A 121,896-nucleotide genomic window follows, 5' to 3' on the forward strand; every position below is an offset into this window, starting at 1 on the left:
CCTCCTCTCCCTTCTCTCCTCCTGTAATATATATAAAGGTTTCCATCATGTCCCCCTCTCCCTTCTCTCCTCCTCTAACATATATAAAGGTTTCCATCATGTCCTCCTCTCCCTTCTCTCCTCCTGTAATATATATAAAGGTTTCCATCATGTCCTTCTCTCCTCCTGTAACATATATAAAGGTTTCCATCATGTCCTCCTCTCCCTTCTCTCCTCCTGTAACATATATAAAGGTTTCCATCATGTCCTCCTCTCCCTTCTCTCCTCCTGTAACATATATAAAGGTTTCCATCATGTCCTCCTCTCCCTTCTCTCCTCCTGTAATATATATAAAGGTTTCCATCATGTCCTCCTCTCCCTTCTCTCCTCCTGTAACATATATAAAGGTTTCCATCATGTCCTCCTCTCCCTTCTCTCCTCCTATAACATATATTCAGGTTTCCATCATGTCCCTCCTCTCCCTTCTCTCCTCCTGTAACATATATAAAGGTTTCCATCATGTCCTCCTCTCCCTTCTCTCCTCCTGTAATATATATAAAGGTTTCCATCATATCCACCTCTCCCTTCTCTCCTCCTGTAACATATATTCAGGTTTCCATCATGTCCTCCTCTCCCTTCTCTCCTTCTGTAACATATATAAAGGTTTCCATCATGTCCCCCTCTCCCTTCTCTCCTCCTGTAACATATATAAAGGTTTCCATCATGTCCTCCTCTCCCTTCTCTCCTCCTGTAACATATATAAAGGTTTCCATCATGTCCTCCTCTCCCTTCTCTCCTCCTGTAACATATATAAAGGTTTCCATCATGTCCTCCTCTCCCTTCTCTCCTCCTGTAATATATATAAAGGTTTCCATCATGTCCTCCTCTCCCTTCTCTCCTCCTGTAACATATATAAAGGTTTCCATCATGTCCTCCTCTCCCTTCTCTCCTCCTATAACATATATTCAGGTTTCCATCATGTCCCTCCTCTCCCTTCTCTCCTCCTGTAACATATATAAAGGTTTCCATCATGTCCTCCTCTCCCTTCTCTCCTCCTGTAATATATATAAAGGTTTCCATCATATCCACCTCTCCCTTCTCTCCTCCTGTAACATATATTCAGGTTTCCATCATGTCCTCCTCTCCCTTCTCTCCTTCTGTAACATATATAAAGGTTTCCATCATGTCCCCCTCTCCCTTCTCTCCTCCTGTAATATATATAAAGGTTTCCATCATGTCCTCTTCTCCCTTCTCTCCTCCTGTAATATATATAAAGGTTTCCATCATGTCCCCCTCTCCCTTCTCTCCTTCTGTAACATATATAAAGGTTTCCATCATGTCCCCCTCTCCCTTCTCTCCTCCTATAACATATATAAAGGTTTCCATCATGTCCTCCTCTCCCTTCTCTCCTCCTATAATATATATAAAGGTTTCCATCATGTCCTCCTCTCCCTTCTCTCCTCCTGTAATATATATAAAGGTTTCCATCATATCCACCTCTCCCTTCTCTCCTCCTGTAACATATATAAAGGTTTCCATCATGTCCTCCTCTCCCTTCTCTCCTTCTGTAACATATATAAAGGTTTCCATCATGTCCTCTTCTCCCTTCTCTCCTCCTGTAATATATATAAAGGTTTCCATCATGTCCCCCTCTCCCTTCTCTCCTCCTCTAACATATATAAAGGTTTCCATCATGTCCTCCTCTCCCTTCTCTCCTCCTGTAATATATATAAAGGTTTCCATCATGTCCTTCTCTCCTCCTGTAACATATATAAAGGTTTCCATCATGTCCCCCTCTCCCTTCTCTCCTTCTGTAACATATATAAAGGTTTCCATCATGTCCTCCTCTCCCTTCTCTCCTCCTGTAACATATATAAAGGTTTCCATCATGTCCCCCTCTCCCTTCTCTCCTCCTATAACATATATAAAGGTTTCCATCATGTCCTCCTCTCTCTTCTCTCCTCCTGTAACATATATAAAGGTTTCCATCATGTCCTCCTCTCTCTTCTCTCCTCCTGTAACATATATAAAGGTTTCCATCATGTCCTCCTCTCCCTTCTCTCCTCCTGTAACATATAAAAGGTTTCCATCATGTCCTCCACTCCCTTCTCTCCCCCTGTAACATATATAAAGGTTTCCATCATGTCCTCCTCTCTCTTCTCTCCTCCTATAATATATATAAAGGTTTCCATCATGTCCTCCTCTCCCTTCTCTCCTCCTGTAACATATATAAAGGTTTCCATCATGTCCTCCTCTCCCTTCTCTCCTCCATGTAACATATATTCAGGTTTCCATCATGTCCCCCCCTCCCTTCTCTCCTCCAGTAACATATATAAAGGTTTCTATCATGTCCTCCCTCTCCCTTCACTCCCCCTTCCACATATATAAAGGTTTCCATCATGTCCTCCTCTCCCTTCTCTCCTCCTGTAACATATGTAATGGTTTCCATCATGTCCTCCTCTCCCTTCTCTCCTCCTGTAACATATATAAAGGTTCCATCATGTCCCCCTCTCCCTCCTCTCCCTTCTCTCCTCCAGTAACATATATAAAGGTTTCCATCATGTCCTCCTCTCCCTTCTCTCCTCCTGTAACATATATTCAGGTTTCCATCATGTCCTCCTCTCCCTTCTCTCCTTCTGTAACATATATAAAGGTTTCCATCATGTCCTCTTCTCCCTTCTCTCCTCCTGTAATATATATAAAGGTTTCCATCATGTCCCCCTCTCCCTTCTCTCCTCCTGTAACATATATAAAGGTTTCCATCATGTCCTCCTCTCCCTTCTCTCCTCCTGTAACATATATAAAGGTTTCCATCATGTCCCCCTCTCCCTTCTCTCCTCCTATAACATATATAAAGGTTTCCATCATGTCCTCCTCTCTCTTCTCTCCTCCTGTAACATATATAAAGGTTTCCATCATGTCCTCCTCTCTCTTCTCTCCTCCTGTAACATATATAAAGGTTTCCATCATGTCCTCCTCTCCCTTCTCTCCTCCTGTAACATATAAAAGGTTTCCATCATGTCCTCCACTCCCTTCTCTCCCCCTGTAACATATATAAAGGTTTCCATCATGTCCTCCTCTCTCTTCTCTCCTCCTATAACATATATAAAGGTTTCCATCATGTCCTCCTCTCCCTTCTCTCCTCCTGTAACATATATAAAGGTTTCCATCATGTCCTCCTCTCCCTTCTCTCCTCCATGTAACATATATTCAGGTTTCCATCATGTCCCCCCCTCCCTTCTCTCCTCCAGTAACATATATAAAGGTTTCTATCATGTCCTCCCTCTCCCTTCACTCCCCCTTCCACATATATAAAGGTTTCCATCATGTCCTCCTCTCCCTTCTCTCCTCCTGTAACATATGTAATGGTTTCCATCATGTCCTCCTCTCCCTTCTCTCCTCCTGTAACATATATAAAGGTTCCATCATGTCCCCCTCTCCCTCCTCTCCCTTCTCTCCTCCAGTAACATATATAAAGGTTTCCATCATGTCCTCCTCTCCCTTCTCTCCTCCTGTAACATATATTCAGGTTTCCATCATGTCCTCCTCTCCCTTCTCTCCTCCTGTAACATATATAAAGGTTTCCATCATGCCCCCCTCTCCCTTCTCTCCTCCTATAATATATATAAAGGTTTCCATCATGTTCCCCTCTCCCTTTTCTCCTCCTGTAACATATATAAAGCTTTCCATCATGTCCCTCCTCTCCTCCTGTAACATATATAAAGGTTTCCATCATGTCCTCCTCTCCCTTCTCTCCTCCTGTAACATATATAAAGGTTTCCATCATGTCCTTCTCTCCTCCTGTAACATATATAAAGGTTTCCATCATATCCACCTCTCCCTTCCCTCCTCCTGTAACATATATAAAGGTTTCCATCATATCCACCTCTCCCTTCCCTCCTCCTGTAACATATATAAAGGTTTCCATCATGTCCTCCTCTCCCTTCTCTCCTCCTGTAACATATATTCAGGTTTCCATCATGTCCCCCTCTCCCTTCTCTCCTCCTATAATATATATAAAGGTTTCCATCATGTCCTCCTCTCCCTTCTCTCCTCCTATAATATATATAAAGGTTTCCATCATGTCCCCCTCTCCCTTCTCTCCTCCTATAATATATATAAAGGTTTCCATCATGTCCTCCTCTCCCTTCTCTCCTCCTGTAACATATATTCAGGTTTCCATCATGTCCCCCTCTCCCTTCTCTCCTCCTATAATATATATAAAGGTTTCCATCATGTCCTTCTCTCCCTTCTCTCCTCCATGGTATTATTGTACCTTGACACCACCGGAACAGGTGGGTGTGTAAAAGGGGAAGGCTGTTTGACAGCCAGGTGATGCCCCCTGTTTGTAATTGGCTGGATGCTGTGCTGCCCTCACAGGTCCTGGCAGTCAGTGAGCGGCTGCAGCAGGTCCAAGGGAGGCTGATGGTGGAGGGGGGCTGCAGCAGGACTGCAGTATTGCGGCAGTGCGGTGAGACTGTTAGCGCAGGAGCGCCGACTTAACCACTTAAGGGACTACAGCAGCGGTGAGGACAGACACACATTGCCTGGGTTAAGTGACAGCAGGCGGGATGGTACAGCAGTGCGCGGTCCAGAAGAACCAGAGCTGCACGTCCTGCTGTGACTGCTCCCCTCCGCCAGCCTCTTCCCCACTCACTGTGCTCCAAGGCGGCTGAGTGGCATCAGCGTCCCCTCGGCCCGTAACACAGTCCCCGGCACCCTCACATCTTCGTCAGGGTTCCCCGGGGCAATGGAAATATTCTATGTTAATGCTATATGTGTATGTGTGTGTGTGTGTGTGTGTGTGTGTGTGTATGTATATATATGTATATATATATATGTGTATATATATATATATATATATATATATATTATATCATATATCTGAACAGGCTTTAATATATCAACTAGGCCCCGCATTCTAAGGAACTGACCCCAGACCTGTTCTACATGTTTATCCTGTGTAAGTAAGAGAATGGCTTTGATGTTTGTTATAACCCCCGTCTGTCTATGTAGGAGCCGCCATATATATATCTATTGTCTAGGAGGTAGACCTTGTCTCACTAGACCTTATCACTCTATAGAAACTGTCCAATTCTAGAGTTACAATGGATGAGGGATACAATGTAGGGCGGCGCGGTGCTGTGGATGAGGGATACAATGTAGGGCGGCGCGGTGCTGTGGATGAGGGATACAATGTAGGGCAGCGCGGTGCTGTGGATGAGGGATACAATGTAGGGCGGCGCGGTGCTGTGGATGAGGGATACAATGTAGGGCAGCGCGGTGCTGTGGATGAGGGATACAATGTAGGGCGGCGCGGTGCTGTGGATGAGGGATACAATGTAGGGTGGTGCGGTGCTGTGGATGAGGGATACAATGTAGGGTGGCGCGGTGCTGTGGCTGAGGGATATAATGTATGGAGGCGCGGTGCTGTGGGTGAGGGATACAATGTGGGGTGGTGCGGTGCTGTGGCTGAGGGATATAATGTATGGAGGCGCGGTGCTGTGGGTGAGGGATACAATGTAGGGCGGCGCGGTGCTGTGGATGAGGGATACAATGTAGGGTGGTGCGGTGCTGTGGATGAGGGATACAATGTAAGGCGGTGCGGTGCTGTGGATGAGGGATACAATGTAGGGTGGCGCGGTGCTGTGGATGAGGGATACAATGTAAGGCGGTGCGGTGCTGTGGATGAGGGATACAATGTAGGGTGGTGCGGTGCTGTGGATGAGGGATACAATGTAGGGTGGTGTGTGCTGTGGATGAGGGATACAATGTAGGTTGGCGAGGTGCTGTGGATGAGGGATACAATGTAGGGCGGTGCTGTGCTGTGGATGAGGGATACAATGTAGGGTGGTGCGGTGCTGTGGCTGAGGGATATAATGTATGGAGGCGCGGTGCTGTGGCTGAGGGATACAATGTAGGGTGGCGCGGTGCTGTGGCTGAGGGATATAATGTATGGAGGCGCGGTGCTGTGGGTGAGGGATACAATGTAGGGCGGTGCTGTGGATGAGGGATACAATGTAGGGCGGTGCTGTGGATGAGGAATACAATGTAGGGGGGCGCAGTGCTGTGGATGAGGGATACAATGTAAGGTGGCGCGGTGCTGTGGATGAGGGACACAATGTAGGGCGGCCCGGTGCTCTGGATGGGGGATACAATGTAGGGTGGTGTGTGCTGTGGATGAGGGATACAATGTAGGTTGGCGAGGTGCTGTGGATGAGGGATACAATGTAGGGCGGTGCTGTGCTGTGGATGAGGGATACAATGTAGGGTGGTGCGGAGCTGTGGCTGAGGGATATAATGTATGGAGGCGCGGTGCTGTGGCTGAGGGATACAATGTAGGGTGGCGCGGTGCTGTGGCTGAGGGATATAATGTATGGAGGCGCGGTGCTGTGGGTGAGGGATACAATGTAGGGTGGTGCGGTGCTGTGGATGAGGGAGGTAATGTAGGGTGGTGTGGTGCTGTAGATGAGGCATACAATGTATTTCGGCATAGTGCTGTGCTTGAGGAATACAATGTAAGGCGGTGCAGTGCTGTGGATTAGGGATACGATGTAGGGTAATGCGGTGCTGGGGATAAGGGATATAATGTGGAGCGGCAGAGTGCTTTTGTTGAGGGATACAATGTAAGTGGAAGCGGTGCAGAATGTAGGGTGGCGCAATGTTGGGGAGGGCTTTAATGATGAGAGATACAATGCAGGGCGGCGCTGCACTGTGTTTGAGGGATACAATGTAGGGTGGTGCCGTGCTGTGGATGATGGATACAATGTAAGGCGGCATGGTGCTGTGATGGGTTTTATTGATGAGGGATACAATGATTGGTACGGTGCTGTGGATGAGGGATACAATGTAGGGCGGCACGGTGCAGTGGATGAGGGACGTAATATAGGATGCTGCGGTGCTGTGGATGAGGGATACAATGTAGGGTGGCACGGTGCTGTGGGTGAGGGATACAATGTAGGGCGGTGCTGTGGATGAGGGATGCAATGTAGGGTGGCACGGTGCTGTGGGTGAGGGACGTAATGTAGGATCCTGCGGTGTTGTGGAGGAGGAATACAATGTAGGATGGCGTGGTGTTGTGGTCAAAGGATAGAATGTAGGGTGGCGCAGTGTTGGGGAGGGCTTTAATGATGAGAGATACAATACAGGGCGGCGCTGCACTGTGTTTGAGGGAGACAATGTAGGGCAATGCGGTGCTGTGGATGAGTGATACAATGTAGGGTGGCGCGGTGCTGTGGATGAAGGATACAATGTAGAGCGGCGCGGCGCGGTGGATAGAGATACAATGTAGGGCGGCATGGTGCTGTGATGGGTTTTATTGATGAGGGATACAATGTAGGGCGGCGTGGTGCTGTGGATGAGGGATACAATGTAAGGCGGCATGGTGCTGTGATGGGCTTTTATGGATGAGGGATGCAATGATTGGTATGGTGCTGTGGATGAGGGACGTAATATAGGATGCTGCGGTGCTGTGGATGAGGGATACAATGTAGGGTGGCATGGTGCTGGGGGTGAGGGACGTAATGTAGGATGCTGCGGTGTTGTGGGGGAGGGTTACAATGTAGGGCGGAGCAGTGCTGTGGTCAAACAATAGAATGTAGGGTGGCGCAGTGTTGGGGAGGGCTTTAATTATGGGAGATACAATACCGGGTGGTGCTGTGCTGTGTTTGAGGGATACAATGTAGGGAAGTGCGGTGCTGTGGATTTTGGACACAATATAGTTCGGCGCAGTGCTGTGGATGATGGATACAATGTAAGGAGGTGCTGTGGCTGAGGGATACAATGTAGGGCAGCGCGATGCTGTGGTTGAGGGATACAATGTAAGGCGGTGCTGGGCCTGCGGGATACAATGTAGGGCAGCGCGATGCTGTGGTTGAGGGATACAATGTAGGGCGACGCAATGCTATGGATAAGGGATTCAATGTAAGGTGGCACAGTGCTGTGGATGAGAGATACAAAGTAGGTTGGCATGTTGCTGTGGATGAGGGAGGTAATGTGGGGTGGTGCGGTGCTGTGGACAGCAGATAAAATGCAGGGCGGCGCAGTGCTGTGGATGAGGGATACAATGAAGGTTGGCACGGTGCTATGGATGAGGGATACAATGTAGGTTGGCACGGTGCTGTGGATAAGAGAGGTAATGTAGGGTGGCGCGGTGCTGTAGTTGAGGAATACAATGTAAGGTGGTGCAGTGCTGTGGATGAGGTAAATGATGTAGGGGGTCATGGTGCTGTGGATGAGAGATACAATGTAGGGTGGCGCGGTGCTGTGCATGAGGGATACAATGCAGGGTAGTGCGGTGCTGTGGATGAGGGATACAATGCAGGGTAGTGCGGTGCTGTGGATTTTGGACACAATGTAGTTCGGCGCAGTGCTGTGGATGATGGATACAATGTAGAGCGGCGTGGTGTTGAGGCTGAGGGATAGAATGTAAGGCGGTGCAATGCTATGGATAAGGGAAACATACATAGTAGGTTGGCATGTTGCTGTGGATGAGGGAGGTAATGAAGGGTGGCGCGGTGCTCTGGACGACAGATAAAATGTAGGGTGGCGCGGTGCTGTGGATGAGGGATACAATGTAGGTTTGCATGGTGCTGTGGATAAGGGAGGTAATGTAGGGTGGTGTGGTGCTGTGGATGAGGGATACAATGTATTTCGGCACAGTGCTGTGCTTGAGAAATACAAAGTAAGGCGGTGCAGTGCTGTGGATGAGGGTACGATGTAGGGGAATGCGGTGCTGTGGATGAGGGATGCAATGTAGGGCAGCAGGGTGCTTTTGTTGAGGGATACAATGTAAGGGGAAGCGGTGCAGAATGTAGGGTGGTGCAGTGTTGGGGAGGGCTTTAATGATGAGAGATACAATGCAGGGCGGCGCTGCGCTGTGTTTGAGGGATACAATGTAGGGTGGGGCAGTGCTGTGGATGAGGGATTCAATGTAGGGTGGCACGTTGCTGTGAATGAGGGAGGTAATGTAAGGCGGTGCGGTGCTGTGGACGACAGATAAAATGTAGGGTGGCACGGTGCTGTGGATGAGAGATACAATGTAGGGTGGCGCGGTGCTGTGGATTAGGAATACAATGTAGGGCGGCAGGGTGCTTTGGTTGAAGGATACAATGTAAGGGGAAGTGGTGCTTTGGATGACGGATACAATGTAGGTTGGCATGATGCTGTGGATGAGGGATACAATGTAGGTTGGCACGGTGCTGTGGATGAGGGATACAATGTAGGGTGGCACGGTGCTGTGGATGAGGGATACAATGTAGGTTGGCACGGTGCTGTGGATAAGGTAGGTAATGTAGGGTGGTGTGGTGCTGTGGATGAGGGATACAATGTATTTCGGCACAGTGCTGTGGTTGATGAATACAATGTAAGGTGGTGCAGTGCTGTGGGTGAGGGATAAAATGTAATGCAATGCCGTGCTGTGGATAAGGTATATAATGTAGAGCGGCAGGGTGCTTTAGTTAATGGAAACAATGTAAGGGGAAGCGGTGCTGTGGATGAGGGCTACAATGAAGGTTGGCACGGTGCTGTGGATGAGGGATACAATGAAAGTTGGCATGGTGCTGTGGATAAGGGAGGTAATGTAGGGTGGCGCGGTGCTGTAGTTGAGGAATACAATGTAAGGCGGTGCAGTGCTGTGGATGAGGGATACGATTTAGGGCATCATGGTGCTGTGGATGAGAGATACAATGTAGGGTGGCGCGGTGCTGTGGATGAGGGATACAATGTAGGGGAATGCGGCGCTGTGGATAAGGGATACAATGTAGAGCACAATGGCGCTGTGGATGAGGGATACATTGTAGGGCGGCACGGTGCTGTGGATGAGAGATACAATGTAGAGCGGCATGGCACTGTGGATGAGGGATACAATGTAGGACGGCGCGGTGCTGTGGATGAGAGATACAATGTAGGGCTGCGTGGTGCTGTGGATGAGGGATACAATGTAGGGCAGTACGGTGCTGTGGATAAGGGATACAATGTAAGGGGAAGCGATCCTGTGGATGAGGGATACAATGTAGGTTGGCACGTTGCTGTGGATGAGGGATACAATGTAGGTTGGCACGGTACTGTGCATGACGGATACAATGTAGGATGCAACGGTGCTGTGGATAAGGGAGGTAATGTAGAGTGGTGTGGTGCTGTGGATGAGGGATACAATGTAGGGCGTTGTTGTGGATGAGGGATACAATGTAGGGGGCGCAGTGCTGTGGATGAGGGATACAATGTAGGGTGGTGTGGTGCTGTGGATGAGGGATACAATGTAGGGCAGTGCGGTGCTGTGGATAAGGGATACAATGTAAGGGGAAGCGATCCTGTGGATGAGGGATACAATGTAGGTTGGCACGGTGCTGTGGATAAGGGAGGTAATGTAGGGTGGTGTGGTGCTGTGGATGAGGGATACAATGTAGGTTGGCACGGTGCTGTGGATGAGGGATACAATGTAGGTTGGCACGGTACTGTGCGTGACGGATACAATGTAGGATGGCACGGTGCTGTGGATAAGGGAGGTAATGTAGAGTGGTGTTGTGCTGTGGATTAGGGATACAATGTATTTCGGCACAGTGCTGAGCTTGAGAAATACAATGTAAGGCGGTGCAGTGCTGTGGATAAGGGATACAATGTAGGGCGTCATGGTGCTGTGGATGAGGGATACAATTTAGGGCAGTGCGGTGCTGTGGATAAGGGATACAATGTAGGGGGAAGCGATCCTGTGGATGAGGGATACAATGTAGGTTGGCACGGTGCTGTGGATGAGGGATACAATGTAGGTTGGCACGGTACTGTGCGTGACGGATACAATGTAGGATGGCACGGTGCTGTGGATAAGGGAGGTAATGTAGGGTGGTGTGGTGCTGTGGATGAGGGATACAATGTAGGTTGGCACGGTGCTGTGGATGAGGGATACAATGTAGGTTGGCACGGTACTGTGCATGACGGATACAATGTAGGATGGCACGGTGCTGTGGATAAGGGAGGTAATGTAGAGTGGTGTTGTGCTGTGGATTAGGGATACAATGTATTTCGGCACAGTGCTGTGCTTGAGAAATACAATGTAAGGCGGTGCAGTGCTGTGGATGAGGGATACAATGTAGTGTGTCGCGGTGCTGTGGATGAGGGATACAATGTAGGGCAGTGCGGTGCTGTGGATAAGGGATACAATGTAAGGGGAAGCGATCCTGTGGATGAGGGATACAATGTAGGTTGGCACGGTGCTGTGGATGAGGGATACAATGTAGGTTGGCACGGTGCTGTGGATGAGGGATACAATGTAGGTTGGCACGGTACTGTGCATGACGGATACAATGTAGGATGGCACGGTGCTGTGCATAAGGGAGGTAATGTAGAGTGGTGTTGTGCTGTGGATTAGGGATACAATGTGGGGCGTCATGGTGCTGTGGATGAGAGATACAATACAGGGCGGCGCTGTGCTGTGTTTGAGGGATACAATGTAGGGTAGTGCGGTTCTGTGGATTTTGGACACAATGTAGTTCGGCGCAGTGCTGTGGATGATGGATATAATGTAGTTCGGCGCAGTGCTGTGGATGATGGATATAATGTAAGGTGGTGCTGCGGCTGAGGGATACAATGTAGGGCGGCACAATGCTGTGGATGAGGGATACAATGTAGAGCAACGCGGTGCTGCGGCTGTGGGATACAATGTAGAGCGACATGGTGCTGTGGCTGAGGGATACAATTTAGGGCAGCGCAATGCTATGGATAAGGGATACAATGTAGGGTGGCGCGGCGCTGTGGATGAGGGATAAAAAGTGGGTTGGCATGTTGGTGTGGATGAGGGGGGTAATGTAGGGTGGTGCGGTGCTGTGGACGACGGATAAAATGTAGGGCGTCATGGTGCTGTGGTCAAAGGATAGAATGTAGGGTGGCACAGTGCTAGGGAGTGCTTTAATGATGAGATACAATACAGGGCGGTACTGTGGATGAGGGATACAATGTAGGGCGGTGCTGTGGATGAGAGATACAATGTAGGGTGGCGCGGTGCTGTGGATGAGGAATGCAATGTAAGGCGGTGCAGTGCTGTGGATGAGGGATACAATGTAAGGCGGTGCAGTGCTGTGGATGAGGGATACAATGTAGGGTGGTGTGTGCTGTGGATGAGGGATACAATGTAGGGCGGTGCTGTGCTGTGGATGAGGGATACAATGTAGGGCGGTGCTGTGCTGTGGATGAGGGATACAATGTAGGGCGGTGCTGTGGATGAGAGATACAATGTAGGGTGGCGCGGTGCTGTGGATGAGGAATGCAATGTAAGGCGGTGCAGTGCTGTGGATGAGGAATGCAATGTAAGGCGGTGCAGTGCTGTGGATGAGGAATGCAATGTAAGGCGGTGCAGTGCTGTGGATGAGGGATACAATGTAGGGCTGCGCGGTGCTGTGGTCAAAGGATAGAATGTAGGGTGGCGCAGTGTTGGGGAGGGCTTTAATGATGAGAGATGCAATGCAGGGCGGCGCTGCACTGTGTTTGAGGGATACAATGTAAGGCGGTGCAGTGCTGTGGGTGATGAATACAATGTAGGGTGGCATGGTGCTATGATGGGCTTTTATGGATGAGGGAAACAATGTAGAGTGGTGCAGTGCTGTGGATGAGGGATACAATGTAAGGCGGCATGGTGCTGTGATGGGCTTTTATGGATGAGGGATGCAATGATTGGCACGGTGCTGTGGATGAGGGACATAATATAGGATGCTGCGGTGCTGTGGATGAGGGATACAATGTAGGGTGGTGCTGTGCTGTGGATGAGGGATACATTGTAGGGTGGTGCAGTGCTGTGGATGATGGTTACAATGTAAGGTGGCATGGTGCTGTGGTGGGCTTTTATGGATGAGGGATGCAATGATTGGTACGGTGCTGTGGATGAGGGATACAATGCAGGGCGGCGCTGCGCTGTGTTTGAGGGATACAATGTAGGGTGGCATGGTGCTGTGGGTGAGGGATGTAATGTAGCATGCTGCAGTGTTGTGGAGGAGAGATAAAATATAGGGTAGCGCGACGCTGAGGAGGAGGAATATAATGTAGTTCGCCGTATTGCTATGGATGAGGGATACAATGTAGGGCAGCGCGGTGCTGTGGATGAGGGATACAATGTAGGATGGCGCATTGTTGTGGTCAAAGGATAGAATCTAGGGTGGCGCAGTGTTGGGGAGGGCTTTAATGATGAGAGATACAATACAGGGCGGTGCTGCGCTGTGTTTGAGGGATACAATGTAGGGAAGTGCGGTGCTGTGGATTTTGGACACAATGTAGTTCGGCGCAGTGCTGTGGATGAGGGATACAATGTAAGGCGGTGCTGCGGATGAGGGATACAATGTAGGGTGGCGCGGTGCTGTGGCTGAGGGATACAATGTAGGGCGGTGCAATGCTATGGATAAGGGATACAATGTAAGGTGGTACAGTGCTGTGGATGAGGGATACAAAGTAGGTTGGCATGTTGCAGTGGATGAGGGAGGTAATGTGGGGTGGTGCGGTGCTATGGACAGTAAAAATGCAGGACGGCGCGGTGCTGTGGATGAGAGATACAATGTAGGTCAGTGCTGTGCTGTGGATGAGGGATACAATGTGGGGCGGCGCGGTGCTGTGGATGAGGGATACAATGTAGAGCGGTGCGGTGCTGTGGATGAGGGATACAATGTAGGGCGGTGCGGTGCTGTGGATGAGAGATACAATGTAGAGCAGTGCGGTGCTGTGGATGAGGGATACAATGTAGGGCGGTGCGGTGCTGTGGATGAGGGATACAATGTAGGGCAATGCAGTGCTGTGGATAAGGGATACAATGAGGAGCGGCAGGGTGCTTTGGTTAATGGAAAAATGTAAGGGGAAGCGGTGCTGTGGATGAGGGATACAATGTAGGGCGGCAGGGTGCTGTGGATGAGGGATACAATGTAGGGTGGCACGGTGCTGTGCATGAGGGATACAATGTAGGTTGGCACGGTGCTGTGGATAAGGGAGGTAATGTAGGATGGAGCGGTGCTGTAGTTGAGGAACACAATGTAAGGCGCTGCAGTGCTGTGGATGAGGTAAATGATATAGGGCGTCATTGTGCTGTGGGTTAGAGATACAATGTAGGGTGGCGTGGTGCTGTGGATAAGGGATACAATGTAGGGCAGGGCACTGCTGTGGATGAGGGATACAATGTAGGGACAATGCGGTGCTGTGGATAAGGGATACAATGTAGAGCGGTAGGGTGCTTTTGTTGAGGGATACAATGTAAGGGGAAGCAGTCCTGTGGATGAGGGATACAATGTAGGTTGGCACGGTGCTGTGCATGAGGGATACAATGTAGGTTGGCACGGTGCTGTGCATGAGGGATACAATGTAGCTTGGCACAGTGCTGTGCATGAGGGATACAATGTAGGTTGGCACGGTTCTGGGGATGAGGGATACAATGTAGGTTGGCACGGTGCTGTGAATAAGGGGGGTAATGTAGGGTGATGTGGTGCTGTGGATGAGGGATACAATGTAGGTTGGCACAGTGCTGTGAATAAGGGGGGTAATGTAGGGTGGTGTGGTGCTGTGGATGAGGGCTACAATGTATTTCAGCACAGTGCTGTGGATGAGGGATACAATGTAGGGCAGCACAGTGCTGTGGATGAGGGATACAATGTAGGGCGTCACGGTGCTGTGGATGAGGGATACAATGTAGGGCAGGGCAGTGCTGTGGATGAGGGATACAATGTAGGGCGTCACGGTGCTGTGGATGAGGGATACAATGTAGGGCGTCACGGTGCTGTGGTCAAAGGATAGATATAGGGTGGCGCAGAGTTGCGGAGGGCTTTAATGATGAGAGATACAATACAGGGCGGTGCTGCGCTGTGTTTGAGGGATACAATGTAGGGAAGTGCGGTGCTGTGGATTTTGGACACAATGTAGTTCGGCGCAGTGCTGTGGATGATGGATACAATGTAAGGCGGTGCTGGGGCTGAGGGATACAATGTAGAGCAACGCGGTGCTGTGGCTTAGGGATACAATGTACGGCGGCGCAGTGCTGTGGTGGATGAGGGATACAATGTAGGCTGGCACAGTGCTGTGGACGAGGGATACAAAGTAGGTTGGCATCTTGGTGTGGATGAGAGATACAATGTAGGGCGTTATGGTGCTGTGGTCAAAGGATAGAATGTAGGGTGGCGCAGTTTTGGGGAGGGCATTAATGATGAGATACAATGCAGGGCGGCGCTGCGCTGTGTTTGAGGTATACAAAGTAGGGTGGTGCTGTCCTGTGAATGAGCGATATAATGTAAGGCGGTGCAGTGTTGTGGATGAGGGATACAATGTAGGGCGGCGCTGTGGGTGAGGGATACAATGTAGGGCGGCATGGTGCTGTGATGGGCTTTATGGATGAGGGCTAAAATGATTGGTACGGTGCTGTGGATGAGGGACGTAATATAGGATGCTGCGGTGTTGTGAAGGAGGGATACAATGTAGGGTGGCGCAGTGTTGGGGGTGAGGGACGTAATGTAGGATGCTGCGGTGTTGTGAAGGAGGGATACAATGTAGGGTGGCGCAGTGTTGGGGAGGGCTTTGATGATGAGAGAAACAATGCAGGGCGGCGCTGCACTGTGTTTGAGGGATACATTGTAGGGTGGTGCAGTGCTGTTGATGATGGTTACAATGTAAGGTGGCATGGTGCTATGATGGGCTTTATGGATGAGGGATGCAATGATTGGTACGGTGCTGTGGATGAGGGACGTAATATAGGATGCTGCGGTGCTGTGGATGAGGGATACAATGTAGGGTGGTGCAGTGCTGTGGATGAGGGATACAATGCAGGGCGGCGCTGCGCTGTGTTTGAGGGATACATTGTAGGGTGGTGCAGTGCTGTGGATGAGGGATACAATGCAGGGCGGCGCTGCACTGTGTTTGAGGGATACATTGTAGGGTGGTGCAGTGCTGTTGATGATGGTTACAATGTAAGGTGGCATGGTGCTATGATGGGCTTTATGGATGAGGGATGCAATGATTGGTACGGTGCTGTGGATGAGGGACGTAATATAGGATGCTGCGGTGCTGTGGATGAGGGATACAATGTAGGATGGCGCGTTGTTGTGGTCAAACGATAGAATGTAGGGTGGCGCAGTGTTGGGGAGGGCTTTAATGATGAGAGATACAATGCAGGGCGGTGCTGCGCTGTGTTTGAGGGATACAATGTAGGGCAGTGCGGTGCTGTGGATTTTGAACACAATGTAATTTGGTGCAGTGCTGTGGATGATGGATACAATGTAAGGCGGTGCTTTGGATGAGGGATACAATGTAGGGTGGCACAATGCTGTGGATAAGGGATACAATGTAAGGTGGCGCGGTGCTGTGGATGAGGGAGGTAATGTAAGGTGGTGCGATGCTGTGGACGACAGGTAAAATGTAGGGCGGTGCGGTGCTGTGGATGAGAGATACAATGTAGGGCAATGCGGTGCTGTGGATAAGGGATACAATGTAGAGCGGCAGGGTGCTTTTGTTGAGGGATACAATGTAAGTGGAGGCTGTGCGGTGGATGAGGGATACAATGTAGGTCGGTGCGGTGTGGTGGATGAGGGATACAATGTAGGTCGGTGCGGTGCTGTGGATGAGGGATACAATGTAGGTCGGTGCGGCGCTGTGGATGAGGAATACAATGTAGGGCAGGGCGGTGCTGTGGATGAGGGATACAATGTAGGGCGGCGCGGTGCTGTGGATGAGGGATACAATGTAGGGTGGCGCGGTGCTGTGGATGAGGGATACAATGTAGGGTGGCACGGTGCTGTGGATGAGGGATACAATGTAGGTCGGTGCGGTACTGTGGATGAGGGATACAATGTAGGGTGGCTCGGTGCTGTGGATGAGGGATACAATGTAGGTTGGCACGGTACTGTGGATGAGGGATACAATGCAGGTTGGCATGGTGCTGTGTATGAGGGATACAATGTAGGTCGGTGCGGTGCTGTGGATGAGGGATACAATGTAGGTCGGTGCGGTGCTGTGGATGAGGGATACAATGTAGGGCAGCATGGTGCTGTGGATGAGGGATACAATGTAGGTTGGCACGGTGCTGTGCATGAGGGATACAATGTAGGTAGACACGGTGCTGTGGATAAGGGAGGTAATGTACGGTGGTGTGGTGCTGTGGATGAGGGATACAATGTATTTCAGTGTCTCCTTTGCTGGCTCTACCTCCCCTCCTCTTCCCCTTGCTGTTGGGGTCCCCCAGGACTTGGTCCTTGGCCCCCTTGTCTTCTCTATCTACACAGCCCCTATTGGACAAACCATCAGGAGTTTTGGCCTCCAATACCCCCTCTATGCTGATGACACCCAGCTATACACCTCTGCCCGTGACATCTCTGCACCCTTCCTCCAAAACATCACCGACTGTCTGTCCGCTGTCTCTAACACCATGTCCTCTCTCTACCTAAAACTAAACCTCTCTACAACTGACCTGCTGGTATTTCCGCCCTCCACTAACCGACCTCCTCCTGACATCTCCATCTCAGTGTGTGGCACCATAACTCCCAGCACGCCCGCTGCCTTGGGGTCATATCCGACTCTGATCTCTCCTTCACCCCCTACATCCAATCTCTGGCGCGAACATGTCAGCTGCACCTCAAGAACATTGCAAGAATCCGCTCTTCTCTCACCGTGGACACGTTAAAAACGCTCACTGTTGCCCTCATCCACTCTCGGCTCGATTACTGCAACTCGTTGCTGATCGGCCTCCCCCGCACCAGACTCTACCCCCTCCAATCCATCCTGAATGCGGCAGCCAGGCTCATCTTCCTGTCCAGCCGCTACTCGGACGCCTCTGCCCTGTGCCGGTCACTGCACTGGCTGCCCGTTAAATACAGAAGTCAATTCAAACTCACTACCTTCATCCACAAAGCCCTCCACAGTGCAGCGCCCCCTATATTGTATCCCTCATCCACAGTGCAGCGCCCCCTACATTGTATCCCTCATCCACAGCGCAGCGCCCCCCCTACATTGTATCCCATATCCACAGTGCAGCGCCCCCCTATATTGTATCCCTCATCCACAGCGCAGCGCCCCCCTATATCGCCTCCCTCATCAATCCATCAACCAGCCCGGGCTCTCCGCTCTGCTAACGAAACCAGACTGACCGCCCCTTTCATTCGAACTTCTCATTCCCGCCTCCAAGACTTCTCCAGAGCAGCACCGGTCCTCTGGAACGCACTACCAAAGGCTACCCGAGCAATCCAGGACTCGCAGAACTTCAGGCGTGCTCTAAAAACGCACCTCTTCAGGGAGGCATACCGCATTCCCTAAACAAACCCCTCTGTACTCCGCCTGATAACATGCTCCCTGACCTACTGACTGCAATCCCTGCTAGCCATCATAAACCACCCCCTGCAGTCACACCGTTTCTGCCGTCACACGGCTAAATGTCTGACCATTGTCTGTGTATAGCATCACTCACTCTCCACCTCGCCATACCGTGCCCATCTCCACCTCGCCATACCGCGCCCATCTCTAGCCCCTTTACCCTCTGTATCACCCCATTACCTGTAGTATGTAAGCTCGTTGGAGCCGGACCCTCACCCCTATTGTCTCCATCAGCTGATTACTATGTAACCGTGGTTCTGTAATGTTTGTATTTTGTCTTTCTGTATCCCCTGTCTGTGTAAGCGCTGCGGGATATGGTGGCGCTATACAAATAAAGATTATTATTATTTCGGCACAGTGCTGTGGCTGAGGGATACAATGTAGGGCGGGGTGGTGCTTTGGTCAACGATAGAATGTAGTAGGGTGGTGCAGTGTTGGGGAGGGCTTTAATGATGAAAAGATACAATACTGGGTGGCGCTGCGCTGTGTTTGAGGGATACAATGTAGGGTGGTGCTGTGCTGTGGATGAGGGATGTAATGTAGGGCGGTGCGGTGCTGTGGATGAGGGATGTAATGTAGGGCGGTGCGGTGCTGTGGATTTTGGACACAATGTAGTTCAGCGCAGTGCTGTGGATGAGGGATACAATGTAGGGTGGCACAGGGCTGTGGATGAGGGATACAATGTAGAACGACGCGGTGCTGTCACTGAGGGATACAATGTAAGGCGGCGCAATGCTATGGATGAGGGATACAAAGTAGGTTGGCATGTTGCTGTGGATGAGGGAGGTAATGTAGGGTGGTGCGGTGCTGTGGATGAAGGATACAATGTAGGGCAGCGCGGTGCTGTGGATGAGGGATACAATGTAGGGTGGCACAGGGCTGTGGATGAGGGATACAATGTAGAACGACGCGGTGCTGTCACTGAGGGATACAATGTAAGGCGGCGCAATGCTATGGATGAGGGATACAAAGTAGGTTGGCATGTTGCTGTGGATGAGGGAGGTAATGTAGGGTGGTGCGGTGCTGTGGATGAAGGATACAATGTAGGGCAGCGCGGTGCTGTGGATGAGGGATACAATGTAAGGCAATGCAGTGCTATGGATGAGGGATACAATGTAAGGGGAGGTGGTCCTGTGGATGAGGGATACAATGTAGATTGGCATGGTGCTATGGATGAGGGATACAATGAAGGTTAGCACGGTGCTGTGTATGAGGGATACAATGTATGTAGGCACGGTACTGTAGATGAGGGATACAATGTAGGTTGGCATGGTGCTATGGATGAGGGATACAATGTAGGTTAGCACGGTGCTGTGGATGAGGGATACAATGTAGGTTGGCACGGTGCTGTGGATAAGGGAGGTAATGTAAGGTGGTGTGGTGCTGTGAATGAGGGATACAATGTAGGGCGGCGCGGTGCTGTGCATGAGAGATACAATGTAGGTTGGCACGGTGCTGGGGATGAGGGATACAATGTAGGTTGGCATGGTGCTGGGGATGAGGGATACAATGTAGGTTGGCACGGTGCTGTGGATAAGGGAGGTAATGTAGGGTGGTGTGGTGCTGTGAATGGGGGATACAATGTAGGGCGGCGCGGTGCTGTGCATGAGAGATACAATGTAGGGTGGTGCTGGGGATGAGGGATACAATGTAGGTTGGCACGGTGCTGGGGATGAGGGATACAATGTAGGTTGGCACGGTGCTGTGGATAAGGGAGGTAATGTAGGGTGGTGTGGTGCTGTGAAGGAGGGATACAATGTAAGGCCGCACGGTGCTGTGCATGAGAGATACAATGTAGGTTGGCATGGTGCTGTGTATGAGGTATACAATGTAGGTTGGCACGGTGCTGTGGATAAGAGGTAATGTAGGGTGATGTGGTGCTGTGAATGAGGGATACAATGTAGGGCAGCACAGTGCTGGGGTTGAGGAATACAATGTAAGGCGGTGCGGTGGATGAGGGATACTATGTAGGGCGTCACGGTGCTGTGGTCAATGGATAGAATGTAGGGCGGCGCGGTGCTGGGGAAGGCTTTAATGATGGATACAATGCAAGGTGGCACTGCGAAGTGTATGAGGGATACAATGTAGGTTGCTATGGTGTTGTGGATGAGGGAGGTAATGCAGGGTGGATTTAAGACACAATATAGTTCAGCGCGGTGCTATGGATGAGGGATACAATGAAAGGTGGGTCGGTGCTCTGGCTGAGGGATACAATGTAGGGTAGTGCGATGCTGTGGATGAGGGATACAATGTAGGATGGCACGGTGCTGTGGTCAAGGGATAGAATGTAGGGTGACAATACTATGCAGGACGGCGCTGCGTTGTGGTTGAGGGATACAATGGGATACAATATAGGTTGGTATGATGCTGTGGATGAGGGAAGTAATGTAGGGTGGTGCGGTGCTGTGGATGAGGGAAGTAATGTAGGGTGCTGCGGTGCTGTGGATTTGGGATACAAAGCAGCTTGGAGCAGTGCTGTGGGTGAGGGATACAATGTAAGGCGGTGCTGTGAATAAGGGATATAATGTAGGGTGGCGAGGTGCTGTGCATGACGGATACAATGTTAGTCGATGCAGTGCTGTGGATGAAGGATACAATGTAGGGTGGCGCGGTGCTGTGGATGCGGAATACAATGTAGGGCTGTGCGGTGCTGTGGATGAGGGATACAATGTAGGGTGGTGCAGTGCTGTGGATGAGGGATACAATGTAGGGCTGTGCGGTACTGTGGATGAGGGATACAATGTAGGGCTGTGCGGTGCTGTGGATGAGGGATACAATGTAGGGCGGGGCTGTGGATGCGGGATACAATGTAGGGCTGTGCGGTGCTGTGGATGAGGGATACAATGTAGGGCTGTGCGGTGCTGTGGATGAGGGATACAATGTAGGTCGGTGCGGTGTGGTGGATGAGGGATACAATGTAGGTCTGCACTGCGCTGCGGATGAGGGATACAATGTAGAGTGGCACAGTGCTGTGGATGAGGGATACAATGTAGGGCGGTGCGGTGCTGTGGATGAGGGATACAATGTAGAGCGGTGCGGTGCTGTGGATGAGGGATACAATGTAGGGCGGCGCTGTGGATGAGGGATACAATGTAGGGCGGTGCGGTGTGGTGGATGAGGGATACAATGTAGGTCTGCACTGCGCTGCGGATGAGGGATACAATGTAGGGTGGTGCGGTGCTGTGGATGAGGGATACAATGTAGAGCGGTGCGGTGCTGTGGATGAGGGATACAATGTAGGGTGGCGCGGTGCTGTGGATGAGGGATACAATGTAGGGTGGCGCGGTGCTGTGGATGAGGGATACAATGTAGGGCGGTGCGGTGCTGTGGATGAGGGATACAATGTAGAGCGGTGCGGTGCTGTGGATGAGGGATACATTGTAGAGTGGCACAGTGCTGTGGATGAGGGATACAATGTAGGGCTGTGCGGTGTGGTGGATGAGGGATATAATTTAAGGTGGTACTGTGCTGTGGATGAGGGATACAATGTAGGGCTGTGCGGTGTGGTGGATGAGGGATATAATTTAAGGTGGTACTGTGCTGTGGAGGTCTTTATGGATGAGGGATACAATGTAGGTCTGCACTGCGCTGCGGATGAGGGATACAATGTACGGTGCGTGGTGCAGTAGATTAGGTATACAATGTAGGGCGGGGCGGTGCTGTGGATGAGGGATACAATGTAGGGCGGGGCGGTGCTGTGGATGAGGGATACAATGTAGGATACTGCGGTGTGGATGAGGGATACAACGTAGGGCAGCGCGGGGCTGTGAATGAGGGATACAATGTAGGGTGACACAGTGCTGTGGATGAGGGATACAATGTAGGGCGGCTCGGTGCTGTGGATGAGGGATACAATGTAGGGCGGCTCGGTGCTGTGGATGAGGGATACAATGTAGGGTGACACAGTGCTGTAGATGAGGGATACAATGTAGGGCGGCGCGGTGCAGTAGATTAGGTATACAATGTAGGGTGGCGCGGTGCTGTGGATGAGGGATACAATGTAGGGTGGCGCGGTGCTGTGGATGAGGGATACAATGTAGGGTGGTGCGGTGCTGTGGATGAGGGATACAATGTAGGGCGGGGCGGGGCTGTGGATGAGGGATACAATGTAGGGCGGTGCTGTGGATGAGTGATACAATGTAGTGTGGTGTGATGCTCTGGTTTAGGGATACAATGCAGGGTATCGCGGTGCTGTGGACAGGAAACGTGATGCGGGCGCTAGTGGGGGCCCTGTTGTGTATTAGCAGGCAGCATAGGATTTGTACAATACAGACACCAGTGGTGGCCAAGTAATAGTAGGGGCAAGTAGCAGAGGAATAGGTCTGTCACGATTCTGGTTCAGGTTTGGAGCCTCTTATTGCGACCAGTACAGGGCAGGTAGCACAGTCAGGGCAAGCCAGAGGTGACTAGCTTGACTAGAGGCTTGAAGCACATTAAGGTTACAGGCTTGGAGCCACTTGAAGAACAGGAGCCCTTGAGTTCGAACCCTGACACAGTTCAATTCAGACACCAGTGGGGAGGCGTGTAGTGATGGGGGCATGCGACAGAGGAATCGATGTGATACGAACACCAATGGGGTGAGGGTATAGTAGGGGCAGGCGGTACTGGGATTGGCATGGAGAGGACAGCAGTGCGGGGAGTGGATTGGTTGGGGTAGGTGGCATAGGGATTGGTATGAGGACACCAGGCTTACAGAAACATATATATTTATTATAACCCAACCTGGAGATGAAGTTGCCATAGAAGCTTCCTGTAATAGATAAGCAATATACGGTTAGTCAGAGATGTAAGCCAACCTAACTTCATGAATTGGCTTAACTCTATTGTGCGTGGGGGATGGTAATCTGTTATACATCATAGAGATCAGCAGCACATTTCACTTTAGAACATGTGATAGAACCACTCAAGGTTTCACCCCAGCAATGGCGATTGGCTTCCCACAGTAAGGGCTCCCACTCACTGGCGATATTTTCTTTCTTGCGCTGCGAGAGCACGAGAAAACTCTCACATCGCAGAGAAAGAGGCCGCTATAGAAGCGGCATATCGCAAGTGGTTTCAATGGGGCCAACGACAGCAGCGCTAGCCCCATTGAAAGCATAGGGAGAATGCCGCGGACTTCTGCCACAGCTGTGACAGCTGTGGTAGGAGTTTCCTTCATCCCCGCGGGATATCTGAATGAATAGCTAAGGGCTATGTGTGATTGGCTGAGCGCTCAGCCAATAGCTAAGCAGTAGCTGCTATTGGCTGAGCCCTCAGCCAATCTGCACAGCCCTTTCAGGAGGCGGGGATTTTTAAATCCCTGACTGCTGAAAGAGCTTAATAGCAGTGCCGGGGAGCCAGCAGGAGGACGCAGCTGAGCGCAGCAGAGGTGAGTAATAATTTTTTAAATTTTTTTACACACTTTTGGCAGATTATCGGGCAAGGTCTTATATTTCAAGCCCTCCCCCGATAATCATTCCACGGGGCTTGGCAGATAGCAGTGCTTTCAATGGGATCGGCAGCAGTGCCGATCCCATTGAAAGCAATGGGCTAGAATGCCACGGACTTCTGCCACAGCTGTGACAGCTGTGGCAGAAGTCCGCGGCATTCTCCATCTCTTTTCAATGGGGCTAGCACTGCTGCCGCTGGCCCCGTTGAAAAGACTGGCGATATGTCGGCGTGATGCTGATATCCCGGCGTCATGCCGATTTTTTTTTTTTTTCTTGCACTGCGATGCGAGACTTTAACTTTAGTTTTGCATCGCAGTGGAGAAAAAAACGCCAGTGGGTGGGAGTCCTCGGTAAGTAACACAAGTGTCCAATAACTTATCCACAACAGGCGGATGGATATGTGTTCCTCTGGTGTTGGCTCTTTTAAGGCACCTCTGTGCACATGTTGGGCCTTTCTCCAAGGACCCGCCTCACTTACATTTCTCCAATGTGTTCGGTACTGTAATATAGGTAACTACCGGTAGTCTCTGGACATCTGTTGGGGTACCCCGATTCGCAGAGCTGCAGGACGATGTGTACTTTGGTGGCTTTCTCTCCCAGCAATGCGGTCTCTTTTAGGGCTGCGTATGACAGGAATTTCTCTTGAGCTTGCAGCTCCCAAATTCCCCAGATCTTCCAGCTGAACTTTGCAGCCAACGGGAAGTCACATGCAACACTTTATACAGAAATATAGAAACTGCAGTAATGTAGTTACACCTTCTCATCAGAGGTATTATTGTATCTTGATGCCACCAACAATAGCTGGTGGAGTCAAGACTGACGGGGGTAACGCCCCCTGTAGCTGATTGGCTGCGCACCTTCTTGGGCACGAGGTCCTGGAAGGGCACTAAAGAGAGCTAGAAAAAAGGCATAGAGTGGCCGCCAGGGGCGCAGCTACAGCTCCAAGTGCATAAGTGTTGCGGCACCAGGGCAGCACGGAGGCCACACGGAACGTACAGCGTTAGGACAGCCGAAAGGTTATTTCATTATCCGCTGTCAGCGAGGGTGGTGGGGGCCGGCCACCACGGAGCTCACAGCCGCCAGCAACAACGCACCTCAGAGCCGCTGATGGTCGACACAGAGCTCACAGCCGCCGCCAGGGACGGACCTCACAGCAGCGGCAGGGACTGAGGTGTCAGGCTGGCAGGCGGGTGGGACGCATGATACAAATGCTGTCCGGGACAAAGGTGAGACGCTGCTGTGTCTTGATCCATTTCTGCTGGCTTACGCTGATGGTTAGTTGTCTTCTTTGCCTGGCATTACAGCGGTAACATGGCAGCATTTTCACTTAATAATGTAAGGCAAGGAAGACAACTAACCGGTGGCATCAAGATACACTAATACCCTCATCAGAGCACATCAAACACCTGTAGAGCTGAGCTGGGTGGATACCGTCATTTCAGACCCACCTACAAAGCAGCAGTCTAAGCTCCTATCAAGAGGAAGACATGCTGCACCATAGGGTCCCCAACCAACCAGACAGTGCCCCCTTAGTAGTGTTACGGCAAAAATATATGACCGTTTAGGGACAGCAGAGTGTACCTTGTGAATGGCGTCATATGACCCATGTTAGGGCGATAGCCTGATGAGGGACAGCAGAGTGTACCGTGTGACAGACGTCATATGACCCATGTTAGGGCGATAGCCCACGGAGGGACAGCAGAGTGTACCGTGTGAATGATGTCATATGACCCATGTTAGGGTGATTGCCTGCGAAGGGACAGCAGAGTGTACCCTGTGAATGATGTCATATGACCCATGTTAGGGCGATAGCCTGGTGAGGGACAGCAGAGTGTACCATGTGAATGACGTCATATGACCCATGTTAGGGCGATAGCCTGCTGAGGGACAGCAGAGTGTACCTTGTGAATGACGTCATATGACCCATGTTAGGGCGATAGCCTACGGAGGGACAGCAGAGTGTACCTTGTGAATGACATCATATGACCCATGTTAGGGCGATAGCCCACGGAGGGACAGCAGAGTGTACCTTGTGACTGACATCATATGACCCATGTTAGGGCGATAGCCTGGTGAGGGACAGCAAAGTGTACCTTGTGAATGACGTCATATGACCCATGTTAGGGCGATAGCCTGCTGAGGGACAGCAGAGTGTACCTTGTGAATGACGTCATATGACCCATGTTAGGGCGACAGCCTGAGGAGGGACAGCAGAGTGTACCGTGTGAATGACGTCATATGACCCATGTTAGAGCGATAGCCTGCTGAGGGACAGCAGAGTGTACCCTGAGACTGACATCATATGACCCATGTTAGGGCGATAGCCTTGTGAGGGACAGCAGAGTGTACCTTGTGAATGACGTCCTATGACCCATGTTAGGGCGATAGCCTGGTGAGGGACAGCAGAGTGTACCTTGTGAATGACGTCCTATGACCCATGTTACGGCGATAGCCTGCTGAGGGACAGCAGAGTGTACCTTGTGAATGACGTCATATGACCCATGTTAGGGCGATAGCCTGGTGAGGGACAGCAGAGTGTACCTTGTGAATGACGTCATATGACCCATGTTAGGGTGATAGCCTGCTGAGGGACAGCAGAGTGTACCTTGTGAATGACGTCATATGACCCATGTTAGGGCGATAGGCTGCTGAGGGACAGCAGAGTGTACCGTGTGAATTACATCATATGACCCATGATACGGCGATAGCCTGGTGAGGGACAGCAGAGAGTACCGTGTGAATGACGTCATATGACCCATGATACGGCGACAGCCTGGTGAGGACAGCAGAGTACCTTGTGAATGACATCATATGACCCATGTAAGGGCGATAGCCTGGTGAGGGACAGCAGAGTGTACCCTGAGACTGACGTCATATGACCCATGTTAGGGCAATAGCCTGCTGAGGGACAGCAGAGTGTACCGTGTGAATGATGTCATATGGCCCATGTTAGGGCGATAGCCTGGTGAGGGACAGCAGAGTGTACCGTGTGAATGACGTCATATGACCCATGTTAGGGCGATAGCCTGCTGAAGGACAGCAGAGTGTACCTTGTGAATGACGTCATATGACCCATGTTACGGCGATAGCCTGGTGAGGGACAGCAGAGTACCTTGTGAATGACGTCATATGACCCATGTTAGGGCGATAGCCTGCTGAGGGACAGCAGAGTGTACCGTGTGAATGACATCATATGACCCATGTTAGGGCGATAGCCTGGTGAGGGACAGCAGAGTGTACCTTCTGAATGACGTCATATGACCCATGTTAGGGCGATAGCCTGCTGACGGACAGCAGAGTGTACCGTGTGAATGACGTCATATGACCCATGTTAGGGCGATAGCCTGGTGAGGGACAGCAGAGTGTACCGTGTAAATGGCGTCATATGACCCATGTTAGGGCGATAGCCTGGTGAGGGACAGCAGAGTGTACCGTGTGAATGACGTCATATGACCCATGTTAGGGCGATAGCCTGGTGAGGGACAGCAGAGTACCTTGTGAATGACGTCATATGACCCATGTTAGGGCGATAGCCTGCTGAGGGACAGCAGAGTGTACCTTCTGAATGACGTCATATGACCCATGTTAGGGCGATAGCCTGGTGAGGGACAGCAGAGTGTACCGTGTGAATGACGTCATATGACCCATGTTAGGGCGATAGCCTGGTGAGGGACAGCAGAGTGTACCATGTGAATGACGTCATATGACCCATGTTAGGGCGATAGCCTGGTGAGGGACAGCAGAGTGTACCTTCTGAATGACGTCATATGACCCATGTTAGGGCGATAGCCTGGTGAGGGACAGCAGAGTGTACCGTGTGAATGACGTCATATGACCCATGTTAGGGCGATAGCCTGGTGAGGGACAGCAGAGTGTACCATGTGAATGACGTCATATGACCCATGTTAGGGCGATAGCCTGGTGAGGGACAGCAGAGTACCCTGTGACTGACGTCATATGACCCATGTTAGGGCGATAGCCTGGTGAGGGACCGCAGAGTGTACCTTGTGAATGACGTTATATGACCCATGTTAGGGTGATAGCCTGGTGAGGGACAGCAGAGTGTACCTTGCGAATGACGTTATATGACCCATGTTAGGGTGATAGCCTGCTGAGGGACAGCAGAGTGTACCTTGTGAATGACGTCATATGACCCATGTTACGGCGATAGCCTGCTGAGGGACAGCAGAGTGTACCTTGTGAATGACGTCATATGACCCATGTTAGGGCGATAGCCTGGTGAGGGACCGCAGAGTGTACCTTGTGAATGACGTTATATGACCCATGTTAGGGTGATAGCCTGGTGAGGGACAGCAGAGTGTACCTTGCGAATGACGTTATATGACCCATGTTAGGGTGATAGCCTGCTGAGGGACAGCAGAGTGTACCTTGTGAATGACGTCATATGACCCATGTTACGGCGATAGCCTGCTGAGGGACAGCAGAGTGTACCTTGTGAATGACGTCATATGACCCATGTTAGGGCGATAGCCTGCTGAGGGACAGCAAAGTGTACCTTGTGAATGACGTCATATGACCCATGTTAGGGCGATAGCCTGCTGAGGGACAGCAGAGTGTACCTTGTGAATGACGTCATATGACCCATGTTAGGGCGATAGGCTGCTGAGGGACAGCAGAGTGTACCGTGTGAATTACATCATATGACCCATGTTAGGGCGATAGCCTGGTGAGGGACAGCAGAGAGTACCGTGTGAATGACGTCATATGACCCATGTTAGGGCGATAGCCTGAGGAGGGACAGCAGAGTGTACCGTGTGAATGACGTCATATGACCCATGTTAGAGCGATAGCCTGCTGAGGGACAGCAGAGTGTACCCTGAGACTGACGTCATATGACCCATGTTAGGGCGATAGCCTTGTGAGGGACAGCAGAGTGTACCTTGTGAATGACGTCCTATGACCCATGTTAGGGCGATAGCCTGGTGAGGGACAGCAGAGTGTACCTTGTGAATGACGTCCTATGACCCATGTTACGGCGATAGCCTGCTGAGGGACAGCAGAGTGTACCTTGTGAATGACGTCATATGACCCATGTTAGGGCGATAGCCTGGTGAGGGACAGCAGAGTGTACCTTGTGAATGACGTCATATGACCCATGTTAGGGCGATAGGCTGCTGAGGGACAGCAGAGTGTACCGTGTGAATTACATCATATGACCCATGATACGGCGATAGCCTGGTGAGGGACAGCAGAGAGTACCGTGTGAATGACGTCATATGACCCATGATACGGCGACAGCCTGGTGAGGACAGCAGAGTACCTTGTGAATGACATCATATGACCCATGTAAGGGCGATAGCCTGGTGAGGGACAGCAGAGTGTACCCTGAGACTGACGTCATATGACCCATGTTAGGGCAATAGCCTGCTGAGGGACAGCAGAGTGTACCGTGTGAATGATGTCATATGGCCCATGTTAGGGCGATAGCCTGGTGAGGGACAGCAGAGTGTACCGTGTGAATGACGTCATATGACCCATGTTAGGGCGATAGCCTGCTGAAGGACAGCAGAGTGTACCTTGTGAATGACGTCATATGACCCATGTTACGGCGATAGCCTGGTGAGGGACAGCAGAGTACCTTGTGAATGACGTCATATGACCCATGTTAGGGCGATAGCCTGCTGAGGGACAGCAGAGTGTACCGTGTGAATGACATCATATGACCCATGTTAGGGCGATAGCCTGGTGAGGGACAGCAGAGTGTACCTTCTGAATGACGTCATATGACCCATGTTAGGGCGATAGCCTGCTGACGGACAGCAGAGTGTACCGTGTGAATGACGTCATATGACCCATGTTAGGGCGATAGCCTGGTGAGGGACAGCAGAGTGTACCGTGTAAATGGCGTCATATGACCCATGTTAGGGCGATAGCCTGGTGAGGGACAGCAGAGTGTACCGTGTGAATGACGTCATATGACCCATGTTAGGGCGATAGCCTGGTGAGGGACAGCAGAGTACCTTGTGAATGACGTCATATGACCCATGTTAGGGCGATAGCCTGCTGAGGGACAGCAGAGTGTACCGTGTGAATGACATCATATGACCCATGTTAGGGCGATAGCCTGGTGAGGGACAGCAGAGTGTACCTTCTGAATGACGTCATATGACCCATGTTAGGGCGATAGCCTGGTGAGGGACAGCAGAGTGTACCGTGTGAATGACGTCATATGACCCATGTTAGGGCGATAGCCTGGTGAGGGACAGCAGAGTGTACCATGTGAATGACGTCATATGACCCATGTTAGGGCGATAGCCTGGTGAGGGACAGCAGAGTACCCTGTGACTGACGTCATATGACCCATGTTAGGGCGATAGCCTGGTGAGGGACCGCAGAGTGTACCTTGTGAATGACGTCATATGACCCATGTTAGGGTGATAGCCTGCTGAGGGACAGCAGAGTGTACCTTGTGAATGACGTCATATGACCCATGTTAGGGCGATAGCCTGCTGAGGGACAGCAAAGTGTACCTTGTGAATGACGTCATATGACCCATGTTAGGGCGATAGCCTGCTGAGGGACAGCAGAGTGTACCTTGTGAATGACGTCATATGACCCATGTTAGGGCGATAGCCTGAGGAGGGACAGCAGAGTGTACCGTGTGAATGACGTCATATGACCCATGTTAGAGCGATAGCCTGCTGAGGGACAGCAGAGTGTACCCTGAGACTGACGTCATATGACCCATGTTAGGGCGATAGCCTGGTGAGGGACAGCAGAGTGTACCTTGTGAATAACGTCCTATGACCCATGTTAGGGCGATAGCCTGCTGAGGGACAGCAGAGTGTACCTTGTGAATGACGTCATATGACCCATGTTAGGGCGATAGGCTGCTGAGGGACAGCAGAGTGTACCGTGTGAATTACATCATATGACCCATGTTAGGGCGATAGCCTGGTGAGGGACAGCAGAGAGTACCGTGTGAATGACGTCATATGACCCATGTTAGGGCGATAGCCTGAGGAGGGACAGCAGAGTGTACCGTGTGAATGACGTCATATGACCCATGTTAGGGCGATAGCCTGGTGAGGGACAGCAGAGTGTACCTTGTGAATAACGTCCTATGACCCATGTTACGGCGATAGCCTGCTGAGGGACAGCAGAGTGTACCTTGTGAATGACGTCATATGACCCATGTTAGGGCGATAGCCTGGTGAGGGACAGCAGAGTGTACCTTGTGAATGACGTCATATGACCCATGTTAGGGCGATAGGCTGCTGAGGGACAGCAGAGTGTACCGTGTGAATTACATCATATGACTCATGATACGGCGATAGCCTGGTGAGGGACAGCAGAGAGTACCGTGTGAATGACGTCATATGACCCATGATACGGCGACAGCCTGGTGAGGACAGCAGAGTACCTTGTGAATGACATCATATGACCCATGTAAGGGCGATAGCCTGGTGAGGGACAGCAGAGTGTACCCTGAGACTGACGTCATATGACCCATGTTAGGGCGATAGCCTGCTGAGGGACAGCAGAGTGTACCGTGTGAATGACGTCATATGACCCATGTTAGGGCGATAGCCTGCTGAAGGACAGCAGAGTGTACCTTGTGAATGACGTCATATGACCCATGTTACGGCGATAGCCTGGTGAGGGACAGCAGAGTGTACCTTGTGAATGACGTCATATGACCCATGTTAGGGCGATAGCCTGCTGAGGGACAGCAGAGTGTACCGTGTGAATGACATCATATGACCCATGTTAGGACGATAGCCTGGTGAGGGACAGCAGAGTGTACCTTCTGAATGACGTCATATGACCCATGTTAGGGCGATAGCCTGGTGAGGGACAGCAGAGTGTACCTTGTGAATGACGTCATATGACCCATGTTAGGGCGATAGCCTGGTGAGGGACAGCAGAGTGTACCGTGTGAATGACGTCATATGACCCATGTTAGGGCGATAGCCTGGTGAGGGACAGCAGAGTACCTTGTGAATGACGTCAGATGACCCATGTTAGGGCGATAGCCTGCTGAGGGACAGCAGAGTGTACCTTGTGACTGACGTCATATGACCCATGTTAGGGCAATAGCCAGCGGAGGGACAGCAGAGTGTACCGTGTTAATGACGTCATATGACCCATGTTAGGGCGATAGCCTGCTGAGGGACAGCAGAGTGTACCTTGTGAATGACGTCATATGACCCATGTTAGGGTGATAGCCTGGTGAGGGACAGCAAAGTGTACCTTGTGAATGACGTCATATGACCCATGTAACGGCGATAGCCTATGGAGGGACAGCAGAGTGTGCCCTGTGACTGACGTCATATGACCCATGTTAGGGCGATAGCCTGCTGAGGGACAGCAGAGTGTACCTTGTGAATGACGTCATATGACCCATGTTAGAGCGATAGCCTGCTGAGGGACAGCAGAGTGTACCTTGTGAATGACATCATATGACCCATGTTAGGGCGATAGCCTGGTGAGGGACAGCAGAGTGTACCTTGTGAATGACGTTATATGACCCATGTTAGGGTGATAGCCTGGTGAGGGACAGCAGAGTGTACCGTGTGAATGACGTCATATGACCCATGTTAGGGCGATAGCCTGCTGACGGACAGCAAAGTGTACCTTGTGAATGACGTCAGATGACCCATGTTAGGGCAATAGCCAGCGGAGGGACAGCAGAGTGTACCGTGTGAATGACGTCATATGACCCATGTTAGGGTGATAGACTGCTGAGGGACAGCAGAGTGTACCTTGTGAATGACGTCATATGACCCATGTTACGGCGATAGCCTGGTGAGGGACAGCAGAGTGTACCTTGTGAATGACGTCATATGACCCATGTAACGGCGATAGCCTATGGAGGGACAGCAGAGTGTGCCCTGTGACTGACGCCATATGACCCATGTTAGGGCGATAGCCTGCTGAGGGACAGCAGAGTGTACCCTGTGACTGACGCCATATGACCCATGTTAGGGCGATAGCCTGATGAGGGACAGCAGAGTGTACCTTCTGAATGAAGTAATATGACCCATGTTAGGGCGATAGCCTGCTGACGGACAGCAGAGTACCTTGTGAATGACATCATATGACCCATGTTAGGGCGATAGCCTGGTGAGGGAGAGCAGAGTGTACCGTGTGAATGACGTCATATGACCCATGTTAGGGCGATAGCCTGGTGAGGGACAGCAGAGTGTACCTTGTGAATGACGTCATATGACCCATGTTAGGGCGATAGGCTGCTGAGGGACAGCAGAGTGTACCGTGTGAATTACATCATATGACCCATGATACGGCGATAGCCTGGTGAGGGACAGCAGAGAGTACCGTGTGAATGACGTCATATGACCCATGATACGGCGACAGCCTGGTGAGGACAGCAGAGTACCTTGTGAATGACATCATATGACCCATGTAAGGGCGATAGCCTGGTGAGGGACAGCAGAGTGTACCCTGAGACTGACGTCATATGACCCATGTTAGGGCGATAGCCTGCTGAGGGACAGCAGAGTGTACCGTGTGAATGATGTCATATGGCCCATGTTAGGGCGATAGCCTGGTGAGGGACAGCAGAGTGTACCGTGTGAATGACGTCATATGACCCATGTTAGGGCGATAGCCTGCTGAAGGACAGCAGAGTGTACCTTGTGAATGACGTCATATGACCCATGTTACGGCGATAGCCTGGTGAGGGACAGCAGAGTACCTTGTGAATGACGTCATATGACCCATGTTAGGGCGATAGCCTGCTGAGGGACAGCAGAGTGTACCGTGTGAATGACATCATATGACCCATGTTAGGGCGATAGCCTGGTGAGGGACAGCAGAGTGTACCTTCTGAATGACGTCATATGACCCATGTTAGGGCGATAGCCTGCTGACGGACAGCAGAGTGTACCGTGTGAATGACGTCATATGACCCATGTTAGGGCGACAGCCTGGTGAGGGACAGCAGAGTGTACCGTGTAAATGGCGTCATATGACCCATGTTAGGGCGATAGCCTGGTGAGGGACAGCAGAGTGTACCGTGTGAATGACGTCATATGACCCATGTTAGGGCGATAGCCTGGTGAGGGACAGCAGAGTGTACCTTGTGACTGACGTCATATGACCCATGTTAGAGCGATAGCCTGCTGAGGGACAGCAGAGTGTACCTTGTGAATGACGTCATATGACCCATGTTAGAGCGATAGCCTGGTGAGGGACAGCAGAGTGTACCTTGTGAATGACGTCATATGACCCATGTTACGGCGATAGCCTGCTGAGGGACAGCAGAGTGTACCTTGTGAATGACGTCATATGACCCATGTTAGGGCGATAGCCTCCTGACGGACAGCAAAGTGTACCTTGTGAATGACGTCATATGACCCATGTTAGGGTGATAGCCTGGTGTGGGACAGCAGAGTGTACCGTGTGAATGACGTCATATGACCCATGTTAGGGCGATAGCCTGGTGAGGGACAGCAGAGTGTACCGTGTGAATGACGTCATATGACCCATGTTAGGGCGATAGCCTGGTGAGGGACAGCAGAGTGTACCTTGTGAATGACGTCATATGACCCATGTTAGGGCGATAGCCTGGTGAGGGACAGCAGAGTGTACCGTGTGAATGACGTCATATGACCCATGTTAGGGCGATAGACTGCTGAGGGACAGCAGAGTGTACCCTATGAATGACGTCATATGACCCATGTTAGGGCGATAGGCTGCTGAGGGACAGCAGAGTGTACCGTGTGAATTACATCATATGACCCATGATACGGCGATAGCCTGGTGAGGGACAGCAGAGTGTACCGTGTGAATGACGTCATATGACCCATGATACGGCGATAGCCTGGTGAGGGACAGCAGAGTGTACCGTGTGAATGACGTCATATGACCCATGATACGGCGACAGCCTGGTGAGGACAGCAGAGTACCTTGTGAATGATGTCATATGACCCATGTTAGGGCGATAGCCTGGTGAGGGACAGCAGAGTGTACCGTGTGAATGACGTCATATGACCCATGTTAGGACGATAGCCTGGTGAGGGACAGCAGAGTGTACCTTGTGAATGATGTCATATGACCCATGTTAGGGCGATAGCCTGGTGAGGGACAGCAGAGTACCTTGTGAATGACGTCATATGACCCATGTTAGGGCGATAGCCTGCTGACGGACAGCAGAGTGTACCGTGTGAATGACGTCATATGACCCATGTTAGGGCGATAGCCTGCTGAGGGACAGCAGAGTGTACCGTGTGAATGACGTCATATGACCCATGTTAGGGCGATAGCCTGCTGAGGGACAGCAGAGTGTACCGTGTGAATGACATCATATGACCCATGTTAGGGCGATAGCCTGGTGAGGGACAGCAGAGTGTACCTTGTGAATGATGTCATATGACCCATGTTAGGGCGATAGCCTGCTGAGGGACAGCAGAGTGTATCTTCTGAATGACGTCATATGACCCATGTTAGGGCGATAGCCTGCTGACGGACAGCAGAGTACCTTGTGAATGACATCATATGACCCATGTTAGGGCGATAGCCTGGTGAGGGAGAGCAGAGTGTACCGTGTGAATGACGTCATATGACCCATGTTAGGGCGATAGCCTGGTGAGGGACAGCAGAGTGTACCTTGTGAATGACGTCATATGACCCATGTTAGGGCGATAGCCTGCTGAGGGACAGCAGAGTGTACCGTGTGAATGACGTCATATGACCCATGTTAGGACGATAGCCTGGTGAGGGACAGCAGAGTGTACCTTGTGAATGACGTCATATGACCCATGTAACGGCGATAGCCTATGGAGGGACAGCAGAGTGTGCCCTGTGACTGACGTCATATGACCCATGTTAGGGCGATAGCCTGCTGAGGGACAGCAGAGTGTACCTTGTGAATGACGTCATATGACCCATGTTAGAGCGATAGCCTGCTGAGGGACAGCAGAGTGTACCTTGTGAATGACGTCATATGACCCATGTTAGGGTGATAGCCTGCTGAGGGACAGCAGAGTGTACCGTGTGAATGACGCCATATGACCCATGTTAGGGTGATAGCCTGGTGAGGGACAGCAGAGTGTACCGTGTGAATGACGTCATATGACCCATGTTAGGGCGATAGCCTGCTGAGGGACAGCAGAGTTTACCTTGTGACTGACGTCATATGACCCATGTTAGGGCGATAGCCTGCTGAGGGACAGCAGAGTGTACCGTGTGAATGACGTCATATGACCCATGTTAGGGCGATAGCCTGGTGAGGGACAGCAGAGTACCTTGTGAATGACGTCATATGACCCATGTTAGGGCGATAGCCTGGTGAGGGACAGCAGAGTGTATCTTCTGAATGACGTCATATGACCCATGTTAGGGCGATAGCCTGCTGACGGACAGCAGAGTGTACCGTGTGAATGACGTCATATGACCCATGTTAGGGCGATAGCCTGGTGAGGGACAGCAGAGTGTACCGCGTGAATGGCGTCATATGACCCATGTTAGGGCGATAGCCTGGTGAGGGACAGCAGAGTGTACCGTGTGAATGGCGTCATATGACCCATGTTAGGGCGATAGCCTGCTGAGGGACAGCAGGGTGTACCTTGTGAATGACGCCATATGACCCATGTTAGGGCGATAGCCTGCTGAGGGACAGCTGAGTGTACCCTGTGACTGACGCCATATGACCCATGTTAGGGCGATAGCCTGATGAGGGACAGCAGAGTGTACCTTGTGAATGATGTCATATGACCCATGTTAGGGCGATAGCCTCCTGAGGGACAGCAGAGTGTACCATGTGAATGACGTCATATGACCCATGTTACGGCGATAGCCTGATGAGGGACAGCAGAGTGTACCTTGTGAATGACGTCATATGACCCATGTTAGAGCGATAGCCTGGTGAGGGACAGCAGAGTGTACCTTGTGAATGACATCATATGACCCATGTTAGGGCGATAGCCTGGTGAGGGACAGCAGAGTGTACCTTGTGAATGACGTTATATGACCCATGTTAGGGTGATAGCCTGGTGAGGGACAGCAGAGTGTACCTTGTGAATGACATCATATGACCCATGTTAGGGCGATAGCCTGGTGAGGGACAGCAGAGTGTACCTTGTGAATGACGTCATATGACCCATGTTACGGCGATAGCCTGCTGAGGGACAGCAGAGTGTACCTTGTGAATGACGTCATATGACCCATGTTAGGGCGATAGCCTCCTGACGGACAGCAAAGTGTACCTTGTGAATGACGTCATATGACCCATGTTAGGGTGATAGCCTGCTGAGGGACAGCAGAGTGTACCGTGTGAATGACGTCATATGACCCATGTTAGGACGATAGCCTGGTGAGGGACAGCAGAGTGTACCTTGTGAATGACGTCATATGACCCATGTAACGGCGATAGCCTATGGAGGGACAGCAGAGTGTGCCCTGTGACTGACGTCATATGACCCATGTTAGGGCGATAGCCTGCTGAGGGACAGCAGAGTGTACCTTGTGAATGACGTCATATGACCCATGTTAGAGCGATAGCCTGCTGAGGGACAGCAGAGTGTACCTTGTGAATGACGTCATATGACCCATGTTAGGGTGATAGCCTGCTGAGGGACAGCAGAGTGTACCGTGTGAATGACGCCATATGACCCATGTTAGGGTGATAGCCTGGTGAGGGACAGCAGAGTGTACCGTGTGAATGACGTCATATGACCCATGTTAGGGCGATAGCCTGCTGAGGGACAGCAGAGTTTACCTTGTGACTGACGTCATATGACCCATGTTAGGGCGATAGCCTGCTGAGGGACAGCAGAGTGTACCGTGTGAATGACGTCATATGACCCATGTTAGGGCGATAGCCTGGTGAGGGACAGCAGAGTACCTTGTGAATGACGTCATATGACCCATGTTAGGGCGATAGCCTGGTGAGGGACAGCAGAGTGTATCTTCTGAATGACGTCATATGACCCATGTTAGGGCGATAGCCTGCTGACGGACAGCAGAGTGTACCGTGTGAATGACGTCATATGACCCATGTTAGGGCGATAGCCTGGTGAGGGACAGCAGAGTGTACCGCGTGAATGGCGTCATATGACCCATGTTAGGGCGATAGCCTGGTGAGGGACAGCAGAGTGTACCGTGTGAATGGCGTCATATGACCCATGTTAGGGCGATAGCCTGCTGAGGGACAGCAGGGTGTACCTTGTGAATGACGCCATATGACCCATGTTAGGGCGATAGCCTGCTGAGGGACAGCTGAGTGTACCCTGTGACTGACGCCATATGACCCATGTTAGGGCGATAGCCTGATGAGGGACAGCAGAGTGTACCTTGTGAATGATGTCATATGACCCATGTTAGGGCGATAGCCTCCTGAGGGACAGCAGAGTGTACCATGTGAATGACGTCATATGACCCATGTTACGGCGATAGCCTGATGAGGGACAGCAGAGTGTACCTTGTGAATGACGTCATATGACCCATGTTAGAGCGATAGCCTGGTGAGGGACAGCAGAGTGTACCTTGTGAATGACATCATATGACCCATGTTAGGGCGATAGCCTGGTGAGGGACAGCAGAGTGTACCTTGTGAATGACGTTATATGACCCATGTTAGGGTGATAGCCTGGTGAGGGACAGCAGAGTGTACCTTGTGAATGACATCATATGACCCATGTTAGGGCGATAGCCTGGTGAGGGACAGCAGAGTGTACCTTGTGAATGACGTCATATGACCCATGTTACGGCGATAGCCTGCTGAGGGACAGCAGAGTGTACCTTGTGAATGACGTCATATGACCCATGTTAGGGTGATAGCCTGGTGAGGGACAGCAGAGTGTACCTTGTGAATGACATCATATGACCCATGTTAGGGCGATAGCCTGCTGAGGGACAGCAGAGTGTACCTTGTGAATGACGTCATATGACCCATGTTAGGGTGATAGCCTGGTGAGGGACAGCAGAGTGTACCGTGTGAATGACGTCATATGACCCATGTTAGGGCGATAGCCTGGTGAGGGACAGCAGAGTGTACCGTGTGAATGACGTCATATGACCCATGTTAGGGCGATAGCCTGGTGAGGGACAGCAGAGTGTACCTTGTGAATGACGTCATATGACCCATGTTAGGGCGATAGCCTGCTGAGGGACAGCAGAGTGTACCTTGTGAATGACGTCATATGACCCATGTTACGGCGATAGCCTGCTGAGGGACAGCAGAGTGTACCTTGTGAATGACGTCATATGACCCATGTTAGGGCGATAGCCTGGTGAGGGACAGCAGAGTGTACCGTGTGAATGACGTCATATGACCCATGTTAGGGCGATAGACTGCTGAGGGACAGCAGAGTGTACCCTGTGAATGACGTCATATGACCCATGTTAGGGCGATAGCCTGAGGAGGGACAGCAGAGTGTACCGTGTGAATGACGTCATATGACCCATGATATGGCGATAGCCTGGTGAGGGACAGCAGAGTGTACCGTGTGAATGACGTCATATGACCCATGATACGGCGACAGCCTGGTGAGGACAGCAGAGTACCTTGTGAATGATGTCATATGACCCATGTTAGGGCGATAGCCTGGTGAGGGACAGCAGAGTGTACCGTGTGAATGACGTCATATGACCCATGTTAGGACGATAGCCTGGTGAGGGACAGCAGAGTGTACCTTGTGAATGATGTCATATGACCCATGTTAGGGCGATAGCCTGGTGAGGGACAGCAGAGTACCTTGTGAATGACGTCATATGACCCATGTTAGGGCGATAGCCTGCTGACGGACAGCAGAGTGTACCGTGTGAATGACGTCATATGACCCATGTTAGGGCGATAGCCTGCTGAGGGACAGCAGAGTGTACCGTGTGAATGACATCATATGACCCATGATAGGGCGATAGCCTGGTGAGGGACAGCAGAGTGTACCTTGTGAATGACGTCATATGACCCATGTTAGGGCGATAGGCTGCTGAGGGACAGCAGAGTGTACCGTGTGAATTACATCATATGACCCATGATACGGCGACAGCCTGGTGAGTACAGCAGAGAGTACCGTGTGAATTACATCATATGACCCATGATACGGCGACAGCCTGGTGAGTACAGCAGAGTACCTTGTGAATGACATCATATGACCCATGTAAGGGCGATAGCCTGGTGAGGGACAGCAGAGTGTACCCTGAGACTGACGTCATATGACCCATGTTAGGGCGATAGCCTGCGGAGGGACAGCAGAGTGTACCGTGTGAATGATGTCATATGGCCCATGTTAGGGCGATAGCCTGGTGAGGGACAGCAGAGTGTACCGTGTGAATGACGTCATATGACCCATGTTAGGGCGATAGCCTGCTGAAGGACAGCAGAGTGTACCTTGTGAATGACGTCATATGACCCATGTTACGGCGATAGCCTGGTGAGGGACAGCAGAGTACCTTGTGAATGACGTCATATGACCCATGTTAGGGCGATAGCCTGCTGAGGGACAGCAGAGTGTACCGTGTGAATGACATCATATGACCCATGTTAGGGCGATAGCCTGGTGAGGGACAGCAGAGTGTACCTTCTGAATGACGTCATATGACCCATGTTAGGGCGATAGCCTGCTGACGGACAGCAGAGTGTACCGTGTGAATGACGTCATATGACCCATGTTAGGGCGATAGCCTGGTGAGGGACAGCAGAGTGCACCGTGTAAATGGCGTCATATGACCCATGTTAGGGCGATAGCCTGGTGAGGGACAGCAGAGTGTACCGTGTGAATGACGTCATATGACCCATGTTAGGGCGATAGCCTGGTGAGGGACAGCAGAGTACCTTGTGAATGACGTCATATGACCCATGTTAGGGCGATAGCCTGCTGAGGGACAGCAGAGTGTACCGTGTGAATGACATCATATGACCCATGTTAGGGCGATAGCCTGGTGAGGGACAGCAGAGTGTACCTTCTGAATGACGTCATATGACCCATGTTAGGGCGATAGCCTGGTGAGGGACAGCAGAGTGTACCGTGTGAATGACGTCATATGACCCATGTTAGGGCGATAGCCTGGTGAGGGACAGCAGAGTGTACCGTGTGAATGACGTCATATGACCCATGTTAGGGCGATAGCCTGGTGAGGGACAGCAGAGTACCTTGTGAATGACGTCAGATGACCCATGTTAGGGCAATAGCCAGCGGAGGGACAGCAGAGTGTACCGTGTGAATGACGTCATATGACCCATGTTAGGGTGATAGACTGCTGAGGGACAGCAGAGTGTACCTTGTGAATGACGTCATATGACCCATGTTACGGCGATAGCCTGGTGAGGGACAGCAGAGTGTAGCTTGTGAATGACGTCATATGACCCATGTAACGGCGATAGCCTATGGAGGGACAGCAGAGTGTGCCCTGTGACTGACGCCATATGACCCATGTTAGGGCGATAGCCTGCTGAGGGACAGCAGAGTGTACCCTGTGACTGACGCCATATGACCCATGTTAGGGCGATAGCCTGATGAGGGACAGCAGAGTGTACCTTCTGAATGAAGTAATATGACCCATGTTAGGGCGATAGCCTGCTGACGGACAGCAGAGTACCTTGTGAATGACATCATATGACCCATGTTAGGGCGATAGCCTGGTGAGGGAGAGCAGAGTGTACCGTGTGAATGACGTCATATGACCCATGTTAGGGCGATAGCCTGGTGAGGGACAGCAGAGTGTACCTTGTGAATGACGTCATATGACCCATGTTAGGGCGATAGGCTGCTGAGGGACAGCAGAGTGTACCGTGTGAATTACATCATATGACCCATGATACGGCGATAGCCTGGTGAGGGACAGCAGAGAGTACCGTGTGAATGACGTCATATGACCCATGATACGGCGACAGCCTGGTGAGGACAGCAGAGTACCTTGTGAATGACATCATATGACCCATGTAAGGGCGATAGCCTGGTGAGGGACAGCAGAGTGTACCCTGAGACTGACGTCATATGACCCATGTTAGGGCGATAGCCTGCTGAGGGACAGCAGAGTGTACCGTGTGAATGATGTCATATGGCCCATGTTAGGGCGATAGCCTGGTGAGGGACAGCAGAGTGTACCGTGTGAATGACGTCATATGACCCATGTTAGGGCGATAGCCTGCTGAAGGACAGCAGAGTGTACCTTGTGAATGACGTCATATGACCCATGTTACGGCGATAGCCTGGTGAGGGACAGCAGAGTACCTTGTGAATGACGTCATATGACCCATGTTAGGGCGATAGCCTGCTGAGGGACAGCAGAGTGTACCGTGTGAATGACATCATATGACCCATGTTAGGGCGATAGCCTGGTGAGGGACAGCAGAGTGTACCTTCTGAATGACGTCATATGACCCATGTTAGGGCGATAGCCTGCTGACGGACAGCAGAGTGTACCGTGTGAATGACGTCATATGACCCATGTTAGGGCGACAGCCTGGTGAGGGACAGCAGAGTGTACCGTGTAAATGGCGTCATATGACCCATGTTAGGGCGATAGCCTGGTGAGGGACAGCAGAGTGTACCGTGTGAATGACGTCATATGACCCATGTTAGGGCGATAGCCTACGGAGGGACAGCAGAGTGTACCGTGTGAATGACGTCATATGACCCATGTTAGGGCGATAGCCTGGTGAGGGACAGCAGAGTGTACCTTGTGACTGACGTCATATGACCCATGTTAGAGCGATAGCCTGCTGAGGGACAGCAGAGTGTACCTTGTGAATGACGTCATATGACCCATGTTAGAGCGATAGCCTGGTGAGGGACAGCAGAGTGTACCTTGTGAATGACGTTATATGACCCATGTTAGGGTGATAGCCTGGTGAGGGACAGCAGAGTGTACCTTGTGAATGACATCATATGACCCATGTTAGGGCGATAGCCTGGTGAGGGACAGCAGAGTGTACCTTGTGAATGACGTCATATGACCCATGTTACGGCGATAGCCTGCTGAGGGACAGCAGAGTGTACCTTGTGAATGACGTCATATGACCCATGTTAGGGCGATAGCCTCCTGACGGACAGCAAAGTGTACCTTGTGAATGACGTCATATGACCCATGTTAGGGTGATAGCCTGGTGTGGGACAGCAGAGTGTACCGTGTGAATGACGTCATATGACCCATGTTAGGGCGATAGCCTGGTGAGGGACAGCAGAGTGTACCGTGTGAATGACGTCATATGACCCATGTTAGGGCGATAGCCTGGTGAGGGACAGCAGAGTGTACCTTGTGAATGACGTCATATGACCCATGTTAGGGCGATAGCCTGCTGAGGGACAGCAGAGTGTACCTTGTGAATGACGTCATATGACCCATGTTACGGCGATAGCCTGCTGAGGGACAGCAGAGTGTACCTTGTGAATGACGTCATATGACCCATGTTAGGGCGATAGCCTGGTGAGGGACAGCAGAGTGTACCGTGTGAATGACGTCATATGACCCATGTTAGGGCGATAGACTGCTGAGGGACAGCAGAGTGTACCCTATGAATGACGTCATATGACCCATGTTAGGGCGATAGGCTGCTGAGGGACAGCAGAGTGTACCGTGTGAATTACATCATATGACCCATGATACGGCGATAGCCTGGTGAGGGACAGCAGAGTGTACCGTGTGAATGACGTCATATAACCCATGATACGGCGATAGCCTGATGAGGGACAGCAGAGTGTACCGTGTGAATGACGTCATATGACCCATGATACGGCGACAGCCTGGTGAGGACAGCAGAGTACCTTGTGAATGATGTCATATGACCCATGTTAGGGCGATAGCCTGGTGAGGGACAGCAGAGTGTACCGTGTGAATGACGTCATATGACCCATGTTAGGACGATAGCCTGGTGAGGGACAGCAGAGTGTACCTTGTGAATGATGTCATATGACCCATGTTAGGGCGATAGCCTGGTGAGGGACAGCAGAGTACCTTGTGAATGACGTCATATGACCCATGTTAGGGCGATAGCCTGCTGACGGACAGCAGAGTGTACCGTGTGAATGACGTCATATGACCCATGTTAGGGCGATAGCCTGCTGAGGGACAGCAGAGTGTACCGTGTGAATGACGTCATATGACCCATGTTAGGGCGATAGCCTGCTGAGGGACAGCAGAGTGTACCGTGTGAATGACATCATATGACCCATGTTAGGGCGATAGCCTGGTGAGGGACAGCAGAGTGTACCTTGTGAATGATGTCATATGACCCATGTTAGGGCGATAGCCTGCTGAGGGACAGCAGAGTGTATCTTCTGAATGACGTCATATGACCCATGTTAGGGCGATAGCCTGCTGACGGACAGCAGAGTACCTTGTGAATGACATCATATGACCCATGTTAGGGCGATAGCCTGGTGAGGGAGAGCAGAGTGTACCGTGTGAATGACGTCATATGACCCATGTTAGGGCGATAGCCTGGTGAGGGACAGCAGAGTGTACCTTGTGAATGACGTCATATGACCCATGTTAGGGCGATAGCCTGCTGAGGGACAGCAGAGTGTACCGTGTGAATGACGTCATATGACCCATGTTAGGACGATAGCCTGGTGAGGGACAGCAGAGTGTACCTTGTGAATGACGTCATATGACCCATGTAACGGCGATAGCCTATGGAGGGACAGCAGAGTGTGCCCTGTGACTGACGTCATATGACCCATGTTAGGGCGATAGCCTGCTGAGGGACAGCAGAGTGTACCTTGTGAATGACGTCATATGACCCATGTTAGAGCGATAGCCTGCTGAGGGACAGCAGAGTGTACCTTGTGAATGACGTCATATGACCCATGTTAGGGCGATAGCCTGATGAGGGACAGCAGAGTGTACCTTGTGAATGATGTCATATGACCCATGTTAGGGCGATAGCCTCCTGAGGGACAGCAGAGTGTACCATGTGAATGACGTCATATGACCCATGTTACGGCGATAGCCTGATGAGGGACAGCAGAGTGTACCCTGTGAATGATGTCATATGACCCATGTTAGGGCGACAGCCTGTTGAGGGGCAGCAGAGTGTACCTTGTGAATGACGTCATATAACCCATGTTAGGGTGATAGCCTGATGAGGGACAGCAAAGTGTACCGTGTGAATGACATCATATGACCCATGTTAGGGCGATAGACTGCTGAGGGACAGCAGAGTGTACCCTGTGAATGACGTCATATGACCCATGTTAGGGTGATAGCCTGATGAGGGACAGCAGAGTGTACCTTGTGAATGACGTCATATGACCCATGTTAGGGCGATAGCCTGAGGAGGGACAGCAGAGTGTACCCTGTGAATGACGTCATATGACCCATGTTAGGGTGATAGCCTGCTGAGGGACAGCAGAGTGTACCTTGTGAATGACGTCATATGACCCATGTTAGGGCGATAGCCTGCGGAGGGACAGCAGAGTGTACCTTGTGAATGACGTCATATGACCCATGTTAGGGCGATAGCCTGGTGAGGGACAGCAGAGTACCTTGTGAATGACGTCATATGACCCATGTTAGGGCGATAGCCTTGTGAGGGACAGCAGAGTGTACCCTGTGAATGACGTCATATGACCCATGTTAGGGCGATAGCCTGCTGAGGGACAGCAGAGTGTACCGTGTGAATGACGTCATATGACCCATGTTAGGGCAATAGCCTGCTGAGGGACAGCAGAGTGTACCGTGTGAATGACGTCATATGACCCATGTTAGGGCGATAGCCTACGGAGGGACAGCAGAGTGACCCAGGTGTACCTGTGACGTTGTATGACCCATGTTAGGGCAATAGCCTGCGGAGGGACAGCAGAGTGTTACCTTGTGAATGATGTCATATGACCCATGTTAGGGCGATAGCCTGCTGAGGGACAGCAGAGTGTACCTTGTGAATGACGTCATATGACCCATGTTAGGGCGATAGCCTGATGAGGGACAGCAGAGTGTACCTTGTGAATGACGTCATATGACCCATGTTAGGGCGATAGCCTGCGGAGGGACAGCAGAGTACCTTGTGAATGACGTCATATGACCCATGTTAGGGCGATAGCCTGCTGAGGGGCAGCAGAGTGTACCGACGTGTGAATGACCGTCATATGACCCATGTTAGGGCGATAGCCTGCGGAGGGACAGCAGAGTGTACCTTGTGAATGACGTCATATGACCCATGTTAGGGTGATAGCCTGCTGAGGGACAGCAGAGTGTACCGTGTGAATGACGCCATATGACCCATGTTAGGGTGATAGCCTGGTGAGGGACAGCAGAGTGTACCGTGTGAATGACGTCATATGACCCATGTTAGGGCGATAGCCTGCTGAGGGACAGCAGAGTGTACCCTGAGACTGACGTCATATGACCCATGTTAGGGCGATAGCCTGGTGAGGGACAGCAGAGTGTACCGTGTGAATGACGTCATATGACCCATGTTAGGGCGATAGCCTGGTGAGGGACAGCAGAGTGTACCTTCTGAATGACGTCATATGACCCATGTTAGGGCGATAGCCTGCTGACGACGAGCAGAGAGTGTACCGTGTGAATGATGTCATATGACCCATGTTAGGGCGATAGCCTGGTGAGGGACAGCAGAGTGTACCGTGTGAATGGGGCGTCATATGACCCATGTTAGGGCGATAGCCTGGTGAGGGACAGCAGAGGTGTACCGTGTGAATGGCGTCATATGACCCATGTTAGGGCGATAGCCTGCTGAGGGACAGCAGGGTGTACCTTGTGAATGACGCCATATGACCCATGTTAGGGCGATAGCCTGCTGAGGGACAGCTGAGTGTACCCTGTGACTGACGCCATATGACCCATGTTAGGGCGATAGTCTGATGAGGGACAGCAGAGTGTACCTTGTGAATGATGTCATATGACCCATGTTAGGGCGATAGCCTGGTGAGGACAGCAGAGTGTACCATGTGAATGACGTCATATTACGCATGTTACGGCGATAGCCTGATGAGGGACAGCAGAGTGTACCCTGTGACTGACGTCATATGACCCATGTTAGGGCGATAGCCTGGTGAGGGACAGCAGAGTACCTTGTGAATGACGTCATATGACCCATGTTAGGGCGATAGCCTGCTGAGGGACAGCAAAGTGTACCGTGTGAATGACATCATATGACCCATGTTAGGGCGATAGCCTGCGGAGGGACAGCAGAGTGTACCTTGTGAATGACGTCATATGACCCATGTTAGGGCGATAGCCTGCGGAGGGACAGCAGAGTGTACCGTGTGAATGACGTCATATGACCCATGTTAGGGCGATGGCCTGCGGAGGGACAGCAGAGTGTACCTTGTGAATGACGTCATATGACCCATGTTGGGGCGATAGCCTGAGGAGGGACAGCAGAGTGTACCCTGTGAATGACGTCATATGACCCATGTTAGGGCGATAGCCTGAGGAGGGACAGCAGAGTGTACCCTGTGAATGACGTCATATGACCCATGTTAGGGCGATAGCCTGCGGAGGGACAGCAGAGTGTACCTTGTGAATGACGTCATATGACCCATGTTAGGGCGATAGCCTGGTGAGGGATGGCAGAGTACCTTGTGAATGACGTCATATGACCCATGTTAGGGCGATAGCCTGGTGAGGGACAGCAGAGTACCTTGTGAATGACGTCATATGACCCATGTTAGGGCGATAGCCTGCTGAGGGACAGCAGAGTGTACCGTGTGAATGACGTCATATGACCCATGTTAGGGCAATAGCCTGCTGAGGGACAGCAGAGTGTACCGTGTGAATGACGTCATATGACCCATGTTAGGGCGATAGCCTAGGGAGGGACAGCAGAGTGTACCCTGTGACTGACGTTGTATGACCCATGTTAGGGCAATAGCCTGCTGAGGGACAGCAGAGTGTACCGTGTGAATGACGTCATATGACCCATGTTAGGGCGATAGCCTACGGAGGGACAGCAGAGTGTACCCTGTGACTGACGTTGTATGACCCATGTTAGGGCGATAGCCTGGTGAGGGACAGCAGAGTGTACCTTGTGAATGACGTCATATGACCCATGTTAGGGCGATAGCCTGATGAGGGACAGCAGAGTACCTTGTGAATGACGTCATATGACCCATGTTAGGGCGATAGCCTGCGGAGGGACAGCAGAGTGTACCTTGTGAATGACGTCATATGACCCATGTTAGGGTGATAGCCTGCTGAGGGACAGCAGAGTGTACCGTGTGAATGACGTCATATGACCCATGTTAGGGCGATAGCCTGCTGAGGGACAGCAGAGTTTACCTTGTGACTGACGTCATATGACCCATGTTAGGGCAATAGCCTGCTGAGGGACAGCAGAGTGTACCCTGAGACTGACGTCATATGACCCATGTTAGGGCGATAGCCTGGTGAGGGACAGCAGAGTGTACCGTGTGAATGACGTCATATGACCCATGTTAGGGCGATAGCCTGGTGAGGGACAGCAGAGTACCTTGTGAATGACGTCATATGACCCATGTTAGGGCGATAGGCTGGTGAGGGACAGCAGAGTGTACCTTCTGAATGACGTCATATGACCCATGTTAGGGCGATAGCCTGCTGACGGACAGCAGAGTGTACCGTGTGAATGACGTCATATGACCCATGTTAGGGCGATAGCCTGGTGAGGGACAGCAGAGTGTACCGTGTGAATGGCGTCATATGACCCATGTTAGGGCGATAGCCTGGTGAGGGACAGCAGAGTGTACCGTGTGAATGGCGTCATATGACCCATGTTAGGGCGATAGCCTGCTGAGGGACAGCAGGGTGTACCTTGTGAATGACGCCATATGACCCATGTTAGGGCGATAGCCTGCTGAGGGACAGCTGAGTGTACCCTGTGACTGACGCCATATGACCCATGTTAGGGCGATAGCCTGATGAGGGACAGCAGAGTGTACCTTGTGAATGATGTCATATGACCCATGTTAGGGCGATAGCTTGCTGAGGGACAGCAGAGTGTACCATGTGAATGACGTCATATTACCCATGTTACGGCGATAGCCTGATGAGGGACAGCAGAGTGTACCCTGTGACTGACGTCATATGACCCATGTTAGGGCGATAGCCTGGTGAGGGACAGCAGAGTACCTTGTGAATGACGTCATATGACCCATGTTAGGGCGATAGCCTGCTGAGGGACAGCAAAGTGTACCGTGTGAATGACATCATATGACCCATGTTAGGGCGATAGACTGCTGAGGGACAGCAGAGTGTACCCTGTGACTGACGTCATATGACCCATGTTAGGGCGATAGCCTGCTGAGGGACAGCAGAGTGTACCCTGTGAATGACGTCATATGACCCATGTTAGGGTGATAGCCTGCTGAGGGACAGCAGAGTGTGCCCTGTGACTAAAGTCATATGACCCATGTTAGGGCGGTAGCCTGCTGAGGGACAGCAGAGTGTACCTTGTGAATGACGTCATATGACCCATGTTAGGGCGATAGCCTGCTGAGGGACAGCAGAGTGTACCTTGTGAATGACGTCATATGACCCATGTTAGGGCGATAGCCTGAGGAGGGACAGCAGAGTGTACCCTGTGACTGACGTCATATGACCCATGTTAGGGCGATAGCCTGGTGAGGGACAGCAGAGTGTACCTTGTGAATGACGTCATATGACCCATGTTAGGGCGATAGACTGCTGAGGGACAGCAGAGTGTACCCTGTGACTGACGTCATATGACCCATGTTAGGGCGATAGCCTGGTGAGGGACAGCAGAGTGTACCTTGTGAATGACGTCATATGACCCATGTTAGGGCGATAGCCTGAGGAGGGACAGCAGAGTGTACCTTGTGAATGACGTCATATGACCCATGTTAGGGCGATAGCCTGCGGAGGGACAGCAGAGTGTACCTTGTGAATGACGTCATATGACCCATGTTAGGGCGATAGCCTGCGGAGGGACAGCAGAGTGTACCGTGTGAATGACGTCATATGACCCATGTTAGGGCGATGGCCTGCGGAGGGACAGCAGAGTGTACCTTGTGAATGACGTCATATGACCCATGTTAGGGCGATAGCCTGCGGAGGGACAGCAGAGAGTACCTTGTGAATGACGTCATATGACCCATGTTAGGGCGATAGCCTGCGGAGGGACAGCAGAGTACCTTGTGAATGACGTCATATGACCCATGTTAGGGCGATAGCCTGGTGAGGGACAGCAGAGTGTACCCTGTGAATGACGTCATATGACCCATGTTAGGGCGATAGCCTGCTGAGGGACAGCAGAGTGTACCGTGTGAATGACGTCATATGACCCATGTTAGGGCAATAGCCTGCTGAGGGTCAGCAGAGTGTACCGTGTGAATGACGTCATATGACCCATGTTAGGGCGATAGCCTACGGAGGGACAGCAGAGTGTACCTTGTGAATGACGTCATATGATCCATGTTAGGGCGATAGCCTGATGAGGGACAGCAGAGTGTACCTTGTGAATGACGTCATATGACCCATGTTAGGGCGATAGCCTGATGAGGGACAGCAGAGTGTACCTTGTGAATGACGTCATATGACCCATGTTAGGGCGATAGCCTGCGGAGGGACAGCAGAGTACCTTGTGAATGACGTCATATGACCCATGTTAGGGCGATAGCCTGCTGAGGGACAGCAGAGTGTACCTTGTGAATGACATCATATGACCCATGTTAGGGCGATAGCCTACGGAGGGACAGCAGAGTGTACCTTGTGACTGACGTCATATGACCCATGTTAGGGCGATAGCCTGCTGAGGGACAGCAGAGTGTACCCTGTGACTGACGTCATATGACCCATGCTACGGCGATAGCCTGCGGAGGGACAGCAGAGTGTACCCTGTGACTGAAGTCCAGGTGACCCGTGCAGTAGGGCTGCCCACACCTAGAGTTCAGTACGTCAGATGACGGAGGAATTAAATCACAGAGCCACACAGTTATGGAGTCATCAAAGAATTCCCTCCCGATCGATGTCGGGCTTCTTTATTTATAGCCCCTTACATTGGGGTGTCGCAGCATCATTGGACAGTTAACTATACAGTTTATTGGTTAGTTCCCAATCCAACATCTTCATAGGTCAGTTTAACCCTTCTTCATATCCATTGGTTACATCTCATTAATACATGAAATATCCTAGTTCTTTGGACAGTTCTCAATCCGCCCTCTGATTGGTTACTTCTCAGACAATACACGGCATTCATTGGATACATTCTGATTCTTCATTTGCATACCTTCAAGAAACTATTAAGTCGCAGTGAATAACCTCTTGACGGAGTGCTGAGAGGCCAAGTAGCTGGAAGCTCTTATCTTATCTCACCATATGTCTCCATAAGAATATGGTCACAGGATCTGTGCAATACATTACAGGATGATTCTGTGGCGTAATATTTCAAATATCACTTATACGCATATATCTATATACACAAGGACATATACATGTACACCTACATATATATATACACACACACACACACATATATCCAGTTCATGATTACTTTACATTATTCTTTATCCTTAGTGTGAGGCGTCCCCCCCCCCCCCCCCCCCTTAGTATCTTGATATTCTCGGTAGGGCCCCTTGAGCCGACATGTGGAAGCTCCTTGATATCCTTATCTCATCTAGACATATGTCCCTCAGTATAGTTACACAACCTAGTTTGTGAAGTAGCTTCTCTGGTATATTTCGATGCTGTCTCTTATTGCACAGTTTTAATTCAAATAATAATAATCCATAACCAAATATGTTATAATCAAATATTTTCCATTACAGTAGTAATAGTGCCCCCAGTGTCCCCTTAGTAGTAAGAGGGTCCCTAGTGCTTCTTTAGTAGTAAGAGGGTCCCTAGTGCTCCCTTACTAGTAATAGTGCCCCCAGTGTCCCCTTAGTAGTACTAGGGTCCCTAGTGCTTCTTTAGTAGTAATAGTGCCCCCAGTGTCCCCTTAGTAGTAAGAGGGTCCCTAGTGCTTCTTTAGTAGTAATAGTGCCCCCAGTGTCCCCTTAGTAGTAAGAGGGTCCCTAGTGCTTCTTTAGTAGTAATAGTGCCCCCAGTGTCCCCTTAGTAGTAAGAGGGTCCCTAGTGCTTCTTTAGTAGTAAGAGGGTCCCTAGTGCTCCCTTACTAGTAATAGTGCCCCCAGTGTCCCCTTAGCAGTAATAGGGTCCCCAGTGCCCCCATAGAGTTGGAAGGGACCTCCAGGGTCATCGGGTCCAACCCCCTGCTCAGTGCAGGATTTACTAAATCATCCCAGACAGATGTCTGCCCGGCCTCTGAAGACTTCCATTGAAGGAAAACTCCCCACCTCCCATGGCAGCCTGTTCCACTCATTGATCCCCCTCACTGTCTAATATCTAATCTGTGTCTCCTTCCTTTCAGTTTCATCCCATTGCTTTTAGTCTTTCGTTATGCAGATGAGAATAGGGCTGATCCCTCTGCACTGTGACAGCCCTTCAGATACTTGTAGACAGCCATTAGGTTGCCTCTCAGGCTTCTCTTCTGCTAAACATTCCCAGATAGCAATAGTGCCCTCATTGCCCTATTAGTAGTAATAATGCGCTCAGTGTCCCCTTAGTAGTAATAGGATGACTAGTGACCCTTTAGTAGTAATAGGGTCCCCAGTGTCTCCTTAGTAGTGATAGCATCCCCAGTGCCCCCTTAGTAGTTATAGCATCCCCAGTGCCCCCTTAGTAGTAATAGGGTCCCCAGTGACCCTTTAGTAGTAATAGGGTCCCCAGTGCCCCCTTAGTATTAATAGGGTCCCCAGTGCCCCCTTAGTATTAATAGGGTCTCCAGTGCCCCCTTAGTAGTAATAGGGTCTCCAGTGCCCCCTTAGTAGTAATAGGGTCTCCAGTGCCCCCTTAGTAGTAATAGGGTCTCCAGTGCCCCCTTAGTAGTAATAGGGTCTCCAGTGCCCCCTTAGTAGTAATAGGGTCTCCAGTGCCCCCTTAGTAGTAATAGGGTCTCCAGTGCCTCCTTAGTAGTAATAGGGTCTCCAGTGCCCCCTTAGGAGTAATAGTGCCCCCAGTGCCTCCTTAGTAGTAATAGGGTCTCCAGTGCCCCCTTAGGAGTAATAGTGCCCCCAGTGCCTCCTTAGTAGTAATAGGGTCTCCAGTGCCTCCTTAGTAGTAATAGGGTCTCCAGTGCCCCCTTAGGAGTAATAGTGCCCCCAGTGCCTCCTTAGGAGTAATAGTGTCCCCAGTGCCCCCTGAGTAACAACATGGTCCCCAGTGGTCCCTTATTAATGTTAGTGCAAACAAAACTATTTGCTATACAATATGCTTCTGAGATGCAAATTGGCTAGAAATATATACAGGCCCTGAAATAACGTTAAACCGCACGGCTCGGGATGTGATCCAGTTATCTGTTTATTGATTGACAGGCAGCAGTTTTTATAGAGGCACATACTTCAATTACAATAATTTAAATCTATTATAATTTATTTATTACTATTGGGTAAAGAAAGAAACAAAATATGAATATGCAACATCTAAAATGCCAAACAAATGCAGGACAGGAGCAGAAGAATCATACAGGGTTAGCTTCTTAGGGCTCATGACCATGAGCCATGCGGAGTACGCCCGCAGATTTCTGCCACCGAGGTAGTCTCATTCAAAACAAAACAGGGCCAGCAAGTGATCGCATCTTTCCGCATGGATATTAATGGAGGCCTGCCACTGGACAATGGAACATTGGCAGGCAGAAAGCTATTAGCTTCAATAGCACCTTGCCCCTGCGGAATTCACGAGTGGTGCAAATCTATCTGTGGGCATTTACCCTTACAACACAAAAGTACAGTAAATATAGAGAATGCTTAGGAACACATAGGAGCAGCCAGGAACAGGTCAGTTTGACCCGCAGGACAGTCTAAAGCCACAGTAGCTATCTGCTGGAACAAAAGCCTTAGTCATTCACTCAAGGCTTATTAAATAACCATTTAGTATCCATAAATCCTCAAGAAAATGGACAAATGAATATAATGAAAATAGGCACAAAAGATGGACACTTGCTTACAAAACGCTACACAGAAGATAAAACATGGAGTCATTCACTTCACTAACAGTAGTAATAGGGTCTCCTTAGTAGTAATAGCCCCCCCCCCTCAGTAATCTGTCAAGCCGATCCGCGATGTGTCGAACTCGATCGCCAGGAAGACAACACACCGTTCGGCGATCCCGGTCTTTATGGCAGATTCCCCTGTCTGTCCCCCTTATAATGGACTCCCCCACCACTAGGACCTGTCTAGCCTGCCCTGCGCTCCCCGTCCCCGTCTCACTGGAGCAGTCATCTCCCTGGCGTTCAGAGGGCGTGTCGTGCTGCAGCGGTGCTGGCTCTGTAATGGCATCGCCCTCATCTGCCAACGTTGCAGACTTGTTGTGCCAGTTCAGGACCAACCTCCCTGGTTCTCTTCCTTCTATCCCTCCTTCTATCTGTCACCCAGCTAGCTGCCTGCTCTTCCGTACTACCATCCGCCTCTACCCCAGTGAATGCCTGCTCAGTGAGCACCAAACTCCTTTCCATGATGCCAATGGCTCTCAGTGTTGCCAGTCGCTCATTTAGATCCAGGATTTGGACTTCTAAATGTGCGACGTGCACGCATCTTGCGCAACAGTATGCACCCTCGATCGGCTGATCAAGGACCGCATACATTGCACAAGTAGCACACTGGACAGCCTAACCAGGGGGGACAAATAGAGGAGATGGGGCAGAGAAAGGAGGAAGAAAAAAGAAAAGGGAGGAGAGAAGAAAAAAGGCTGGGAAAGGTGTGAATAACCACCCTCAGCAGCTGCAGAAACATTAGAGGGTCGGCCGCAGCAAAAAAAGGTTAATATCTCAAGTCATAATTTAATTTAGTTCAATCCAATTTAGGATTTCCCCCGGAGTCTCGAAGAGATGGGAGCGATTGTCCTTCATTACCTTCAGCCTAGCAGAGTAGAACATGGATGAACAAGCTCTTTAGAGGTTGCATCGTCGCAGTCGATCCTCCATCTAATTTCTTCTGCAGTGCTGTGAAGCTGGAGTTAAAGGGGTTGTCCCGCGGCAGCAAGTGGGTCTATACACTTCTGCATGGCCATATTAATGCACTTTGTAATGTACATTGTGCATTAATTATGAGCCATACAGAAGTTATAAAAAGTTTTATACTTACCTGCTCCGTTGCTGGCGTCCTCGTCTCCATGGTGCCGACTAATTTTCGCCCTCCGATGGCCAAATTAGCCGCGCTTGCGCAGTCCTGGTCTTCTGCTCTCTTCAATGGAGCCGCTCGTGCAGAATGCAGGCTCCGTGTAGCTCCGCCCCGTCACGTGCCGATTCCAGCCAATCAGGAGGCTGGAATCGGCAATGGACCGCACAGAAGAGCTGCGGTCCACGGAGGAAGAGGATTCCGGCGGCCATCTTCACAGGTAAGTATAGAAGTCACCGGAGCGCGGGGATTAAGGTAAGCGCTCCGGTAAGCTTTCTGTACGTCCCTGCATCGGGGTTGTCTCGCGCCGAACGGGGGGGGGGTTGAAAAAAAAAAAACCCGTTTCGGCACGGGACAACCCCTTTAAGGATCTGCACCCAGCCGGAGAGCGGTGTAGTGGTGTCTTCTAGGTTAGAGACTCGTGCCTCGATCTCCATCATGCATTTCTTCAGTGTTTGAATGTCCGCCCTCAGCAGACTGAAGTCTAATTGCAGGGCATCAATTTTCTCTGTGAGGGCAGATCAGGATTCTGAAATTGCTTGCAGAATGTCAGCAATGGTTGGGCCTGATAGAGGAGGTGAGACTGGAGAGGTCCCCTCAGAGGATGCTCCAAGGCTGCAGGGCTCGTTAGATCGGGAGTCCGTCAAGGCACTGGGTGGGACATACTGTTGCAGCTTGTTAGCTAGTTTAGCTTGTTTAGTTAGAGGCATTTCGCTTATCTTCAGGCCCAAACTAATGTGATAATCTATGTAGTCACGTGAGCATGATTGATATATGTGATTGCAAGGTGCAAATGTGAGTCCTTCTTCACTAGTCTGGTAGAGTTACAGTTTGAGTGTGAGTGCCAGCCATATGGGGGTACCTTCAACCTTCATATGTTGAAAAATAGAAGCTGAAGAGAGGTACCCTGAAGTCCATATCTAGGACCCCTATCTTGAGGAGAGAGGAGAGAAGGAGAGAGAGTCTGCCATGTAGTGTTCAAACTCTTCAGTAACAAGTGAGTGTTCAGTGAAGAGTTCTTGTCCTCCTCCGGAGTATGTGTGTCCAGGAGCGGAGTCATACAGATAACTAGGACTGTAGGCCTGATGTCATCCTGTGTCCCGGAGTGTGTGTGTGTCCAGAAGCAGAGTTATACAGATAACTAGGACTGTAGGCCCAGTGTCATCCTGTGTCCCGGAGTGTGTGTGTCCAGGAGGGGATTCATACTGATAAATGGGACTGTAGACCCAGTGTCATCCTGTGTCCTGGTGTGTGTTTGTCCAGGAGTAGAGTCATACAGATAACTAGGACTGTAAGCCCGGTGTCATCCTGTGTCCTGGTGTGTGTGTGTCCAGGAGTAGAGTCATACAGATAACTAGGACTGTAGGCCCAGTGTCATCCTGTGTCCTGGTGTGTGTGTCCAGGAGCAGAGTCATACAGATAACCTAGACTGTAGGCCCGGTGTCATCCTGTGTCCTGGGGTGTGTGTGTCCAGGAGCAGAGTCATACAGATAACTAGGACTGTAGACCCAGTGTCATCCTGTGTCCTGGTGTGTGTGTGTCCAGGAGTGCAGTCATACAGATAACTAGGACTGTAGGCCTGATGTCACCCTGTGTCCCGGAGTGTGTGTGTCCAGGAGTGGATTTATACTGATAACTAGGACTGTAGGTCCGGTGTCACCCTGTGTTTCCTTTACTGACCTCCTAAATTGTTTTCCTGCCCTGTTGTTGAATTTATCTATCTACTGTAAACCTGTGTCAAGGTGTCTTCTATCTGTCAAGGACTGGTGTCCGAGTATGGGAAGTCCCTGAGAAACTGCCTGCAACCCTTGTCCCTACCTACTTTTCCCCCTGGGCTACACCCCAGGATGACAACTGGGCCACGGTCCCTATGCTCACTAGAGATGCGGGGCAGGAGTCAGACTAACGGACAATGAGGAAACAAACAGACACAAAACCGGTCAGACAATCTAGGTCGGTAACTGGAGAGAAGTCAGGTCCAAGCAGTAGTCAAAAAACAGAGCATCAAATCCAGGATATGCGGGTGCAGCAGGAAGACCTAACCTACACTGGCAATGGGGGAAAGAACACTGAAAGCTTAAATGCTGTCAGAACTCGCGCCCAAGCAGCTGATTGGGGCAGGGAGTCTGACAGCAATCCCAGGGCGCTGGGAGAACAGCCACCAGTGCCTGCAAACAGGCAGAGGCCTAGACATCACCCAAAGAGTCCAGAGCAAGGATCCAGACATAGCGCAGCGAGTGCAGATCAGAGATCCAGACAACAAACAGCGAATACACAGCACACACGCCAGGGTGTCATGGTAACAGGAACACGCCGTGGGGCGATAACCCACCATGTCCACAGAATCCGGCTAACTTGGCGCACACCCCTTGCGCACGGGAGCGCGCGCCCGGAGTCGGCACCCCGGATAATGGCAGCCAGGGGATGTCACTAAAATTGGGGCTCCCCTGCGCCGCACCACTGCAGCTCGGGAACTAGGAGCGGTAGTGCGGGCCCAGAGACCCCGAGAGCCACCAGACCGTTCCTGGCAACCATCCTGTGTGATACACCGCGGAGTAAGGAACGGTGGCGTCACCCGTGACAAAATGTGTAGTACAGTTACTCAAGGTTATTCTGGTAACCGCTACACCAGCGCTGCCTGGAGAGGCCTGTCAGGTTACACGGGTCCCTCAGGGGAGGAGTTGGTAGTGCCACCATGATATCCCTAAAAGCTAGCCCGCCATCTCTTCAGTGGTGTGCCTTGGTCACTGCAGTAGTAATAGTGCTCCCAGCAGTGCTCCCTCTAAGTAGTATTAGTGCCCCTTAGTAGTAGTAGTAATGCCCCCCAGTACTTCCTCAGTGTAGCATGCCAGAGTGGCATGATGGCTGCAGTCCATAACCCCCCATGTGGCTGCACAACAGTAAATTAATGGAGCCTGGACTTTCTGAGCCGCGCTCTGCTCCTGGGATAGATGTCACCGTGTAGCGTGGTGCAGGTCTCCCAGTGAGAAGGAGGCCAGGGGACAGTAAGGGGTTAACTGCAAACCTCACTTGTATTGAAGCTTCAGGCAAACAATGTGACAATCCCTGCAGGTCCTACATGGGGGCTCAGCGCTGGTGACCGGAGACACCGATTCCTGTACTACTTGTCCAGGTTTTTCACTGGGGCCCTCGGAAGAATATTACAGGACTAGTCAGGCCGCTGCTTCTTACTTAGACTCAGGGATGAGGCTGTATATTGCTGTCCAATAACCCCTCGTCTGTACTTCGGGCTACACCTCGTCTCTTCAGGGGACACTATTACTACTGGGGCCAATATGGGTGTCACTATTACTACTGGGGCCAATATGGGTGTCACTATTACTACTGGGGCCAATAAAAGGGACAGTTCACTACTGCACACCACCGTACATCACCCAGCGCCCAAACTGCACATCGCCGTACATCACCCAGCGCCCACACTACACACCACCGTACATCACCCAGCACCCACACTACACACCACCGTACATCACCCAGCGCCCACACTACACACCACCGTACATCACCCAGCGCCCACACTACACACCACCGTACATCACCCAGCGCCCACAAAGCACACCACCGTACATCACCCAGCGCCCACACTACACACCACCGTACATCACCCAGCGCCCACACTACACACCACCGTACATCACCCAGCGCCCACACTGCACATCGCCGTACATCACCCAGCGCCCACACTACACACCACCGTACATCACCCAGCACCCACACTACACACCACCGTACATCACCCAGCGCCCACACTACACACCACCGCACATCACCCAGCGCCCACACTGCACACCACCGTACATAGCGCCTACACTACACACCACCATACATCACCCAGCCCGCACACTACACACAACCGTACATAGCGCCCACACTGCACACCACCGTACATCACCTCCTCCTGTCCATACATCACCCAGCCCGCACACTACACACCACCGTACATCACCTCCTCCTGTATATACATCACCCAGCCCGCACACTCCACACCACCGTACATCACCTCCTCCTGTCTGTACATCACCCAGCCCGCACACTACACACCACCGTACATCACCCAGCCCGCACACTACCCACCACCATACATCACCTCCTCCTGTCCGTACATCACCCAGCCCGCACACTACACACCACCATACATCACCCAGCCCACACACTACACACCACCGTACATCACCCAGCCCGCACACTACACACCACCGTACATCACCCAGCCCGCACACTACACACCACCGTACATCACCTCCTCCTGTCTGTACATCACCCAGCCCGCACACTACACAACACTGTACATCACCTCCTCCTGTCCGTACATCACCCAGCCCGCACACTACACACCACCGTATATCACCCAGCCCGCACACTACACACCACCGTACATCACCTCCTCCTGACCGTACATCACCCAGCCCGCACACTACACACCACCGTACATCATCTCCTCCTGTCCGTACATCACCCAGCCCACACACTGCACACCACCGTACATCACCTCCTCCTGTCCGTACATCACCCAGCCCGCACACTACACACCACCGTACATCACCCAGCCCGCACACTGCACACCACCATACATCACCCAGCGCCTACACTACACACCACTGTACATCACCCAGCCCGCACACTACACACCACAGCACATCACCCCCTCCTGTCTGTACATCACCCAGCCCGCACACTACACACCACCGTACATCACCCGGCCCGCACACTACACACCACCGTACATCACCCAGCCCGCGCACTACACAACACCGTACAATACCTCCTCCTGTCCGTACATCACCCAGCCCACACACTACACACCACCGTACATCACCCAGCCCACACACTACACACCACCGTACATCACCTCCTCCTGTCCGTACATCACCCAGCCCGCACACTACACACCACCGTACATCACCTCCTCCTGTCCGTACATCACCCAGCCCCCACACTACACACCACCGTACATCACCTCCTCCTGTCCGTACATCACCCAGCCCGCACACTACACACCACCGTACATCACCTCCTCCTGTCCGTACATCACCCAGCCCACACACTACACACCACCGTACATCACCTCCTCCTGTCCGTACATCACCCAGCCCGCACACTACACACCACCGTACATTACCTCCTCCTGTCCGTACATCACCCAGCCCACACACTACACACCACCGTACATCACCTCCTCCTGTCCGTACATCACCCAGCCCGCACACTACACACCACCGTACATCACCTCCTCCTGTCCGTACATCACCCAGCCCGCACACTGCACACCACCGTACATCACCCAGCCCGCACACTACACACCACCGTACATCACCCAGCCCGCACACTACACACCACCGTACAACACCTCCTCCTGTCCGTACATCACCCAGCCTGCACACTACACACCACCGTACATCGCCCAGCGCCTACACTACACACCGCCGTACATCACCCAGCCCACACACTACACACCATCGTACATCACCTCCTCCTGTCCGTACATCACCCAGCCCGCACACTACACACCACCGTACATCACCCAGCCCGCACACTACACACCACAGCACATCACCTCCTCCTGTCCGTACATCACCCAGCCCGCACACTACACACCACTGTACATCACCCAGCGCCTACACTACACACCACCGTACATCACCCAGCCCGCACACTACACACCACAGCACATCACCTCCTCTTGTCCGTACATCACCCAGCCCGCACACTACACACCGCCGTACATCACCCAGCCCGCATACTACACACCACCGTACATCACCCCCTCCTGTCTGTACATCACCCGGCCCGCACACTACACACCACCGTACATCACCTCCTCCTGTCCGTACATCACCCAGCCCGCACACTACACACCACAGCACATCACCTCCTCTTGTCCGTACATCACCCAGCCCGCACACTACACACCGCCGTACATCACCCAGCCCGCATACTACACACCACCGTACATCACCCCCTCCTGTCTGTACATCACCCGGCCCGCACACTACACACCACCGTACATCACCTCCTCCTGTCCGTACATCACCCGGCCCGCACACTACACACCACCGTACATCACCTCCTCCTGTCCGTACATCACCCGGCCCGCACACTACACACCACCGTACATCACCCAGCCCGCGCACTACACAACACCGTACAATACCTCCTCCTGTCCGTACATCACCCAGCCCACACACTACACACCACCGTACATCACCCAGCCCACACACTACACACCACCGTACATCACCTCCTCCTGTCCGTACATCACCCAGCCCCCACACTACACACCACCGTACATCACCCAGCCCGCACACTACACACCACCGTACATTACCTCCTCCTGTCCGTACATCACCCGGCCCGCACACTACACACCACCGTACATCACCCAGCCCGCGCACTACACAACACCGTACAATACCTCCTCCTGTCCGTACATCACCCAGCCCACACACTACACACCACCGTACATCACCCAGCCCACACACTACACACCACCGTACATCACCTCCTCCTGTCCGTACATCACCCAGCCCCCACACTACACACCACCGTACATCACCCAGCCCGCACACTACACACCACCGTACATTACCTCCTCCTGTCCGTACATCACCCAGCCCGCACACTACACACCACCGTACATCACCCAGCCCGCACACTACACACCACCGTACATCACCCAGCCCGCACACTACACACCACCGTACATCACCTCCTCCTGTCCGTACATCACCCAGCCCCCACACTACACACCACCGTACATCACCTCCTCCTGTCCGTACATCACCCAGCCCGCACACTACACACCACCGTACATCACCTCCTCCTGTCCATACATCACCGAGCCCGCACACTACACACCACCGTACATCACCCAGCGCCTACACTACACACCACCGTACATCACCCAGCGCCTACACTACACACCACCGTACATCACCCAGCCCCCACACTACACACCACCGTACATCACCTCCTCCTGTCCGTACATCACCCAGCCCGCACACTACACACCGCCGTACATCACCTCATCCTGTCCGTACATCACCCAGCCCGCCCACTACACACCACCGTACATCACCCAGCCCGCACACTACTCACCACCGTACATTACCTCCTCCTGTCCGTACATCACCCAGCCCGCACACTACACACCACCGTACATCACCTCCTCCTGTCTGTACATCACCCAGCCCGCACACTACACACCACCGTACATCACCTCCTCCTGTCTGTACATCACCCAGCCCACACACTACACACCACCGTACATCACCCAGCCCGCACACTACACACCATCGTACATCACCTCCTCCAGTAAGTACATCACCCAGCCCACACACTACACACCATCGTACATCACCCAGCCCGCACACTACACACCACCGTACATCACCTCCTCCTGTCTGTACATCACCCAGCCCACACACTACACACCACCGTACATCACCCAGCCCGCACACTACACACCATCGTACATCACCTCCTCCAGTAAGTACATCACCCAGCCCACACACTACACACCATCGTACATCACCCAGCCCGCACACTACACACCACCGTACATCACCTCCTCCTGTTCGTACATCACCCAGCCCGCACACTACACACCACCGTACATCACCTCCTCCTGTCCATACATCACCGAGCCCGCACACTACACACCACCGTACATCACCCAGCGCCTACACTACACACCACCGTACATCACCCAGCGCCTACACTACACACCACCGTACATCACCCAGCCCCCACACTACACACCACCGTACATCACCTCCTCCTGTCCGTACATCACCCAGCCCGCACACTACACACCGCCGTACATCACCTCATCCTGTCCGTACATCACCCAGCCCGCCCACTACACACCACCGTACATCACCCAGCCCGCACACTACTCACCACCGTACATTACCTCCTCCTGTCCGTACATCACCCAGCCCGCACACTACACACCACCGTACATCACCTCCTCCTGTCTGTACATCACCCAGCCCGCACACTACACACCACCGTACATCACCTCCTCCTGTCTGTACATCACCCAGCCCACACACTACACACCACCGTACATCACCCAGCCCGCACACTACACACCATCGTACATCACCTCCTCCAGTAAGTACATCACCCAGCCCACACACTACACACCATCGTACATCACCCAGCCCGCACACTACACACCACCGTACATCACCTCCTCCTGTTCGTACATCACCCAGCCCACACACTACACACCGCCGTACATCACCTCCTCCTGTCCGTACATCACCCAGCCCGCACACTACACACCACCGTACATCACCTCCTCCTGTCTATACATCACCCAGCCCGCACACTACACACCACCGTACATCACCTCCTCCTGTCTGTACATCACCCAGCCCACACACTACACACCGCCGTACATCACCCAGCCCGCACACTACACACCACCGTACATCACCTCCTCCTGTCCGTACATCACCCAGCCCGCACACTACACACCACCGTACATCACCTCCTCCTGTCCGTACATCACCCAGCCCCCACACTACACACCACCGTACATCACCTCCTCCTCTCCGTACATCACCCAGCCCGCACACTACACACCACCGTAGATCACCTCCTCCTGTCCGTACATCACCCAACCCGCACACTACACACCACCGTACATCACCTCCTCCTGTATATACATCACCCAGCCCACACACTACACACCACCGTACATCACCCAGCCCACACACTACACACCACCGTACATCACCTCCTCCTGTCCGTACATCACCCAGCCCGCTCACTACACACCACCGTACATCACCCAGCCCGCACAATACACACCACCGTACATCACCTCCTCCTGTCCGTACATCACCCAGCCCGCACACTACACACTACCGTACATCACCTCCTCCTGTCCGTACATCACCAAGCCCGCACACTACACACCACCGTATATCACCTCCTCCTGTCCATACATCACCGAGCCCGCACACTACACACCACCATACATCACCCAGCCCGCACACTCCACACCACCGTACATCACCTCCTCCTGTCCGTACATCACCCAACCCGCACACTACACACCACCGTACATCACCTCCTCCTGTCCATACATCACCCAGCCCACACACTACACACCACCGTACATCACCCAGCCCGCATACTACACACCACCGTACATCACCCAGCCCGCACACTACACACCACCGTACATCACCCAGCCCGCATACTACACACCACCGTACATCACCCAGCCCGCACACTACACACCACCGTACATCACCCAGCCCGCACACTACACACCACCGTACATCACCCAGCCCGCATACTACACACCACCGTACATCACCTCCTCCTGTCCGTACATCACCCAGCCCGCACACTACACACCACCGTACATCACCCAACCCGCACACTGCTGCAGGACTGCAGTCACCATCCCAGCGCCAGGAGGCATCCCTAAGGTCACCAGGCACACCCCCGCATCCCTCATCGGACGCCATCTTACAGTGGAAATAATCCTTTATCAGATCCCCACCGCAGGGGGAATAGAGGGGCAGGAGAGGAGACCAGTTGTAGGAGAGGTAGCGGAGAAACATTCTGCGATAAAATCCCTCCAAAAAGCATAATACCCCAGGGCAGAGGGGTGCAGCCGATTGCTCCCCCCAGTTTACCCTGCTCTTTGTCTAATGAAAGTAGGGATTGTGGCATAGAGAGGGCCGCAGCCTCATCTGTAGTAACAGTTTTCCCTTTCTACAAACCACGAGGACTTCCATATATACCTATAACAGTTTCTTGCCTATCCTGGGCTGCCATCTAGTGGTGGTGCAGCGACGGTTCACTGGCATTACTGCATTATTACTGTACCTGTTACCATGCTGCGGTTGCTGGTCCTCCCGGGGCAGCGGTGTGCGGGGTCCTGCAATCAAGGCGCATCTCCACGGCTTGTTGTCTGGCTGCCGGGGGCGTGGGTGCCCAGGCGGCGTGGTGCTGGTGGCACACAGTGCCGTGTGTGCATGCACCTGTGAGTGCAGCTGCCATGCACTAGCTCCCTTTTATTATGTCTGCTGGGAGTTGGCTTCTCCCTCTCTCCGCCCCTGCGCGGAGGTTTTTGTTTAAAGGTCAGGCAGAGACTGGCAATCACTGCCAGTTATTGGTTTCCCTCAGTGTGCTAGCTAGTCTGCCTCTGTTGGCCTCCTACTTCTGTCATCTTGTCTGCTATACTTTGCTATTATCCGCCAGGTTTTTCCATCTGCCTCAGTTCTGCTTAGTATTGTTCGTGTTGGTTCTTTATCTCTGCCCATCCTGTTGGTATTCTACTAGAGATGAGCGAGCACCAAAATGCTCGGGTGCTTGTTGCTCGAGTTGAACTTCCCGCCATGCTCGAGGGTTCGTTTCGAGTAACGAACCCCATTGAAGTCAATGGGCGACCCGAGCATTTTTGTATATTGCTGATGCTTGCTAAGGTTTTCATTTGTGAAAATCTGGGAAATTCAAGAAAGTGATGGGAACGACACAGAAACGGATAGGGCAGGCGAGGGGCTACATGTTGGGCTGCATCTCAGGTTCCCGGGTCCCACTATTAAGCCACAATAGCGGCAAGAGTGGGCCCCCCCCCCAACAATTTTTACTTCTGAAAAGCCCTCATTAGCAAGTCACACCTTAGCTAAGCACCACACTACCTCCAACTAAGCACAAGCACTGCCTGCGGGACACTCTGCTGCCACTTCTCCTGGGTTACATGCTGACCGACCCCCCCCCCCCCGCACGACCCAGTGTCCACAGTGCACACCAAAGTGTCCCTGCGCAGCCTTCAGCTGCCCTCATGCCACACGCTGGCCTCACAGCCACACCACCCTCATGTCTATTTATAAGTATGTCTGCTATGAGGAGGAACCGGAGGCACACACTGCAGAGGGTTGGCAGGGCCAGGCAGCGACCCTCTTTAAAAGGGGCGGGGCGATAGCCCACAATGCTGTACAAAAGCAATGAGAACTCCAATCCTGTGCCACCTCTGTCAGGAGCTGCAAACATGGGCATAGCAATGGGGAACCCATGTGCCACACAGTATTCATTCTGTCAAGGTGTCGCATAGCTCAATCGACACCGCAAGGGGAAAGCCGTCAGCACTCTGCCCCCTACCCAAGTCAGTCAGTGTCTTTGTGCCAGACAGGTCAAACACCGCGATGGGAACTAAGTGGGCACCAACAGCATAGGGGGGTCCTAGGAAGCCCAAGACATGAACAAAAAATTGACCTGAGCCGCCAAACATGGCAGACTTGCACCGCGCCCACGGTATAGGCCTCGGCCCACAGCTTCAGCAATCCTAGGCAGGAAGCGGACTTTCACTGCACCCAGGACATAGGCCTCTGCACAAACCCTCAGCAATCGCGGGCCTACAGCGGACTCCGATGCTAGTGTAGCTGTGCACGTCTCATTAGCGCTGTATTGCTCCTGTAGTTTGTCCCAATGCAGTGCCCCGGATAGTGGAGCTAATGTCAGATTAAATACAGCTGGGCTTTGGCCCACACTGCATGCCCCAGTCAGACCGGGGTTCTTTATAAGTAGACACAGGCAGGTACAACTCTGTGTGGACCGACAGCATGGGTGGGTCCCAGGAAGCCACCGGCGTTACATAAATAAATCCCATTGCAGTGCCCAGCACAGCTGAGGTAACATCAAATTAAATGCAGGTGGGCTTCGGCCCACACTGCATGCCCCAGTCTGACCGGGGTTTTTAATACATAGACACTGGCAGGTACAAATCCCTAATGTGAAGTCCGTGTGGACCCACAGCATGGGTGGCTCCCAGGAACCCACCGGCGGTACATAAATAAATCCCATTGCAGTGCCCTGCTCAGCAGAGCCAACGTCACATACAATACAGGTGTGCTTTGGCCCACAGTGCATGCCCCAGTCAGACTAGTAATATGTACCTTAACAGTAACCGCGTTGGTGGGAATGTAGTGGCGACTGCGGACCTAGTAGCGCGGTTTTATTTAGTTGGTTTTTGGAATGTGGCCAGGATTAAGTGGGCCATGGTGGGGGGGGGCTCTCTTGTTGTGTCGTTAAAGGTGAAATTCTTGGACTGCCACCAGACGGACCAATGCAAAGGTATTTGCCAAGAATGTTTTCATTATTGGAGGAGGAGGGGGATGTTTTTGAGGCACTACGTGTCCTCTCCACGTGTCCGTGGTTATATGCACCTTAACAGTAACCGCGTTAGTGGGAAATGGCCTCGCCGCCATCATGTCTTTGGGAAGCCTCCGTTTCCACACCCCAGTGACATAGCATTAGCAGCGGTATAGGCAGAGCCCAGAATTAGTAACATTTCAGTAGTAGCATTAGGGACAGGCCCCAGTAACATATCACTAGCAGCATTATAGGGGGAACACAGTATTAGTTCCATTTCAGTAGTAGTAGCAGTCCAGACAGGCCCCAGTAACATATCACTAGCAGCAGTATAGGGGGAGCACAGTATTAGTTCAACTTTAGTAGTAGTAGCAGTCCAGACAGGCCCCAGTAACAATTCTGAAGCAGCAGTATAGGGGGAGCACAGTATTAGTTCCATTTCAGTAGCAGTCCAGACAGGCCCCAGTAACATTCCCGTTGCAGCAGTATAGGGAGATAACAGTCTCTTTCACATTTCAGTAGTTGCAGTATAGACAAGGCCCCAGTTACATTTATGTAGCAAAAGTGTAGGCCAACCCCACACACCTTGCAGTACCATGAGTGCAGGCGAAGCCCATAAAAATTACTAGGATTACACTGTAGGCGAGGGCCCAAAAAAATTGGTGTACCAACAGTACTAATGTACCTCAGAAAAATTGCCCATGCCCAACCAAGAGGGCAGGTGAAACCCATTAATCGCTTTGGTTAATGTGGCTTAATTTGTTACTAGGCCTGGAGGCAGCCCAGTTAAAATAAAAATTGGTTCAGGTGCAAATTTCAACGCTTTAATGAGAATTGAAACATATAAACATTGTTTACAAAAGTAATATGACTGAGCCTTGTGGGCCTAAGAAAAATTGCCCGTTCGGCGTGATTACGTGAGGTTTTAGGAGGAGGAGCAGGAGGAGGAGGAGGAATATAATACATAGATTGATGAAGCTAAAAGGTCCCCGTTTTTTATGGTGATAGAGAACGATGCTTCCATCCGCGGGTGCAGCCTACGTATTGCTTAGGTATCGCTGCTGTCCGCTGGTGGAGAAGAGAAGTCTGGGGAAATCCAGGCTTTGTTCATCTTGATGAGTGTAAGCCTGTCGGCACTGTCAGTTCACAGGCGGCTACGCTTATCCGTGTTGATTCCCCCAGCCGCACTAAACACCCTCTCTGACAAGACGCTAGCCGCAGGGCAAGCAAGCACCTCCAGGGCATACAGCTCGAGTTCTGGCCACGTGTCCAGCTTCGACACCCAGTAGTTGTAGGGAGCAGAGGCGTCACGGAGGATGGTCGTGCAATCGGCTACGTACTCCCTCACCATCCTTTTACAGTGCTCCCGCCGACTCAGCCTTGACTCAGGAGTGGTGACACAGTCTTGCTGGGGAGCCATAAAGCTGGCAAAGGCCTTGGAGAGTGTTCCCCTGCCTGCGCTGTACATGCTGCCTGATCTCCGCGCCTCCCCTGCTACCTGGCCCTCGGAACTGCGCCTTCTGCCACTAGCGCTGTCGGATGGGTATTTAACCATCAGTTTGTCCACCAGCGCCCTGTGGTATAGCATCACTCTCGTACCCCTTTCCTCTTCGGGTATGAGAGTGGAAAGGTTCTCCTTATACCGTGGGTCGAGCAGTGTGTACACCCAGTAATCCGTAGTGGCCAGAATGCGTGTAACGCGAGGGTCACGAGAAAGGCATCCTAACATGAAGTCCGCCATGTGTGCCAGGGTACCTGTACGCAACACATGGCTGTCCTCACTAGGAAGATCACTTTCAGGATCCTCCTCCTCCTCCTCCTCAGACCATACACGCTGAAAGGATGACAGGCAAGCAGCATGGGTACCCTCAGCAGTGGGCCAAGCTGTCTCTTCCCCCTCCTCCTCATGCTCCTCCCCCTCCTCCTCCAAAACGCGCTGAGATATAGACATGAGGGTGCTCTGACTATCCAGCGACATACTGTCTTCCCCCGCCTCCGTTTCCGAGCGCAAAGCATCTGCCTTTATGCTTTGCAGGGAACTTTTCAAGAGGCATAGCAGAGGAATAGTGACGCTAATGATTGCAGCATCGCCCCTCACCATCTGGGTAGACTCCTGAAAGTTTCCAAGGACCTGGCAGATGTCTGCCAACCAGGCCCAGTCTTCTGTAAAGAATTGAGGAGGCTCACTCCCACTTCGCCGCCCATGTTGGAGTTGGTATTCCACTATAGCTCTACGCTGCTCATAGAACCTGGCCAACATGTGGAGCGTAGAGTTCCACCGTGTGGGCACGTCGCACAGCAGTCGGTGCACTGGCAGATTAAACCGATGTTGCAGGGTCCGCAGGGTGGCAGCATCCGTGTTGGACTTGCAGAAATGTGCGCTGACCCGGCGCACATTTCCGAGCAGGTCTGACAAGTATGGGTAGCTTTTCAGAAACCGCTGAACCACCAAATTAAAGACGTGGGCCAGGCATGGCACGTGCGTGAGGCTGCCGAGCTGCAGAGCCGCCACCAGGTTACGGCCGTTGTCACACACGACCATGCCCGGTTGGAGGCTCAGCGGCGCAAGCAGCAGTTCGTGGGCCGTGTGCCTCTTCTCTCCTAAGCTGAGTAGTTTCAGCACGGCCTGCTGATGCTTGCCCACCGCTGTGCTGCCGTGCCGCGCAACACCGACTGCTGGCGACGTGCTGCTGCTGACACATCTTGATTGCGAGACAGAGGTTGCGTAGGAGGAGGAGGAGGAGGAGGAGGAGGAGGAGGAGGGTGGTTTAGTGGAGGAAGCATACACCCCCGCAGATACCAGCACCGAGCTGGGGCCCGCAATTCTGGGGGTGGGTAGGACGTGAGCGGTCCCAGGCTCTGACTCTGTCCCAGCCTCCACTAAATTCACCCAATGTGCCGTCAGGGAGATATAGTGGCCCTGCCCGCCTGTGCTTGTCCACGTGTCCGTTGTTAAGTGGACCGTGGCAGTAACCGCGTTGGTGAGGGCGCGTACAATGTTGCGGGAGACGTGGTCGTGCAGGGCTGGGACGGCACATCGAGAAAAGTAATGGCGACTAGGAACCGAGTAGCGCGGGGCCGCCGCCGCCATCATGTTTTTGAAAGCCTCCGTTTCCACAACCCTATACGGCAGCATCTCCAGGCTGATCAATTTGGCTATGTGCAAGTTTAACGCTTGAGCGTGCGGGTGCGTGGTGGCGTACTTGCGCTCAAACATTTGCGCTAGCGACGGCTGGACGCTGCGCTGAGAGACATTGCTGGATGGGGCCGAGGACAGCGGAGGTGAGCATGTGGGTGCAGGCCGGGAGACGGTCATGCCTGTGTCCTGAGAGGGGGGTTGGATCTCAGTGGCAGGTTGGGGCACAGGGGGAGAGGCAGTGGTGCAAACCGGAGGTGGTGAACGGCCTTCGTCCCACCTTGTGTGGTGCTTGGCCATCATATGCCTGCGCATGCTGGTGGTGGTGGCTCCCCGGCTGATCTTGGCGCGACAAACCTTGCACACCACAGTTCGTCGGTCGTCTGCACTCTCAGTGAAAAACCGCCAGACCTTTGAGCACCTCGGCCTCTGCAGGGTGGCATGGCGCGAGGGGGCGCTTTGGGAAACAGTTGGTGGATTATTCAGTCTTGCCCGCCCCCTACACCCCTGGCCACCGCACTGCCTCTTCCAACCTGCCCTGCTGCTGCACTTGCCTCCCCCTCTGAATACCTGTCCTCAGTAGGCTTAGCAAACCAGGTGGGGTCAGTCACCTCATCGTCCAGCGGCTCTTCCTCCGAATCCTCTGTGCGCTCCTCCCTCGGACTTACTGAAATTACTACTACCTCACTGATAGACAACTGTGTCTCATCGTCCTCCTCACCCACTGAAAGCTCTTGAGACAGTTGCCGGAAGTCCCCAGCCTCATCCCCCGGACCCCGGGAACTTTCCAAAGGTTGAGCATCGGTCACGACAAACTCAGGTGAGAGAGGAACCATTGTTTCCCAATCTGGGCAGGGGCCCGAGAACAGTTCCTGGGAGTCTGCCTGCTCCTCAGAATGTGTCATTTTCATGGAGTGAGGAGGCTGGGAGGAAGGAGGAGCAGACAGAGGATTCAGAGTTGCAGCTGTGGACGGCGTAGAAGACTAGGTGGTCGATAGATTGCTGGATGCCCTTTCTGCCATCCACGACAGGACCTGCGCACACTGCTCAATTTCTAATAAAGGTCTGCTGCGTAGACCCATTAATTGTGAGATGAATCTGGGGACCCCAGAAACTTGCCTCTCTCCTAATCCCGCGGCAGTCGGCTGCGATACACCTGGACCAGGAGCTCGGCCTGTGCCCACACCCTGACTTGGGCCTCCGCGTCCTCGCCCCCGTCCACGTCCTCTAGGCCTACCCCTCCCCCTCAGCATGGTGTATTACGAGTAGAGCAGAAACAGAACGCTGTAATTAAATGTGCCGCTTATTGGCCTGTGGTTGGAGGCTGACTTCGCTTACGGAACGCACAGCAGAGCCAGGAAACAATTATGCGCAAGCCTGTAGTGAGACCTAGGTGCGTATGACTGAGCTACTGGAATTCACAGCGAAGAAGCAGTCAAGTGGCCAAAGGCTAGTGGTAGGCCTTAAGCATTTTGCTTCAATTTTTTTAAATGGTGAGGTGAAAAACCAGACAGACACTGTATGCAGCGTATATATGTATACTGTTTCCCTCTGGCGGGATGACGGCGATCATGTAACGGACACAGCAGAGCCAGGAAACAATTATGCGCAAGCCTGCTGTAACGCTTAGCTGGGTAATAATGAGCGACTACTACCCCCAGCAGACACGCAGTAAACTGAAGACGGTCACAGGCAGCCCAAATATAGTATTTTTCCCCAATTTTTGGGAACAACCACACTGCCTATATAACCAGTATACCTCTTTCCCTGTACCACTGTCCCTGCCTCACCAGTACTGCCCCTATACTCTGTAAAATGACTGCAGACTGAGGCCGCTATGGTCTGCACGCCCGATATACAAAAAAAAAAATTGTGCAAGACTGCTAAAAGCAGCCTCAACAGTACTGCACACGGTCAGATGTGGCCCTAAGAAGGACCGTTGGGGTTCTTGAAGACGAATATAACACCTAACGCTCTCCCTATAGCAGCTACAGCAAGACAGCACTGTCCCTGATCTATGTCCGAATGCATCTGTGGCGAACCGCGGGCGGGGCAGATTTTAATACTCAGGTGTCATCTGATCTCCCCAGCCACTCACTGCAGGGGGGTGGGATAGGGCTGGAACGTCACAGGAGGAAGTGGTAACGCCTTCCCTGCATGTCTATTGGCCAGAAAAGGGCGCAAATTTCTCAGGGAAGGAAATGTAATGGAGTCGAGCACCGCGTGGTGTTCGTCTCTAGTAACGAGCATCTCGAACACCCTAATACTCGAACGAGCATCAAGCTCGGACGAGTACGCTCGCTCATCTCTATATTCTACCATTTCCATCCAGGTACGCCAGCGTCCCTTCTCGGTCCCTAGTGAGAGTAGGGACCGCCGCCCAGTTGCCCGTCTGGGGTTAGCGAGAAGTGGAGGCAAGCAGGCAAGGACAGGGGTAGTGGGTGAGATGTAGGGCACCCGGGCTGGCATATCAAAGGTCGTTTACCGGAACAATACCTCAGCTATGCACTAGCGATTACGCTACATGTGACCATGTGACATTTATAAGTTTGGGCCTGAGGATATCTCCTACTGTGCCCTCCTAGTGAAATGCCTCTAACTAAACAAGCTAAACTAGCTAACAAGCTGCAACAGTATGTCCCACCCAGTGCCTTGACGGACTCCCGATCTAACGAGCCCTGCAGCCTTGGAGCATCCTCTGAGGGGACCTCTCCAGTCTCACCTCCTCTATCAAGCCCAACCATTGCTGACATTCTGCAAGCAATTTCAGAATCCTGATCTGCCCTCACAGAGAAAATTGATGCCCTGCAATTAGACTTCAGTCTGCTGAGGGCGGACATTCAAACACTGAAGAAATGCATGATGGAGATCGAGGCATGGAGATGGAGGATACTTGCGTAAGTGGAGAATATGAATGGTCTGAAGGAGGTCAAGGCGCATGTCCTCTTCCCAATCATTGTCTGTTTTTTTGTTTTTTGGGGGACCTGCAGGCTGCGCAGTATGGGTCTTCAGCCATGTGCCCACGATGTCCGGTTGCTGATGGGACCTTTATGCATGAGTTTTGGGAGTGTACCGTCCTGCTAAACTATTGCAGGGACATCCTCACATTCATGAAAACACATTTGGGGGCCCGAGCATTAAGCATCCTGGAGTGTGCCTCTTTGGGCTTGGTGGCTGCAAAAACTTGAATGCTATTTTTATGCCAAAAAATAATCTTACTAAGCTGGACTGTGCGCAACCAGCAAAACACAACCAAAGAACAAGTGTGCAAAACAAACAGAGAACTAAATATCAGCTCCACTAGAAGCACCGCAGGGTGCAACCAGGGAACAAAACTAAGGGGAAGATCCAACCCTACAAATCCCTTACCCAGGAGGGAACACTACCAAAACAGCAGGCCAATCACTGCGATAAAGAGCGGACCGGCACACGTACCTCGGCCACTAAAAAGGCCCAACAGGGAACCCTAAACGAAACATGAGCAACAAAAGGAAATAATAACAGTGGTACTTATAGCAGGAAAGACCGGAGCTTCTAGGAGGCTGTGCACGTCAACAGTCCAGGGAGAATACTACATTGACCAACACTGAAGTCAAGTCTAGTTTGGACTATATAGGGCAGGGCAACTAGAGACAGGTGAGGACTGACATCACTCACCCGACACCATGCCTCGGAGTTTTGGAGTCAGGTCGGAACTTTCAAAACGTTGATCCAGGGATTATTCTGACTGCCATTATGGAGTCGGGATAGAATTTTTTCCCCCAAATGAGCCAAACTGGCTTTTGCCTTCTTGGGTTTCTTTTTGCCTTCCTCTGGATTAACAATGGGGGTGGGAACAGGCTGAACTACACGAGCATTGTCTTATTTCAGCCTAACATACTACGTTACTCAGTTACATCCCAATTTCTGATATATAATAAGGAAAGATGCTTTTCATGAGTAATTAATAGAGATGAGCGAGCCCACTGGTCTGGGCTTGATGCTCGTTCGAGTATTAGGGTACTTGAGATGCTCGTTACTCAAGACGAGCACCACGCGGTACTCGAGTCAATTCCATTTCCTTCCCTGCATGTTTAGCGCCATTTTCTAGCCAATAGACATGCAGGGAAGGCATTACCACTTCCTGCTGTGACGTGCCAGCCCTATCCCACCCCCCTGCAGTGAGTGGCTGGTGAGATGAGGTGACCGCCGAGTATTTAAAGCGGTCCCGCCTGCGGCTCGCCTGAGAAACATGCTGCAGAGGTTAGGGACAGTGCTGCTGCTGCTATAGGGAAAGTGTTAGAGTAGGATCCAGTCTTCAAGAACCCCAACGGTCCTTCTTAGTGCTACATCTGACTATGTGCATTACTGTTGTGGCTTGCTGGGAGTTGTAGTGCATCCATTTTTGTATTATGCATCTAGGCCTGTTCCCCGCCTGTCAGTAATAGCGTTCTCAGCCTGCAGTGCCGTACAACCAGCTCTCACCGTGAAACTGCTCTCTTATATTTCCTAGCCTACTGCAAACGACTTCATTTATACAGTTCTCTGTCTGCAGTGCATTAGACCGAGGTCTCACCGCTAAACAGTACTGTAATATTACCGGGGTCACTGCAGAGTATTTCAGCTCAGCCGCTGTGCAGAGCGTCTCACAATACCCTTTCCTTGGTGCGGTTGAGATCGCCGCAGTTACCAGCACTATCCACTGGCTTTAGAGTCTTCTCCCACTCCATACAGCCTCTCTTATCTATAAGTCTCTGTGAGCAGTAAATTACCCCTAGGTATCAGCGCAAGACAGCGGGTTCTTTTTTTCAAGTCACAGCATAGAGCCTCCGCTATCTACAAGTCTCTGTGTGCGGTGAATTAGCCACAGTTGTCAGTGCTGTACAGGGGGGTAATTTATTTGGGTCCTGCTCTATTCGTAATCCGCCATGATGAGGAGTAGGGGTAAGGGTCGAGGACGTGGAGGTCCAAGTGAGGGTGTGGGCACAGGCCGAGTTCCTGGGCGCGGTGAATCACAGCCGGCTGCTGAGGGATTAGGAGAGAGGCAAGTTTCTGGGCTCCCCAGCTTCATATCACAATTTATGGGTCCACATGGTAGACCTTTATTGCAAACAGAGCAGTGTGAGCAGGTCCTGTCGTGGATGGCAGAAACCGCATCCAGCAATGTATCGACCACCTAGTCTTCTACGCAGTCCACTACTCCCGGCGTAGGGACTGCAACTCTGAATCCTCTGGCTGCTCCTCCTTCCTCCCAGCCTCCTCACTCCATGAAAATGACATATTCTGCTCAGCAGGCAGACTCCCAGGAACTGTTCTCGGGTCCCTGCCATGAGTGGGAAAAAATGGTTCCTCTCTCACCGGAGGAGTTTGTCGTGACCGATGCCCAACCTTTGGAAAGTTCCCGGGGTCCGGGGGATGAGGCTGGGGACTTCCGGCAACTGTCTCAAGAGCTTTTAGTGGGTGAGGAGGATGATGATGAGACACAGTTGTCTATCAGTCAGGTAGTAGTAATTTCAGTAAGTCCGAGGGAGGAGCGCACAGAGGATTCGGAGGAAGAGCAGCTGGACGATGAGATGACTGACCCCACCTGGTTTGCTAAGCCTACTGAGGACAGGTATTCAGAGGGGGAGGCAAGTGCAGCAGCAGGACAGGTTGGAAGAGGCAGTGGGGGGCCAGGGGTAGAGGCAGGGCCAGACCGAAGAATGCCTGAACTGTTTCCCAAAGCACCTCCTCGCAACAAGCCACCGTGAAGAGGGCTAGGTGTTCAAAGGTGTGGATGTTTTTCAGTGAGAGAGTGGACGACCGACGAACAGCGGTGTGCCACCTGTGTCGCGCCAAGATCAGCCGGGGAGCCACCACTACCAGCCTCACCACCACCAGCATGCGCAGGCATATGATGGCCAAGCACCCCACAAGGTGGGACGAAGGCCATTCACCGCCTCTGGGTCACACCCCAGCCTCTTCCTCTGTGCCCCAACCAGCCACACAGATCCAACCCCCCTCTGAGGACACAGGCACTACCGTCTCCTGGCCTGCACCCACACCCTCAGCTCCGCTGTCTTCTACTCCATCCAGCAATGTCTCTCAGCGCAACGTTCAGCTGTCGCTAACACAAGCGTTGGAGCGAAAGCGCAAATACGTCGCCAGCCACCCGCACGCACAAGCTTTAAACGTGCACATTGCCAAATTAATCAGCCTGGAGATGCTGCCGTACAGGCTTGTAGAAACGGAGGCTTTTAAAAACAGGATGGCGGCGGCGATCCGGCGCTACTCGGTCCCCAGTCGCCACTATTTTTCCCAGTGTGCCGTCCCAGCCCTTCACCAGCACATCTCCCGCAACATTAATCGTGCCCTCACCAATGCGGTTACTGGGAAGGTCCACTTAACCACCGACACGTGGACAAGTACTGGCTGGCAGGGCCACTATATCTCCCTGATGGCACATTGGATGAATTTGGTGGAGGCTGGGACCGAGTCAGAGCCTCGGACCGCTCACGTCCTACCCACACCCAGAATAGCGGGTCCTACCTCGGTGCTGGTATCGGCGGCGTTTTATGCCACCTCCTCCAAACCCTCCCCCTCCTCCTCCTCCGCCACCTCTACCTCTCAATTAAGAAGTGTGAGCACGTCGCCAGCAGTCGGTATTGCGCGTCAGCAGGCCGTGCTGAAACTACTCAGCTTAAGTGACAAGAGGCACACGGCCCCCGAACTGCTGCAGGGTCTGACAGGGCAGACTGACCTCTGGCTTTCGCCGCTGAGCCTTAAACCGGGCATTGTTGTGTGTGACAGCAGCTGTAACCTGGTGGCAGCTCTGCAGCTCGGCAGCCTCAGACACGTGCCATGCCTGGCCCACGTATTCAATCTGGTTGTTTGGCGGTTTCTGAAAAACTACCCCCACTTGTCTGACCTGCTAGGCAAGGTGCGCCGCGTCTGCGCACATTCCCGCAAGTCCACTACGGACGCTGCCACCCTGAGGACCCTGCAACGTCGGTTTCAGCTGCCAGAGCACCAACTGCTGTGCGACGTGCCCACACGCTGGAATTCTATGCTGCACATGTTGGCCAGGCTGTACGAGCAGCGTAGAGCAATAGTGGAATACCAGCTGCAACGTGGGCGGCGTAGTGGTAATCAGCCTCCCCAATTCTTTATCCAGGAGTGGGCCTGGATGGCAGATATCTGCCAGGTCCTTGGAAACTTTGAGGAGTCTACCCAGATGGTGAGCGGCGATGCTGCAATCATTAGCGTTACCATCGCGCTGCTTCGCCTGCTGAGAAGTTCGCTGCAAAGCATAAAGGCAGACGCTTTGCGGTTGGAACAGGAGACGGGGGATGACAGTATGTCGCTTGATAGCCAGATCTACCCTCACGTCTATATCTACAGAAATGTTACAGGGGTCCGCCTCTACTTTTACTACAGAAATGTTTTAGGGGTCTGCCTATACCTTTGCTACAGAAATGTTACTGGGGTCTGCCTGTGCTTCAGCTACAGAAATGTTACAGGGGTCTGCCTATAGTTTTACTACAGAAATGTTACTGGGGTCTGCTTATACCTTTGCTGCAGAAATGTTACAGGGGTCTGCCTATACTTCAGCTACAGAAATGTTACAGGGGTCTGCCTATACTTTTACTACAGAAATGTTACTGGGGTCTGCCTATACTTCTGCTACAGGAATGTTACTGGGGTCTGCCTATACTTTTACTACAGAAATGTTACTGGGGTCTGCCTATACTTCTGCTACAGGAATGTTACTGGGGTCTGCCTATACTTCTGCTACAGAAATGTTACAGGGGTCTGGCTATACTTCTGCTACAGAAATGTTACTGGGGTCTGCCTATACTTTTACTACATAAATGTTACAGGGGTCTGCCTATACTTCAGCTACAGAAATGTTACAGGGGTCTGGCTATACTTCTGCTACAGAAATGTTACTGGGGTCTGCCTATACTTTTACTACAGAAATGTTACTGGGGTCTGCCTATACTTCTGCTACAGGAATGTTACTGGGGTCTGCCTATACTTCTGCTACATAAATGTTACTGGGGTCTGCCTATACTGCTGCTACAGAAATGTTACTGGGGTCTGCCTATACTGTTACTACAGAAATGTTACTGGTGTCTGTCTATACTGTTACTACTGAAATGTTACTGGGGTCTGCCTATACTGTTACTACTGAAATGTTACTGGAGTCCTCCTATACTTCAGTTGCAGAAATGTTACAGGGGTCTGCCTATATTGCTGCTACAGAAATGTTACTGGGGTCTGCCTATACTGTTACTACAGAAATGTTACTGGTGTCTGTCTATACTGTTACTACTGAAATGTTACTGGGGTCTGCCTATACTGTTACTACAGAAATGTTACTGGTGTTTGCCTATACTTCTGCTGCAGAAATGTTACTGAGGTCTGTCTATACTTCAGCTACAGAAATGTTACAGGGGTCTGCCTATACTTTTTTTTTTTTTTAAATCACGTTTTATTAAATTTTTTGATTTTAGTTTTCAATGTACATGTATTGAAATAGTCAAATATATGAATTTTCAGCACAAGAAATATTAAACTTTGCATATTCTTTAACAGAGGTAACCGCTTATAACATCTGAACGCACTGGGTCCTCCCCTCCGCCCACAAATGCCCCTGTGGGGCTCCTGTCCCCTTCTGGTGATGGCAGTAGGACAAGTTCTTATAACCGGTTGACTGGAGGGACCATTGGCAGACTGTTATAGGGGGCTAGTGTCTGCTTCTTGTCTGCCAGGTCCCGATCCACTTCTGCCGGCCCGAAGGAATAGTCCTCGGGTCCCGAACGTGCAGGGCGCGAGCTCAGGCAGACCCGGCAGGGTTTCAAATAGAAGGGCCCGCCCACTCACAGTAATGAGTGAAATAGTGATCAAAAAGGCTTGAGGGGAGAAGGGAAGAGGCCCAGCTTTAGAACAAACTAAGTTAAAGTAAATAAAGCAGAGTGAGGTGAAAAGAAATGTAAGTGTCCGGGTGGGGGGTCGGAAGACAGCAGGGGTACGGGGGCTGGTTAATATATCATAAATTACAGACTCTGTGTTGTCACTTTCCCTCTTACCACATGTCCGGTCATTTCTCTGTTCCAGTGCGGGTTTGCCGCCTGGGTCCAACGTCCGGGGTCCGGTCTACTCTCTAGTGTTTTGTAGATTAGGTAATGACAGCATTTACATTCCCGTCTCCCGGGGTGGGCTCCCCTCTCCTGATTGGCCGATATTATGGGGAGTAAGCTTGCTAATTGTTCTTCCTCATCTCTCTCCAGGGGTGCCATGTGAGGATGAAATCCTCTTGTGTGCCCCTCGACCAGCTTGTTAATTCCTCTAAGTTACAGATTGAGTCTACTTTGCCCCTCCACTGGTTCAGGGAGGGTGGGGATGGTTGGAGCCAGTGTAGCGGGCTTAGAGCTTTAGCTGCGTCTATGAGACAAGCTATCAATTTGTGTCTGTGGGGGTGGAAGTTCTCGGACGGCTTCCATAGGAAAATCATGTCCGGTGAGATTGATAGGTTTGGGGATAGGGCTTTCAGATCCTTCTCCACCTCTTTCCAAAATGACGTTATTTTTGGGCATTCCCACCAAATGTGGAGATAGGACCCAATCTCAGTGTTGCATCTCCAGCATTTCTTATGGGGTGCTAGTTTGTAATCATAAAGCCATTGGGGGGTTTTGTACCACCGTACTAGTAGCTTGTAGTGGCTCTCTTGCATGAGGACGCATGGGGACAGACCGTAAGTTGCTTTCAGGATGAGCTTAACTTCTGCCATAGACAGGGTGATCTTTAATTCTTTTTCCCAGGAGCTTAGGAAGCTAGGTTTAGCAAATAGGGGTGGAGCTATGTAATTCTTGCGGATGTTGAAGATTTTTCTTGAATTTGAGCTGCCCCCTTCCATTGTTTTTTTGAAGGTTGTCTTTGGTCTAGTGGACTTAAATTTGACTATGAACTCGCTTATGACTTTTTTCGTGTGTGCTAGTTGTAGGAAGGATAATGTGTTGTTGGGGACTAGTCTGGTCAGGATGTCCTCTATAGGCCTATGGGCCTGTGTCTGGACATCGCTCACCTTGATCCCTCTGAATTGCTTCCAAATGCTTGAGGAGCCAGGATCTGACCTAGTTCCGAGCAGTCTACAGAGACTTCGGATTGGTGTCAGAGGGTACGGGTCTAGTGCTAGTTCCCCCTTAAATCTGTCCCAGGTCTCGCACGGTCCCCTGAGGAGAGGGTCAAAGTCCTTTGCCCTGTATAGATTTTTTCTAGGGAACCTTAAGTCCTCCATCAGAGAGTCCCCGTATGAAGCTATTGCAAGTTCTTGTAGCAGTAGGTCTCTGGATGGGTGTGTTAACTCCATCCAATAGCTAAGTTGGATAGAGTGGTAATAGTCCTGAGCGTTCGGCAAGTCTATTCCCCCCTCCGTTCTCCTTTTAGTCATCAGGTTGTATGCGAGTCTGGGTCTCTTCTGTTTCCAGACGAAGCTTGTAAAGATGGCTCGCAGTGCTTTAAAGAAAGAGGCTGGGAGGTGGATTGGGATCATGCGTAATTTATATAAAGCTACTAGCGTACCCGTCGCGCGTTGCTGCGAAGACAGACAGACATACATACATTCGTTTTTATATATCTAGATGACGGCAGCAGCGACCACTGAGGTTTTGTAGGCCGCTGCTTCCCCCTTGCAGGCTGAATAAAATAGCCGTTGGGTGGAACATCCAATTTATCCGGCTGCTGTGGCTTCTTGGGAAGATAGCCTAGTACATGTTTGCCCACTTCCAACTCCAATGGAGACTGACTGTAAATGGCTGGCGTGCTCTAGTATTTATGGTTCCAAGCTGTACGTGTCATTGCATACAGTCTGTCTATCTATCTATCTATCTATCTATCAGGGTTATTGCATACAGTCTATCTATCTATCTATCTATCTATCTATCTATCTATCTATCTATGACATCAGGAAATGAGAGAATTAGATTCCGTACGTAAAATTTGGACGCTAATTCTTTGGCGCTTTGAATTGAATAATCGAGTTGGGATGAGACATAAGGCCTTGCCCATAAGCATTCCCCAACCTCCAAGAACTGAACCTACCTCCCTGAATGAGATTTTGTAGGCCACTGCTTCCCCCTTGCGGGCTGAATAAAATAGCCGTTGGGTGGAACATCCAATTTATCCGGCTGCTGTGGCTTCTTAGGAAGATATCCTAGTACTTGTTTACCCACTTCCAACTCCAATGGTAATTGGCTGGCGTGCTCTAGTGGTTCCAAGCTGTACGTGTCATAATAGAGCCTTAATGACATCACAATGCAGCTTATGAGAACATGTTGGGGCATGTTCGCGCGTTGCTGCGAAGACAGACATACATACATACTACGTTTTTATATATCTAGATGACGGCAGCAGCGACCACTGAGGTTTACCGCTGGGGTATGTCACTCTTATTACTAATGGGGGGAGTGTCACTATTATTACTGCTGTGGGATGTCACTATTATCGCTGGGGTGAAGGTGTCACTATTACCGCTGGGGTATGTGTACATGTGGCAGAAATGGGCAGGGCTCTTTCAGAATAGACCGGGTGCAGATTTTGACTGCTTTTTAGATGCGGAAATGCTGCAGAATTTTCCACAGAAATCTCCGCTGAGCACATTCTGCAGTATTTCCGCGTCCAAAAAGCAGTCAGAATCTGCACCCGGTCTATTCTGAAACAGCCTTGTCCTTTTTAGAACGACGGGGGTAAAATCATACGTCGTGATAAGCCCCGCCCCCTGACGTGTTGGCACTTTGCGATACATAAGTCGGTTTTGGGTTGTAGTTTGGGCACTCGGTCCCTAAAAGGTTCGCCATCACTGGCCTAGTACATGTTTGCCCACTTCCAACTCCAATGGAGACTGACTGTAAATGGCTGGCGTGCTCTAGTATTTATGGTTTCAAGCTGTACGTGTCATTGCATACAGTCTATCTATCTATCTATCTATCTATCTATCTATCTATCTATCTATCTATCTATCTATCAGGGTTATTGCATACAGTCTATCTATCTATCTATCTATCTATCTATGACATCAGGAAATGAGAGAATTAGATTTTGTAGGCCGCTGCTTCCCCCTTGCGGGCTGAATAAAATAGCCGTTGGGTGGAACATACAATTTATCCGGCTGCTGTGGCTTCTTAGGAAGATATCCTAGTACTTGTTTACCCACTTCCAACTCCAATGGTAATTGGCTGGCGTGCTCTAGTGGTTCCAAGCTGTACGTGTCATAATAGAGCCTTAATGACATCACAATGCAGCTTTATAGAACATGTTGGGGCATGTTCAAGGGCGTCCGATGTTGATGACATCAGTGATGACATCACAATAGCAGGTGGCTTACTTATTCGATCTACGTGGGGGGGGGCGTAACTTTCGACGACGCTCGCGCGCGCCATTTATCGTAGGATATTTGTACTATGCCTATAATCTTCCCAGGAGTGTACTCAACAACTTCCCAAAGTTTCATGGCGATCGGATGAATGGTGTAGTAGCGCATAAAGGACAAACACGCACGCACGCAGACACGCACGCAGACAGACATACATTCAATTTTATATATATAGATAGGTAGGACATAAGATTTTAATATATTTTTTCTCCCAAACCATGAGAGGGACGGTAGGTCGTAGGACCTCAATAGGTTTTTAATTGAGCAGGTCAATGGTTGGACATTCTGGGAGTATAGGTCTTCCGTCCTTTTAGTCAGTTTTACTCCTAGGTAGTCTACCACTGTCTCGGACCATGTGAAGAGTGAGCTGGATCCGGGATTGAGATGTTTAGGATTGTGGATTTGGCAAAGTTTACTTTAAAGTTCGAAAGAGTGCCGAAGTGTCGTAGTAGCGAGGTGAGTCTGGGTAGGCTCCTCTCTGGTTTGGTGATTACAAACATTATATCATCTGCAAACGCAGCTGCAGATAATGTACGTGAGTTGACTCGCAGGCCCTCTATGAACGGGTCCTGTCTTACCCACTGAAGAAGGGGCTCCATAGTGAGGATGAAAAGCGTTGGAGAGAGAGGGCATCCCTGGCGTGTCCCGTTACAGATGTCAAATGGGGGGGATAATGATTCGTTTATTTTTAATCTGGCATGAGGTTTCGAGTATAAGGAGAAGATAGTCAAGATAAATGTCGGGGGAAATTTGAAGCAGAGTAACACTCTTTCCATAAAGATCCAGCTCACTCGAAGGCCTTTTCAGCATCTGTGCTTACGAAGGCCATTGGTATTTTCCGGGCACGGGCATATTTGGTGGCATGTAGTAGTCTGAGGCAGTCTTCTTTGCCCTCTCTACCCTTCACAAAGTCGGTCTGTTCCGGGTCTATCAGGTCTGGGATAAGCTCCCCTATTCTTCTATCTAATAGTTTGGCCCAAATTTTTATGTCCAAATTAATAAGCGAAATTGGTCTGCAGCTACTGCACTGTTCTGGTTCTTTGCCCTCCTTATGAATGAGGGTAATATGCACCTCTTGGGCCTGTCTGGCGAGTTTGGTTCCATTGAATAGGGCATTAAACGTTTCGGCTAGTCGGGGCATTAGCTGTGTCTTAAAGGTTTTGTAATAAGTCAGGGAAAGTCCGTCCGGCCCTGGACTTTTTCCTTGTGTGCCTGTGATCGGGGACAGCAGCGCATTCGCCTCTGTCTCGTCCAGACCTGGCAGTTCTAGGGACTTCAAGAGCGCATCGATCCTCTCCGAGGTGTTCTGACTAGTGTTGAAGGGCTCTGCTTCCTCGAGGTTGTACAATTGGGAGTAAAATAGTTGAAACTCCTTAGCTATATCGGTTGTAGAGGACACTGTAGTTCCTGCTCGTGTTTTTATTGAGGATTGCGTTTCTAGTCTTAGTTTTTTTTCAGCATTGCAGTTACTAATTTGCTGCCTCGGTTTCCGTGGGTGTAGAAAACCTGTTTGAGGTAGATGTGTTTTTTATTGAATTTCTCTGTAAGGCAGGAACGAAGTTGGTGTCTTAGGGAAACCAGCTCTTCTAGATTATTTTAGACTGCGAGAGTTTTGCAACTTGTTCTAGTTTTGCTATCTGGGCTAGCAGTTTGTCAATTCCTCTTTGTTTCTGCCTCTTCACTCTTGTGCCGAGTGCTATAAGTAGACCTCTCACAAAGGCCTTATGGGCCTCCCAAACTGTAAGTAATTCTACACTGCCCTCCATATTGTTTTTGAAGTATTCTTCTAATGAGTCTCCTATTTTAGATCTTTCTTCTATAGAGTCCAATAGTGAGTCATTCAGGCGCCATCTCCACTCGCTGGGAGTCACATGATGCATGTGAATGTCTATGTGCACAGGCGCATGGTCCGAAACCGTGACAGAGCCCATGTTAGCTTTTTTCAGGCAAGTCAACAGGCTAGAGGAGGCAAATAAGTAGTCCAGCCTCTGGTAGGTGGAGTGTACTGATGAGAAGTGGGAGAAATCTTTGGAAGAGGGGTGTAGAAATCTCCAGGCATCCAGGATGCCCAGGTCCTGTCGTGAGCGATGTAATCTTTTTAGTTTTGTTTGGGGGATCTGAGAGCACCCTGTCGAGGAGTCCAGGAGTCGGTTTAGGGTAACATTAAAATCTCCTCCTAGTATTATGTGTCCTTCTGCAAAGTGTTTAAGAGTCTCCAGTTGTTTAACCAGCCAAGAGACCTGTTCAGTATTAGGTGCGTACAAATTTGCGATTGTCAATTTGATATTGTCAATTGAGCCTTTAAGAAATAATACTCTACCCTCCCAATCTATGTATTTCGTGTCTAGTCTGAATGGGGTTCATTTGTGAAATAGTATAGCTACACCTTTGGATGGTGGGTATTATGAAAGTGTTGTTGAAAGCCCAGCCCCGGGAGCGGGAAATGCCTGTCATTTTTAAAGTGTGTCTCCTGTAGTAGTAAGATTTTGGTTTTGCACTTTTTAAGCAAGTGAGCGATATTGTGTCTCTTACCCGGAGAGTTCAGACCCCGAAGGTGGAATGTCGTGAAGCGCATGGACGTCATGGTGTTGCAGAGTCCTCCCGTAGAGGTTCGACCTATAAGTCAGGCAGGGAAACAGAGAGAGTGAGAGCACCGATCTGCAGATGGCGTACAAATAATTGCCAGACACAAGAGGAGGAAGAGAGGGGAAACGGAGGGGAGAGGGAGAGTCACAGAGGGGGTGAACGGGTTAGTAGGATACAGCGAGTACACAGGAAGATAGTCTGAAAAGCCACGGGACTCCCGGTTCCGTTTCAAGGGGGGAGTGCAGTGAGCTTCCAGGCAAGTCCCTGCGGGTCGTCAGTGGATGAGGTAAAGGGGGTTTTAATAGCAGGTAGCTGTCTTGGTCAGGTCCAGCCCGGGGAAGGGGCTGGCTCCATCGCAACAGATTAAGCAGAGGAGTGTAGATGTATATTAGTAAACAGGAGTAGAGAAAACTGAGTCCCCATATTGTAGATCAACTTTTGCCAAACAGTTGGGCAACCCAACTTTAGAGCCAAGGGTCCTCCATACACGAGAGTCCACTATTCTACGACCCCGAGGGATCGGTGGTGCCTCCCTCCTCAGGTGCCATCATAGACATAGAGTGCTCCATCTTTGCTCTTCTTTCTTTTTCCTCTCGGAGATCTGGGGTTCCCCGAGGGTAGATCTGCCCCAGAGGTAGTGAGCGTGGGGAGGGACGGCAGATCCGGGAGGGGGAGCCAGTTAGGCACTTCAATCGGTTCCATTTCTAGGAGGTGCCAGCATTTCTGGAGGTCTTCTGGTGTGCGAATTTTAATTCTTTGGCCTCTGAGATTAATTCCCAATCCAAATGGGAACAGCCATGAGTATTTGATGTCTCTTGCTCTCAGAGCCTCGAGTAAGTGTCTCATCAGGCGGCGTTTGGCCAGTGTGGTTGGAGCTAAGTCTTGGTATAGGTGTATTGTTGCCCCTTCATACTGTAAGTCCTTGGTGTTTCTTGCCGCCTCCAAGATTGCTTGTGTGTCTGGGAAAGCCATGAGCTTGCATATTATGTCTCTGGGGGGGTCTGGTCCAGAGGGTGGGGGTCTCAGCGACCTATGAATACGTTCGATTGATATTTGTGAGGCTCTTTCTTGGCCTAAGAGGAGTGCGAATGTCTCTGTGGCGATCTTTGGCAGGGCTTCTGATGCCCATGTTTCTGGAAGACCTTTAATTCTTATATTATTTCGCCTGCTGCTTTTTTTAAGATCTTCTTGCATGATCAGGGCTTGGTTTAGATGATGGTGCTGTTCTTTGATGACCTGCTCCAGCTCTGTTGAGTGCGTTGTTAGATTAGTTGTGGAGGTCTCCAGATCTTCCACTCTTCTTCCCATAGATTTTATTTCCTCTTTAATCTCTGAGAGGTCTGACATGACGGGCCTTAACGCTCTTGTGATTAGATCTCTCATGGAGCTTTGTGAGAGTTGTTCGGTTTCTTCGCCTTCTGAGGAGACCTCCTCTTCTCTCTCTGTGCTAGGGGGGCAGGAGCCGATAGGTTCAATGCTTTCTTACTAGACGGGTGAGGCGATCTGGACGCTCTTTCTTTCAGGAATCTTTGCATATCGGATTGGCCCTTAGAAAGTCGAGGAGTGCTTAAGATGTCGCTACTTCTGTCCCTGTTGTTTTTCCCCATACTGCAGTGGGATTGGCTTGTGTATTGTGATCTTGGATAGTACGATGGAGCCCACTTCCCCAGTGCGTCCTCCTCAGGCAGCCATTAGACACCGATGGTCTTGCGTCTCTACTTAAAGATAGTCATTTTCAGATTCCAGCTTTGTATGGTGGTAGTGGCTGGGGACTCTGGCGTATTGTAAAGAGAGCGGGACTAGGGTGAGGATAAGCACAATGGTTAGGTTTGTTCTCAGGGGCTCTGATGTTGGGCGAGCCAGGTATGTTCAGGCTTGGCTTATGAGAGCGGAGTAGGTGGTTTATGCAACTCTCTAGGTAACTCTCTCTGGGGGGTTGAGGGGGTAACTGTATGCTTCAGTTGCTCCCAGGCGCTCTGATGGGGAGCAGTATTTGGGCAGCAGGCACACTGCAAAGTTTAGAACTCAGCTCCAATCGTTAGAGCTCTATTTTCAGAGTTCCGTGAAAAATTCAGGCTCGGCCTGTAGAATGTCTGCCTAGTTGAGCAGGTGAAGTCACGGCCCTCGGTGTTTAGAGGGGTAGAGAGGGTGCATGGTATGCCTAGTGTGGTCTTGGTAGTAACCAGAAAATCCTCCGGATAGGGCAGTTATATGTTTGATAGTTCGTGTGTGCACCAACCCTGTAGCTGCGCTTATAGATTGCAGCTTGTTGCCAGCCTTAGCCGGGGTTCAGAGGGGCTCACTGAGGGAAGCTCAGGTTAGCTCAGAGAAGAGCAACTGGTTACTGGGTGATGACTGACCCAGTCTGCGTCACCCCCCTTTCAGGGCAAGATCAATGCCCGGCGAGCCAGGGGTTAATTGGCTCCGTTCACCCTCTCTTGTATGACTGGGCAGTCGTAGTCTTCACTTCTAGGGGTGTGGGGGGGGGGGGGGCGCGGACAGGCCGCAGTGGCCGGTCTTTTTAACGGAGGGCGTCTGTTGTAGGTGTTGCACAGCCGGCCAGGGTATGCTATGAGGGCCGAGATCGTTACGCTCCTCCCGCGGCTTTATAATGCAGGCTTACCTGCTTGCTCCCGCTTTCCGCCTTTACTTGCTCATCCGCTGTGCCGCTGTTTTGTCGCCCGCCAGCAGTCTGCACCTACCCCCTCCCGTCGGTCCTTGGCTGGAGTGTCTCTTCGGGTGGTCTCCGCAGGAACGCTAACTGCCAAAGTCCGTCCGGGCTCAGTTATGGCGTGTGCTTTCGATCCGGTGCAAAAATCTAGGCCCTGGCTTCAGTCCAGACGCTGGGCCTCAGCGGGCAACTTCTCCCAGGAGGTTCCGGAATGTCTCCTTCTGTTCCTCATCTCACAGAGTAGCGAATGCTGGTGATGAGCAGGATATCCAGGGGTCGTATCCTGCCTATACTTTTACTTCAGAAATGTTACAGGGGTCTGCCTATACTTCAGCTACAGAAATGTTACAGGGGTCTGCCTATACGTTTACTACAGAAATGTTACAGGGGTCTGCCTATACTTCAGCTACAGAAATGTTACAGGGGTCTGCCTATAATTCAGCTGCAGAAATGTTACAGGGGTCTGCCTATACCTTTACTACAGAAATGTTACTGGGGTCTGCCTATACCTTTACTACAGAAAGGTTACTGGAGTCTGCCTATACTTCTGCTACAGGAATATTACTGGGGTCCGCCTATACTTTTACTACAGAAATATTATTGGGGTCCGCCTATACTTTTACTACAGAAATGTTACTGGGGTCTGCCTATACTTCTGCTACAGAAATATTACAGGGGTCCGCCTATACTTTTACTACAGGCATGTTACTGGGGTCTGCCTATACCTTTGTTACAGAAATGTTACTGGGGTCTGTTACTATAGAAATGTTACTGGGGTCTGCCTATACTTCTGCTACAGAAATATTATTGGGGTCCGCCTATACTTTTACTACAGAAATGTTATTGGGGTCCGCCTATACTTTTACTACAGAAATGTTACTGGGGTCCGCCTATACTTCTGCTACAGAAATGTTACAGGGGTCTTCCTATACTTTTACTACAGGCATGTTACTGGGGTCTGCCTATACCTTTGTTACAGAAATGTTACTGGGGTCTGTTACTACAGAAATGTTACAGGGGTCTGCCTATACTTTTACTACAGGCATGTTACTGGGGTCTGCCTATACCTTTGTTACAGAAATGTTACTGGGGTCTGTTACTACAGAAATGTTACAGGGGTCTGACTATACTTTTACTACAGGCATGTTACTGGGGTCTGCCTATACCTTTGTTACAGAAATGTTACTGGGGTCTGTTACTATAGAAATGTTACAGGGGTCCGCCTATACTTCTGCTACAGAAATGTTACTGGGGTCTGCCTATACTTTTATTACAGAAATGTTACTGGGGTCCGTCTATACTTTTACTACAGAAATGTTAGAGGTCTGCCTATACTTCTGCTACAGAAATGTTACAGGGGTCTTCCTATACCTTTGCTACAGAAATGTTACTGGGGTCTACCTATACCTTTACTACAGAAAGGTTACTGGGGTCTGCCTATACTTCTTCTACAGAAATGTTACAGGGGTCTGCCTATAATGCTGCTACAGAAATGTTACGGGGGTCTGCCTATACTTTTACTACAGAAATGTTATTGGGGTCCGCCTATACTTTTACTACAGAAATGTTACAGGGGTCTGCCTATACTTTTACTACAGGCATGTTACTGGGGTCTGCCTATACCTTTGTTACAGAAATGTTACTGGGGTCTGTTACTATAGAAATGTTACTGGGGTCCGCCTATACTTCTGCTACAGAAATGTTACTGGGGTCTGCCTATACTTCTGCTACAGAAATGTTACAGGGGTCTGCCTATACTTTTATTACAGAAATGTTACTGGGGTCTGCCTATACTTTACTACAGAAATGTTACAGGGGTCTGCCTATACTTCAGCTACAGAAATGTTACTGGGTCCGCCTATACTTTACTACAGAAATGCTACAGGGGTCCGCCTATACTTTACTACAGAAATGTTACAGGGGTCCGCCTATACTTCTGCTACAGAAATGTTACTGGAGTCCTCCTATACTTTAGCTACAGAAATGTTACAGGGGTCTGCCTATACCTTTGCTACAGAAATGTTACTGGGGTCCGCCTCTACTTCTGCTACAGAAATGTTACAAGGGTCTGCTTATACCTTTGCTACAGAAATGTTACTGGGGTCCGCCTCTACTTTAACTACAGAAATGTTACAGGGGTCTGCCTATAGCTTTGCTACAGAAATGTTACTGGGTCCGCCTCTGCTTTTCCTACAGGAATGTTGCTGGGGTCTGCCTATATTTCTGCTACAGGAATGTTACAGGGGTTTACCTATACTGTGGTTGCACAAAGACCGCCCATAGCGTTGTTTTACCTATCGGGCACAAATACACTGACTGACTTGGGTAGGGTGCAGAGTGCAGATGGCTTTCCCCTTGTGGTGTTGAGCTATCTGACACCTACACAGAATGAATTGTGTGGGGACACATGGATTTCCCATCGCTATGTAACTCAAGGCACCTTGGGTCACACAAGGTGGAGGCTGGGACCGAGCCTGAGCAAAGGCCTGCTCACATACTTCCCACACAGACTATAGCGAGTCATGGTTTCTTGGCCTTGTAATGCCACCTCCTCCTCCTGCTTGGGGTCTGGGGTACAGTGGTGGGCAACATGTATTTTCTCCCGTGTTACCACAGTTATCTGAGACACTGGTTTGGGCCAAACAAAAGGAGCGTTACTGCATTAATGAGACGTTCACTGCTGTACTAGCATCGGAGTCCGCTTTATGCCCATGATTGCTGAGGCTTTGGGCAGAGGCCTATGTCCTGGGGGAAATGCAACTGGTGGGGCCCGTGGAACTTGTTCCTAGTTAATCTAGTCTTTGGAGCGGTGAAAGCAATGGCAGCTAATTAAATGAGACGTTCACAGCTGTACTAGCATTGTAGTCCGCTTTATGTCCACGATTGCTAAGGGTGTGTGCAGAGGCCTATGTCCTCGGCGCAGTGAAAGTCTGCCATGTTTGGGCACTGTCATTTCTTCATGTTTATTACTTTCTTTTGGTTCCTCCGGCTCGCCTATGCTGTGGGTGCACAAAGACTTCTCATAGCAGTGTTTTACCTGTCTGAAACAAATACACTGACTGACTAGGGCAGAAATGTGGACTGAGGTCCTTGGTGGGGTGAAACTCTGCCATGTTTGGGCACTCTGATTTCTTCTTGTGTAATACCATCTTTGTGCACCAACAGCATAGGCAAGCCCAAGGAACTGAAAGACTTTCCATTGCGGTGTTGAGCTATCTGACACCTACACAGAATGAATTGTGTGGGGACACATGGATTCCCCATTGCTATGTCACTCGTGGCACCTTGGGCCACACAAGATGGAGGCTGCGACCGAGCCTGACCTTGGCCCCACTCACGTGCTTCCCACACAGAGTATTGCTGCATTGTGGAGATGTGTAGAAGTGCTGGCACCTGAGACCCCTTTATGCCCACGTTTGCAGCTCCTGACAATTTTGTGACAGAGGTGGCACGGGATTGGAATGATGATCGTACGTCAATTTATCATCAATTCTCAACAGCATTGTGGGCTATCGCCCACACTTTTAAAGAGCGTCACTGCCTGGCCCTGCCAACCCTCTGCAGTGTATGCCTACGGTTCCTCCTCATCATGACGCACTTATAAATAGACATGAGGGTGGTGTGACTATGAGGCCAGCGTGTGGCATGAGGGCAGCTGAACGCTGCGCAGGGACAATTTTGTGTGCGCTGTGGACGCTGGGTCGTGTGGGGGGTTGAACAGCAATGCCAGCATGTAACCCAGGAGCAGATGCAGCAGTGTGACCCGCAGGCAGTGATTGTGCATGGTTGGAGGTAGTGTGGTGCTTAGCTAAGGTGTGCCTTGCTAATGAGGGTTTGTCCGAAGTAAAAATTGTTAGGGGGGTGACCGCCAGACTCTTGCCCCCATTTTGGCTTAATAGTGGACCTGGGAGCCTCAGATGCAGCCATGCATGCTGCCCCTGCCCTTCCCTATCTGTTTCTGTGGTGTTTCCATGACTTTTGGATGTTTTCCGGTGTTTCACAACTAATCAGCTATGCAGAGCATCAGTCCCATACAAAAATGCTCAAGTCGCCCAATGGGGTTTGTTACTCGAAACGAGCTCTCGAGCATTACGAAAAATTCGACTCGAGCAACGAGCACTCGAGCATGTTGGTGCTCGCTCATCTCTAGTAATTAATTCATCTACTGGAGTGGAGAGCGTAAGTGACGTCAGCATGAATCTGTGGAGCAGAGAGCAAGAGCGGAGGAACATTGGAGCGGCACCAGAGCTGCAGGAAGAGTAGTAGAGCGGCTGAAAGGATACGTCCAGGGGCTCGAAGAGGAGAAGAGCAGAAGAGAGCAGGTACAGAAGAGTGGCAGGAGGCCAGAGAGTGCGGCCGCCGGGAGAGAGGTCCTGATACTGAGCCTGCAAGTGACGTCATCGGCTGCAGAGAAGCTGCTGACAGGTGCGGATAAGTATATTTTGTGTGTCTAACTGTGTGTCGAAGTGTGGGGGTTTAAGAGAGTGTGTAAGTGAAGAAAATCGGTGTAAGTGCATGTTTGCGAGGTGTAAGTGAAGCAGAGTTGGGTGACTGAGCGAGAGCAAGGAGTAAGTGTGTGAGCGTTAAAAAAGTGAGCGGTTGCAATCAGGCGGAGGCGAGTGACAGGTTGCGAATAGTCGGAAGTGTGTGAGCAGCTTTGAACGGGCAGAGGCATGTTTGGAGTGTGCTCTAGTCAATCTTCACTACTTCCATAAGTAAATTCTAGATCCCCATTAGGATTAGCTTAATGCTGTCCAGTGTGCTACTTTTGCAATGTATTTTGTCCTTGATCAGCCGATCGAGAGTGCATACTGTTGCACAAGATGCGTGCTCGTCGCACATCTGGAAGCCCCAATCCTGGATCTAAATGGACTGACAAAAATGATTTCAAGGACCTAGGATCCAAGCTTAGGGTGAAGACTTCCAAGGTGGGTTTCTTGGAAATGCTACCTGTACCAAAAGCCACAATAGAAAGGCAGCAAGATCTTAGGGAGTGGCTCCAGAGTTGGTGTAAAAAGGAAGGATTTGGGTTCCTGGAGCACTGAGCTGACTTTGCTGTCGGCTACAGGCTCTACCGTAGGGATGGGCTGCATCTTAATGGGGAGGGTGCAGCTGTGCTGGGGGAGAAGATGGCTAGAAGGCTGGAGGAGTGTTTAAACTAGGGACTGGAGGAAAAGCAAAAAGAGAAAAAGGGGGGTCGTCAGTGTAGCTAGCTACCTGGGGCCAATGGAATGAGGGTTGAGCAGGGATGCGGTTAGTACAGTTAGAACTAACAGAACAGCCAATAGTACCATTAATAGAAAAATGAATATAAAGAACAACCACCATATAAATTGTATGGCAACGAATGCAAGAAGCCTGATTTAGTAAAGTGGGTGAGCTTGAAGCGAGAATGTCTGATGAAAATTACGATATAGTAGGAACAACAGAAACATGGCTTGATGATAAGTGCGATTGGGCGGTGAATTTACAGGGTTACAATGTCTCTAAAAGAGACCGTGGGGAACAAAAAGGTGGAGGGGTGTGTATGTATGTTAAATCCTACTTAATACCGAGGCTACGGGAGGATATAGGGGCAGGTGATAAATGTGTGGAATCTCTGTGGGTAGAAATATAGGGAGGAAGAAATAACAAAATCCTGATAGGGGTTTTCTATAGACCACCAAAAGCAACAGAAGAAACTGAAACCTTACTACTAAGGTAGATAGAAGAGGTGTCAAAGCGCAACAAAGTAATTATCATGGGGGACTTTAATTATCCAGATATAATATGGGAAGATGAAACTTGCAAATCTCACAGGGGTGATAAGTTCTTGAGAACCAACTAGAGGGAGGGCCAGTCTGGACTTAGTACTAACTAACAAACAAGACAGAATCATGGTGGTGCAGGTGCAGGGACACTTGGTAAATGGTTACAAATTGGAAAGCACCACAGGGTTCCTCTTCTGGTTACATGCTGCACATATCAAATCCTCTGACCTCAGGGAGAGCTGCAGATACAGAAAATGGTGGAATCTCTTTCGAATAGATGCCCCCCGCCGAAGTGAATATAGACAAAAACGCTGTTAAAAAAAGTTTGTCTGCGCTTCAAGATATTGCAACAGTAACAATAAGTATATCCAAAAAATGTAGATGCAGGGATGGCACTCACTGGGAAGGAGGGGGGTATGACCAGCGAATGCCCCCTCCTATAAGTGTCGACTCTGAAGCGAAGGAGGAATCACTGGTACCAGCGTAGATGTAAATCCAGTTCTTTATATCAAAAGGCTTCCTGTGAACGCTCCAATCCGGTATCTCAGATAACTGTGGTAATTTGTAGCACGAGAGATAATACATGCCGACCAATGCTGATCCCCAGACCCCAAGCAGGAGGAGGAGGTGGCATAATTAGGCTGAGAAACCGTGACCGAGGTAGAACCCGCAATACTCTGTGTGGGAAGTATGTGAGCGGGCTCAGGGTCAGGCTCGGTCCCAACCTCCACCTTGTGTGACCCAAGGTGCTGTGAGTGACATAGCAATGGGAAATCCATGAGTCCCCACACAATTCATTCTGTGTAGGTGTCAGACAGCTGAACACCGCAATGGAAAAGCCTTCTGCACTCTGCACCCTACCCAAGTCAGTCAGTGTATTTGTGCTAGATAGATAAAACACCGCAATGGGAAATCTTTGTGCACCCACAGCATAGGCGAACCCATGAAACTCAAAGACAGTATTACACATGACGAAATCAGAGCGCCCAAACATGGCAGAGTTTCACCCCGCCAAGGACCTCGGCCCCGGCCCACATTTCTACCCTAGTCAGTCAGTGTATTTGTGCCACATAGGTAAAACACCGCAATGTGAAGTCTTTGTGCACCCACAGCATAGGCGATGTTACGATTGTGTGGGCAAACTAAGCACGGGGCCCACACAATCGTACCCAAATGGTAGTAATGAGTAGTAGTATGCACACACACAGGGACACAGGAGATTCACACAGATTTCAGGCAACTGACCTGTGCTACAAGAAGGATGACAGTGGCCGTACCTAAGCGGGGACATTGCCCCAATAAGTGGGCGGCCTAGCCGTCTTTGGAACTGGGCCCTAGCTGATCCTAGGAGCCACGTCACAGAACAAGAGACATACACATGCCACATGACAGGGACAGAACAACAGGATAAGCAGAGCAGAAAACACAGCATACAGCAGCAAAAATGCAAAAAAGCTGAATATAAATACCAGGTATTCGTTTGCATTTTGTACAAACTGGGGAAGCTAGCGGGACAACTTCATGGCTCCTGGTTATACAGGTCACACAGGAAGCTAATCCAATGCTGACAGAATATAAACGTACAAACTGACATGAACCAGCAAGGGACAGATCACACAGCAAGCTTGCAACAGGTCAGAACAGAGCACTGGGCACACAGCCAACTGCATCAGGAACAGGACAGAGCACCGATCACACAGAAAGGTGCATCAGGAAGAGGACAGAGCACAGGGCACAGATCACACAACATATAGTGAAAACCAGACAGATTCCACCAAGAGATACATGCACACAGATGAAACTCACAGCAAGTCAATGTGTCCTCATACTAGGGGGAATAGAGTCAACCACACAAGCTGACATAGGGAAATGTGTCAAGTTACACCAACTGACACACAGAGCAGTCGGCTACACAAGCTGACATACAGAGTAAGATATAAGACGTTTGGAGGCTGCACCTGTAAAGGGGGAGGAAAGGGGAGCTGCATGCACTGCAGACTAGGACTACAGGTGTCCAAACCATCTTGGGGAAGCAGAGAGACACAATCCTACTTACATACACAGATCTAAGTGGGAACAAGGCAGATACATCCAAACAGTACAAGACCCAGCTTCAGACAGGGATTCATGACTGCTCACTCTGGAACCAGACAGAGACTGACAGGAGCAGGGTTTATATGTAAGCACAGATCCAGGAGATTGGCTAGCAGGACGTACCACACCCAGCCACCTCAATCAATTAACGCTGTGAGGGCTGTGCTGCTAGAAGCACAGTAGTAGAACAGATTCCAGCAGCACATGTAACAGGCGAGCCCATGAAACTCAAAGACAGTATTGCACATGAAGAAATCAGAGTGCCCAAACATGGCAGAGTTTCACCCCGCCAAGGACCTCGGCCCACTCTTCTGCCAAAGTCAGTCAGTGTATTTGTACCAGACAACTGAACCCCGCGCTGGGAAACCTTTGTGCACCCACAGCATAGGCGAGCCCCTGGAACCCAGGGACGGTATCAACCAGGAAGAAAAGAGAGTGCCCAAACATGACAGAGTTTCACCCCGCCCAGGACCCCAGCCTCGGCCCACTTTCTGCCCAATTTATTCTGTGTATGTGTCAGATAGCTGAACAATGCAATGGGAAAGCCTTTGTGCACCCACTGTATAGGCGAGCCCCTGGAACCCAGGGACAGTATTAAACAGGAAGAAAATAGAGTGCCCAAACATGGCAGCGTTTCACCCCGCCAAGGACCTCGGCCCACACTTCTGCCAAACTCAGTCAGTGTATTTGTACCAGACAGCTGGACCCCGCGCTTGGAAACCTTTGTGCACCCACAGCATAGGCGAGCCCCTGAACCCAGGGACAGTATCAACCAGGAAGAAAAGAGAGTGCCCAAACATGACAGAGTTTCACCCCGCCCAGGACCTCAGCCAACACTTCTACCCTAGTCATTTAGTGTATTTGTGTCAGATAGGTAAAACACTGAAATGGGAAAGCCGTCTGCACCCTAGCCAAGTCAGTCAGTGTATTTGTGCCAGACAGGAAAAACACCGCAATGACAAGTCTTTGTGCACCCACAGCATAGGTGAGCCCATGAAACTCAAAGACAGTATAACACAACATTTCTGTAGCAAGAGAATAGGCGAACCTCCGAAAAATTTCTGTTGCAAGAGTATAGGCGAACCCTTCAATCCTTTCTGTAGTAAGTGTATAGGCAAACCCCTGAAACATTTCTGTAGCAAGAGTATAGGCGAATCCCTGAAACATTTCTGTTGCAAGAGTATAGGCGAACCCCCAAAACTTTTTGGTTGCAAGAGTATAGGCGGACCCCTGAAACTTTTCAGTAGCAAGTGTATACACGAACCCCTGAAACATTTCTGTAGCAAGAGAATAGGCGAACCTCCTAAACATTTCTGTAGCAAGAGTATAGGCGAACACCTGAAACTTTTCTGTTGCAAGAATATAGGCGAAGCCTTCAATCCTTTCTGTAGTAAGTGTATAGGCGAACCCCTGAAACATTTCTGTAGCAAGAGTATAGGCGAACCCCTCAATCCTTTCTGTAGTAAGTGTATAGGCGAACCTCTGAAACATTTCTGTAGCAAGAGTATAGGTGAACCCCTGAAACATTGGTGTACCAAAAGTATAGGCGAACACCTGAAAAAATTTGTTTGCCAAGAGTATAGGCGAAGGCCGGAAAAATTGGTGTACCAAGAGTACAAGTGTACCCCTGAAATATTGCTCAACCGCAAGGGCAGGTGAAACCCATAAACATTTTTTAAAGATACAGCTTGCCGTTGCTTAATTTGTAACAGAGCCTGCAGGCAGCCCTGTGAAAAAAATTGGTTTTAACAGAGCCTTTTGGCCTGGTTCAGCGTGATGACATGCTGTTTTAGGAGGAGGAGGAGTAAGATCCGAAAGGGATAGACCAAGCTACCTCTCCCTTTTTTGGGGGTTAGAGAGAGGATGCATATTTCTCCTATTGCAGCTAAAAGATTCTTTAGGATTCGCTGCTTTCCTCCAGTGAAGAAGAGAGGTCAGGAGAAATCCAGCCTTTGTTCATCTTTATGAGTGTATGCCTGTTGGCGCTGTCAGTTGATAGGTGGGTACGCTTATCCGTGATAATTCTCCCAGCTGCACTAAACACCCTCTCAGACAAGACGCTAGCGGCAGGGCAGTCCAGCACCTCCAGGGTGTACAGCGCAAGTTCGTGCCACGTGTCCAGCTTTGACACCCAATAGTTGTATGGAGCAGAAGCATCATGGAGGACAGTGGTACGATCGGCTATGTACTCCCTCACCATCTATTTACATTGCTCCCTCCGACTCAGCCTTGACTGGGGAGTGGTGACACAATCTTGCTGGGGAGCCAAAACTGGCAAAGGCCTTGGAGAGTGCTCCTCTGCCTGCGCTGGAAATGCTGCTTGATCCCATGCCTCCTCTGCTAGTTGGCCCTCTGAACTGTGTCTTCTACCTCTAGCGCTGTCAGATGGGAACTTTAGCATCACTTTTTCCACCAGGGCCCTGTGGTATTGCATCACTCTCGTACCCCTTTCCTCTTCGGTAATGAGAGTGGAAAGGTTCTCCTTATACCATGGGTCTAGAAGGGTGTACACCCAGTAATCCGTGTTTGTCAGAATGCGTCTAACGTGAGGGTCAAGGGAAAGGCAGCCTAACATGAAGTCGGCCATGTGTGCCAGGGTCCCTGTACGCAACACATCGCTGTCCTTACTAGGAGGATGACTTTCAGGATCCTCCTCCTCTTCAGCCCATACAGGCTGAACAGATGAGAGGCAAGCAGCTTGGACACCCTGTGCAGTGTGGCAAGCAGTCTCTTTCTCCTCCTCATCTCGCCCTCCTCCTCCAAAATGCGCTGAGATATAGACGTGAGGGTAGATCTGGCTATCAAGCGACATACTGTCATCCCCCGTCTCCTGTTCTAACCACAAAGCATCGGCCTTTATGCTTTGCAGCGAACTTCTCAGCAGGCAAAGCAGTGGGATGGTAATGCTAATGATGGCCGCATCGCCGCTCACCATTTGGGTAGACTCCTCAAAGTTTCCGAGAACCTGGCAGTGTCTGCCATCCATGCCCACTCCTCAGTAAAGAACTGCGGAAGCAGATTACCCCTCCGCCGCCCACGTTGCAGCTGGTATTCCACAATTGCTCTATGCTGCTCGTACAGCCTGGCCAACATGTGCAACACAGAATTCCAGCGTTTGGGCATGTTGCCCAGCAGCCGGTGTTCTAGCAGCTGAAACCGATGTTGCAGTGTCCTGAGGGTGGCAGCATCTGTGGTGGACTTGCGGGAATGTGCGCAGACGCGGCGCACCTTGCCGAGCAGGTCAGACAAGTGGCGGTAGTTTTTTTTTTTAGAAACTGCTGAACCACCAGATTGAAGACGTGGGCCAGGCATGGCACGTGTGTGAGGCTGCCAAGCTGCACCAGGTTCCGGCCGTTGTCACACATGACCATGCCCAGTTGGAAGCTCAGCGGAGAAAGCCAGAGGTTGGTCTGCTCTGTCAGACCCTGCAACAGCTCAGGGGCTGTATGCCTCTTGTCACCTAAGCTGATTAGTTTAAGCATGGCTTGCTGACGCTTGCCCACCGCTGTGCTGCCTAGCCGCGCGATATCGAGTGTTGGCGACGTGCTAACACTTCTTAATTGAAAGGTGGAGGTGGCGGAGGAGGAGGAGGGGGGGGGGTTGGAGGAGGTGGCATAAAACGCTGCAGATACCAGCACCAAGATAGGACCCGCTATTCTGGGTGTGGGTAGGACGTGAGCGGTCCCAGGCTCTGACTTGGTCTCAGCCTCCACCAAGTTCACCCAATGTGCCGTCAGGGAGATATAGTGGCCCTGCCCGCCAGTACTTGTCCACATGTCAATGGTTAAGTGGACCTTCCCAGTAACCGCGTTGGTGAGGGCACGTATAATGTTGCGGGAGGTGTGCTGGTGTAGGGCTGGGACGGCACACCAGGAAAAATAGTGGTGAATGGGGACCGAGTAGCGCAGGACCGCCGCCGCCATCATGTTTTTGAAAGCCTCCATTTCCACAAGCCTGTACAGCAGTATCTCCAGGCTGATTAATATGGCATTGTGCATGCTTAAAGCTTGTGCGTGCAGGTGCGTGGTGGCGTATTTGCGCTTTTGGCCCAACGCTTGTGTTCGCAACAGCTGAACGCTGCGCTGAGAGACATTGCTGGATGCAGTGGAAGACAGTGGAGGTGAGGGTGTGGGTGCAGGCCGGGAGGCACTTGTGCCCGTGTCCTGGAAGGGGGATTGGATCTGAGTGGCAGGTTGGGGCACAGGGGAAGAGGCAGTGGTGTGACCCGGAGGCGGTGAACGGCCTTCGTCCCACCTTGTGGGGTGCTTGGCCATCATATCCCTGCATATGCTGGTGGTGGTGAGGCTGGTAGCGGTGGCTCCCTGGCTGATCTTGGTGCAGCACAGGTTGCACACCACAGTTCGTCAGTGGTCCGCGCTCTCACTAACAAACATCCACACCTCTGAACACCTAGCCCTCTGCACGGAGGCTTGCTGCCAGGGGGTGCTTTGGGAAACAGTTGGGGCATTCTTCGCTCTGGCCCTTCCTCAACCCCTGGCCACTCCACTGCCTCTTCCATCCTGTCCTGCTGCTGCACTTGCCTCCCCCTTTGAAGCCCTGTACTCAGTAGGGTTAGCGAACCAGGTGGGGTCAGTCACCTCATCATCCAGCTACTCTTCCTCCGAATCCTCTGTGCGCTCCGCCCTCAGACTTACGGCCCTTACTACTACCTCACTGACAGACAACTGTGTCTCATCATCATCATCAACTTCATCCACAAAAAGCTCTTGAGACAGTTGCTGGAAGTCCCCAGCCTCATCACCCAGACTCCGGGAACTTTCCAAAGGTTGGGCATCGGTCACGACAAACTCCTCAGGTGAGAGAGGAACCAGTTTTTCCCACTCATGGCAGGGACCCGAGGTCGACGGAAGCTATGCAGTTATTTCAGAGATTGAAGAGGTGTTTTGCTACTGCTCCGATTCTGGTGCAGCCAGATTTATTGTTGAGGTTGATGCTTCAGAGGTGGGGGTTGGAGCAGTTCTCTCTCAGGGAACGGAGACATTGTAAGATCTCCGCCCGTGTGCATTCTTCTCCCGTAAATTTTCTTCTTTGGAGCGAAAGTATGACATTGGGGACAGGGAATTGCTGGCGATTAAATGGGCATTCGAGGAGTGGCATCATTTTCTAGAGGGGGCACGACACAAAGTACCGGTTTTCACGGATCACAAAAACCTCATTTATCTGGAATCTGCCAAGAGACTTAACTCCAGACAGGCACGCTGGTCGCTTTTCTTTTCCCGTTTCAATTTTTTAGTTACATATCGTCCAGGCTGGAAGAATGTGAAGGTCGATGCTCTTTCCAGAAGTTTTCTTCCAGTAGTTTCTGAGGAACCTCCTGCCCCTATCCTGTCTGAAGGGGTGGTGGTGTCAGCAGTGTCATTAGCGTTAGAGGAGCAAGTCCGTAAAGCACAAAATTTGGCCCCGTCAAAGCTACCGGCTGGGAAGCTTTTTGTTCCTGTGCATCTAAGGTTACAGGTGCTGGCCGAGATTCACAGTTCGGTGTTGGCCGGGCATCCGGAAATTAATAATACCCGTAGGCTACTCTCTAGATCGTTTTGGTGGCCGTCATTACGACGTTCAAGTTTTGTTTCGTCATGTGAGGTGTGTGCCAGAACCAAGTCATCCCGCAGTCAGCCAGCTGGTATGTTATTGCCGCTGCCTATTCCTATGAGACCATGAACTCATTTGTCCATGGACTTCATTACGGATTTACCACCTTCCGATGGCAACAGTTGTTTTCGTGGTAGTGGATCAGTTTAGCAAAATGTGCCATTTTGTGGCAATCCCCGGTTTACCAAATGCTAAGACGTTTGCAAGTTTGTGCATTTGCCACATCGTTAGACTACATGGTTTGCCAGAGAATATAGTCTCCGATCGCGGTGTACAATTTGTTTCCAGCTTTTGGTGAATAATCTGCTCTCGTTTGGGTGTCCAGCTCTCGTTTTCCTCGGCATACCACCCTGAGACCAACGGGCAAACTGAGAGATGTAATCAGAACCTGGAGCAATATTTATGTTATATCTCAGAAAACCAGGAGGATTGGTCGAGGTTCTTACCACTAGCCTAGTTTGCTCTAAACAATAGACCACTGGAGGCTACGGGGACCTCACCGTTCTTTTGTAACTACGGATTTCACCCATGTTTTGGCCCCCTTTCCAAGAGGGTTTCGTAGGTTCCAGGAGCAAATGAGTTTTGTTCCGATATTGAGGCCGGGTGGGCGGAGGTCCAGAAAAATTTACTGCGATCAATTTGGCGGAGCAAGCGAGTTGCAGACAGTCACCGCTCCGAGGGGGCGGGATTCTGTGTTGGAGACTTGGTGTGGTTGTCTACCAGAAATATAAAACTCAAACAACCGTCCGCTAAACTGGGCCCGCGATTTATCGGTCCATTTAAAATAATTGAGAAGATTAACATGGTGGCCTTCCGGTTAGAAATCCCCAGCACGATGAAGATTAACAATGTGTTCCATAAATCTCTGCTCAAAAGATTTATCGATTCGGGGAATGACCCTCCACCCCCGACTCCGGTGCTAGTGGATGGGGAGGTGCAGTTTGTAATAAGTCGCATTTTGGACTCTCGTCGAGTCAGGAATTCTTTGCAGTACCTTGTACACTGGCGCGGTTATGGCCCAGAAGAGAGGTCATGGGTTCCTGCAGCGGATGTTCATGCGGATCGTCTGGTAAAAAATTTTCACAGATCAAACCCTGCTCGTCCTGGTCCTAAGGGTCCTGGGGCCCCTTCTAGAAGGGGAGGTACTGTTGCAGCCGTTCTGAAGTCTTTACCTGGCTTTTAGGCTGGACCAGGGTTTAGCAGTGTCTCTACCTTTCCTGGAGCTGAGGGGTGTGGTGGTTGGATGAGTGATGTCAGTCCTCACCTGTCTCTGAGTGGCTCGGCTCCTATATAAGCCAGGCTAGAATTGACCTCAGTGCAGGTCAATTTTCAGTTGCTACCTGGACTGCTGCTGTGGAGCACAACCTGCACTGGAGCGCCTCCACCTTGCTGCTTCAGCTAAGTATCTTTTGCGTTTATGGTATACTGTTCCCTTTTCTTTGTATGAGGGCTCCCCGGTAGGGAATTATTAGTGGCCCAGGCACGGGTTGTGGGTCCGCACCTGTCGGAAGCGATCGGCCCGCCGACCAGGCAGAGTCCCCTCCCGGGTTAGGGGTTTGCAGGGAAAGGATTTCCCTTAGTTTTGTATTTAGGTTGCACAGTTGTGCCTTTTCTTTGGTTTATTAATATTGCACGTCCGGTAAGGATGCAACAATTGGGTGAGGTGCACAGAGAGTGAATGAATTGGATGAGGGGGCTTGGAAGTTGAATGTTTTGAGTAAGGGTCCCGAAAGGTGACTGTATTGGGTTGGGGGGCTCTGAAGGTTGGGGGGGCCTGGAAAGGCACTGCATTGGGTGGCAGGCTTAGATGGTGACTGCAGCAGGTGGAAGGGCCTATAGGGTGAGTGTTTTGGATGGGAGGTCCTGGAAGGTGACTTTATTTGATGGGGAACCTGGAAGCTGACTTTAATGTGGGGGACCCAGAAGGAAACTGTATTAGGTGAAGGGGAACACCACGCTTGTCTGAATCCGCTTCAGTACTCCTTTGGGGCGGTTTAGACGGCTGTTAGGGCAGTAAATGTATATCCTTCTTGTACGTCTCGTCATATCATTGTCAAGAGGCTTTGATTGAACAGAATGACTGCATACAACTGCTTCAGCGGGAAGGACTCCTGTTCCTAAAAATCTTATTGTTTATACATTTCAGTATATATTGTTTTGAGAAGGCGATTACCCATAGTTCCAATCCCCTGGAGAGAAGTCTGCCTGACAACTAAGACGTCATCATTCTTGTTTGGTTTCAATAAAGAATTATAAGAAATTATTCCAAGTGAGGCGCGTTCTAGCCACCAAGCAAATGTCTTTTCTATAGATATATTGCTGCATGTTAATGCAATAAAACCCATAATAATCTTTATTTGTATAGCGCCAACGTGTTCCGCAGCATAGATGACTTTTAATCCCATCCAGACCAAATGTGGCCCCGTACGCGGGCGCGTGTGCCGCTGGGCCCTGTATATGAAAGTAGAAAGACTGCTTTACTGCGCAAATCCTTGGCACAGCAGCAGGCGTTTTTGCGCTTGCGATTGTGTAAAGAAGCCCTGACATCAGTTTGGTGGTGCTTGACTGCATAATCCCGGAGGTCTTCCACCCCTGGGTCACACCAGACGCAGCAGCATGTGGCGGTACGCGGTCCCCCGACTCCTCATCATCCTTTTTCTCCTGCAGGATAGGGAAAGTATAAAAGAAACCGATCTTCACAGAAAGCGGAGGATGTTTTCACGTCAGGTCAGCAAGCAGCGTGTGTCATACATAGTCCGGTGTGTATTCAGTGTGCAAACATGAACGCATGTGCTGTGGGGCCAAATTATAGCTGTGTACATTGACATATGTGCTGAGGGGCCGTGTACATATAAAAGTGTGCACTGCAGGGCCGTGTGTGTGTGTGTGTGTGTGTGTGTGTGTGTGTGTGTGTGTGTGTGTGTGCGCGCGCTGCGGGGCCGTGTCCACTGGTGTGTGTGTGCTGCTGGGCCGTGTGTGTGTGTGTGTGTGTGTGTGCGCGCGCTGCGGGGCCGTGTCCACTGGTGTGTGTGTGCTGCTGGGCCGTGTGTGTGTGTGTGTGTGTGTGTGCGCGCTGCTGGGTCGTGTGCGTGTGTGTGTGTGCGCTGCTGGGCCGTGTACGTGTGTGTGTGTGCGCTGCTGGGCCGTGTACGTGTGTGTGTGTGCGCTGCTGGGCCGTGTACACGTGTGTGTGCTGCTGGGCCGTGTACGTGTGTGTGTGTGCGTGTGTGTGTGCGCGCGTGTGTGCGCGCTGCTGGGCCGTGTACATATAAAAGTGTGCACTGCAGGGCCGTGTGTGTGTGTGTGTGTGTGTGTGTGTGTGCGCGCGCTGCGTACACTGGTGTGTGTGTGTGCGCGCGCTGCGTACACTGGTGTGTGTGTGTGCGCGCGCTGCGTACACTGGTGTGTGTGTGTGCGCGCGCGCTGCGTACACTGGTGTGTGTGTGTGTGTGTGCGCGCGTGCGTGTGCGCTGCTGGGCCGTGTACGTGTGTGTGTGCGCGCGCTGCTGGGCCGTGTGTGTGTGCGCGCGCTGCTGGGCCGTGTGTGTGTGCGCGCGCTGCTGGGCCGTGTGTGTGTGCGCGCGCTGCTGGGCCGTGTGTGTGTGCGCGCACGCGCTGCTGGCCCGTGTGTGTGTGTGCGCGCGCACGCGCTGCTGGCCCGTGTGTGTGTGTGTGCGCGCGCGCGCTGCTGGGCCGTGTGTGTGTGCGCGCGCGCTGCTGGGCCGTGTGTGTGTGTGTGTGTGCGCGCGCGCTGCTGGGCCGTGTGTGTGTGCGCGCGCGCTGCTGGGCCGTGCGTGTGTGTGTGTGCGTGTGCGCTGCTGGGCCGTGTGTGTGTGTGTGCGCTGCTGGGCCGTGTGTGTGTGTGTGTGTGTGTGCGCTGCTGGGCCGTGTGTGTGTGTGCGCGCTGCTGGGCCGTGTGTGTGTGTGTGTGCGCGCGCTGCTGGGCCGTGTACACGTGTGTGTGTGCTGCTGGGCCGTCTTCACGTGTGTGCGCGCGCGCTGCTGGGCCGTCTTCACGTGTGTGTGTGTGCGCGCGCGCGCTGCTGGGCCGTGTTCACGTGTGTGTGTGCGCGCGCGCTGCTGGGCCGTGTACACTGGTGTGTGTGTGTGTGCGCTGCTGGGCCGTGTGTGTGTGTGTGTGTGTGTGTGTGCGCGCTGCTGGGCCGTGTACACGTGTGTGTGCGCGTGCGCACGCTGCTGGGCCGTGTACACGTGTGTGTGTGTGTGCGTTGCTGGGCCGTGTGTGTGCGCTGCTGGGCCGTGTGTGTGTGCGTGTGTGTGCGCTGCTGGGCCGTGCGTGTGTGTGCGCTGCTGGGCCGTGTACGTGTGTGTGCGCTGCTGGGCCGTGTACACGTGTGTGTGTGTGTGTGCGTGTGCGCGCGCTGCTGGGCCGTGTGTGCGTGCGCTGCTGGGCCGTGTGCGTGTGTGCGTGCGTGCGCGCGCTGCTGGGCCGTCTTCACGTGTGTGCGCGCGCGCGCGCTGCTGGGCCGTCTTCACGTGTGTGTGTGTGTGTGCGCGCGCTGCTGGGCCGTGTTCACGTGTGTGTGCGCGTGCGCACGCTGCTGGGCCGTGTACACGTGTGTGTGTCTGTGTGTGTGCTGCTGGGCCGTGTGTGTATGCGTGTGTGTGCTGCTGGGCCGTGCGCGCGCATGCATGTGTGTGTGCGCGCTCTGCGGGGCCGTCACCATGCGCATGTTGCAGTATTTTTGCGACGCACCCGTTCCGCAGTGTTTTGTGGCTATTGAGGCCCGCTGTGCTCTTTTCCTGCGTTTTGCGCTCCCCCTTGTGTTTTTGCGCACCTCCTATAGATTTCTGTGGCAGGAGGGGTATTTTTTGCGCTATGAGGACGAACTCCTTGAAATGACGGTTTCCATTCAGTGTTTAGATTTTGTGTGTGTAAAAACATCCGCGAACACGTGCTGCGCGGCGCCGCCTGCAGGAGGCGGGGAGGTTGGTTCCGGCCGCGGTGCGACGACTTGTTCTTCTACAGAGCGAGTTGTCTTTTCCGTGCCGCCACAGAAGTCACGGCTCAGCTTCTCTTATTGTTCGGGTGGGACGCAGCGATGGCGCCATTGTTGTGGATTGCCTGTGCACGCGGGTATGTCCACAACGGGGTACGCAGGTAGATCGCCGTTTTGTGCTATTTGGGGATTTCATTATTTTTTTAGGTCGGGACATTTTCCATTCTTCTTTCGTTTTTCCGTCTTCGCCTTCCAAGAAGCAGACGGTCTTAATCTTTGCGCTCGCGTGGCGGTGCGGCGGCCTGATTACAGCTGACCTCTGTCCTGCGGGTCGCCACAATGACCGCCGGACCCCATTTAGGTGGCTTTTAATTTTTCTTCTATTTTTAGAGTAACCTTTTTTTAACCCCTTGGTGACCGCGCCTGATCGCGCCCAATGACGACTGATGTTCCCGTTTTGTCGCATTTCACGAGCCACACGTTTTTCTGCTGTTCTCAGCGTCCTTCTTGGGTTCATATAATGTGATTTTAGTGGGATTGGGGAAAACGTAAATCCTGTCATTTTCAGTTTTTTGGATTTCATGCAGTCCGGTTGGCACCAAGTTTAGGGCTCATTCACACGGCGGGCTAGGAGCGGCTATTAGAACCAATCAGATTGCCTCATCTGAGCCGTCCCGCAGGAAACCACTGGCTCTAATAGCCGCGGGTTTTCTAAGCGGGTGACTTTTGCGCGCCTGGCTCGCCGTGTCAATGAGGCCTCATACAGTCTCTTATATGTTGCTGTTTTTATACACAAAAAAATACTTAAAAAGAAAATCTCCGTTTCCGGTCGTCTGTGGGGGGAGGGGCTTATGGTGTGAACAGATAACATTCTGATGTCTGTGTGTGACGGCGTTCGCCACGCGGTGTAAATAATGTCCTGCGTGCCGCCGGCCGACGCCAAGTCTATAGAAAGGTTTTTTTATTTCTTACAACCTTTTTTCACACCTTTATTGTTTCTCGCTGCGTTGTAAGACCGCGGCCGCTTTTGTCGACCGTTTTATGAGCGTTTTCTCCGCGGGATGACTTGTATTTTAGTAGCGCCATTTGTTGATCCATGCGGCACATTGATCATTTTCTATTCTGTTTTTGTAAGATGTGATACGCACAATTAGCTGCATTCGCCATGTTTTTGTTTCATGAGGTGCGAGTTAAATTGTGTGCGCACTAGAGAGGAGCGAGCATTGTCCTTAGCGAGTACCTGCCCACTCGGAAGAAAAGATTCGGCTGGCGGCGCGGGTGAGCAGTGAGTTGCGGGAGTGAGCAGGGGGGAGAGATGGAGAGAGATCTCTCCTCCGTCCCCCACGCCGGCACCCCAATCTTTTCGTCTGAGCAGGCAGGTACTCGCTAAGGACAATGCTCGCTCATCTCTAGTGCTCACCTTTTTTCTCTGGGTCAGTGCGAACACAACAATGCCGCACGGATGATTGATTTCTGGATTATCAGCATCTTGTATTCTTCTAATACACTGCTATACTTAAGTGTATTTCAGTGTATTGGAAGACTATGCCGTCAGCCAGAGACTGAGCCTCACAGGTCATCGTAGAATCATAGCAACCCATTGGGCCCCACAAGCCCCTCCTTCTGTCCACCTTTTACATGCTGCAGCGTGTAAAGAGTTAAACAGCGGGATTGAAGGTCTCTTCGGCTCGTACTACACGTGTCTGGCCGTCATCCCACCGGCTTCTAATGCAGCCTTGTTTTTGTGGTGCTGTAGATTAAAGCTCCTTAATTGCCGCCGTCTAAAGACGTATGGGCGGGCACTAAGGGGTTAAACAAATTGTGTTCTATCACCAAATTCTGAGACCTGGAACTTTTTTGTCAAATCGCTGGAGTTAAGGTTGCTTTTTTTAGTGACCTGAAGTTCTTGTTCTTGACATTGTACGGGATGTCTCTGTACCCACCGGTGATGAGGGTGGACTTCACTACAACCAACGGCCCCAACCCTTCCCAGCAGAATCACCCCACCCCCACCACAACAGAACTTTCTCCAAACTTCTCTGTTGGGATGATGCAGTTATGTAGAAAATACTCGCCAGGCAACCGCCACACCCAAGTGCCACCATCCAATCAGAAGATGATGTACTGGGATTCATCCACAAGACTTGCTTCCATTCACTTACAGTCCGTCGCTTCAAGCCCCATCTCAGGTGCCATTGTGCATTCACTGCTGTGATGTGGTGTGCAGCCACTGGTCCATGGTAATCCTTCACATGCCATTCCCTACAGATGGTTCTTGTGCTAATGGATGTTGCAATGTCCTGAGACCCCCTGAGCGAGGGCAGACGATGTGTGTGTGTGTGATGTCTTCACAGCTCCTTCAAGGCTCCGTTGTCCGCGTTCTGTCAGTTTGAGGTCTCCCTAAACGTGGCGGCACACACCTGATGGCTTCCATCTTCCAATAACATGGCCAACAGTGGACTCTGGAAGGTTCAGGAGCTGCGATGTCCATACTGATTGGTTGGTGACATCCCCCACTAGATCCCGCTGTTAGCTCTACACCTGGTGGCATCCCCCACTAGACCCCGTTGTTAGTTCTACACCTGGTGAATTCCCCCACCAGACCCCATTGTCAACTCGACACCAGGTGGCATCCCACCACCAGATCCCATTATCAGCTCTACACCTGGTAACAGCCCATCACCAGACCCCATTGTCAGCTCTAAACTTGGTGACATCCCCCCGCCAGACCCTGTTGTCAGCTCTACACCTGGTGACATCCGACCACCAGACCCCATTGTCAGCTCTACACCTGGTGACATCTGACCACCAGACCCAGTTGTCAGGTCTACACCTGGTGACATCCCCCGCCAGACCCCGTTGTCAGCTCTACACCTGGTGACATCCCCCGCCAGACCCCGTTGTCAGCTCTACACCTGGTGACATCCGACCACCAGACCCAGTTGTCAGGTCTACACCTGGTGACATCCCCCGCCAGACCCCGTTGTCAGCTCTACACCTGGTAACAGCCCATCCCCAGACCCCATTGTCAGCTCTTTACCTGGTGACATCCCCCCAGCACACCCCGTTGTCCACTCTACACCTGGTGATAGACCACCACAAGACCCCCTATGCCGATCACAAACCCATCTGTGTCTCCATTCTGGGTCCACAGCAGATTCTGGATTGGTATAAAGTGATTTTATCAACTTCACTAGATATGCCAATATATCCAGCTCCTGTAGGGGGCGCCATAGCTTGTCATGGTTGACGCAGTCAGAGGTCTTGATGTAGCCAATAAAGCGCATGCAGATATTCTTTTGATATTCTCCAGCTTTTTTCATGGTCCATCGCAGGTTTGCAATATAGTGGCAGGTGCAGCATCCTTGCCGATGCTGCCTGCACATCAGGGGGCGCCGCTTCAGCTACTGATCTCAGTCTTTCCTGTATAGTTCTGAGAAGGATCTTGCTTGCATGCAGAATGAGGGCTATTGTTCGGTAGTTGGCGCAATTCTGGGAGTTGCCTTTCTTTGGTAGAGGGATGAAGGCAGATCTTTTCCACATCTGTCGCCATTGTGTGGATGCCCATACTGCCGGGCACAGCGCTGTGATGGCTTTCACTGGTACCCGCAGCTATAGCTCTTCTGGTATGTTATCTATGCCCGATGCTTTATTTTTGGCTAGTTGTTTCATTGCCACAGCCACGTCTGGCTCCATAATGGAGGCTCCAAGTCCACATGCTGCCCCTCATGCAATAGTCCAGGTATGTGGCTGCAGGCATGTAGCCCCTCGGAGTATTGCCTCCATCTATCCTTAAAGGGGTTGTCCCGCGCCGAAACGGGTTTTTTTTTTTTTCAACCCCCCCCCCCCCCCGTTCGGCGCGAGACAACCCCGATGCAGGGACGTACAGAAAGCTCACCGGAGCGCTTACCTTAATCCCCGCGCTCCGGTGACTTCTATACTTACCTGTGAAGATGGCCGCCGGGATCCTCTGCCTCCGTGGACCGCGGCTCTTCTGTGCGGTCCACTGCCGATTCCAGCCTCCTGATTGGCTGGAATCGGCACGTGATGGGGCGGAGCTACACGGAGCTACACGGAGCCCCATAGAGAACAGGAGAAGACCTGGACTGCGCAAGCGCGGCTAATTTGGCCATCGGAGGGCGAAAATTAGTCGGCACCATGGAGACGAGGACGCTAGCAACGGAGCAGGTAAGTATAAAACTTTTTATAACTTCTGTATGGCTCATAATTAATGCACAATGTACATTACAAAGTGCATTAATATGGCCATACAGAAGTGTATAGACCCACTTGCTGCCGCGGGACAACCCCTTTAAGTTCCTTCCAATTTTTGCCTTTGTGCTGTTGTGTGCCAAGAAAGGTTTTCGGGCCATCTTGACCTGTGAGAATAGGCCTTGCATGGTTTCTGCTTCATCGTTGTTGCCGGCCACCTTTGCTGCTCTTATCGGCTATACTGAGAGTTTGCTCGGACAACCAATAGTGTTGTTTTTCCTGCTTGTTATAGGTGAGATGTGCAGCGTCCGAGGATAGGACTCAGAGCCAAGGAGACAGCGGGGTAGAGAAAGACCTTGTCACGGAGTTCTACCATCTCCTCCTACTAAGGGTATCTCAGGACCTGACCACATTACTGCTGGGAGAGATCACAGGGATAGTAACCAATGGTTACCGTAAGTCCAATTCTCACACGTGACGCCACCGTTCCTTCTCCCGGGATGGATTTCGTAGATGAATAAAGTGGTCCAACAAGCAGGACAGTATATTTTGTAGCAAAACTGGGAACTGTCGATCTTCTCCATTTACTTAAACGTGTGACTAAAGTCAATAACATCAGCTTACCACATCTGGGTGGAGCTCACGGGGTATTTATATACAACCACAGTCCAAGTTATCTGCAGTTTTCGTTTACGCACTCTCACTCCACCGGCAAACACTCCCACTTTTCCTTCTTGCTATGAAGTGGTTTTTTCTTCTACCAGCGCTCGGCAGAAGCACTGAGAATTCCTGGGTTGAACAGGCCTAGCCTGAGCATAAGGTAGTCGCTTGGTCTCCTCCATACTCTCCACACACCGACCGATCTGCATCTGTGTGGCTGACTGCACTCAACTCTCCTGACTCCTAGACTGACTTGCATTGCATTCTTGCAAACACATATATAGCCTGATCACACAAACCATGCACACACAAAGATACATTTTCCAATCAGGACAGAACATACTTGACATTAACTCTTTCAGTCCTGCAAACATCCAATACACATAGCTTAATGTACTCTACAAACGAGACACTGATAGGAGACAGACATGGAACATTATGAAGGGGCCCCCCTAAATGCTTCATGGCTGTTTCAATAACTGTAGACTGTACGTGGGGCTGCTTATTAGTCTTTGGCCTTACCCAGAAAGAAGCGAGATGGGAAGATGAAACGTTACATTTCTCCCACATCCTCTCCACTGATGCCAACACACTTCTTACATCGGGATTCCAAGTTCTGGAAGCCTTGCAAAAAGAAGGATTTGGGTTGTGCCTCAAACCAGTCATCCGTAGCAGCCATGGCATCAGAAATGGGGTGAAGTTTGGTCCCCTTGAGGTGTTTCTTCTGGAAACAGATGGTAGTCGGAGGGAGCTAGATCTGGTGAATAAGGTGGGTGGTCAACCACCTGGAAGCCTAGCTCCACCAGTTTTGCCGTGGTCACGTGCAGTGGGAGCGGAGGCGTTGTCTTGCAGGAACAAGATTCCTTTGGACAGCTTGCTGAGCCTTTTGGCCTTCAGAGCTGCCTTCAATTTGTCCCAAAGGTCAATGTAATCCCTTGTATTGATGGTGGAACCATTGTGAAGGTCGTCCACCAGCAGCATGCCCTCCTTATCCCACAACACAGACGCCATCACCTTAGTGGCTGAGAACCACTGGGCCTCCACTCTTCTGACTGCTCCCCCTAGTGGTGGCTGTATATATCTGTATATAGTGAGCTCCCCCTAGTGGTGGCTGTATATATCTGTACACAGACGCCATCACCTTAGTGGCTGAGGACCACTGGGCCTCCACTCTCTGACTGCTCCCCCTAGTGGTGGCTTTATATATCTGTACGCAGACGTCATCACCTTAGTGGCTGACAACCACTGGGCCTCCACTCTTCTGACTGCTCCGCCTAGTGGTGGCTGTATATATCTGTACGCAGACGCCATCACCTTAGTGGCTGAAAACCACTGGGCCTCCACTCTTCTGACTGCTCCCCCTAGTGGTGGCTGTATATATCTGTATGTAGTGAGCTCCCCCTAGTGGTGGCTGTATATATCTGTACAGACACCATCGCCTTAGTTGCTGAGAACCACTGGGCCTCCACTCTCTGACTGCTCCCCCTAGTGGTGGCTGTGTATATCTGTATGTAGTGAGCTCCCCGCCAGTGGTGGCTGTATATATCTGTATGTAGTGAGCTCCCCCTAGTGGTGGCTGTATATATCTGTATGTAGTGAGCTCCCCCCTAGTGGTGGCTGTATATATCTGTACGCAGACGTCATCACCTTAGTGGCTGACAACCACTGGGCCTCCACTCTTCTGACTGCTCCGCCTAGTGGTGGCTGTATATATCTGTACGCAGACGCCATCACCTTAGTGGCTGAGAACCACTGGGCCTCCATTCTTCTGACTGCTCCCCCTAGTGGTGGCTGTATAGATCTGTATGTAGTGAGCTCCCCCTAGTGGTGGCTGTATATATCTGTACAGACGCCATCGCCTTAGTTGCTGAGAACCACTGGGCCTCCACTCTCTGACTGCTCCCCCTAGTGGTGGCTGTGTATATCTGTATGTAGTGAGCTCCCCGCCAGTGGTGGCTGTATATATCTGTATGTAGTGAGCTCCCCCTAGTGGTGGCTGTATATATCTGTATGTAGTGAGCTCCCCCTAGTGGTGGCTGTATATATCTGTACACAGACGCCATCACCTTACTGGCTGAGAACCACTGGGTCTCCACTCTCTGACTGCTCCCCCTAGTGGTGGCTGTATATATCTGTATGTAATGAGCTCCCCCTAGTGGTGGCTGTATATATCTGTATGTAGTGAGTTCCCCCTAGTGGTGGCTGTATATATCTGTACACAGACGCCATCACCTTAGTGGCTGAGAACCACTGGGTCTCCACTCTGACTGCTCCCCCTAGTGGTGGCTGTATATATCTGTATGTAGTGAGCGCCCCTTAGTGGTGGCTGTATATATCTGTATTTAGTGAGCTCCCCCTAGTGGTGGCTGTATATATCTGTATGTAGTGAGCTCCCCCTAGTGGTGGCTGTATATATCTGTATTTAGTGAGCTCCCCCTAGTGGTGGCTGTATATATCTGTATGCAGTGAGCTCCCCCTAGTGGTGGCTGTATATATCTGTACACAGACGCCATCACCTTAGTGGCTGAGAACCACTGTGCCTCCACTCTGACTGCTCCCCCTAGTGGTGGCTGTATATATCTGTATTTAGTGAGCTCCCCCTAGTGGTGGCTGTATATATCTGTATGTAGTGAGCTCCCCCTAGTGGTAGCTGTATATATCTGTATTTAGTGAGCTCCCCCTAGTGGTGGCTGTATATATCTGTATGCAGTGAGCTCCCTCTAGTGGTGGCTGTATATATCTGTACACAGACGCCATCACCTTAGTGGCTGACAACCACTGGGCCTCCACTCTCTGACCGCTCCTTGGTTTCAGGGTCATACACATAAATCCAGGTCTCATCCATGGTGACCAGTCCATCCAGGAAGTTCTTATCAGTCCGTAAACGCTGACAGATGGACCGGGAGGTTGTCACTCCATGCTCTTCTGATCTGTTGTCAGACATTTGGGGACCCGCTGTGCAGAAAGCTTCTTCATGGATAATGACACAAACACGTTCCCCATAAACCCCCATGATGTCGGCTATTCCTGCAGCCGGCCGATTCTCCGGTATGAGGTTGTGCGCAGCATCGGCGATCTCCAGAACAACAACCTCTCTCGGCCGTCCAGGACGTTCCCCATCATTGGGGCTGAAGTGGCCCCCAGGTCTTACCTGTAGAGTATGAAGGGCATTGATCCCCCGATGTCTGCCACAGATCACCAGGAATATCCTCCCCCGACTTTATCACTCCTCTGCTCTCATTGGCTGTGACTATCGCCTTAGACTCCGCCATGTTGTTTTCCCGCGTGCTGAGAAAAGCTACAAACACATATATTAGACATAAGGCTTTCCTGTGATGTAACATCTGTTACCATAGAAACAAAACAAGACCACCAAGTTAAAGCCTTCTCAGCGCCCCTTGTGTATCGTGCCCTTGTTCCTCTGGAGGCGTCTCTGAGGTTTGAGTTTCCCCATGGTAATGCCTAACGCTGTGGAGTTTGATCTTGATCCTGGCTGCATGGAGTCCATGATTGGAGCCGCAGTCAGCGGCGGGAAAGGTGCCACACATTCTCCCCTACAGTATAAATGGGGGCATCATCGCAGTCCTGACCTCGCTGAACTCTACCCCACCCCAAGGGCTTTTGGCCACTAGCGGGTTTTTAAGGCCACGATATCGCGGTTTTATCCAATGGGGTTTTCTAATGCACCAACTTGTGTGATTTGTAATATTAGACAACCGCTAGTGGGTAAAAGCCGTAAGGGTGCATTCACATGGGCAGGTGCGACTGGCACGGCAGAGAACACTCGTCGGTGTAATGTGTGACTCGTACTACTGTAGAACGTGCTGCCAACGTGCTGCCATCGTACCGCCTCTCCGCGTCGCCCTGCAGATGGGCGCACTGAAAGGAACTGCTTCGATTTTTCTGCATCTCACAATGTATAAAACTCCTGGGATTAATTCACCCGCGTGACCCCACACTAACACTGCCGGGGTCCTACAGGTGACACGGGCTGATGGGGCCGGCGGACCCCTCTGGTCATGTTAGGCGGGGCCTCGTCTGCTTCATTCTAATCCATCAGATGCAACTTTCTGAGATTTCTGTTATTTCCCTGCAGCTGATCTGAAGGCGGCGAGTCGTGACATCTCTCTGGATTTCAGGGGTCATTTATGCTTTCATGGCAACGGAGAAGCTTTAGCAATGAACACAACACCACAAATGCTGAACTGGACGTCTGTCAATGAGGTTGTCCTGCTGGGCCTGACAGAACGTCCTCTGCTGCAGAACATCTTCTTTATGGTCTTCCTTATCATATACACCTTGAACTTACTAGGAAACGGCTTCATTCTGGCCATCGTGATGCTGGACAGCGACCTGCACACACCGATGTACTTCTTCCTCAGCAACCTCTCCTTCTTGGATATTTGCTTCTCCTCTGTGACTGTTCCTAAGATGCTCCAGAGCCTCCTGACTCGGCACAAGGAGATGTCTCTGAAGGCCTGCCTCACCCAGATGCATTTCTTCCACTTTCTGGGCAGTTCTGAGGTTTTGCTCTTGACTGCCATGTCGTATGACCGATACGTGGCCATCTGCAGACCGCTACACTATGCGACCGTCATGAACACTGCTATGTGCCTCTCGCTGGCCCTTGGTGCCTGGTCTACTGGCTTTGTGCACTCGCTGTTCCATACTCTGCTCACTGCTCGCCTCCCTTTCTGTGGTCCCAACAGAGTCAGCCATTTCTTCTGTGACATCAAACCATTGCTCACGTTAGCTTGTACGGACACCACGGTCAATGGCAGATTGTTGTCGCTGGTCACGGGGTCTTTGGTCATGGCTTCCTTTCTTCTGACTCTGCTGTCGTACGCTCTGATTGGTGTTTCCCTTCTTCAGATCCAATCCATTGCGGGAAGGATGAGGGGCTTCTCTACGTGCACGGCTCACTTGATGGTGGTCCTTTTGCTTTATGGTACAGCGCTCTTCACTTATCTGCGTCCGGTTACAGAGGAGTCTCTACAAATTGATCAGATTGCTGCTGTTTCCTTCACTGTCTTCACACCAATGCTGAACCCAATGATTTATACTCTGAGGAACAAGGACATCCAGAAGGCCACACGATGGGGCCGGTGGCGACCATAAAGAGGATTCCAGCAGTAGGTATAATGAAGAACACCTGGGGATGCAGAATACCACCTCAGACGTTTAGGGTCCAAGCTGAGGAATGTCTCACGTGACCTAATGGTCAAAAACTGAAACGTGAACAAAATACAAGCCGTCAACCTCCTCAGGGCCGGACCTTTAGAATGATTCCATTGACCGAGCCGTATGAGGGTTTGTTTTTTGTGGGACTAGTTGTATTTTTAGTGCTGCCATTTAATGTACTGTACAATGTATGGAAAAACACAAAAAATGTAATTGCACCATCTTGAAATGTTTTAGTTTTTGCAACATTTACCGTAGAAAGCAGCGTGCGCCTCGGTCATCTGCGCTTCGGTCTGATTACGGTTATACAAAATGTATGGAGTTTAAGGGGTTTTTTCGTCCCCACATTCCGAGACCTGTAACTTTTTGATTGCTTTGTGGATTGGGCAGTGAGGACCCATTTTTTATGGTGTGTTTATTGTAGTTGCTGTTACTATGATGGGAATCGTCTTTTTGATCTCTTTTCAAATTTTTGGGGTATTCGGAATAAAAACAAAATAAATTGCACTTCTGTCTTCTTTCTGGCCTTTACCCTGCAGGATGAATATCATGATATCTTAATAGTTCAGATATTTACATACGCGGCATTACAAATATGTGCATTTATGGATTTTATTTTGTTTTTATGGGAAAAACAGGAAACCAGGGTTTAATTTATTTTATTTTATTTTCACTTAGAAAACTAGTAAACCTTTTTTCTACACTTTCATTTAGTTCCCACCGGGGATCGAACTTGTCGTCATTTTATGGTTTGTACTACATACTGCGATACTTCAGTATTGCATTAAATAGTGATATATATATATTTTATTTTTTTTTTTAATGTTGCCACGGGCAGGACTTGACATGCATCTATGTGTGGCAGCCCTGGGAGTCTTCACTAGCCTCTGGATTGGCATGTTAGCCCATCGGCACTCCAACTCCTGCTCACTGCAAACCTGTGCAGTCAGCTTTAACTGCATTATCTAAACAGTCAACCACTGTAATCAGAGCTAACTGATTGCAGCCATTACCAGTGGGGCAGCTATGAGTAAAGCGTAATAGTCGCCCAGAGTTCAGCACTGATGTCATGCAGTGGTGGTGCAGCGACTCAGACCTAGGAAAGGTAAGCAGCAGGGAAAAAATAAGATGGTTTTCACGGTGGCTCTACGGCTCCTCATGGAAGGTGGAACTAAGGCCCGGACGTGGTACTACTGCAGTGGTAAATTTGGCAGTTGTTATTGCATGCTGCCCACGGGGGTCGAGCAGGGTAGGATGGTGATACCCAAATGGGATGCTACCTGGCGAGTTGCGTAGGGGAAGATGTTGTTTTGTCATGATATCAGTCCATATAGGGGTAGGGACAAGTTCCAAACAAACATATGAAATATAAAAAATGGAGAACTAGACCAAAATGGGGGAATAACCACTGTCCTGCCTGAAATGTGTCGTGTGGTACCTCAGAGCAGGTGTTGCAGATGACATGGGCGGTGGAAAGTGACTCCAGTTGGGTCATAAAGCGGTTTTATTCTTCAAGAGCAGATAAGGGATAAACTTGACTTGTTTCATGCAGTTCACATTAGAGTTACAGTTGTAGGCATTATTACCTCTGCAGTTTCTCAGGGGCTCTCTACAGGGAACTACATTTATTCTGTTATTTGCCTTCTAGCTTTGCTCCCTGGCTGGGCATATCTCTGGCCGACTTGGTTTCCTTTCTTACTGTGCCTATGTAAGGCTGACTTAGATCTCTTTCTATTCTCTTCTTCTCCCTCTCCTCTGTTTACTAAAATGTTCTTTCTCTTGAGTACTCACACTTTACATGTTCAACTTCCCATTGCACTGACTTTTTCCTCCATGGCTTCTCTCAAGCTTGAGCTTAGCTCTGGATTTGGAAGACTGACTTAACTCCACCCACTCTCTCCTTTTGTACTTTCACTAACGCAGGTGTTGGTGTGAACAGCAACATGTTCAGTATCTGTGGAGGTTTCCAGACATCAGGTGTGAACAGTCTGTTCTGTGAGTTGGTGTGAGCTTCGTTCTGTACTGCTGTGGATCGTTTGTCATCCAGGGATAGGTAGGTCTCAGCGCAGAGCCATCCTTATTAGGATGATTGCCCTGCTTGCAGGCAGATTATCATGTGGTGGTTAGAGCAGGAATATGTTATATCTCCCCGTGAGTTCAGTATGCAGTCCTACCTTTGGTGTTCAGTGTGCATTGTGTGTGTGCTTCTGGCAATCGTGTGAACACCGCTCTGCATTGGTGTTGAGGTTGGTGCCCTGCTGTGATCTGCAGAAGAAACACACAGCCTTTCTATACCTGGCTAACCACTGTCCTGACTGTTGCTAGATGACCTGTACACACCAGGGGCTGGAGAATATTACCAGAACACATAACATCATACCATTTCACACTTTTCATATATCACATTAAACTGGATCCCCTTTACTTAAAAGGAAGCAGACATTGGCGCTCACTAGACCTGTTGGGTGAAACTTATGTCAAGTAGAGACATTTCACAGTGTTATTATCCAATTGATCACCTCTTAACATCATGTAGCAGTTCAGGCACTAGGGTGTAGCTGCAGGGCTGGAGAGTAGTCCGATGGTAAGCCTCGAAATGGCAACAGGCAATCACAGTACCTGGACCATTTCATGAGGGGCAGCCTGTGGACTTGAAGCCTCTGTTATGGAGCCAGAAGTGGTTATGGCAATGTAACAACTAGCCAAAACTAAAGCATCGGGCATAGATAACATACCAGCAGAGCTAGTGCTACCAGTACCAGTGACTGCCATCACAGCGCTGTGCCCGGCAGTATGGGCATCCACACAATGGCCACAGGACTGGAAAGATCTGCCTTCATCCCTTTACCAAAGAAAGGTGACTCCCAGAATTGCTCCAACTATTGAACAATCTCCCTCATTCCGCATGCAAGCAAGATCCTTCTCAAGATTATACAGGAAAGACTGAGATCAGTAGTTGAAGCGGCGCTCCCTAAAGCGCAGGCAGGATTCCAGCAAAGACGCGGCACCCACCGCCATATTGGAAACCTGTGATGGACCATGGAAAAAGCTAGAGAATACCAAAAGAATATCTGCATGTGCTTCATCGACTACATCAAGGCCTTTGACTGTGCGGCGACCAGTCCTAGTTATCTGTATGACTCCACTCCTGAACACACACTCCAGTATACAGGATTGTTATGGATCGGTACTGAGTGTACCTAATGAATATCTGCCCCCTTCCTAATTAAGAAACAAGTGCATACACTAGAACGAAGAATCACAAGCTGACACACATTTCAGTTGAATGACACTTCCAATTTACTAATCAAGCTGCATAAGGTTTTATAGCTGTTATGCATAGTTAGTATGTCAAGAAGTACGAATCTGTAGCTGATTGGTTATTGCCTAGGAGCAGATGTCGTCATCATCTGTGGTATCTTGGTTGCATTCCTCTCTGGAGGCACCATCTTGAGTATACTGTTAGAAGCACGGTGGAGGGGGGAGTGAGTAGTTAGTTAGCACTTTAGCAGGTAGCTGTGTTAGCGAGTGTAGAACAGAAGCACATATTTGTAATGGGCATTTTACTTAGTTTGTTACAATCTCTATCTCTATCGACCTACAGTCTAGTTATCTGTATGACTCCGCTCCTGGACACACACACTCTGGGACACAGGATGACACCAGGCCTACAGTCCTAGTTATCTGTATGACTCCGCTCCTGGACACACACACTCCAGGACACAGGATGACACCTGGCCTATAGTCCTAGTTATCTGTATGACTCCGCTCCTGGACACACACACCGGGACACAGGATGACACCGGGCTTACAGTCCTAGTTATCTGTATGACTCTGCTCCTGGACACGCACACTCCGGGACACAGGATGACACCTGGCCTATAGTCCTAGTTATCTGTATGACTCCGCTCCTGAACACACACACTCTGGGACACAGGATGACACTGGGCCTACAGTCCTGGTTATCTGTATGACTCCGCTCCTGGACACACACACTCCAGGACACAGGATGACGCTGGGCCTACAGTCCTGGTTATCTGTATGACTCCGCTCCTGGACACACACACTCCAGGACACAGGATGACACCAGGCCTACAGTCCTAGTTATCTGTATGACTCCGCTCCTGGACACACACACCCCAGGACACAGGATGACACCAGGCCTACAGTCCTAGTTATCTGTATGACTCCGCTCCTGGACACACACACCGGGACACAGGATTACACCGGGCCTACAGTCTAGTTATCTGTATGACTCCGCTCCTGAACACACACATTCCAGGACACAGAATGACACCGGGCCTACAGTCCTAGTTATCTGTATGACTTTGCTCCTGAACACACACATTCCGGGACACAGGATGACACCGGGCCTACAGTCCTAGTTATCTTTCCCTCCTTCTTTCTACTCTCCTCAGGGTAGGGGTCCTGCGCATGGACTTCCAGGTTTCCTCTCTTCAGCTTCTATATTTCACCACATGTGGCTGGCACTTTCATTCCAAACTCTTCTACTCTCTTTCTTTTTCTTCTTGCAAACGTATTTATCAAGTGTTGTCATGTGACCACAAACTCACAGCACAAAACTGTTACATTTCCCAGACATTTATAGACATTAACCTCTTCCGTTCCTATAGCTGTGCAATACACATAACTAATGGCATCCACAATTAAGACAGGACATATTGGACAACTATAGACATTTATGGAGGGGCCAGATATATGCATTGCTGGTGACTGCAACTGCATCGAGCATGACCAGCTATGGCGCCCCCTACAAGATTTGGGTATAAAGCCACATCTAGTCAAGCTGATAAAATCCCTTTATACCAATGAAGCCCCACACAGTATAGGGACACAGATTGGATGAAATTGGCAGAGGCGTCCGACAGGGCTGCATCCTCTCACCCTTCTTGTTTAACCTATATGGGAAGTGATCATGCGGAAAATGGACCGAGGCGAATTGGAAACCGGAGTGAAAATAGGTGGAAGAAACATCAACAATCTCCGTTTTGCGGATGACACAACTCTGCTGGCAGAAACAGAAGCCAATCTGAAGCTGCCGATATGGAAGATTAAGGCCGCCTGTCCATGGGTGGAAATTCGCTGCAGGAGAATGCGATTTTCTGCGTTGAACATATCCGCAATTTTTATTTGTTAGTGGAAAATGGCGGTGAATTTCTGCTCGTATATATCGGGCTACACTTTCCATAGTTGTCCTATGGAAAGCGTTCATTGTGTTACCTGCATGTGGATTTTCGCCACAGATAACGCAATGGAATATTGCCTGTTGACAGGAGGCCTTAAGCTAAAAGTGAAAAAATGGGCCTCTACCTGAATCCTGCATACAATCTGGAAAAGTAGAGATATCGGCATAGCAACTGAATGCAGGATATTGCAAACCACCGTTTACCCCAGAGCCATGTATGATGTGAGGGATGCTGATAAAAGGGGCATTGATGTGTTGGAGCTGCTGGTGAAAGCTGCTGCGTATACCCTGGATGGCGAGAGGAACAAACAGAGAAGTCCTGAATCATATAAGATCCAATATATCACTGAAGGATACGATGGCCAGGCTCAGACTCCCATATTTTGGCCATGTAATGCAAGCAGAGTCGCTAGAAAAATCTATAATGCTTGGACAGATCAGCGGCAAAAAAAGATCTGGAGCCAAAGAACACGATGGCCGATACTGTCAGAGCGGATACTGGCAGGGAGATCACACAACTGG

General features: G+C 51.0%; 1 protein-coding gene across 1 annotated transcript; it reads left to right on the forward strand.

The window, feature by feature from the left end:
* The first annotated feature begins 24,844 nt into the window (after positions 1-24,844).
* LOC136615506 (olfactory receptor 12D2-like) lies at positions 24,845-116,561 on the forward strand. The gene is made up of 3 exons (XM_066594168.1): positions 24,845-24,949; positions 110,620-110,782; positions 115,084-116,561. Exons 1-3 carry the CDS (start codon positions 24,923-24,925, stop codon positions 116,103-116,105), a joined length of 1,212 nt encoding a protein of 403 aa, XP_066450265.1. The 5' UTR covers positions 24,845-24,922; the 3' UTR covers positions 116,106-116,561.
* The last annotated feature ends 5,335 nt before the right edge of the window (positions 116,562-121,896 follow it).

Source organism: Eleutherodactylus coqui, chromosome 1 (genome assembly GCF_035609145.1).
Source record: "Eleutherodactylus coqui strain aEleCoq1 chromosome 1, aEleCoq1.hap1, whole genome shotgun sequence".
Classification (NCBI taxonomy): Eukaryota; Metazoa; Chordata; class Amphibia; order Anura; family Eleutherodactylidae; genus Eleutherodactylus; species Eleutherodactylus coqui.

Bases quoted from the DNA above. Each gene is read 5' to 3' on its own strand.
- LOC136615506 (XM_066594168.1), top strand. From the start codon at position 24,923: ATGATACAAATGCTGTCCGGGACAAAG. The intron at 24,950-110,619 runs GTGAGACGCTGC...TGCTTGTTATAG, and splicing joins AAATGCTGTCCGGGACAAAG to GTGAGATGTGCAGCGTCCGA. The intron at 110,783-115,083 runs GTAAGTCCAATT...ATTTCCCTGCAG, and splicing joins GATAGTAACCAATGGTTACC to CTGATCTGAAGGCGGCGAGT.